This window comes from Nilaparvata lugens, chromosome 11 (assembly GCF_014356525.2).
Source record: "Nilaparvata lugens isolate BPH chromosome 11, ASM1435652v1, whole genome shotgun sequence".
In the NCBI taxonomy this organism is placed as follows: Eukaryota; Metazoa; Arthropoda; class Insecta; order Hemiptera; family Delphacidae; genus Nilaparvata; species Nilaparvata lugens.
Window position 1 is genome coordinate 6,394,166 of NC_052514.1, and position 144,179 is coordinate 6,538,344.

A 144,179-nucleotide genomic window follows, 5' to 3' on the forward strand; every position below is an offset into this window, starting at 1 on the left:
GTATCAACTAGGAATGAGACTGAATTTGTATAATGCTATATTGAAAAATATCATGAAATATTGTTCGTTAAGTTTTTTGTGATTTTCATATCTGAATTGAGACATTATTCAGGATGTTTAGCATATACTGAATAGATATAACTATACAGTAAGGAAATACATTTTCTTGGACCTTTGAAATACACCTCTGCAATATGATTAATATTTTAATATAATGATTAATTTAAAACTGGTTTCTGTGTGTTTTGAATTGTAAATTTTGTGTGTAATCAAATAATGTTGAAGTGACACATAACCTAGCTACATTTGGACTGTTGTATAAATAAGAATTGGAACAGTTTTGGGCTTATAAGCCTGTCGTACTTTTCTGTAAGTTGTGTAATCCTGAATGATTAAATAAATAAATGAATATACCTTGGTAGAAATACCTATACTGAATAGATTAATTTCAAGATATATACTCTCTTGATAGATTCTGATACATTTTGATACTTCTCAGGAAGTGGAAGTGGAAATTTTTAGTTAAAAAAATGAAGAACCCAAGACATAACCTATGAACTTGAGTGTTAATAGGAAATGACATTGGTAATACGGCAAGGCAGAACATCCAAAAGGATCTCTCTGCCAATAAAAGCCATAAGAGTAAATAAATAAAATATTACAATATTATTCCATTTGATATCCATTTATGGATGTTGGAAATCAATGTTTAAATGAGAGAATAAAATTTGATAAACTGACCTCTTCGATCCAGAAAATTGGAAGGAGAGCGTCGGGTAGCTCCCTCATCAGTTCAATTTTCTTGATTTTGTGGATTGGGATGTTGAACTGCATTCTCTTCCTAGCAGCCAATGGCGTACCTGTAAACTGTTGAAGAGAGGAAAAAACGAATGTATAATCTTTAGGAGTTGAATCACATGACAATAACATTAATGTAATCAGAATTTGAAAAATATCAACAAAATTATGTTGTCAACGGATACCATCAATTAATCAAAAAGTATTTGATCAAGTGATGTTCTATGCTCTTTTATCCTATACTATTAAACTTCTGTCTAAATGTTTAGATGTTTGGATGTTTGGATGTTTAGATGTTTAGATGTTTAGATGTTTGGATGTTTGGATGTTGAGATGTTTAGATGTTTGGGATGTTTAGCTGTTAAGATGTTTAGATGTTCAAATGTTTGGATGTTTAGATGTTTAGATGTTTGAATGTTTAGATGTTTGTTTGTTTGTTTATATGTTTGTATTTCATCTCGAAAACGGCTTTAACGATTCTCACGAAATTCAGAACATAGTAAGTTTATAATATAAAGATTCAATTGCACTAGTTTTCATCCCTGGGAAAACTCGCTGAAGGACACTAGAAGTATAATTATTTTTCATCCTTGAGAAAACAGCTGATAATAATTATTTCGTCGTCTGTTGGAAATGGAAGTGAGTGATCGAGTTCATGTGTGTGGAACTGTGTCAAAAATTATGACTCAGCTGTTGAACTTTTGTAATCATTCAATCAGGTACTTATTGCCGGTTGAAAAAAAGCCGGGTTATATTCAATCCTGATTAATTCCAGTATATCCATGTTTTTGAATTGGTCTTATCTGATTTTGTTCACGTGAAGTTAATCAGGATAAATATTCAACCAGCTTCTGTGCAACTGGGACTTTGTGAGGGAAATTTTTGCATTCCTCTGGGAATTAATATCAATCTACTGTGATTAGATAGAACATTTCTGTATGAATGTTATTATAATTTCTTCTTTCGTAATAAATGTGTTATGCTTTTGTACTCCAGAGCGAAACACGGTCCCCGATATTTACTGTTTTTACTGTAATTCAAACCGAGATTTGCTGGGAGGTGGTAGGTTATTTCTAGCCAATGGGCCAAGGCTGTCGTTTGATGACGTAGACAGATTTATCGTTGACCTGCCTGGAATGAAATTTTGGTTACACTTAAGCCCCGCATACACACATCGATTTTTGTTCGTACGATATTTTGCCGTCCTTATAAATTCTATAAGATTAAACAGATGATTTCAAACACATCATGTTTGTCATGTTCCGTTTGATCTAATAGAATTCATAAGGACGGAAAAATATCGTACGAACAAAAATCGATGTGTGTGTGTGCGGGGCTTTACACTGCTAGAGCTCCAGCATACTGGTTCTACCCACCAAGCTATGGCTGTGCAAAGGCTAAAAATTAACTTCCAACTGGTGATATTTTTCAAAGTTTTTCGATATGTCATCGAACTATCAAAATGAAAAATTTTTCTCAGGAAAACATTTTTTTCCGATCATAAATTTTTGAGATATGAGCGGTTAAAGTTTAAATTTTCGGGACAGAACATTCCAAATTCGGTGAGAGATAAATCCATGAGATTTGAAGAATAAATTCTTCATAGCACTGTTGATCTAGTAAAACCAAAATTACCTTAAAGTAGCAATTTTTGAGAAAGTTATTCAAATTACCAAAAATGACCAAGAATAACTAAACTAAAAGTTATTTCTGGTTATTTTTTGTAAATTGAATAGCTTTCTCAAAAATTGGAATTTTGAGGGAATTTTTGTTCTACTAGATCAACAATACCATGAAGGAAACTTTCTCAAAAATTGCTACTTTAAGGTAATTTTTGTTTTACTAGATCAACAGTGCTATGAAGAATTTATTCTTCAAATCTCATGGATTTATCTCTCACCGAATTTGGAATGTTCTGTCCCGAAAATTTAAACTTTAACCGCTCATATCTCAAAAATTTATGATCGGAAAAAAATGTTTTCCTGAGAAAAATTTTTCATTTTGATAGTTTTATCCTTCAAATCTCATGGATTTATCTCACACCGAATTTGAAATGTTCTGTCCCGAAAATTCAAACTTTAACGCTCATATCTCAAAAATTTATGATCGGAAAAATAATGTTATCCTGTGAAAACTTTTTCATTTTGATAGCTTGATGATATACAAATCGAAAAACTTTGAAAAATATCACCAGTAGGAAGTTTATTTTTAGCCTTTGCACAGTCTTATTAGTTATAAACATACTATACTCATCACTTTTCGATAGTTTTTTATTCAAATTTGGATTTTGAAAGTTTAGCATTTTTTATTACAAGAGAATCAACTGTAATGGTATTCCTCTAGCATCAATGCTCCAAACTAGTGAGCCCTTCCCAGTGAAAATTCTCAAGTGGAAGGTGTAGTGTAGAACCTGGGATTTTGAAATTTTTGAAGATATTAAAATATGAACGGGATGAATAAGGGATACTTACCGGTTCAAATTCAACAAAGATCTGATGTTTCTCTATATCAGGACTCAAACCCTCGACTTGAGACAAGTAGAATGGATCTGTATCATAGAAATGTGGCAGTGACAGCCAGATTGGAGCTCCTGTAATTAGATGAGATGGAAAAGTTCACAAATTGATAATTCAATGATAATAATTCATATTCAAATAGATTTATTGTAACTTTTACCATAGAGGAAAGATACATAATAAGATATTCCATGGTATGAGTCGGTTATGTTCTAAATTTCAATCCGAATTTTTGCTATCTCAAGCCAATCAGCCTTAGCCTACTACTGTTTTTGCCGGGAGAGAGTGTAAGAACGGCAAAGTAGGCTATGAGAGATTCTCAGCTTCACGAAAAATAACTACTTGGAATATCATATTGAGTTAGCAGTAAAATTTGAAACCTAATACCCCTATACCTTCTTAATTAATTATGCTCTATTTTCTCTATTCCCTAAGATATACTATCTTTGTGAATGTTATCATTCAACAAAATGAGGGATTCACAATGACGTAGAGGCATCAGCCAATGAGAGAGCATTGTGGGCGTGGACTTGTACTAGGCACCTGCAGTGTACTTGCACGTGATTGGTCGACCTTGAGTGAGGTAGGAGAAGCTTCAACTGACGTTGTAATGGGTATCCACCAATAGGGATAGAGGCGTTCTGTGAGCTGACTATCTTTCTCTGTTATCTATGGATTTGTATTTGCAATGCATTGTCTAAAGCTATGGGACTATCTTATGTTGCGATAATTATCTGTTTGTTTGTTCGTTTGTTTATAAAGCTTCCCAGAGACACTAATCAGAGTATAGGGATTTTCAAAAATTTATAATACGTACATAAAAGTAATAATTTATAACAGTAATACAAAAAAGAAGTAAAAAAAATCACACAAAGGAACCCTCTCCACACAAACTCTTCCATGGTAAAGAACTAATATAGAACTTGTGTGGTATTTTTAACTCCTTCTCAAAAACATCGACACTTCACAATTTTTCAAATGAGTAGGAAACTGTCTAATAAATTTATATGTAATTTTTTCTCAAAAGGAGCTGTTCTGTGATACAGTGAAGCATAGTCTCCTCTATTTCGTGTATTGTATCCATGCGAATCAGCATTTCTCGTCATTGCTGTCTTTCTTCTAACATGCATAATCACCTCATTGAAGTAAATAGAGGGAACGGTTACTATGTCTAATCCTTTGAAGTGGTTCCTACATGACTCTAAAGTCATAATACCTTTGATCGCACTAACAGCTTTTTTTGGAGCTTGAACACCCTCTCCAAATTCTGGCACGACCCACCCACACAATAATGGCATAGCGGATGTGTGACATTATGAGTGAGTGATAGACTGCCATTGTGAGTTTGGTACCATTCAATCTTCTAATTTGTCGGAGTGCAAAGACTCCAGATGCAATCCTCCCACAGAGCTGAAGAAAAACCTCATATTCTCAAGTATTTAGGCCTAGTGATGGTTGAGTTCAGTAAAGCCAGTTACACACACATTGATATTAATTTGGCGTCCTTATGAATTCTGTTAGATTGAAAATCAAACATGAATGATTTGTTTGCCAAGTTCCATTCGATCTTGTAGGATTTATCAGGACGGGAAAAACCGTAAGTCTAAAAATCGACGTGTGAGTAGCTAGACTGTCTTCATCTGATTAAGTCCTAAGATATCTAAATTTGAAATGACCCTTACCTGTCTGAACCAAGGTCCAGTATTCAAAATGGAGAAATAAAATTGACAACTACAGTATTTTCTCCAATCATAGTATGTCTACAGAAATCCCGAAATAAAGATAACATCAATGGGAAACGTGCTTACCTGTGCACTTGGTGATATCAAAGATGCCCTTCTTATGACATGTGGTGGGAGTGGGACAGAAGCACTTCTCTTCAGGATTCTTGGACATGTCGCCCAGGCTGGCTGTGTAGAAGTTGGTCTTGATACCCTTGTACGAGGAAGGTCTCTGGTATTTGGCTCCCATTGATCTGAACAGAAAATCCGTCAGTCAGCTCAAATGTTCAAACTTTATATGCATTTCGTGCATAAATTTTCGAAAATTCTTTGTTCCATTCAATAAAAAATACCATGAAGAATTTACCCTCTGAATCTCATCGATCAATATCCTACCGAATATGACATGTTCTGTCCCAAAAATTCAAACTTTAGGCGCTCATTATCTCAAAAAGTAATGATGGGAAAGAAATGTTTTCATGAGAAAACTTTTTCATTTTGATAGCTTGATAATATACAATTCAAAAAACTTCGTTATCACCAATATAAAGTTTATTTTCAGCGTTTGCAAAGCCTTAAGTACCAACCTACCTACAAACATCAGCCGAAAACGATACCAAGATTAGTAGATTTCTAGTCCAGTCAACGAAAGATTATACAGGGAAAAGTTAGGAGCACAATTTTCAACTTCACAGCTCTTTTAAGGATAGTAAGAGGATTAACATATCGAAACACATTGTTTCCAAGATGCATGTAAGTAATGAGTGGAAAATACAACTTTCAAACCACCCTCATCCCTTCAGCACATGATGTGGGGGTTGGGATTTTTTATATGCTCACCTCCAAACTAATTTCAACGGAGCTGCGAAGTCGAAAATTGTATTCCAAACATTCCCTCCAAATTTAATTGTCAACTATCTATTGTTGCTGAACAGAAAATTTCACTCTCAACACTAAAACTGCTGCCACAGTCGTTGGGAAATGCGTGAAATAGTTAAAATATACATCAAATTGAAGGTAATTTGATGCTCTATCAGCTTATGATCAGTACGGATTCATCAATCGTTCGAAAATTGTAAGGCCGAAAAGATGAAAAAATTGGAGGCAGAAGTGTTTTTTCAAAAAATGTCTCACTTTCAAGAGCGGATATCTCAGAAACTATATGAGATATGGAATAAATGTGAGGGACAAAACTTCTTGGTAATTTAGTGAGCTTCAATTTTTCACAGGATACAAATGTTCATAAGATGCATAGTTTCCGAGATATATGCGAAAAATGAAAAAATGGTTCTTTCAAACCACCCTCACCCCTTTAGCACTGTGGGTAGGGGTGAGGACTTTTGATATGTTAATCCTCTTACTATCCTCAAAAGAGCTGTGAAGTTGAAAATTGTGTTCCCAACTTTTCCTTCTTTACCTTTATTTGAGCATTCGTTGCCTGGACTATTCCATTATTAAGTATTGACCAACCTGCAAACATCGGGCGAAAACGATGTTAAGTCTTCGCTGGGCTGTGTGAAGGGCGGGAAGATAGTGGTGTCAGTTCCCTCTATCTGATTGCACTCTGGTCCATCCCACACCTTCATCTCAGCCTTGCCGTTCAGCGCCACCACACGGCCAAGGTCCTTGATGTTCTGCGAGCCCCGTTTCACTGTCAGGCGGGCTTCGTCGGCCGTACCGTTTTTCTAGCAACAAGTAAATGACAAAAGTTGACAAACTGATTGAGAATTATTGAAACTTGATCATCACCCTGAGTCAGCTGGTGACAGGACAATAACGCTGGAAACATACGAGGTCTGCTATCTCTCCATAGTGAATCATTCAATAGAATCAACAGTTGCCAACAGTTTGCAATTGGATAATCACATTTTCTCGATAATTGTGATAATCACAATTTCGAGCTAATTCCAATTTTAGGTGAAAATGTTACTGAACGTTAATTGTAGAGATTTTCATGCTCAATCTTTTTCACTTGGAATTTTTTGTTTAAATTGTACCTAAAGCCTGATAATTGGGAATCCAAAATCAAACTTTGCATAGATGGGGCAGAGCTCCTGGAATTTTTACAGATATGGGACTTAGACTTGTGGCAGTTGATAGAGCTTATCAATGACTATTTTAGGTATGATCAAGATCGTTGGAGCCGTTTTCGAGAGAATCGCGAAAAAACCCTGGTTTTTGACAACATTTTCGCCATTTAAAGCCGCCATCTTGAATTGGATTTGTTCGAAATTGTTCGTGTCGGATCCTTATATTGTAAGGACCCTTTTCCTAATTTCAAGTCATTCTTTAATTGGGAGATGAGATCGTGTACCAGAAGCACATACACTCAAAATATACACACACACACACACACACACACACACACACACACACACACACACACACACACATACCACACACACACACACACACACACACACACCCACACACACACACACCACACACACACACACCACACCACACACACACACACACATACAGACCAATACCCAAAAACCACTTTTTTGGACTCAGGGGACCTTGAAACGTATAGAATTTTGAAATGGGGTACCTTAATTTTTTTCGGAAAGCAATAATTTCCTTACCTATGGTAATAGGGCAAGGAAAGTAAAAACAGTGTCAAAAGTTATTGAATTATCATGGTTCCATGAATCATCCATTACAACACAACTTGAAACACAGAAGTAGACGATCTGAAACATGTTTAATGAAAATTATTCATCACACGACAATTTTGTCGTCATTCTCTGTGAACGAATGTACCCACTCATATTCCAAAACCATAAAACTACTAATCATTCAATGACGTAATAGTACCAACTAGATTTCCAAGTGTACTAACCATTTATTCTATCAAAAAACCAAACCAATTTGTCACTAATCACAGCGTTAAATCCTGAATTATTACATTACAGCAGAGCTATTAGAAGCACGAAATGATAGAACGAGAACCATTAATTTAGTAAGTACAGTTCGTGCTGGTCACTGAAAGCCTTGATAAAACTGAGGATTATTGGATAATCCACTGTGACATCCACTTCAAACTGTCATCATTAGTCAAATGAGAAGCATTGAATGTTAAAATTGGGAATTGTGACAGTTTAATCTGACACTGTGTCAATTACCCATAATCATCAACGCCTCACCAGAAATTACTCATGGTAAAGATTATTGTCAGCATTAGTTGAATGATGAGGCATTGATGTCAACTGTTGTGAATGCTGACTGTTTAGAGTGAATCCCAATGTAACTTTTGATTGTCATTGAGAAATCATTGATGAACCAGGGTGAGAATTTGTGGACCTACAATTATTATTCTTTTTTGGTGAGGGTTAACATTGAAAACTGCATTGATTAAGTGTCATTCTCCTATAAAAAGTAATTGATCAATTGGCCAGTAATTTGTTGTGAATTATTCAGAGTGGAGCTTAGAGGCTTTCCAATATTTGACCGAATGTAGTGAGGTCTATGTTTTGACTCGGATTTTCTTTTGTCTGTCTGTATGTAACGCGATGATAGAATTCGATGAGATTTGGCAGGAATATTCCTTTTTCAACTGCGCGTCGATGTAGACACAAGGTTTTTTTGAAATTTTGCATTTTAAGGATAATATGATAGAAAAGGAACTCCTCCATACTCTGTTATCTATATAAAATAAAAGCGAAATGGCACTCACTCACTGACTGACTGACTCACTCACTCACTCACTCGCAGAACTAAAAATCTACCGGACCAAAAACGTTCAAATTTGGTAGGTATGTTCAGTTGGCCCTTTAGAGGCGCCCTAAGAATCTTTTGGCATATTTTAACTCTAAGGGTCATTTTAAGGAGTTTAAAGTTCGTCTTTTAGCATGTATATTCTTCTTCTCCCAATTTCTTAATTATAATTAGCGAGTCTGACGGCTAGTGACTATTATATAACATCTACTTTGAAGATAGGATATATCAGACTATAGAACTATTCATAGCCAATCAGCTGACAAGTGGATTATTCATTGTATGCATTACACAGATGTCTGGCCGTGTCTATTTCTATAAGTTAGGGTTTCAATATTTTTTATGATGCGTGCCCATCAGTATCAATATTCTCACATTTGAAAAATAAATTTCATAGGTGATTGAAAATAAAATTAAAAATGATTAATTAAGCTCAATAATGCTGAAGAAATTATGATATTCTCGATTGGAAAAAATCAATTTTAAAATAGTTGTGAAACATTTTTATCAGATTGAAATTATCACGGAACTGGGTAAATTATCATATGGTATACAAATTCAAACGTGAACTGAGTTTATTAACATAAGCGAGTTTTCGATCTTGGAGAAAACAAATAACAGTTTTGAAGAGTAAATTATGATTCAACCAAAGACCTTAAAAAGATGCATAGACTCACATGCAGCGCTAGTGTCGTACTTGGAATTGAAATCCGCCATTGAGGGGCAACCCATAAGATTATTTCATACCAATGCCACCAATGCCTTTATGATCTATAGTTTTACAAATAAATAATATGCTAAAATACCCCAATGGCGGCCTTCAATTTCAAGTAAGAGCTATCATTAGGAAGGCATAGGCATTGTGGGTCTATATCTCTTTAAGGTGTTTGGATTCAACTGAACCAACTAGAACAGGTGACATTGATTGATTGATTGATTGAGTACTTTATTTATGTAGATTACAATATATACTGTCTTATACACTTATATACAATAGCTTACAATACAGCAAAGTTATAGATGAATTTACATTATATAGACTAAGAAAATAATTGTTGAACTGTATATGATATGAAAGCAATTGTATATAATAACTATAGATAATATTATATTGTTATGCGTCTACATAATTGGGCGGAGTTTGGACATATCAATGTCCATTCTTTGGAAGAATATTAAAAATATCCTCCCCACTACTCTCTACCAAAACGTTAATTTCATTATTTAAACTAAGGATTTTATTTATTAATGGAAATATTGGTAAAAGTTTTCATCAATATGAATATGTAAGGAGAAAAAAAACAGAAAATTTATGAAGTAAAATAATTATATAGGTAGATAAGATCAAATAATTAATAATTGATTATAAAATGAAGTATGCGAAGTAGATCAGGGTAATCAACTTTCAGTAATATACAGCAGTATGCATGCATAATTGAAATAACATGAGTTTATATAATATATATATACAATTCGTTTCTATAACAGGTTTAAAAGGTTGTATTTGTGGGATGGGTGGGGATGGTTTTCATGTGATCGTTCTAGGGCCGGACAGTTTCAGTCATTTGTTCCAAAAGATGTTTTTTTTAAAGTCAGGATGAAGCTCGCTCGGCTCTCGATGGACCTGATAGAAACAGGAAGTGCATTCCATGCACGACAGGCACTGACTAAGAAGGATTTTGTGAAAATAGTAGTTCATCAGGTACTTGTGGATGAGAAAACTGCGTGAGGTCTACTGTTCACAGAGCTACTTGTTTTGTTCATTCTATCAAAAGTTAGGGTCGTTTGCACAATTAAAGCTAAACGGAAATTAATCAGCTGGTTTTTTGAACTCTAAATGAACCGTATTATATAACGCATGAGACTTGATCTCATGAGACTTTGATGAGGATTCAATCCAGTTAAAAATGTAATTTGGTTTGAACTTTAAACTGACACTGTGTAAGCAGGACTTGTGTTGCTGACTCTTTCACCATGAAGCTACTTATGAGTGAGAAGAAATCGAAGCATTATTGATTGCTTGATTGCTTGAGTCAGTTTGTCCGAAAATGGAAGAGAGTGATATTGAGAGCATAATAAATTCACGACAGTTCATTCAGGTAGTAAGAGGAGCAGAGCTTTGAATAAAATGATAAACAAATAATAACAAATAATAGTGAGTAGGTTTTTGATTTTGTATTAACATTTTTTGAATAAGTACAATATTTCTAAAGTTTTTCAATTTATTGTGATACATTCTGTGATTCATATAAAATCAACCTTCAAGATCTAGAATTTTAAATCATCATTCCTGGACCGAAAATCAAGTAACGAAGCAGTGTGTGATTACATAACATTATCTCTTGGACAACATTAACATTTTATCAAAATTTTTGGAGAGAAATAGTACAGGCTCAGCCTAGTTTTTCCTTCAATATCATAATTGTATTATGATTATAGTATTTTATACAATAGATGAATAAATAAATAAATGAATAAATATGATTCATGAATTCTAGCTCATGTAACAAAACACACACTACTAATCCAATACATCCTCAGCTGACGGTTACAGATCAAACTTTATATTGTATTTCTTTGAATCACTTATTTACTTTGACTGAAGCATTCTAATATCTATATATCTCCTCATTTACGATCTAGTCATCATTTTTATATTCCCTCATATTATCAAAATTATCATCAGCAAAACAAATAAAGAAGAGTGGAGTTGACTTGATCGATTTTCCATCCAGCAGGTGCTGTCACCTATCGGCAGAGTTGAGAGTATGATGCATTTCGAACCTCTGACCAATCAGGAGAAAGGTAGGCGGAGTCGAAAGTGAGTTTGTCAACCAACAAGTGCTGCCACCTTTCGGCAGTATTCTGTATCAAAAACATTTCTAGCTGTCGAACAACCGTATCAAGGAATTGTAAGCAAAGTCTACAAATTAAAACTGAATTTGTTGTATTTTAAAAGAAACATCGAATGCCAATAAAAGATAGGAAATAATAATTATTATCTGCCTCAGTTATCCGTTGAAATTTTAATGAATGCAGTAAGCAAAGTCTACAAATTGAAAACTGAATTTGTTGTATCTTTAAAAAACATTGAATGCCAATAAAAGTTGGGGAATAATTTATCTGCCTCAGTTATCCGTTGAAATTTTAATGAATGCAGTAAGCAAAGTCTGCAAATTAAAAACTGAATTTGTTGTATTTTAAAAGAAACATTGAATGCCAATCAAAGTTAGGAAATAATTATCTGCCTCAGTTATCCGTTGAAATTTTAATGAATGCAGTAAGCAAAGTCTACAAATTAAAAACTGAATTTGTTGTATCTTTAAAAAACATTGAATGCCAATAAAAAATGGGAAATAATTATCTGCCTCAGTTATCCGTTGAAATTTTAATGAGAATATTGATCATAGAATTGCGAACTTCAACTGAACGTGAAATTAATTCGGAAAGCATACGCTTCGATTGGTGAGAGTTTAAACGTGTGATTGTGAAAATTATCACAGATTATCAATGTAAGAATGGTAGAAACTTCACAGATCTCCATCCATACGTAAAGAAAAATATTACTCGACGTCTTGAGCACGGAATAAATATACAATAGTGCTGTATATAATAGTGATATAAAATATACAATAGTGCTGTATATAATAAATATACAGTAGTGCTTCTCTACTCTGTGCCTTGAGACATCAGGCCTTTCTGATTTACCAGAACGTGGCAAGTTCCGCCACTGAGTAGAGAAATGGAAATTGATAAATCAAAATCTCCGCAAAACTGGAGAGATGAGAGATAGTAAAAAAATGAAGTTGAGGATTCTAGATATTCCACTACTGAGTACATAAATTAAATTGACTGAGAAAAGGAATTAAAATTGAGGATTCCATCTGAACTGTGCCTCTAAGTAAATAAATCTGAATTGACGAAGTAGAGAAATTGAAAATGATGATTTGATCTTCATTTTGACTTCGCCACATCATTTTATACTATTTTGTATTTTATCTGTGTCATTGATGATAAACTAATAAATGAATAGATCAATACCATGTTTAATATTCATCTTTGGAACTGGGTAAAGGGCAGTTAACTCAGAATTCATTCACCCATATTCTCCACCATTATTTTCACATAAATAAGAGATAACATTGAGCTACTATTGCATATTTATTATGGTAGAATAATAGTGATTAGAGTTGTACCTGTAGAAGGTGTGGGTTATGAGATTGAGAAGGACGGAATGCTGTAATACCAGGGGATATTGATTCAGTCCATAGAATACAAGATGACTTGACAGGAATAATATTGCGACTTGTGACAAGGAGATGAAGGAGGGAAACAAAGAAACAAACAATAGCAAGGTCAGATGAGGGGGTTGTGGAGAAGAAGAAGAAGAAGAAGAAGACGAAGAAGAAGAAGAGAAGAAGAGAAGAAGAAGAAGGAAGAAGAAGAAGAAGAAGAAGAAAAGAAGACGAGAAGAAGAAGAAGAAGAAGAGAAGAAGAGAAGAAGAGAAGAAGAAGAAGAAGAAGAAGAAGAAGAAGAAGAAGAAGAAAAAGAAGAAGGAGAAGAAGAAGAAGAAGAAGAAGAATAAGAGAAGAAGAAGGAGAAAACTGAGAGTTTGTTTAAAGAGGAAGAGGAGGAGGAGGTGTAGAAAGAGGCAGGAGTAAGAAGAAGAAGAAGAAGGACAGAAAAAGAAAGAATTAATACGGTATATAAGTTGGCTTAATAAGAAACAGAAATAAAAGTAAAAGAAAATATTAGCAAGATGCATTTGCAATGTCGGTCATAAGGCTATTATTTTTTGTTGGATACCATAAATTGGTTTGACCTTCAGACGTAGACGAATATCTTTCAAACTGTCTCAAAATCATGGCCTAAATCCCTTAAAATCCTATCACTGAACTTCTATGAACCAATTTATTTTCTCCACGTCTCATCAAAATATTTTTCCTCCTCCTCCTGTCTAAAGTGCTCACTTTACTCCCTGGAACATAATACTAAAGTGTCACTTTTTCGCTCTCGGTAGGAAAAAAACAGAAAAACTCCCTAGAGCGTAAAAGTAACTCCATTTAAATAACATGGGAAGCATCTCTATTTCAGAAACTTATATTTGAAATAGGTTAGAAGGTCTAAGCTCAGATTAGGAAGCATATAGAGTAGTCATTAAACCAACTAAATTCAATACCTTAACCAGACATTTGATCAATATATTATTATGAAATATATGTTTCATGCTAAAATCATAACAAACTTCATATCAGTGTACTATAAAAATGTATAAATATTTTCTAAAACACTTATTGACATGGGCTGCTTTTAAATTAATAAAACAAAATAAATCTTATAGCACCCTTTATTCTCTAAAAAACATTAAAATAAAGAATAGAGAATAAAGGGTGCTTATTCTCTATTCTCTATTTTAATGTTTTTTAGAGAATAAGGGAGCTATAAGATTTATATTGTTTTATTAAATATTTTCTATTATATTCCATGTTATTCAGAATACCAACCAACGAATATTCCTCATTAACTAATCAAACTTGAAACGGGAACTTCACCATAGTGTTGTAGTCGAGTCGGCGGCCATTGTTGTTACAACTTTTGCCAAAAGATAGCGCTGTCGGCGGTGAACTGTGTGATTACAAGACAGCTGTTCAATTTCTAAGTTATGTTGTAACTAATTATTTTATTAGCAGTTTTTATAAAAATGTAGGTGGAGGAAAAATGTTGTGTACATCACGAGTAAAAAATGTGTTTTCTCCCTCCGGAAAATTGTTGCCCTCGGCTTCGCCTCGGGCTTCAAACTTTTCCTTCACGGAGAAAAAACAGTACTTTCCACTCTTAAGTTATGTTGTAACAAATTATTTCATTTGCAGTTTTTTATAACAATATAGGTGGAGGAAAAATATTGTGTACATCACGAGTAAAGAATGTGTTTTCTCCCTCCGGAAAATTGTTGCCCTCGGCTTCGCCTCGGGCTTCAAACTTTTCCTTCAGGGAGAAAAAAGTACTTTTCACTGTTAAGTTATGTTGTAAAAAATTTTTTTATTGGCAGTTTTTATAAAAATGTAGGTGGAGGAACAATGTTGTGTCCATCACGAGTAAAAAATGTTTTTTCTCCCTCCAGAAAATTGTTGCCCTCGGCTTCACCTCGGGCTTCAAACGTTTCCCTCAGGGAGAAGAAACAGTACTTTTCACTCTAGTTAATATACAAATAACTATTATATAAACATTTTATAAAGTTTTACTACTCACCACTCCGAAAAACGAGAACTTGAACAGGTTATCATTGATCTTGTGCAATCCCTTAGCGTTCATCCGTATTCCAGTGCACAACGCCACAGCTGCAAAGTCCTTAGAAGTGCAGTTCAGATAGATTCCCTCGAACAGGATCTCTTTGGCTTTTGCTGTCACGAAGACTGTCTTCTGGTGGTTGTAGAGATGCGGAATCCCCCGGTTCGCCATGGTTAAGAGGGCTGGAGTGTCCTTCTCTACCATCAGTGCCAGACTCTGTGAACAGGTTAAGAAACAGCTGTTAGGTGTGAGGTTGGATGAGTGACCCGTGTATCGACAAACAATATTTAGGAACGGTGAAGATCTTGGAATAGTTATTTGTTCTAGTGTGCAAAGTGACAGTTTGCTGCACCGAAAGAAACGTTTTCACTCAAGAATGGCTTCTTGAGTGCAGCAAAGGAACTTTGCGCACGTATTTCACATTAAATTTTTCCTACAGTTACCATTGAATATGAAAAGTGGGTAATTATGGGTGAAATGATGGCTGAAATCCATCAAATGTTTGTGTGTGTGTGTGTGAGGCTGTTATTAATAACAACCTTAATTCATTTAAAAATAAATAATCCAATTGAAGTTGATAATTCTCAGTCAAAGTTCTCATTTTTATTCATTCAAGAATCAGAAAAAATACAGATGGATCAAAAAATTCACATTCAAAATACTCGCCAACAGCTACTTGGCTGAACCGAGCTGCAAGATGGCTGAACACAACAAGATGGCTGAACCGACAAGCGCGCGACCTAGCGGGAAGAATCGTACCTAAGTTTGTTTCATCCAGCTAAAAATTACTGAAACACGATTCAGAAATTTAGACTTTTGCTCAAATTACCGAGAAAAATGCTCAAAGTAAACTGAAAAATATTTATAAAAATAACATAGACAACAGAGAATATTTTTTGTAGTATTGGTATGTTTTTTATTATTTTCATTTTATTTTATTTTTCAATTTTTATTTATATGAATATCGAACGGTAATCAATTAAAATTCGAATTTTATAAGTATATTTGCTACTTTCTCATTTCTTGCAGTTGAAATAATAATTATCAATAGAAAGAACTATTATTCACTATTAAATGATGAGAATTCGTAAATGATGATTATTTAATTATGATTTAGATGAACATTATTCTTGTTTTGGATTTCTAGATTGGGATTTTATCATAAATGTAGGGTAGCCATTGAAATGATTCTTATCTAGATCCAACCACAGTCATTGTTACCAACTTAATTTTTGTTTTCGTGCACTAATCCTCCATATAACCCACCAACTATTTTGTGTTGCCATGTTGCAAATCTGGAGTACAGGAAAAATTTTTCCCGCACTAGAGCAGAAAAGTGAATCTTTGCGTTCTGTAATCAGTGCAGAAATCGTCACTTTTCAAGGTAACTCTAGGAAAAGAATATTATCTGCCTATTCTGATGGCAGGCAAGGATTGTTTAGGCTGTTCGGTACACCTTTTTATTTTTATCTACATTGGATAATCTTCTCCAATATAATTGTTAAGTTCATTATAAGAGTGAGAAAAAGTGGCAACCCTAATTTTCAAGTGGTCTAATAAGCGAGCTATGGGTTGTTGAAGTGATAAACTCAGTTTTCTTTCCAGATCATTAACGGTTTCGAATTTTCCATTGGAGTTTTTTCATACATTCAGTATCATTGGCTTTATCGAATTAAGTTATTAAGTTATCGAATTTTACAAGAAATGTTACTTCTTCATTCATGAACAATATAGGGAATAAAACGTTTTAGTTTGGTAAAATACATTTTTTGAATTTTCAAGAGAAGATCTAATAATATAGTTGAAACCGTTTATGATCTGGAAAGAGAACGGAGTCTGGAAAGTTGGCACTTCAACAACCCATAACTCGCTTATTAGACCACTTAAAAATTCCAGTTGCCACATTTTCTCACTCTTATAACGATCTTAACAATTATATTAAAAAACATTATCCAATTTGAATAATAAAAAAGTCTACCGAACTGCCTTAATTGGATGCTGGCTTTATAACCTGAATCTCTCTATAGCCCACAATCTATTCGTCAAGGGTACGAAATTGGAGGATAAGGATAAAGCTATATGCTTTCTCTAACGACAGTCGAGGATAACAAACCAATATCAATTAATTAATTCAATAATTTATTTATTTATTAGGTTGGCACAAACAATACAATGATCGGAAGTGAAAAAACAGGCTATTGCTCAAAACTTCTTCAATTTCCTAATTTAGTTTCAAATTGTCCAAATATTATACAAAGGTTATGTACATTTTTATTTCTACACCAACTCACAATCTGAAAATATAAATCAGAATGAAACAAACAATTTTTAATTCGGATGGATTGAACTTTCGTAAAACATGAAACAAACTTTGAATTTAAAAATAAAGAATAAAAACACTCAAATTTTGAGCTCGAGAATATCATTTTTACTATAGCTACATAACAGCTGTGATATTGAATCAGATGCTGACTAAATCTAAATCTAAACATAGGCTACTTGAAAAGCTATCCTGAAGCGAGCAATTTCTGTATATCTGATTATATTTTTATAATATCTGGTTATTTATGTTCAACGGATCTCGAAAACGGTTCTAACGATTATCACGAAATTTGAAAATTTGAAAATCCCTGGGAAAACTCGCTGAAAGACATGAAAAGGATAACAATTATTCATCCTTGAAAAAACAGATGATAATTTTCCTCGTCTGTGGAAACAGAAGATGCGTGTGTGGGAGAGAAACAGATTTATTTCCAGCTGTGTAATCAATCAGCGAGATATATTATCTAGCTAGACAATTTAATCGACTTGTTCAAAATAATCTGATTTGTTGACAGGACATGGTATATCATTCTAAATTAAAGTTCAACATAATTTTCAAAGTTGATAATTATTTTACAGTTTTAAGTGATTAGTGAGTGTTATTTTGTTACTCAATTTGATTTGTGAACTATCTAAATTAGAACTTTTCTATTTTCAAAAATTTGAACTAAAAATTGGACCTGAATTCAAGTGTATGAAACATAACCTATGGACCATTCATAATGTATAAATAAAAATTTGGTGAAGGAACAGTTTTGGGCTGTGCCTGTTAAGCTGCGTTCACACCAAAGTTATAATTACAATGTTAATAACATAATCCTTATAGAGTCTACTAGATTGAACGCAACTCGACAAACACATAAATATGTTCATCATGTATATGATAAGATATGTTCAATCCAATAGAATCTATATGGATGATCAAGTTATCAACATTTTGTTATCAACTTTGGTGTAAACGTAGCTTTAGTCCTTCCCCAATCATTTTGAAGAATTGTTTTCCGTCTATCAATAAATAAATAACGAGCAAAGCTCGGTGCCCCGATATTACAAGATAAACTCGAAGAAGAAGTTGTCAAGTAAAAACTCCACAAAGTTCTCATTTTCAAAAATTGGTGGAACTGAATACTCAATAAAAGAACGAGACAGGAATGTGGTTCAGAATTTCATCCACAACCTCTGTTAACTAGACAAAGGGAATAGATAACTGGACGATCAAATATTTGTAAAATAGAGCATACAACTATGCTTTGATTAATTAACAAAGCTTTGTGTTGATTAAAAGCAGAACTTATCGGAAGCCAACAATGTTTTGGAGTTTGAATATTGTGAGTATTGTGTATTGTGAGATTTGTTAATATTGTGAGAGCACTGGTCAGTGGTATTATGATCAAAGAGAGGAAGCCAACTGGAATTGAAAGTCAACCTGGAAAGGCTGTTCAATGGAATATTCCACAATAGCGGGTGGAATGGAAGTTTACAATGAGGGAGAACCCTGAAGGAAGGAGAGAGAGAGACAAAGAGACAAAGAGAGCATAAGAGAGAGAGAGCTAGAGAGAGAGTGAGAAAGAGACAGAGAAAAGTAAAGGAGGAAGATGAGTAAGAAGAGGAGAAGGAGGAGGAGGAGGAGGAGTGGGTAGGATGGAAGTTTACAATGAAGGATAACTCTGAATAAAGAGACCCAGAGATAGAGAGAATTCGAATGAATAATTGCCTCTATGAATGGCGGAATTAGGACTCTAGGTCCTCTCTCCAACACAACTCTTTACCCTTTGGAGTATTGATTGATTGAGTACTTTATTTATGTAGATTACAATATATACTGGCTTATACACTTATATACAATAGCTTACAATACAGCAAAGTTATAGATGAATTTACATAATATAGACTAAGAAAATAACTATTAAACTGTATATGATATGAAAAAGCAATTTTTAATATAATAACTATAGATAATAATCATATTGTTATGCATCTACATAAATTGGCGGAGCTTTGGACATATCAATGTCCATTCTTTGGAAGAATATTAAAATATCCTCCCCACTAACTCTCTACCAAAACGTTAATTTCGTTATTTAAACTGAGGATTTATTTATTAATGGAAATATTGTGAAAGTTTTAATCAATATGAACATTGAAGAGAAAAAAACAAAAAATTGATAAAGTAAATAATTATATAGGTAGATAAGATCAAATAATTGATTAATAAAATGAAGTAGGCTGAAAGTAGATCAGGGTTATCAATTTCAGTAATATACAGCAGTATGCAGTGGATAATTGAAATAACATGAGTTTATATAATATATATATATATATATATATATACAATTCGTTCTATAACATGGTTTAAAGGTTTATATTGGTGGAATGGGTGAGGGATGGTTGTCATGTGATCGTTCTAGGGCCGGACAGTTTCAGTCATTTGTTCCAAAATATGTTTTTTTAAAGTCAGGTTGAAGCTCGCTCGGCTCTCGATAGACTCTCGATAGACTCGATAGACTCTCGGCTCTCGATACAGGAAGTGTATTCCATGCACGACAGGCACTGACTAAGAAGGATTTTGTGAAAATAGTAGTTCGATGATTGGGTATCCTTAAAGTACTTTCTCCGGTTCTAGTATGTGAAGCATCTATCCTCCTACCTTCAGAGACAAATTTGAAATCATCTTTAAAATAGTTCGGATTACCGTATTTCAAGATATCTCTAACAAGCTTGACTATTCGAAAAAGCCTCTGATCGGGAAGCTTCAATGTTGAACTAGCAATGTGGGCTGGGGTGATATGATCATGGCGTTGGAGAGAGTAGACGAAACGTAGACAATAATTTTGGCAACGCTGTAGTTTATCATTCAGAGTGACTTGCATATCATTAAGAACAGAATTACAATACATTAAATGTGGGAAGATGAGAGATTGAACCAATAATAATTTAATGTTTCTAGGGAAGATATCGTGCATTTTCTTCAATGCATGCATGGCTGAGAATACCTTTTTACAAGTTTTGTTCACTTGTTCTGACCAGTCAAGAGTATTATTCATAATAATGCCTAAATTTTTAACTGAGCTACAGTAAGGAATGTCATTACCGTCTACACTAATTTTGTGAATCGATTCAAGGTCAATATTGTTTATAAGACGAGAATATCCAATTATAATGGGTTGTGTTTTGATGAGATTAAGCTTAAGGCCATTTTTCTTTGTCCATTCCACTATCGAATTGTTATCCTGATTCATTATTCCAACTGTTTCATTAATTTTTGTTATGGGACAGCTTAAATAGATTTGAAGGTCGTCTGCATAAGTATGGAAACTGGAGAATTTGATAATGGAAGAAAGGTCATTAGCATACAAAGTGAAGAGGAGAGGGCCTAAAATTGAACCTTGTGGTACTCCATGCATAACGTTTTTCCAAGTTGACTTTTTGTCACCGACAGATACACATTGTTTTCCTACCTAATAGATAGGATTTAAACCAAACTAACGAGTTGTGACTGAAACCAAGAATAGCCAACTTATTCAGGAGGACTGTATGATCAACAGTATCGAATGCTTTAGAAAAATCAAATAGGGTGAGGATGGTGCATTTTCTTTGGTGCATAGCTAACCTTATATCATCAGTGACACGAAGCAGAGCTGTCTCAGTTGAATGGAATTTTCTAAAGCCTGATTGAAAGTTATGAAGCTTACTATTGTTGTCTAGAAATTTTACAACTTGAGCATGAATGAGTCTTTCTAGCACTTTGGACAATGCAGGTAAAATACTGATTGGTCTAAAATCCTCAACTTTATTTGGGTGATGGAACTTTATTTAGAGGGCGAACTAGAGCAAACTTCCAGTTTTCAGGGAAAATGCCTTCTTCAAGTGACTTGTTGAAAATGTATGTAATGGTTGGTAAAACAGCAAATAACATCTTCTTGATAAATTTAATAGGAATTTTGTCTACACCCATAGCATTACTATGAATACGTTGAATTGCTCTGAAAGTGTCTTCTTCTGAGATTGGATGGAAATGAAATTGATCAGTGATTGGTAAATCTGAGTTTGTAACCTGCTCTTCAAGATCATCTATATGATTAGCAATGACAGTTTCGTCGCGTTGGTTAGAGTGTGAAACGAAATGGTCATTTATATTATTCAATGGTAAGTCAATTTGTGGATTCGATTTCTGTTTGCCAAGCCCGAATTCTTTTATTCCCTGCCAAAGTGATTTAGAGTCTTGTCTATTGTTTGTCATAAACGAATTCAAGTACCTAATCTTTGAGTTCCGTAATTCCTGTTTAACCCTATTTCTAAGGCTCCTATACTCTATCAAACTGTCCAAGTCAAATGTCTTTTTAAATTTTCTATGTGCTTTGTCTCTACGTCCCATCATCTTAAGTATGTCTTCAGTCATCCACGGTACTCGTCGTTTTCTATTAATCCTCCTTGTCACATAAGGTGCATGTTTGTCATACAAAGTCAAAGTCCAATTCTCGAAAGTCTTGACCATGTCATCAACTGAGGGTAATGCTTCAATTTGATGCCATGGAGTCTGAGCCACATCAGTCAGGAAGGCGGCTTCATCAAAGTTTTTGAAGTCTCTATAAGTGATAATTTTCTGTTCTGGCTTGGGTATCTTATGGGAAAGTACACAGTAGATCAAATCATGTCTAGAAATAGCTGGGACTGAGATTTGGCCTGCTTGAACAACCTCATTGGGATCACTAACAATGAGAAGGTCAATGAGTGTGTCTGATTCATTAGTATGATGAGTTGGATCGAGGGGTAAAATAGTCATGTTTAGGCATAGGAAAATTGTAGTCAGTTGAAAGTAGTCAAAGTTACGATTCGTCATGTTCAAGTCGGTGTTCATATCCCCCATAAATGAGAGTATGAGTATGAGAGAGACGAGAAAGAGAAAGAGACAGAGGAACGTATGGGAAGAAGATGAAAAGAAAGAGGATGAGAAAGAGGTTGAGTAGAAGGATGAGGAGAAGAAGGAGGAGTGTATGAGAAATAAGAAACAATATGGTGAAGGAAAATTAGAGGATAATAGGAGAAAGAATAATGATGATGATGATGATGATGATGATGATTATGATGATTATGAGATTGAGGACGAGAACTGGGAAAGAAGAAGAAGAAGAAGAGGAAGAAGAAGACAGGAGAAGAAGAAGAAGAAGACAGGAGAAGAAGAAGAAGAAGACAGGAGAAGAAGAAGAAGAAGAAGAAGAAGGAGAGAAAGTGGAAGAGGAAGAAGATGAAAATTATAAGAGGAGCAGGAGGAGTAGGAGGACGAGGAGGAGAATGAGGAGGAGGAGGAGAATGAGGAGGAGGAGGAAAGAAGAAGGAGAAGAAGAAGAAGAGAAGAAGAAGGAGAGAAAGTGGAAGAGGAAGAAGATGAAAATTATAAGAGGAGCAGGAGGAGTAGGAGGACGAGGAGGAGAATGAGGAGGAGGAGGAGAATGAGGAGGAGGAGGAAAAGAAGAAGGAGAAGAAGAAGAAGGAGAAGAAGAAGAAGAAGAAGGAGAAAAAGAAGTGAAAGAAGGAGAAAGAGAAGAATTAACTACCTGCTATGAAAGATGGAGGAAGAGAGAATGAATTCCTATAATTTATATTGATCTGAGAACGTGAAACTCACTACAATAGAAAACCAGAGATCGAAAAAAATATTGAAGTGATGATGAATGGGATAGTGATAGGAGAGAAGAAAATTTAAAAAAGAAGAGATTGAAAAGAGGATATTTTTGAAGAAAATGGTGGAGAAAGAACCAGTAAGGAGAAGGTTTATATGAGAAGGCAAAGTAGGAAGGTGCATGTGAAGGAGGAAGGATGTTGAGAGAGAGGAGACACTAAAGTCTTGAATATTGGTTTGCCCAATCATGAAAGCCTGGAATTCGCTCTTCTCTGAAGGCTTACAAGTTTTTGGTATTGATTCAGTTAGCCCGAAAGCTTTTGATGGTATGTTGTACCTTTGTATCAATTCCAAAGGTTTTGGTTCTGATCTTCACTGGATTACCGTAATGTGAAATAGTCGCCGATTCCAGAAATTATTTCCAAATAGATGATGCAACATAATTTGGAATAAGTCAATTTAGATAACAATTAACAATAATGTTATCTTTGTTTGGATTACCGTAATGTGAAATAGTCACAGATTCCGGAAATTATTTCCAAATAGATGATGCAACATAATTTGGAATAAGTCAATTTAGCTAACAATTAACAATAATGTTATCGTTGTTTGGATTACCGTAATGTGAAATAGTCGCCGATTCCGGAAATTATTTCCAAATGGATGATGCAACATAATTTGGAATAAGTCAATTTAGATAACAATTAACAATAATGTTATCGTTATTGGATTACCGTAATGTGAAATAGTCGCCGATTCCGGAAATTATTTCCAAATAGATGATGCAACATAATTTGGAATAAGTCAATTTAGATAACAATTAACAATAATGTTATCGTTGTTTGGATTACCGTAATGTGAAATAGTCGCCGATTCCAGAAATTATTTCCAAATAGATGATGCAACATAATTTGGAATAAGTCAATTTAGATAACAATTAACAATAATGCTATCGTTGTTTGGATTACCGTAATGAGAAATAGTCGCCGATTCCGGAAATTATTTCCAATAGATGATGCAACATAATTTGGAATAAGTCAATTTAGATAACAATTAACAATAATGTTATCGTTGTTGGATTACCGTAATGTGAAATAGTCGCCGATTCCGGAAATTATTTCCAAATAGATGATGCAACATAATTTGGAATAAGTCAATTTAGATAACAATTAACAATAATGTTATCATTGTTTGGATTACCGTAATGTGAAATAGTCGCCGATTCCGGAAATTATTTCCAAATAGATGATGCAACATAATTTGGAATAAGTCAATTTAGATAACAATTAACAATAATGCTATCGTTGTTTGGATTACCGTAATGAGAAATAGTCGCCGATTCCGGAAATTATTTCCAAATAGATGATGTAACATAATTTGGAATAAGTCAATTTAGATAACAATTAACAATAATGTTATCGTTGTTTGGATTACCGTAATGTGAAATAGTCGCCGATTCCGGAAATTATTTCCAAATAGATGATGCAACATAATTTGGAATAAGTCAATTTAGATAACAATTAACAATAATGTTATCATTGTTTGGATTACCGTATGTGAAATAGTCGCCGATTCCGGAAATTATTTCCAAATAGATGATGCAACATATTTGGAATAAGTCAATTTAGATAACAATTAACAATAATGTTATCATTGTTTGGATTACCGTAATGTGAAATAGTCGCCGATTCCGGAAATTATTTCCAAATAGATGATGCAACATAATTTGGAATAAGTCAATTTAGATAACAATTAACAATAATGTTATCGTTGTTTGGATTACCGTAATGTGAAATAGTCGCCGATTCCGGAAATTATTTCCAAATAGATGATGCAACATAATTGGAATAAGTCAATTTAGATAACAATTAACAATAATGTTATCGTTGTTTGGATTACCGTAATGTGAAATAGTCGCCGATTCCGGAAATTATTTCCAAATAGATGATGCAACATAATTTGGAATAAGTCAATTTAGATAACAATCAACAATAATGTTATCGTTGTTTGCATTACCGTAATGTGAAATAGTCGCCAATTCCGGAAATTATTTCCAAATAGATGATGTAACATAATTTGGAATAAGTCAATTTAGATAACAATTAACAATAATGTTATCGTTGTTTGGATTACCGTAATGTGAAATAGTCGCCGATTCCGGAAATTATTTCCAAATAGATGATGCAACATAATTTGGAATAAGTCAATTTAGATAACAATTAACAATAATGTTATCGTTGTTTGCATTACCGTAATGTGTAATAGTCGCCGATTCCGGAAATTATTTCCAAATAGATGATGCAACATAATTTGGAATAAGTCAATTTAGATAACAATTAACAATAATGTTATCGTTGTTTGGATTACCGTAATGTGAAATAGTCGCCGATTCCAGAAATTATTTCAAATAGATGATGCAACATAATTTGAATAAGTCAATTTAGATAACAATTAACAATAATGCTATCATTGTTTGGATTACCGTAATGTGAAATAGTCGCCGATTCCGGGAATTATTTCCAAATAGATGATGTAACATAATTTGGAATAAGTCAATTTAGATAACAATTAACAATAATGTTATCATTGTTTGGATTACCGTAATGTGAAATAGTCGCCGATTCCGGAAATTATTCCAAATAGATGATGCAACATAATTTGGAATAAGTCAATTTAGATAACAATTAACAATAATGTTATCGTTGTTTGGATTACGTAATGTGAAATAGTCGCCGATTCCAGAAATTATTTCCAAATAGATGATGCAACATAATTTGGAATAAGTCAATTTAGATAACAATTAACAATAATGTTATCGTTGTTTGGATTACCGTAATGTGAAATAGTCGCCGATCCGGAAATTATTTCCAAATAGATGATGCAACATAATTTGGAATATGTCAATTTAGATAACAATAACAATAATGTTATCGTTGTTTGGATTACCGTAATGTGAAATAGTCGCCGATTCCGGAAATTATTTCCAAATAGATGATGCAACATAATTTGGAATAAGTCAATTTAGATAACAATTAACAATAATGTTATCGTTGTTTGCATTACCGTAATGTGAAATAGTCGCCGATTCCGGAAATTATTTCCAAATAGATGATGCAACATAATTTGGAATATGTCAATTTAGATAACAATTAACAATAATGTTATAATTGTTTGGATTACCGTAATGTGAAATAGTCGCCGATTCCAGAAATTATTTCCAAATAGATGATGCAACATAATTTGGAATAAGTCAATTTAGATAACAATTAACAATAATGTTATCGTTGTTTGCATTACCGTAATGTGAAATGGTCGCCGATTCCGGAAATTATTTCCAAATAGATGATGCAACATAATTTGGAATAAGTCAATTTAGATAACAATTAACAATAATGTTATCGTGTTTGGATTACCGTAATGTGAAATAGTCGCCGATTCCGGAAATTATTTCCAATAGATGATGCAACATAATTTGGAATAAGTCAATTTAGATAACAATTAACAATAATGTTATCGTTGTTTGCATTACCGTAATGTGAAATAGTCGCCGATTCCGGAAATTATTTCCAAATAGATGATGCAACATAATTTGGAATAAGTCAATTTAGATAACAATTAACAATAATGTTATCGTTGTTTGGATTACCGTAATGTGAAATAGTCGCCGATTCCAGAAATTATTTCCAAATAGATGATGCAACATAATTTGGAATAAGTCAATTTAGATAACAATTAACAATAATGCTATCATTGTTTGGATTACCGTAATGTGAAATAGTCGCCGATTCCGGGAATTATTTCCAAATAGATGATGTAACATAATTTGGAATAAGTCAATTTAGATAACAATTAACAATAATGTTATCATTGTTTGGATTACCGTAATGTGAAATAGTCGCCGATTCCGGAAATTATTTCCAAATAGATGATGCAACATAATTTGGAATAAGTCAATTTAGATAACAATAACAATAATGTTATCGTTGTTTGGATTACCGTAATGTGAAATAGTCGCCGATTCCGAAATTATTTCCAAATAGATGATGCAACATAATTTGGAATAAGTCAATTTAGATAACAATTAACAATAATGTTATCGTTGTTTGGATTACCGTAATGTGAAATAGTCGCCGATCCGGAAATTATTTCCAAATAGATGATGCAACATAATTTGGAATATGTCAATTTAGATAACAATTAACAATAATGTTATCGTTGTTTGGATTACCGTAATGTGAAATAGTCGCCGATTCCGGAAATTATTTCCAAATAGATGATGCAACATAATTTGGAATAAGTCAATTTAGATAACAATTAACAATAATGTTATCGTTGTTTGCATTACCGTAATGTGAAATAGTCGCCGATTCCGGAAATTATTTCCAAATAGATGATGCAACATAATTTGGAATATGTCAATTTAGATAACAATTAACAATAATGTTATAATTGTTTGGATTACCGTAATGTGAAATAGTCGCCGATTCCAGAAATTATTTCCAAATAGATGATGCAACATATTTGGAATAAGTCATTTAGATAACAATTAACAATAATGTATCGTTGTTTGCATTACCGTAATGTGAAATGGTCGCCGATTCCGGAAATTATTTCCAAATAGATGATGCAACATAATTTGGAATAAGTCAATTTAGATAACAATTAACAATAATGTTATCGTTGTTTGCATTACCGTAATGTGAAATAGTCGCCGATTCCGGAAATTATTTCCAAATAGATGATGCAACATAATTTGGAATAAGTCAATTTAGATAACAATTAACAATAATGTTATCATTGTTTGCATTACCGTAATGTGAAATAGTCGCCGATTCCGGAAATTATTTCCAAATAGATGATGCAACATAATTTGGAATAAGTCAATTTAGATAACAATTAACAATAATGTTATCGTTGTTTGGATTTCTCGTTCTTTTTAGTCACGCACAATCCTGATGCTTATGTGGTTATCATCCTCAGTAGAAGAAAATCTTGTCAAAAACGTCTTCTACCCTCAAACTCAATTATTTTGACTCACATTCGGTCATGATAAGACTCGTAATTACTTTTTAAATTTCAATTAATTACCTATCGTTGTATCAAATTCACTCGAAATTAACATATCAGATATCACGAGTATTTTGTAAAGTAAAATTACTGTTATATTATAGAAAGACGAGCAAGATTCTCATCAGAATTTCCAAGATTGATCTCATTCCACTACCTCCGTTAACAAAGCCGTAGTGCATTCGTGTGACGTCAGCACAGGTAGGGCTTCTACACCAATAAAAAATTGTTGATATCAGCTGATCTATATCAGCTAGTGTTTTTATTAATGTAGGAACCCTACCTGTGCTGACGTCACACGAATGCACTATGGCTTTGTTTACGGAGGTAGTGCATGTGCTCGGTATTTTCCGAGTGATAGTTGATGATAGTATCATTTATATTGAGCCATAGGTGACATCCGGAACAGTGAATAATATGAAAGAATATTTTCACTTTATCTTTCAGCTTTACAATCTTGCTTGAGATTGGTTAAAGCACAGATTTTGGTCAAGCATTTAACCACAACACGCATCATAAAGGCACAGAGACTAAGGTGGTTCGGACATAATCATAGGATGGATGAAACCAGAATGCCAAAAATAGTGCTTATAGAGAAGCTTCACTCGAGAAGAAAACAAGGCAGACCAAGAATACGATGGGAAGATGAGATAAGGGATGATTCGATAACGTTATAGAGGATGGAGAGGATTTATAATGAATAGAAATGTTTGGAGGAATGTTGTGGAGGAGGCCGAAGCCCATAATGGGCTGTAGAGCTATAGCAAAAAAATTTGACCACAACAAATGTTTCTGTTCAATCTATGGTCAAAGGTATACTGAGTGATCCATATATTGATTTGAATTCTCTTTAAGCTTCAAGAGCATCCTAAAGCATAGAGGTATTCTATTATCATAGAACAGAGAGACAGCCTAAAGGCTTCATTCCCACAGAGTATGAATAGAGAATAGCCTACTTTGAAAGGTGCAGCTATTGGCATATTTCGTGCTACAGGTGAACTATCGATTCAGATTTCCTGTGAGGTAATCGTGATCTCTGTGACTTGTTTGTGATTTCTGTGACTTGTTTGTGACTTCTGTGACTTGTTTGTGATTTCTGTGACTTGTTTGTGACTTCTGTGACATGTTTGTGATTTCTGTGACTTGTTTGTGATTTCTGTGACTTGTTTGTAATTTCTGTGACTTGTTTGTGATTTATGTGACTTGTTTGTAATTTCTGTGACTTGTTTGTGATTTCTGTGAATGTTTGTGATTTCTGTGACTTGTTTGTGATTTCTGTGACTTATGTGACTTGTTTGTAATTTCTGTGACTTGTTTGTGATTTCTGTGACTTGTTTGTGATTTCTGTGACTTGTTTGTGATTTATGTGACTTATGTGACTTGTTTGTAATTTCTGTGACTTGTTTGTGATTTCTGTGACTTGTTTGTGATTTCTGTGACTTGTTTGTGATTTCTGTGACTTGTTTGTAATTTCTGTGACTTGTTTGTAATTTCTGTGACTTGTTTGTGATTTCTGTGACTTGTTTGTGATTTCAAGTGACTTGTTTTTGATTTCTGTGACTTCTTTATGATTTTCTGTGAGGTCATTGGAGGGCAAGAATCAGTGATATCTATTAATGGATAGGGAGACCTCGAACAACCAGGGAAGTCACTGCATAAATGTTTCATGAGAAGTACACCTGTTGTCTACTTCTCCCACTTCTTTTTCTTCTTCTTCTTCGTCTTCTTCTCCTTCTTCTTCTCCTTCTTCTTCTTCTTCTTCTTCTTCTTCTTCTTCTCCTTCTTCTTCTTCTTCTTCTTCTTCTTCTTCTCCTTCTTCCACTTTTTCTTCTTCCTCCTCCTCTTCCACCCTTTTCCTCTTCATCATCTTCTTCTTCTTCATTTCCTTCTTTTTAATTTCATTTCCTTTGTTCCAATCTTCATTCTCAAAAGAAAGAGAGAGACAGTAAATGTGTTAGCAAATGAGAGAGATCGATTATTGATTGATTATATTACTCCAGGACTCCAGGTCCTGAACTTAGGACTCCAGGTCCTCTCTGCGACACAACCCAAGATAAAGAGAGAAACAGTGTGAAGGAGATAGATAGATAGATTTAATGTCTTTCATTTGCACTTAATAGCATTAATAGTGATAGAGAGTGATTGATTGATTATCTGCCTTTATTAGGACGGAGTTATGACTCCTGGTCCTCTCTACCACACAACCCTTGAGAGTAAGAGAGAGTAAGAAAGCTAAGGGAAAAAGAGAGTGAGTGAGAGTAAGTGAGTAAATGGGTGATATGTCAGAGGCTATATAAGGACATGTGAGTAACATGAGCCGAATCTGATTTGTTTAAATATGTGAGTGAAATCCGAGACAGGAGTCGGACTGCCATCTAGAGATTCCAAGAATTGTAAATTATTCCAGAAGGCTTGCTGGAATTTGAATGCTCTGGGCGTAATTCGAGGTTAGGATAAGATTGGATGGTTGGATGAGATCTGATGATCTCGAATTTCTGTGGAAGGGCCTGAATTGAAATCGACATTCAATTCTCTTTCAGAAAATGTGATAAGCTTTGAAGAAGAAATTTCACTTTGATATGGGAACCGGGATAGAGTGGTTTATTAAAGAGCATCTAGATTGGTGGGAGATAAATTGAGATGGATTTTGGTTGAACATCAAATTCAATTCTAAAACACGAGTAGAAGACAGAATGATATGATATTAGTTCTAGTATTATTTGGAATGGATTGTAAACAATTTCAAGAGACGACAAAAACACCAACTGAAAAGAACTATATGGACAGGTCGAAATGATTCTATAATTATTCCAATGATAATCATGAATAATAAAGGTATAAACAGAAATAAAGGTATATTTACTAGTATTATCATGAGACTCTTTGTCTTAATTCAAACAACAATATCACGAATCTGGATCAATCTTTCATACGATCTTATTTGGAAAATCCAATCTTATAGCATCTTCAACAAATCCGTTAGTAATAAGATTTAAATTTTAATTTATTTTTAGTTCATTTGATGAACTATAGAAAATAGTTCTTACCTTCATTCTACCATAAGAGATATTGATTAGAAAAGTCATACGGCTTGCATCAGTGCTCAAAGCTCTTGAGAAAAAACCGATAGAGCAACATAAACAGGAAATATTGTCATATTATATCAGTTATCAGTGTTAAGCGTGACTCTTGCAATCAATATGATAATTTGTCTTAGTTTGATAGTTAATTAGCCTATGATCAAAGTCTTCGTTTATATGGTACAATTTACCTTTTTTGATGTTCAAGTATAATTAAGTTAACGTTTACTATATTGAAGAGAAGATTGACTCACAAAATTATCTATAAATATTCGTGTCCATGTTCATTTAATTCAGTTGTGTTAGTTGTTTCATTTTGTTTTCAGTTGTTTGTTACAGAGCTTGTAGAACAAAAGACTGGAATACGACGGAAAAATTATTTATTCATGAGACTTTTCATTTGAACATGTTCATAAATATATGAACAATCAAACATATTTATTTATTGGTGAAGCTCTTATTGTTAATTCACCAGTTTCATCATTTTTCAAAAAGTGGTACTTCTCTTTCTCCACACTATTTCATTCCTCACGAATTATCAACATTTGCCTTCAAAATAACCCCTCTTTTGCCTTCAAGATGAGAAAATCCTATACTATTAAAAGAGCATTTATTGTTCATATGTTTAGATGTTTATGTTTGTATTTCACCGGATCTCGAAAACGGCTCTAACGATTCTCACGAAATTCAGAACATAGTAGGTTTATAATGTAAAAATTCGATTGCACTAGGTCTCATGCATGGGAAAACTCGCTGAAAGACATTAAAAGGATGATTGTTATTCATCCTTGGAAAAACAGCTGATAATAATTATTTTGTCGTCTGTTGATGATGGAAGTGAGTGAGTGAGTTCATGTGTGTGGGACTGTGTCAAAATTATGACTCAGCTGTTGAACTTTTTGTAATCATTCAATCAGGTACTTCGTGCCGGTTGCAAAGAAGCCGGGTTATTTTCAATCCTGATCAATTCTAGTGGATCAATCTTTTTGAAATATTCTTCTCTGATTTGGTTCACGTGAAGTTAATAAGGATTGGAATTCAATCGTCTTTTGTGCAACCGGGCCTTTATAAGGAAAATTTTTGCATCCTCTGGGAATCAATCTCAATTTTCTGTGATTAGATAGAACATTTCTGTATAAACTGTGAATGTTATTATAATTTCTCCTTTTGTGATACCTTTTTTATGCTTTTGCACTCCAGAGCAAAGCTCGGTACCCGATATTTCTATTATTTTCGATAGATAGATGGATAGATAAATGTCTTTTATTTGCACTTTACAACATTGAAAGTGATGCTCATTTGAGGAATGCTGGCAGCCCAATGTGTATCAATTTCTATAAATGAATAAACTGATCTAGAATGTTGACCATTTTAAAATTACGATCATGATTGAGAATATGTTACTGATAGTATTGTAAATTAGTTTGAAAAATATCATTATGAGAGCAAAGAATAGTACTGACCAGTAAAGCGGCATTTGGTACAGTGATCATCTCTTCTCCCGTTAGACCGGCTTCCTCAGTGTTGCCGTAGCAATCCTTGTTGAAAATCCACGTGTTCTTCATGTGGAAGCTCACTTCATCCTCCTCTGGATTATCTGAGAATCCCACTTTCTCCTTCCATTCACTAGAAAAGAAAACAGAAGATGAATTCATGATATAATAAAGGAAAGATTCGGTTTAGAAAAGGATAAGAAATACACGAGTGACGCATCATCACGATCGAACTACTACTGGACTGATTCACTTGAAATGTTGCATATAGATCTCAATAATTCACCGAGGATAGTTGGGACTATTTTCAATTCTTCCCTTAGACTCTTGTGGAGCACTTATCTGCTATAAATATAGTGGGCTAGTCTATACTATAATGAAGGAACGAACTGGCTTATACCCGTGGGGGATTCGAAAATTATCTTTTCCTACAGTTACCATGAAAAGTGACGATTCCTGCACTGATTACAGAACGCAAAGATTCACTTTTCCGCTCTAGTGCGGGAAAAATCTTTTCTGCACTCCAGATTTGCAACATGGCAACACAAAATAGTTGGTGGGTTATATGGAGCAACAGTGCAGCAAAATCAAAATTAAGTTGGTAACAGAGACTGGGCTGCTATAGTGAGCAGAGGTGCAACGAAGCACAACGAGCACCTTATTAATATTAGATATTATAACCAAGGACAACATCTTTATTCAATTTGACAGTAAATTAAGGTTTTTATCAATAATAAAATTACACAGAAAAACATTTGATGCATTTCAGGCAATTTTACCCATAATTACCCACTTTTCATATTCAATGGTAGCTGTAGGAAAAATAAAATGTGAAATATGTGCGCAAAGTTCCTCTGCTGCACTCAAGAAACCATTCCGCCCTCGCCTACGGCTCGGGCGTAAACGTTTCTTTCGGTGCAGCAAACTGTCACTTTGCGCACTAGTTGCACAAATAACTATTGACGCATCATCACGTCTGAATTCCTGGACTGATTAACTTAAAATTTTGCATTTAGATTCTCGATCAACCCAGGATGGTTTTAGGCTTATTTCTTCAAAATTTTATCACTTAAAGTTTTCAGTTTGTCAAGTTTTAAAATAAATCCTTGCGGAGCACGGGTTTCCTGCTAGTATAAAATAAAGTTGAGGAGGAAAAAAGAATGTGATGAAAATTGTGAGATATGGAGAAATGATAATTTGAAGTGACAAGTGAAATGGATAGGAAGTGGAAAAGTTATCAACAATCATTGCCAATAATATAATATTCGATAAGTAATAGAATAGAAACAAACTATATTGCCAAAACCATCCCATTTATTGGAACAATTTGGATACTAATATTTCAATTGTTACATCATTATCAATCTCTAGTAAACTAAAAGGTTAAATATTGAGTAGCAGAGATAGAATGGGTAGAGCCCTACTATTAGATGTTCATAAATAGAAGTTAAACTCTACTGTCATTGGACGAGACTATAGTATCGAGGTGGGGCTGCAGTCTCAACCAATGACAGTCGAGCTCAACTTTCATTGGTCAACAGCTGATAGCCAATCGTAGGGCTTCTGAATATTCTGCTGCTCAATTTTTGTAAGATATATTTAAAATGGTGTTTAAACCAGAACTTTACTATGGTGAGGTCCACGTTTTAATGGCAGTGTTTGATCAGCAATTGTATTGCTATCATTGTCTATCATCGCTTTGCTCTGTTGCCAGATCGTCTCTTAACAATGTAGAACTTATAATTAATAAACAAAGTATTTCATCTTGATTATGAAATTATTGATAAATATAATTTTTTGCTTGATAAAATATAATTGATTATTTCAATTATATCAATATAATTGATTATGAAATTATTGATAAATATAATTTCTTGCTTGATAAAATATAATTCATTATTTCAAACGGGAATGAACAGTTGATATTACAAAATCGGGGCACCGAGCTTCGCTCGTTATTCTTATTTATTGATAAACAGAACACAATTCTCTAAAATGATCGTGTTTATATTTCACACCTGGCTATACGTCAGCTTATGAATTTTGGGGATGCGATATTTTGATTTTTCACAGAATCCCTCGCTCACTTATACTTTCCTTGCCCTATTACCATAGGTAAAGAAAGTAGCCTATTGCTTTCCGAAAAAAATTGAGGTACACCAATTTCTGAATTTCTATACGTTTCAAGGTCCCCTGAGTCCAAAAAAGTGGTTTTTGGGTATTGGTCTGAATGTGTGTGTGTGTGGTGTGTGTGTGTGTTGTGTGTGTGTGTGTGTGTGGGTGTGTGTGTGTGTGTGTGGTGTGGTGTGTGTGTGTGTGGTGTGGTGTGTGTGTGTGTGTGGGTGTGTGTGTGTGTGTGTGTGGTGTGTGGTGTGTGTGTGTGTTGTGTGTGGGTGTGTGTGTGTTGTGTGTGTGTGTGGTGTGTGTGTGTGTGTGTGTGTGTGGTGTGTGTGTGTGTGTGTGGTGTGTGTGTGTGTGTGTGTGTGTGTGTGTGTGTGTGTGTTGTGTGTGTGTGTGTGTGTGTGTGGTGTGTGTGTGTGTGTGTGTGTGTGTGGTGTGTGTGTGTGTGTGGTGGTGTGTGTGTGTGTGTGTGTGTGTGTGTGTGTGTGTGTGTGTGTGTGGTGTGTGTGGGTGTGTGTGTGTGTGTGTGTGTGTGTGTTGTGTGTGTGTGTGTGTGTGTGGTGTGTGTGTGTGTGTGTGTGGGTGTGTGTGTGTGGTGTGGTGTGTGTGTGTGTGGTGTGTGGTGTGTGTGTGTGGTGTGTGTGTGGTGGTGTGGTGTGTGTGTGTGTGTATGTGTGTGTGTGTGTGTGGTGTGTGTATGTGTGTGTGTGTGTGTGTGTGTGTGTGTGTGTGTGTGTGTGTGTGTGTGTGTGTGTGTGTGTGTGTGTGTGGTGTGTGGGTGTGTGGTGTGTGTGTGTGTGTGTGGGTGTGTGTGTGTGTGTGTGTGTGTGGTGTGTGTGTATGAATGTATGTGGGTCTGTGTACATGATATCTCATCTCCCAATTAACGGAATGACTTGATATTTGGAACTTAAGGTCCTTACAATATAAGGATCCGACACGAACAATTTCGATCAAATGCAAAGATGGCGGCTAAAATGGAGAAAATGTTCTCAAAAAATGGGTTTTTCGCGATTTTCTCGAAAACGGCTCCAACGATTTTGATTAAATTCATACCTAAAATAGTCATTGATAAGCTCTATCAACTGCCATAATCCCCATATCAGTAAAAAATTTCAGGAGCTTCGCCCCATCTATGCAAAGTTTGATTTTAGATTCCCAATTATCAGGCTTCAGGTACAATATTTAAACAAAGAAATTCAAATGAAAAAGATTGAGCATGAAAATCTCTACAATATGTTCAGTAACATTTTCACCTAAAATTGAAAATAAGCTCGAAATTCGAGAAAATGTAATTATCCAATTGCAAATTGTTGGCAACTGTTGATTCTATTAAATGACTCACTATGAGGAGATAGAAGACCTCGTATGTCTCCAGCGTTATTGTCCTGTCACTAGCTGGCTCAGATCTTTGAAGTAGACTTGATATGCGCGTTAACACTAGCGTCAGGTGATCAATTACGATCAGGTGATCAATTCTCATACGGCAAGGAAAGTTGTGTGAGTGCGCCACACCAGATTTTTTACTATCCACAGACGACGAAAGTCTCAGCTGTTTCAGCCTAGGATGAATTATCCTTTCAATGTCGTTCAGCGAGTTTTCCCAAGGATGAGACATACAATCGAATCGAATTTTTATATCATGAACCTACTATGCTCCAAATCTCGTGAAAATCGTTAGAGCCGTTTTGGAGATCTCTTGAACATTAATAATCATATATAAATATACAGAAATTGCTCACTCAATATAATAGGATCAATCAGTTACTCTCTATAGAAGGCATTGACAAGATATTGAGGATCGGCAACGTTGTTCTCCTATCTTTCTCCACTGCCATTATAACGTGGACCTCACTATAGTATCTCAAAATTATAAATTATTTGTGTTTTTGACAATATCAAGTCGTTTTTAATATGAATATCTACCATAACATCGCCCTCACAACAACAAAGAAACTTCGATTGCAAAGTATGATTCCTAATATGGGGACAGTCTCTATATACGGACTCTTCTCTCATATTAGGACACATGTGACTCCTTTGTAGTTTCCAATATAGGCTGTCAATATCGGGAATAGCACACAAAGGCTTCTACAAAATAATATCTTCCAAGCCAATAATCCATCACCCGAACGTCTTGCTTGCAACTGAAATTGAATTCAATATCCGCTACTCAATGAAAGTAGAATTCAATACTGGTTACCGAATGAAAAATTGAATAATAGAATTCAGTATAGAATAAAAAGTTGAATTCAATTCAGGTTTCAAATGGAAAGTTGGACGCAAAACTAAGTATCGAATAAAAAGTTTTACAATTTGAAGCAATTTTGGACATTTGTCGAAAGTGAAGAGGATTTTGAAAATGTTTCTTTTCCAGTGAAAATTGAACATCTCAAAGAATTTGGAAATATACAGTGTATATATGTAGGCATTTGAGACTCATGAGCTATATATCTGTTGTGTATCTGCCATTAGCTGAATAAATATATAAATAGTTGAAATCAATGCAGAGTAATGATTGGAAAGTTGAATTCAGTACAGGGTAAAGAATGAAAAGTTGAATTCAATACGCAGTATCGAATGAATTCAATACGGTATTGGCGAATAGGGTATACCACTAATGAATTATCGTCACCCATCAGCTAATCAGCCCCAGCCCGACTAATTTGACTGCGGTATCAGATTCTGATTGGCTTTGTCCGTGAGACTTTTGACAATGAAACTGATTCTCAGTAGAGACAATGCGGCTCTTTTTCGGAGGGCTTCTCAATGGAGATGATGGAATCGGATAATTTGGAAGCCTCCCTTTGCTAATGAGAGGAATTCTTCATTCTTTCTTGCCAAAAAGTTGGGTTACACTGACCCAGGAAATGATTGGGGGGGATGAGAAGTAGATAGGAGAAGAAGACGTAGGAGATGTAGAAGACGGACGTATGTAGAAGAAGAAGTAGATGAAGATAGAGAAGAAGGAGAGGAAGGAGGAAAAAAGAAGAAAAACACGGAGGAGAAGAACAAAATAAAGGGAAAATTCGAATTTATTTTGTCAGATTGAAAACAATACAATGTAGACTATGAATCATAAAAATAATGGACAAGCAAGAAATACATAATAAGATTCCAATAATACATAAACTCTTAAATAAAAAATAGATTGTTTTCTATCTGACAAAGCCAGCAAAACCTAGGTTTGTGCGCTGGCATAGGTACATAGCCTAGTACTAAACTGATAGAGTTTGTAAGGGGAAATGTAAAACACTTCTATGTTCACAAAAAGATAAATATTAGAGAGTGAACGAAGAAGAAGGGAAGAGAAAGAAGAATGGAAGGCGAGAAAAAAATTCAAGGAGAAAAAGGAAGAAAAGAGAAATTGAAAAGTATATAAATATTGGTACAGAAGTTTTTAATTACTACAAGATATTATTGAATCCACCTTGCAATTGTATCCAATCCTCTACTACATGCAAATACTTCGAGATCATGTTCATGAGAAAATTTTCCGGTATACGATTGATTAATTTATGGCATATATGATCAAATTGCCTCCTGCAAACTGTTAGGTCCATTCGTGGTATAGGAAAAATGGTAGGCGAACGAAAACTGTACTTTTTTAAATGAGCTGTGAGTAGGGATGTCAATCCCGGGATCCCGGGATCCCGAATCCCGGGATCCCGGTCCATTTTTGATACCTAACAATCCCGGGATTTTCCAGCGTCAATCCCGGGATTTTCGGGATTGTAAACCTAAAGTTGTGAATCATATTTTTCCAAAAACAATTCAATATGGAATTAATTTACGGTGATGAATATGAGTTTTTATAACTAATTTATTGTTCTAAGTGTTTGACCAATTTATTCTATAGGCACAGCCTACAGTTGCATATTATACATAATATTGATTATATAGGCCAGTTTCACACGGCAGAGACCTCGCTCCTGGAATATCATATTACGGAAGATCATATTTCATATTTTGCAGCTCTCCTGTACTTTCACATGGGGATCTTACGAATAAGCCGACAGATCTAACAACTCCGCCGACGTTTGCTCAAAGTATATGACTCATCACTTTTTCTCAAAGTCTAACTTCCTTAAAAATATAGATAGAAGATTTCTGATTTCGGATTTGGATTCAGCGACCACAAATTCTTTAAAGCGTAAGTCCCGTTTTCGAAAATATCCGAAAACAAGGAAGTTATAGCTGTTTTTAATATAGCTTTCCATTATCATATGATTATATAGTACGTACTAAGATAATAATACTCCTGCCTCACAAAGGGGCAGGCAAAGGTTTTAAGAAGTTTTTGAACACCTGAGAAGTTTATACAACATGAACATTTTTAATTTTTAAAAGTTCTAGTTTTCCAAAAAAATATTGAACTATGAAAAGATGAATCCAAATATGAAATCATAAATCATCTCCACTCATCACCCAATAAAATAGGAGGAAAAGGAATGTTGTACAGTAAAATTCACTGAATTTCAATTGTCATTCAACAATCCAATTTATCAGGTTCAAATCGTTGAATATCACTTTAAATTCCCAGCAATTATTGACTATTTCTTTTTACAATCAGAAAAATCTATTATGAACATACAGTATAAACATTGTGCTGATCTGAATCGATCTATGGTGATAATAGGAATTGGAAGAATAGAAAATGTCATGGCATTCCAAGTAGTGATGTCTGTGTATTAGAACTGCTGAGTTGATAATGCATACTGAAAAAAAGTCATGAATAGCTCAGACCAACCTGGCCTGTGATGAACCTGTATAAACAATTCATAGAATTCTAAGAATTCATAGGAACGGTAAAAAAATCAATTTTACGAAAATCGATGTACATGTAACTGGATTTAGAAGATCAATACGATAATGTTCTCTATCACAATTTAATCATAGAAATGTTTAAGTGAAAACGTTGGGCGCAAACCTTCTGCCATGAGGAGACAAATAAATTTATGAAAAGCTTGATAGCTTGAATAGTGATCTGATATTTGTTACACGTTTTTATTCTAAGACATAATATGTCTTAGACTAATTTTTAATGTTTCTTCAATCGGCAGGAAAACTTTGGTTTTTCAAAGTTATCTTACTCCCTTATTTTGGGTATTTTCAGAAATCAAGATAAATAACCTACCAAATTTCCTACACGAATACAGTGTAAGTTGTATATAATAGCTACAGTACTTACGTACTGTATAGTACAGTACCTGTTCGTTTTTACCGTATAATTATATGATAATAGAAAGCTTTATTAAAAACAGCCATAACTTCCTTGTTTTCGGATATTTTCGAAAACGGGACTTACGCTTTAAAGAATTTGTGGTCGCTGAATCCAAATCCGAAATCAGAAATCTTCTATCTATATTTTTAAGGAAGTTAGACTTTGAGAAAAAGTGATGAGTCATATACTTTGAGCAAACGTCGGCATAGTTGTTAGATCTTGCCTCTGCTTGCCTCGAGGGGAAAAGACGTGACAAAACGAGGTTCCTGGATAGGAGTCACCATGTGAAAGACACATGTGAATGTACTTCGACAAAAAAACGTGAACACTGTTCAGTGTTCAAGTTGCACGTCTCCTATCGTGTGAAAGAGGCCAAAGAGGTCATACTGTACTCTGTACTGGCTTAATAGAATTCGCACTATCAGTTCGCATAATTGGCAGAATGGTTGTTGATCGGTTGTTATGTCTCTACACTTGTTTCTGTTTACACAGCACCACAATTACCAGTCTAGTCGGCGCAATATTTGCAATAGTGCTGATGGCATTTCCTTGAATTGCATTCCGAAGTTTGAAAAGACTTAAGAAATCAGAAATAAAAAAGCACTTAACTATATTCACTCTCTGTCTAATTATTTCTCTCCTCTTCTGTTTCTCTATCATAAGTAGAATATCTAGTTGAAGTAAATATTATAGTTGGCTCTACGAAATTTCATTTGGTAGTGTAGTGGTTGAGCTTTCGTGTTGTTTGGTTGGTATGGCGTTACGGTCTTACAAAACGTATTCTATTTTATTATTAATAGTCTATTATTGATTCAATTGATATTAATCCACTTCACAGTATTTGACGTAATTCAAGTGTGAGCCCTATCCCGTCCTGATGTGGGATAGAAATGCTTTTGTTCTACATAGAAAATACTCTGATGAGTTATCTTGCTTTCCTCAGTTCTCACTATCATCTGGGATACAGCAAATTTGAGGTAGGACATGAAATGAAACAGTTACTCCTAATCTTGGAAACATTTTTAGAAATAGAATGTTCAATTTTAATATTATTCCCAAGTATTTTTTTTTTTATTTTAATAATAGCCTCTCCCTCTTTAATGGGCCCTTTTTCATCTCCACACACTGTTACTGAACATGTTATTGAGGAGAAACAATTGGTTAAAATACATAAAACTGATTTTTGCCAATCCCGGGATCAGTACCGGTATCCCGGGATTGATATTGGATAATCCCGAAATACCGGGGTTGGAAATCAGTCCCGGGATTGATATCCCTAGCTGTGAGAGAGATTGATTGAGGGGAAAGAGATTGATTATTCGATTGATTGATTATTTGCCTTTATTGGGGCGGAGTTAGGACTCCTGATACTCTCTGCCACACAACCCTAAGAAGGAGGAGGAGTAGAAGAAAAAGGAAAAGAAGAAGACAGTACAGGACAGGAGAAGAAATCAAATTAGATAGATTACATTGACCAAACGTGGTGAGAGAAAAATTATTTTTCCTACAGATACCCTGAAAAGTGACCATTTGTGCACTGATTGCAGGCTGCAAAGAATCACTTTTCTGCACTAGTGCGCAAAGTGAGTACTTTGCGTACTCCAGATTTGCAGCATGACAACGCAAAATAGTTAGTAGGTTATATGGAGCACCAGTGCAGCAAAATCAAAATTAAGTTGGTAACAGAGAGTGGGCTGCTATAGTGAGCAGAGGTGCAACGAAGCACAACGCGCTAATTATTAAGTAGATATTATAATGGAGGACACCGACAGCACAGTGCCACCACAGCACACACCACACAGCTACCCCCCGCCATTCAAACACTACTACATTATTCAGGCAATTTTACCCATAATTACCCACTTTTCATATTCAATGGTAACTGTAGGAAAAATTTAATGTAAAATACGTGCGCAAAGTTCGTTTGCTGCACTCAAGAAACCATTCCGCCCTCGCCTACGGCTCGGGCGTAAACGTTTCTTTCGATGCAGCAAACTGTCACTTTGCGCACTAGTTGCACAAATAACTATTTAAAATAGTTGAGAAATATTTTTATCAGATGGAAAGATTATCACGGAACTTGATAAATTATCATTTGGGATACAAATTCAAACGTGAACTGAGTTTATAGTGAGTTCTTGATTTCGGAGAAAACAAATAACAGCTTTTAAGATATGATTCAACTGAATAATAAGTGAGTTTTTGATTTCGGAGAAAACAAATAATAGTTTTCAAGAGCGAATGATGATTCAACTGTGAATTGTGATAAAACTGAATCAACTAGAACAGTTTACTTACATCAGATACTTGTGGATGAGAAAACTGCGTGAGGTCTACTGTTCACAGAACTACTAGTACCTTGGTAAAATTATTTTCTTTGAGTACTAATTCTGTTAATTTCAATTGAATAACTTGGGTTTATTGATAATTGATCCACTCTTTGGTTGGCTTCCTATTTGATCTCTGATATTCGATTAGTTTTAGTTTCATGAGTACTATCTATTTTGAAAACTGAGTGCTTTAGGGAGAAATATGTTAGATTTGAGTTCCCTTTGATATTCAAAATCACTTACCGGTGGTTCGGAAATCACTCAAGTCTGAGAATTATCTTCTATAAATAAAGTATCTTCTTTAATAGTTATCCTTCTCATTATCAATGCATAAGCCTGCGTTTCATGCGGGTATCATTCTCAGTCAATCGAATCCAATTAATGGAGTGAGTTGAACCCAGAAATATCTTTGAGGTTTTTATTCAATTTAAGGTTATTTGAAGCAAATATGCTTCAGAGATGATGAATAAGGAATACCCAAGTGGAAAAATCAATCAATTTTGTATTGTAGCCTAAAATAAAATTTATAAAATCACTCCACTTATATTGGCTACTTTTAGAAACTAGTTTCTTCATTCTCCATTGATTGATACAATGAATACATCATCAAAATGATGGGCTGAGAGAGAAAAATAAGGTAACCTTGTGCTATTCCTCTCCCAACTTCATATAGGGTTACACATAGTCCGAAATAGGTCAAGTCTTGTAGTTGTTCACTTCATAGAATTTTCAACAACAGTTGTTTGAAATGTTTTTGATGAAAGGGTATTTCATGTTTCTTTATTGTTTTCAATAATAAAATGTATGTACGAATAAATAATAAATACTGTTGAGAATCGAACTGACTGTGATAAAGCTTTAGTTTCTCAGAGATTGACAATGGTGTAATAACCGAAGCCGGTCTTTCTAAGTATCAATAAATCTGTTGTTTTTTGACAATTTCTTAGTCTTTTTCATTCAATATGAATAATTACTACAATATCAACTTCTCAAGTACACAAAAAGTAATCTTTTGATAGCGCACCCCCTCACCATAACCCTTAGCAGCAGTCACCACCTCAGTCTGCCTACAACTTCTGTGGGAAACGCATTCAAAACGCCGTCTGAATGGTCAGTTATTCATTGGCCGCTTGCCACTATTAATTACCGTACTTATTTGTATTTGTCTAGAGTTCAATGTAAAATCGCGATCCACCGTATCCCTCAAAATCCTACAAATACAGAACTAAAAGTTTTAAGAGAGTCTGGATTGTATAGATTTTAATCCTTTCTGAAGCAACTAACTTCAAAACTGAGCAGCTTTGAAAGGAAATAAAGAGTTTCCAGCTATCAATATTACATGACTCTTCAAACAGAGAGAACAACATTACAGATATGAACATCATAATTATTATTGTACTGACATCTATTGACAATAGACAACTGAGTCATATATCATGAAAGTTGAAACGCTTTGCTAAAAAATCTTTCTCTCTGATAAAATTCATCCAACAAACTAACCTCATGCTCACAGCGTTGATTGAATGGGACGCATCGATTTTATTCATCAGCAATGACGTGAATTTCCCTATAAATTCGCCATACTTGATTATTATATTTGATACAAGTTTATTTACGTTGATGTATCTTGTTTTTAGTTTTTTCTATAGCAACATTTTGCCGCCTGCTGTAGCCAGAGAGTAGAGAACGAAATTCCTAAAATTATTAAAATTAGGAACTAAATTCCTATCTATTACCTATTCCTATAAATTCCTAAATTATAACTCATTCCCACTGGCTGTAGTCAGCAACGATTCATGAATTCAGATTTTCAAGGAAAAGGTTCTTTGGTGTCTTTGAAGTCTGATTTGAAAGAAGTTTTCTAAAATAATTATGCATTGAGTAAATTAAATAGTTTATAATTTCCACTGTATGGGTATAAATTTTCATCTAGTAAGCATAATATATATATTTGAATTCCCTTCGGCTACTTTTAATATTATCATTAGTATCATTCCGTTTGACTTTTTATTTTCTGGAATTACACATTCATATCCATGGGTTTGTTGATTATCGAATAAAATATCCGATTCTAGCTTAGTAGCTCATTCCATCGTATTTAAAAGCTCTGATCCTGGTCTTTTTCAGATGAGAAAATAAGACTCAATTTTATGGGAGTGAGAACATTCATAGCTTCCCCCATTATATTAAATAATCGAGGAAGAAAGATGATAAGAATAATTCAAGATACTCCCGAGATCAGTGTCAAGTTTTTGCTATCATGTTTTCATATTGCCGACCAATGTTTGGAAGAGAATGAAGAATTCGATAATAAAGTTACACAACCAGTTAATAACGATCACATGAAAATTCAGCTTCCGTATATAGAAATCATTATAGTTGAATACAATCTATTCAACGGAAATTTTATTGAAGAATTAATTTTATCACTATGTTTGTCCCGCATAATCAAATTTTATAAGCATTTTTTATGTAATATAGATGTTTTTATTAGGTCATGAAATGGATTAAAGAAAAAATGTTGAAAAAGTTGATCAGTTTTGAATTGTCAACTCTTTAGATTCTGCATAACTGCATTTTTGTTTCTGTTGATTTGTATGATTTAAGAGTCAAAACACAATATTGTTGAAAATAGCACTTATCTACCACATGAGCGTTAAGGAGCGTTTTAAGCTATGAATCACGTGAAGCTGAAGCTAGAATCAATGAATCACGTGAATAGCTTGAAGGATCTCGTTCACCTCATACATTTGTCAATTGAGATTTCAATAAATCTTGACAATTTGCAAATTTCTCACAGCAACATTCAATCTGTTCTCTCCTGAAAAAATTGTCAACTTTTTATACGAAAACTATATGTGAACAACATTTTGTTGACAACTCTACAACCGTGGCTTTACTTAAGAGGAGAAGCAAATTTTAACATTCAACTGTGAAACTCTGAAGTAATAGTCTATCTCTCTCCTTTGGTAGAGAGTTAGTGGGGAGGATATTTTTAATATTCTTTCCGAAGAATGGACATTGATATGTCCAAAGCTCCGCCAATTTATGTAGATGCATAACAATATAATTATCTATAGTTATTATATTACAAATAACTTTTTCATATCATATACAGTTCAATAATTATTTTCTTAGTCTATATTATGTAAATTCATCTATAATTTTGCTGTATTGTAAGCTATTGTATATAAGTGTATAAGCCAGTATATATTGTAATCTACATAAATAAAGTACTCAATCAATCAATCAATCAATCTCTCAATAGATAGAATGAATAAGATTGGAGTAATCGACAATCAAGATATCAGACAATTTGAAGTGAACCAATCAATACTATTCCAGCTTTGAATCATAACTGCTATATTGGCTACGTTTGGTGTAACTGTTGACCAATCAGGAGAAGAGTGGGCGGAGTCAAAAATTTCATCCAGCAGTATGCTGCCGTCTACTGGCGACATTCTGAGTTTGATTTGACAAGATTCGTTGATTAGAATAGGGGACAGAGTACCATCATAGAGAAATAGCTTAAGATTCCACTATTCGGAGAACCTTGGACTATTTTTATTCTTTTTATTAAGTCTTATCATAGAGGTGAATGGTAAATGATTACATTATTCGTCTCTCTGGCTCTATCAAGTGTGCAGTTCCAATAGAGATTTTCTAATCTCTAATCTCTGTGGATTTTCAAAAGAATGTTGTTTCATTCATGTTTTCTCCCATCAGATAAAATTTTGACATCGGAAGAATTTTTATTTCGAATTTGAAATCAGACATCAAAATGATGTTGCTGAGAATGTTGCTACATTCATTTTTCTCTCATCATAGAAAAATTTTCAATCTTCATGAACAACTTCACTAATATAACTGGATCTTCTCTAGTGAATCTATAATTTGTAGTATTGTTCCAATGATCTATTATAATATAATATATGTGATTGGTTTCTCTATTATTTTTTAGCAGTCATAGTGCACATTCATGTTCCTTTTTAATCAATAAATTTGAAAATAATATTCAGAAACAGATTTTGTAATCACAAAAAGCTTTCTCCAAAGCCATTTTCAAGGAAACTTCAAAGAATTATTAAGCTTTCTCAAGTACTTCTGAAGTAAAGTAGTCCGTGTTGATGTACTGAGAACTGAAACATTCTAGCTCTTCTGAGCTATTCCGAAGTTGATAAATCATAACAAAACTTCGAAAAAAGAATTTTTGTTACCAGAAAATCTTTTCTTTAGCTGAGCCTTTTTGAGTAACTAATGATCACTTATTTAGTGATCACTGATTACTGTCTTTTTACGTATAGCCGAGACACTTCAGCTCCTCCAAGTTTTACAAACTTGATAAATCAAGCTGAGCCTTTTTGAGTAACTAATGATCACTTATTTAGTGATCACTGATTACTGTCTTTTCACGTATAGCCGAGACACTTCAGCTCCTCCAAGTTTTACAAACTTGATAAATCAAGCTGAGCCTTTTTGAGTAACTAATGATCACTTATTTAGTGATCACTGATTACTGTCTTTTTACGTATAGCCGAGACACTTCAGCTACTCCAAGTTTTACAAACTTGATAAATCAAGCTGAGCCTTTTTGAGTAACTAATGATCACTTATTTAGTGATCACTGATTACTGTCTTTTTACGTATAGCCGAGACACTTCAGCTCCTCTAAGTTTTACAAACTTGATAAATCATAACACAACATAGAAAAGAGGATTTCTGTAACCACAAAAATCTCTTAATTTTTCCATGGAGCATTATTTCTGAGCTTGATATATCATAGCTCAACAATGGAAAAGGATCCTAATAGAACCAGAAACCAGGAATGTAACCAAAAAACCTTTGAATCTTTTCTGTAGCATCTTCACTAGATTACTAAGTCTTCTCATGTCTGATAATAATAGGGATAATGGTCTTTTGTACTGAAGTTTAATAACAGAGCAGTGGATAACGGAGTGCTTTAACAGTTGACCACAAGTAGCTTACAATGTTTACCAGTCTGTAATTAGAGAGTACTTAGCAATTGGGCTTTGGAGAGGCGCTTAAGTGGAGTAGGCCCAATATTAGCAGCTTTTACTGCAGTGAGATCCACTTTAAACTGTCAGCAATCTTCATAAGCAGCATCAATCCATCCCGTTTTAACAATGCTGACAGTTTTAAGATAGAATTTCACTATTAAGGGATACTTTAGATGTTGGTGAGATTCACTTATACTGTCAGCGTTAGTTCAACGGGGAGAAATGATGTTTCTGGTGGGAAATTCTGACAGATGAAAGAGAATCTCTCAGTATGGAAAGATAATGCTTTGGAGATATTATAGAGGGAGATGTTTTACAGATAGAGAGAGACAGGAGAAAGATTTTTATCAATGACTAGCAGTTTACTCGTGCTCCAGGGTCTATTTTAAAACTTGACGAACTGAAAACTTGATGTAATGAGATCTTTAAGAATTGAAAATAGGCCTTCAACCATCCTCGGTTAATTTAGAATCTATTACGCAAAATTTCAATTTAATCAGTTGAGTAGTTCAGACGTGATGATGCGTCAAACATAATTTTCCTAACCTGAACGTGTAAAAGCCAGTTCTTTCCTTTATAGTATAGATAAGCTCTGTTTGATAGGATTTTTCCTGAGATAGAGTAACGGAATATGAACGTTTCTGAGAAGAGTAAAAGGAAGAATACTTGTTGGAAAATGCTTCGATGAAGTATAAAACTGGATTGTATCTGATAATCAGCTCATAATTTATTGAAGATGGATCTGACTTTTGGAAGATAGTGTTAGACTTTGTTGATAGAGTACCATTGAATAGGGCGTTATTATTTGAATAAGAGAAAGTATTGCTTGTTTCTTTATTTTTAATTAATTCATACAATAAGTATACATCATCGAAATGATAGGGAGAGAAAAAATAAGGTAACCTTGTGCTATTCCTCACTCAAATTCAGATAAGGTTACACATAGTCCGAAATAGGTTGTCTTGTTCACTTCACAGAATTTTCAGTTCTTAACCTTCCGGCAGTCGCCGGAAAATTTAGGTCAACCTTCCGGCAGTCGCGCTGTTGTAAAAAGTACAACAGTGTCAGTTTTTTTGCTGCACAAAAACTATTTGATGGGGTGGTGTCAGTGAATGAGTCACCTATGCATTCCAAAACTTTTCCCCCATCACTCCACTGAGTTGCAGTATCAACCGAGCAATGGTTCAGTCTTTAGGTGCCATTTAGTCGCCACAGTGCATAAGATAGGGAAAGACTGTATACGGGGACTGTAAACGAACCAATAACAGAATTGATGGCTTTGCTTGATGACTTGATGTACCTTATTGGGCTATGAAATGGTAATCATCCAAATGTTCATAGGTGTAAAATAATCGAAAAATATGGAAGAAGTAATTATACAATTAATTAAATATGTTTTGACAGTAAACAGAGTACATAATACTTGTAAAACTGGATGTTGTAAAAAGTGCAACACGCGACTGCTTGTGATATTGAGTAGGGCGCGACTACTGGAATGTTAATTTTAAAAAGTAGATTTTTAAATTTAGATGCTTCAAAACCAATCAAAGAAGAAAATTCCACATTATTATCACTGAAATGGGAAATATTCATATGATAAATGAGTAATATTTGAAGGACCAAAAAAAAAAAACTTGAAAGAGTCGAATTTGTTTTACAGAGTCGGATCTCATAATGGATGAAAAAAGTCAATATAATACTTACTATGACCCGGTTGCACAAAAGGCTGTCAAGTTTTAATCATCATTAAAGGCCACGAGAACCAATCAGAGAAGGCTTTTTGTTCTTGGGAAAGAAAACTCCTAAGATAAGTTATCGTGGAGTTTAATCACGGTTAAAAATTCAACAGACTTTTGTGAAACCGGCACTAAATCAATTAAAACATGATCGAGAAGGCTTTTTGTTCTTGGGAAAGAAAACTTCTAGGATAAGTTTTCGTGGAGTTTAATCACGGTTGAAAATTCAACAGGATTTTGTGAAACCGGCAATAAATAAATTAAATCATGATCGCTATGAACTATAATAAGTAATTATTGTGGAAAGAAGAAGTAATTTTGAAAAAACTCACTCATAGCAGAACGGTCCAACTTCTTGTACTATGGGCTTGGCTCCCTTGTGGACTTCTTCAGGGTTTGTGACGTTGAATAAATAAATCCTAAACTCCACGGCGATGGGAGTTTTCTCCCAATTCGCTCTCATATCGGTGCCTTCTACGAGTGCTGCATTCTGAAAAAAAATGATTCGAATAATATTATTATTCCACAATTTGAAATCAGCCACCTGCTGAAGAAGTTAGTATTTACAGATGAAAATAAATTAGAATTTGCATTTGTCTACAGATGTAAATTAATAATGATTAATAAATGAATAAATAATGTCTATTTCCCAAAAGAAACTATTACATCAATTACAGAGAATATCAGATAGTTCACAATAACATAAAATAGTTAGTTCCAGAAATTTCTTATAATGTGCCCTCTACATGTTTAGTGTTTTCTGTGTGGAAATCGACCTACTCCATTGTGGCCTACCATGTTCTAGAGTAGGTTAGAATTAAATTCCATTAGTGTTCAAGATATTTTTTTTCATCCTATTATATTAAGCGAGCAATTTCTGTATTTATATATTTGGTTATTTATGTTCAACGGATCTCAAAAACGGATCTAACGATTTTCACGAAATTTGGAACATAGTAGGTTTATGATATAACAATTCGATTGCACTAGGTCTCATCCTTGGGAAAACTCGCTAAACGATATTAAAAGGATGATTCATCCATGGCTGAAACAGCTGAGACTTTTGTCGTCTGTGGATTAGTAAAAAAGTGAGTGAGCGAGTGAGTATGTGAAAAATAAAAATATCGCATTCCCGGAATTCATAAGATGACGTATAGCCAGCTGTAAAAATGATATAAACACGAACATTTTGGAGAATTGGGTTCTGTTTAACAATAAATAAAAATATCGGTGCCCCGATATTTGTAAATAACTGTTACTAGTACTAGGACTAACGATCAGGTTTTTCTATCCTAAATTGATACTTCAAGTCATTTTACAAGAAGAATCTTGTGATAGCTTCTCCTTGTACTAAATTAGCTCATTCATAACCACTGCACTAAATTGATATTTTGATTTTTTCCACTTTCACTAAGCACTCCTGGAGGTTTACACCAGATCCGTTGGCTTCTTCCTTTTCAATCTCCTCGTCAATGTTCAGTTGTCCAAAAGCTGGATTGCCTCAACATAGAGATAATATATGCTTGCTTACAACAAAACAATAATTAATTTCTTCAAAGGACACTGGTCTCATTAATCAATTGATTAGTTCATTCAATCAATTTTTTTCAGTCTGAATCGAATCTTATCAATGGTTGGTGATTGGTCGTTGTAAATATTTCACACACATTACTTGAATATTTGTTCATTTATTCATTCATAATATTGGTTCATCAATTCAATCTTCCATTTATAATAAATATCAAACGATGAAAAGTTCAAGGCCGAGGAGAATGTTGAGTTTCTCTATTTCAATAACAAAGATATTTTGAAGGCTTTGCAGATAAATCAAGTATCACAGGATAATATTCACAGTTACGTTTCAACTACCAGATTCTGACGACTGTGCAACGAAATCATAACGTGTCTAATTGGGCGTTTTTAGTTTTATGGGAGCTATTGTTTACTTTGACATCTGTGCAACGGAAAGTGAATTTATGGCTTCGTAAATAAGTTAACTGCCTGTTTTTAACTTTATGTGACGACTCTGCAACCGGGGCATCATTCAAACAAATACAAAACCACCAATCTTGTTCTATTATGAATCTGATAGTAATATGCTAATGTATTTCGTTATTCCTTTGCTTTTCCGCATATAACATGTAACTTCTTAATAATCTTCGATTGTTGTGTTTGATGTTTGAATAGCCATTTTGTTCTGGCTGAACCGCAAATTGGAGAGGCGCTTGTCTTGACCAATCGCAGACGTTCATTCACCTTGATAGGTCACGGCTTCCACCAATAACAGTTCTCGACCTTTAGTGTGAATATTGTTGCAGTTTTAGTTCACCAGGGATTGATAATGGTGTAATAACCGGAGCCGGTATCTTAATTTTCTGATAGATTTGTGGTTATACAAAATCTATTCTACTTAATTCAGTATAATTATATTCCATTGGACTCATTCATACATTAGCACTGGCCACAATGTGTCAGGAATTTAACAGGAATTTTCCTAAGACTGCATCAAGTCTTTATTTTAAACTAGTAGTTCTGTGAACACTAGACCTCGCGCTCAATAAGTTACATTGACCTGGTGTTTTGTTTTCTCAAAAAATAATAAAGAATTAATCAATTCTCGAGAACTTTGAGAAAAAATCCTCAATAAACATAGAGCTTTATGTCCTATCGTACCATGACGTGTCGTCACGGGATGTGAGTGTGAGCGCTGTTATCAGGTCTGGCTGCCGTCGATACGCCAATCCAATCAACCCATCAGAGAACATTCTGTGTTGTTGTGTTGGCGTAGAATCGGTGTTGAAATTAACAAAATAAACTACCATAATGCTGATTTCCTACAAACTTCATTTCTCACTTTCCATTATTTCAGAAATCAATTTCTTTCCAATAATATTTGTTGCAATTTTAATCATCAGATTAAAAAAGAAAAATGTAAAACAAATGTTTTCTATCAATAACTCCAAACTCCAAACTAGAATCATGGCCTCAGCTTATGGAAAGACAAAGTTATAGACAACTGTCTACTAACGTTGATGGAAAGATACATTTTCAAGATATGTTCGATGTTTTTGAAAGGGTAGTATTATAGTCCACTAGACAGCTGATTTAAGATGAATAATTCTATTTTTTAGAAGTCTAACAATTTTTAATTTTTTTTTATTTAATTTTTTTTAATATTGGTGTTCGAATGAAACTCCTTTTCATTTTGTATTATTCTTTAAATGCAAAATTTTAAAAAAAACTTTATGTATACGTCGACGTGAAATTCAAAAAGGAACATACCTGTCATATTTAATGAAAATCTATTGCTGCGTTTTGCTGTGAATGCGCAACATATAAACATATAGACATAAAAAGAAATGCAAACCCGTCGACTTGAATCTTAGACCTCACTTCGCTCGGTCAATAAACAGTCTGAAGGTTTTTTCAGTTCATTCCTTATTATTCAAACCGCAAAATTGATCATTTTTACTGAAGATGAATTAAATCTTTTTGAATTCAGCCTGAAATAGCATTGTTGAAGGCCCTGTTGCACAAAAACCGGTTGAATCATGTTAAATTCCACGAGAACTAATCAAAGAAAACCTTTTTGTTAAGACGGCTTCTTTGATTGGTTCTCGTGGATTTAATCACGATTGAAGCTTAACCGACTTTTGTGCAACCGGCACAAAGAATCTCAAGTCAAGTTTGTTCATATAGTTTTTTCAAAATATATTTAGAATAAAGAATAAAGAATTTCAAAGATTCCGTTGTCATACGCATAGGCTAGACATGTTTTGTGACAGACGATGCAAATCATCATTCTACTCATGATTCATATTAAAATAAAATGGGGAACTGCGTTGAATGAAATCTAGACTGCGAACAGTAACTTTGGAATTTGTGCAAAAGTTATTATAATAACTTTTCATCAAGTAATAACTTTCAGAAGTAATAACATTACTTAACATTAACGTTTCAAAAGTAATAACTCTTCAGAACAAAGTTATTGCAATAATAGTTATTATTTAACAGTAACTTTTAAAGAACTCAGCATGCATGATTTCATTATCGTGAAAACGTGGAAGACTATTATACAATTCTGAGAAGTTGATAACACGACACGCTCAATGCACTGCATTTTTTCAAAAGTGCTGTTTATTCCAATATCAAATTACGCATCAATTGAAACATATTTTATCATAAATCTGTCTAATTATTATGATCGATCACGATGCTTTTCGAATAAATCTTTTCACAGAATTGATTACTACTTATCATTGTTTGAGGAGGAAATCTCAAATCATCAATTAAATTAAATTTATATTATTTGAGTCTTTATTTTTTAATTTATGATATTAAATTAGCAAATGATAAGCAGTTTCTGCAGCTGAATTTTGGAATAACATTTGACTCGGTGTGCCCTCAGACACAAGAGAAGTAGAATAAGAAGAAGAAGAAGAAGAAGAAGAATAAGAAGAAGAATATGATATTCATATTATTGATATCATTAGTATCTAGAGATAGAAATTCTCATTTTATTCATAAAACATTTTCGCTCTCGGTAGTAAAAAACAGAGAAACTCCCTAGGGAGGAAAAGTGACTCCATTTAAATAACATTGGAAGCATCTCTATTTTGAAACTTACATTGTAATAGGTTAGAATGTCTAAGCTCAGATGAGAAAGCGTAATAGAGGTGTATGTCATTGAGTCAACTGAATTCAATACCACAACAAGAAATTTGATCAACTCATGAAATATAGTATGATATTATATTCTTAATATTAGTAGACGATAAAAATGTATACAATTTTAAAAATATTTTATTCTATTCAAAATACCAGCCAACAAATATTTTTGATCTGAAATTCAAATCTGAAACGCGTAATCTGGAGTCAGTCATTTTTGGTAGCCGCTCAGCTGATATAATTGTTACAACTTTAGCCCATAGATAGCGCAATCGGCAGTGCCAATCAGCCGACCGGTTTTTAGGTTTAAGATTTTAGGTTATGTTGTTAGGAAACATTGTCACCAATACATAAGTTATTAAAATGATTTTATTTGCAGTTCCTATCAAAAAATGTAGATGGAGGAAAAATGTTGTGTACATCACGAGCGAAAAATACTTTTTCTCCCTCAGGAAAATTGTTGCCCTCGGCTTTGCCTCGGGCTTCAAACTTTTTCCCACAGGGAGAAAAAAGTCGTACTTTTCACTCTAGATATACAAATAACTATTATTTTTGTTCCACCTTTTTTTTTAACTTGTGACTAAGATTTCTTCATTGTTCATATGTGTGACTTGTGTTAGATAACATAAAGATTTGTGTCGTAGCACAATACGCTAAATAAATAATTAATTGTAAGAGAGCTTCCAAGTTGAGTTAGGTCAGAGACGCATAAAATGCAATGTATCTTTTAACGGTGTATTCTCTTTATCCTTTACTATAAAACGTGCAACTCATTATTAGATGTTTATAAGTTTGTATTTCACCGGATCTCGAAAACGGCTCCAACGATTCTCACGACATTCAGAACATAGTGGGTATATAGTATAAAGATTTGATTGCACTAGGTCTCATCCCTGGGAAAACTCGCTGAAGGACATTAAAAGGATAATTATTATTCATCCTTGGAAAAACAACTGATTATAATTATTTCGTCGTCTTTTGGTGATAGAAGTGAGTGAGCGAGTTCATGTGTGTGGGACTGTATCAAAATTATGACTCACCTGTTGAACTTTTGTAATCATTGAATCAGGTACTTAGTGCCGGTTGCAAAAAAGCCAGGTTATTGTTAATCCTGATTAATTCCAGTAGATCCATCTTTTTGAAATGGTCTTCTTTGATTCGGTTCACGTGAACTCAATCAGGATTAAAATTTAACTGGCTTTTGTGCAACTGGGTCTTTGTGATGGTAATTTTTGCACTCCTCTGGGAATTAATCTCAATTTACTGTGATCAGATAGAACATATCTGTATGAATTTTATTATAATTTCTTCTTTTGTAATAATTTTTCAATGCTTTTGTGCTCCAGAGCGAAGCTCGGTCCCTGTTATTGTTGATGTTATAATTATGTTAAAGTTACTTTTGTCAGATTCCCTTTAAACTGTCAGCATTGTTTATAGCTGAAAACATCGCTTCCAAATTCAACCAATTGACAGATCAAAGTCAATCTGACGATAGCATTCTGTCAAATTAGGAAGTAGTCTTCCACTTTCAATCAAGAAAAAAAAACATAGGCTACTAATAATAATATTTCCACTATATAGAGAAATCTTCTCCCTGTATTGATGAAACTTGAAAGAAGTTAATTCGAATTTTCAATTTGGATTCTCGTTCAATAATAATTATTAAAAATTTGAAAGACTGATGGATATGAATGGAAGTTGTGAATGGAATTCCCGGTTGAATGATGTTATCAATATTCTCAATGAACCTGAAATGTATCTCCAACACTAACAATGATAATGAATGGAAAAAATTGTAATTCATGAATCATAATACATGAAACATTTTTTTTGTTACTCATTATAAATGACACGCTTTGGTTGAACTAGTGAGTGTAGAAAACCAATTGTAATAAGCTATTATAATATTGTCTCTAAATACACATAATGTGAAATGATTCATCCTGATTATCGCAGTTGATATCAAATTAAAACAGAAATGATGCACTGTTCTGTCCATTTGGTTGTTTCAATCAATGGATGTAAGGCCCGGTTGCACAACAGCCGGTTAAATTTTAACCGTGATTAATTCCACGAGAACCAATCAGGGAAGGCCTTTTGGATTACTTCTCTGATTGGTTCTCGTGCAAATTAATCACGATTAAAATTTAACCGGCTGCTGTGCAACAGGCACTAAGTATTTTGTTGTCAATGTATATGTATTAATTTGTGGGTATAATAACAAATCATATAAATATGATCGGGAAAGAACAAAAGGTATGGCCCAAAACTATTCCATTTCGAAATTTCGATGTCCGAAAAATAGCATTCATTCCCGGTTTCATGAAGCTGGGTCAAGACATTTTAAACATGGTAAAATTAGATACGGTTCACAAAGTGTGCACTGTAACATATTATTTCTATGATTATAGTTAATACATCGATAATATTCCAGTGTACACTTCTAAAAATCTGGTGTGGCGCACTCACACAACTTTCCTTGCCGTTATGAAAATTTATCACCTGACGCTAGTGTTCCCGCGCATCTCAAGTTTACTATTCAAATATTTGAGCCAGCTGGTGACAGGGCAATAACGCTGGAGACACACATGAGGTCTGCTATCTCTTCATAGTGAATGATTCAATAGAATCAACAATAATTTGCAATTGAATAATCACATTTTCTCGAATTTAAAGCTTATTTTCAATTTTAGGTGGAAATGTTACTGAACATTAATTGTAGAGATTTTCATGCTCAATCTACTCCACTTGATTTTTTTTGTTTCAATTGTATCTGAAGCCTGATAATTGGGAATCTATCTGCATTGATGGGGCGGAGCTCCTGAAATTTTTACAGATATGGGACTTGTGGCAGTTGATAGAGCTTATCGATGACTATTTTAGGTATGAATTTGATCAAAATCGTTGGAGCCGTTTCCGAGAATACACGAAAAACCCTGTTTTTGACAACATTTTCGCCATTTTAGCCGCCATATTGAATTGCATTTGATCGAAATTGTTTGTGTCGGATCCTTATAGTGAAAGGAACTTAAGTTCCAAATTTCAAGTCATTCCGTTAATTGGGAGATGAGATATCGTGTACACAGACGCACATACACTCATACACACACACACACACACACACACACACACACACACACACACACACACCACACACACACACACACACACACACACACACACACACACACACACACACACACACACACACACACACACACACACACACACACACACACACAAACACACATACACACACACACACACACACACAAACACACATACACACACACACACACACACACACACACATACAGACCAATACCCAAAAACCAGTTTTTTGGATTCAGGGGACCTTGAAACGTATAGAAATTTAGAAACCTTAATTTTTTTCAGAAAGTACCCGGCTTGAACTTGTTCAAATGTCTCAACCTAGCTTGGTGGAACCTAGCTATAGCATCAGAGATTCAGTAGCTAAAATCAGATTTATATAATATTCTACGAGCAGGTGTCACCCGTGCTCCGCAAGGGTCTGTTGAAAGCACAAATAGATTGAATTTATCTTTCTTCTTTGGGGTTACTTTTGAAAATAAATAAAAATATAAAAATCTGAGTATCCTTTTAAATTATTTTGTCACATCATGTTTCGGCTACTAATGCCATTTTAAAATTTAGATTGAATTTTGTTTTTTAGTTTATATTTGTATAGCTTATAAAATGTAAATAGGTCTATAACAATTCTCGCTGAATTGGGAATCTTTATGCAGAATTTGCAGTTAATCAGTTCAGTAATATTCAGACGTGAAGATGGGTCAAACATGTATTTCGTATCCGTGTATGTAGATAAATAAATAAATAATCATTTTATTTGTTCATGGACCAGCCATACAAATACAGAAATACAGTTAAATAGAGATACATGCACAATTATTCTATAATTCCAACAATAACCTCCAATAGAAATGAATTCTAAAGTAAAGTGTCAGTTCGTGAGAGAGCACGATTTCACTCTCTATGTCTGTTATAAATGTCTCCACTCCATGTGGATTATCAAACAATCAAGACTTATAGAATATTAGTATCCGTGTATGTACAAGCCTTCATAATACTTATAATTATCTCTTCCCATTAAAAGGATGGTTCTATATTTATGAAGGGATAAAATATTTATTTATTGGATAGAGCAAAAAATACAATGGTCGGAAAAGAAAAAAAAACAGGCTATTGCCCAAAACTTCTTCAATTTCATAATTTTGTCTCAAATTGTCGAAAATTATTATGTAGGCAAATGTCTATTTCTATTTATATCTTTTATGTAAAGGGCTACTTGTAATAAAAATAGAAAGAAAAAAAAAATTTCATTACCCTTTTTGAATTATTCAATTACTTTTAATTTAAATAATTCAAAAAGGGTACTGACTTTTTTATTTTTCTTTCTATTTTTGTCTATTTCTATATCCATTTCTGTCATGCATATAACAGGCTTGAGAAGATTGTCTGTGACATGATAATATATAATTGGACCGAAGTCATACATTGAGATCTTTTCAAAGTGCTTTACATTAGTGAATATGATTGAGGGTAATAATAAATTATCGAATTTATGATAAAAATTATTTACCTTAGCAATTTGTGATTTGAGGAATTTGTGGAATCCATAGAAGCCGAAGACAAATCCGAACAGGAAGATACTGGTGCCAATTACAGCCACTTTCACCGACCACGTCATTTTTTGAGTCTGTTTTTGTAAATTTTCACAAATTTATCCACCAAAGTCAGTCAAAATCCATTCAAATCTTTATGAAATGTTTAGTTCAAATCATTGGAAACTCACTGGGATCCTATTCAAATATTATTTGAGAAGTTTAACAGTTTTTCAACAAATGCCCACCAATGGAATCCCTTGAAAAACAGAACACTGCAAAAATGAAGCAAAAAATATTGGAATTTGAAATTTATGAAGAAAACTTATAAACGGTTTTCAAATTATTCCCTCCTACATAATTTCGAGAAAGTTTTAAGTTGAAATTCATTGATTTCTATTGAATGAAAAAGACTAAGAAATTGTCAAAAAACCACTGATTTATTGATAATTAGAAAGAGCGGTATCGGTTATTACACCATTGTCAATCTCTGATAAACTGATTTTGATTCTTTGAACTGATCATTGATTTCTTTACTATTGAACCAATACAAACTATTGGTGTAAAATCTTCAAATTGAAAATTTCACTCTATAGAACCATTCTAATTTTCATCTATAGAACTATTGAGATTTGGAAACAAACTTCGGAAACTTAGTGGGTCAATATTCCACAAGAAATATTCTAGTTTTATATTTTCCGTTAAAGTCAGAATTTAATGAACTCACGAAAACAGGATTATAAAAACAATTTTTTAAAATAATCCCAATTTATAAAATAAGGTAAGCTTTTCAATTTGTGGGTAACAAAAGATGAAATATTGAAACGATAACAAGTTTGTGTCCCAAAACAGACTCCAAACTTTCAAGCTTAGAGCTTTCAAAATAAGTTACTCAAAGTGGTTTCAAGATCTGAGAACTAGACAAAATGTTCAAAAACTCGTATGAATATCATCTGATTTATTCATCTATTGTATAAAATACTATAATCATAATACAATTATGACATTGGAGGAAAAACTAGGCTGAGCCTGTACTATTTCTCTCCAAAAATTAAAAAATCAAAACAAAATCAAAAATTTATCTCAAAATATATACAAAATAAATTATTTGAAAAGTGAATCAAAGTGGAGTAAGAGAATCACGAAACTAAAACGATGAAACACTTATGAAAATTGGAAAATAATATATTGAAAATTGGGAAAAGTTCACGAAACTTAATACAAACGATGAAACACTGATTGAAACTAGAAGATAGTATTGAAAAATACCCAACAAGAGAAATTTACGGAACTAAAAGTTAATCCACACGATGTAACACTGATAAAAATTAGAAAATAATGTTATAAAATATGAAATAAAATACTCAAAACAATTTATCTCAAAATCTATACAAAATAAATTACTTCAAAAGTGAATCAAAGTGGAGTAAGAGAATCACAAAACTAAAACGATGAAACACTGATGAAAATTAGAAAATAATATATTGAAAATTGGGAGAAATTCACAAAAATTAATCCAAACGATGAAACACTGATTGAAACTAGAAGATAGTATTTAAAAATACCCAACAAGACAAATTTACGGAACTAAAAGTTAATCCACACAATGTAACACTCATAAAAATTGGAAAATAATGTTATAAAATATGAAATAAAATACTCAAAACAACTAGAAAATCGTCAAAAAACTCGAAAAACAAACTAAAATCACAAAAACTGGATTCCAATGGTTTTCTGATGTAACACTTTGAATTTAGCCGATCAATGTCCTAGTTGATGAGTAATGTTTGTATCCCAGAACAATACTGATACTGAAGTGACAATAGAAAAGTTTCAGCCAGCGGGGGAATTATAGGTGTTGGTTCCCCCCTCCATACCTCCCCACTCATACGGTACCCCTCTTCGCATGCTACTTCTCCTCCTCCTCCTCCTCCTCTTCTCCCTCCTCATAACCAGCTGTGACCAGGAGAAGCTTTCTAGGCTAGCAAAGTTTTACTCCTCTATGATTGGCTAATCTATAAATTCAACATATTCCATTACTGTCGCTGGATGTTATGTATAATTTACCCTACGCAATTCTATGTCATATCCAGCCCTGAACTAACTCTACTGTCTTATTTCTTTCTTCAATTTTCTTCTTATTTTTTCCCCTCCTCCCTACTATTCTTGTGACCTATTTATTATTCTTTTTCCTTTGTGTCTCACGAATACTTTATTCTAATGTTGTACTTGTTCTGCTCCACATTTTACTGTGTTGTCAACTTTCTATTTTTGTTCTTGATTTTCTTCGCCTCCTTATTTTTCTCTATTTTTCTTCTTCTTTTTCTTAATCCTCTTCTTGTAATTCTATTTTCTCTTTCTCCACCTTCTTCACCTCATTTTTCTCAATAGATTTTTTTACCTTTACTCTTTTCTCTGAATTTACTTCTCTTCTTCCTTTTTCCTTCATTTATTTCGTCATCTCTCAGCTTTCCCTTCGTCACCTCCCTATTTTCAATTGACACTTCCTCCTTACTTCTTCATCACTGTCTACAATTTTCCTCAATCCCTCCTTCTCTCTTACCACCCACTAGGATCATCATTTTCTTCTTTCTCCTCCTCATTCTCCTTCTCCTCTTCTTCTTCTTCTTCTCTTCTTCTTCTTCTTCTTCTTCTTCTTCTTCTCTTCTTCTTCTTCTCCTTCTTCTTCTTTTTCTTCTTCTTCTTCTCCTTCTTCTTCTTTTTCTTCTTCTTCTTCTTTATAACTTTCATCATTTTCCTGGTTCACACTACTATTACAGGCACACTGTGGGTGGCTACAACTCTGCATTCTTGTCACCTAGGACTCTCTCTTTTCCTCACTCTTTCTCTCTCTCTCTAGCGTCAATCAACCAATCAATCAATCTTCATTGCATCGTTTCCTATTCAACTGTGAATGCTATGTGCATCTTCGTCTACAGAATAGTTTCTCCCTTTCATTCATCTTTATAGTTTGACACCAACTCTTTGCTCTGTTTTCCTCATTCACATAAAGAAAGCCGTATTGCCTGTGATTTTTTTGTCATTTGCAGCTTCAATAATTTGCTAAAAATAAAGATTCACTTGAAACAATCGTTTTGCTTTCTGATGTTTTATACATATGTTTGGAAACTTGGAGAATTTAATATCACGAATCAAGAAACAAGAACCAAGAATGTTCTATTATCACAAACAGTAATCTTCATTGACAAAAGTCACTCAGGTGAAGTCGATATAGAATCTTTATTATATTGAAGCCACATAGACAAAAAATTCACAGCCAATACGGCTGATTGTCACAGAGTCATAAAAGATAAATTTACAATATATTTGGTAAAAATTCAAAATCAGCGATTAAAATTCATGATATCATCTCAATTTATTATGTACCATGTTAATTTGGGCATAACCCAATTTTTTCCAATCTTCGGTCGTCTGTCATTTTGAAAATATAGTAGAAAGATAATAATCTACGAGCTGCCTCTCATTTCCACCATTTTCCTTCCCTTAAAATCTTTGAAATCCTCTCTTACAAAATGGTAATTGAGATTAAAAATGGTACAAGTCATGTGGATGTGCATTTTAAAATCTCACTACTTGTTAGAACTGCTTGATAGCTAGGAAAGTAGGAAATCTGTGTTATTACGAGTATGTGATGTGAATAATTGACCGAGCGAAGTGAGTTCTAAGATTCGAGTCGACGGTTTGGCATTTCTCTTAATGTTTGAATGTTTGAATGTTTATTTGTTTATATGTTGCGCATTTACGGCGAAATTCGGAAATAGATTTTCATGAAATTAGACAGGTATGTTCCTTTTTTAATTACTCGTCGACGTATATACAAGGTTTTTGGAAATTTTGCATTTCAAGGATAATATGAAAGGGAAAAAGAGCCTCCTTTATACGCCAATATTAGAGTAAAAATCTGGGGCCTGTTTCATAAAAATTTAGAAGTCCTGTAATACAGGAACAGCTGATTTTATCGGCTATGTTGAGCATGTAATTGGAATGGTGATTCTCCTGTATTGCAGGACTTGTAACTTTTATGGAACAGGCCCAGACTATAGAGTTATTCATCATAAATCAGCTGACAAGTGATTACACAGATATGTGGAGAAGCCAGTCTATTGCTGTATTTCCATTGCTGTATTTCCATAAGGTCTATAGTTTTAATCAGGTACTTGTGGATGAAGATACTGCGTGAGGTCTACTGTTCACAGAGCTACTAGTAATTATTTTATCAAACAGTTTCAGAACTAAATCAGGCTGAATATTTCTCAAACTAATAATTGATGGCAAACGGAAAGTGTAAAACTGGAACCTTGCAGTCACTCGAATCTTGTTGACTGCAAAAATTGAGCTCCATATCCTGAAATGTTCAGAAAACGTCCTTAAAATGTTTAGAGAATTTCAGTCCATCAAAAGGTCAAAAATGATAATAAACAGTGAAAAGGTTCCAGTTTTCCACTCTTCGTTTGCCCTCAATTATGAGTTTGAGGAATATTTAGCGGTTCTGAAACTGTTTGATATAATTATTCTCATCATACTGTAGCTCTATGACAGAATAAAGTTCAACCTAGATTTGTTTATCTCACCAAATTTTCCAAATCTCATCTACATATCTCTCCAGCTTCATCTATTCCATATCATAGAGAAACAATAGCGTAAGTAGATATCTCATGGTATAGGGCGTTTATGTCGCAACTTTTACTGTTATCTCAAGCCGATTACTGGCTATTATTGTCGATTCTTACTGTTTTGTTGGGGTAAGAGTGTATGAACGGCACAATATGAGAGACTACCAGTGTCACACAGCTTCAAGGGAAGGAACTACGTGAACTATCGGCTTGAGATAACAGTAAAAGATACGACATAAACTCCCTATACCATGGGATATCTACTTACGCTATTGTTTCTCTATGTCCATATCTATCAGCTGTTCTGTTACTGTTTGATATATCTACATCACACTGTACCTCTCTATGACAAAATAGAGTTTAACCTTCCGGTAGTCACGCCCTTCTCAATCACACGAACAGTCGCGTGTTGTATTTGGTACAACATTCAATTTTCCAAGTGTTATGTACTCTAAATATAAAGAAAATAAAAATAGATTTTTTTGAAAAAGGGTACTGAGATTTTTATTCTCTTTATATTTATATTACAAGTAGCCTTATACAGAAAAGAGATAAAAAATATGTTATGTACTCTGTTTACTGTCAGAACATATTACTTAATTGTATAATCACTTTTCCCATCTTCTTGGATTATTTTACGCCTATGAACTTTTGGATAATTACCATTTTATAGCCCAATAAGGTACATCAAGCAAAGCCATCAATTCTGTGTTATTGGTTCGTTTACAGTCACCGTATACACTCTTTCCCTATCTTATGCTCAATGCGACTTATGCACTGTCGCGACTAAATGGCACCTAAAGACTGAAACATTGCTCGGTTGACACTGTAACTGAGTGGAGTGATGGGGGGAAAGTTTTGGAATGCATAGATGACTCATTCACTGACACCACACCATTCAATAGTTCTGCAGCAAAAAACTGACACTGTTGTACTTTTTACAACAGCGCGACTGCCGGAAGGTTGACCTAAATTTTCCATACCTAACCAAATTTTCCAAATCTCATTCACTTACATTTCATCTTCATAATCTACGCCATCTCCCTCAAGTAATATCATAGAGAAACAATAGCGTAAGTAGATATCCCATGGTATAGGGCGTTTATGTCGCTACTTTTAATGTTATCTCAAGCCGATAGTCCACGTAGTTCTTTCCCGTGAAGCTTTATGACGCTGGTAGTCTCTCATATTGTGCCGTCCATACACTCTTACCCGGTCAAAACAATAAAACTCGACAATAATCGACAGTAATCGGCTTGAGATAACTGTAAAAGTAGCGACATAAACGCCTTATACCATGGGATATCTACTTACGCTATTGTTCAAGCTGATTACTGTCGATTATTGTCGAGTTTTATTGTTTTGACCGGGTAAGAGTGTATGGACGGCACAATATGAGAGACTACCAGCGTCATAAAGCTTCACGGGAAAGAACTACGTGGACTATCGGCTTGGGATAACAGTAAAAGTTGCGACAAAAACGCCCTATACCATGGGATATCTACTTATGCTATTGTTTCTCTATGGTAATATTTAGCCGTTCTGAGACCGTTTGATATAATCCGTATCTTACTGTATAGACTATTAGCTACAAAATAGATAAACCTGAATTCTCTTCACCACACCAAATTTTCATATTGAATGAAAAAGACTAAGAAATTGTCAAAAACCACTGATTTATTGATAATTAGAAAGACCGGTTCTGATAAACTCCTAAGTTTATTAGAGATTGACAATGGTGTAATAACCGAAACCGGTCTTTCTAAGTATCAATAAATCAGTGGTTTTTTGACAATTTCTTAGTCTTTTTCATTCAATATGAATAATTACCACAATATCAACTTCTCAACTACACAAAAAAAATTTCCATTTACTTATCTCTTCAGCTTTATTTATCCCATCCCTTTCAAGTAATATTTAGCCTTTCTGAGACTGTTTAATATATTCCCATTACACTGTAACTCTCTATGACAAAATAGAGTTCAACCTTAATTTTCTTCACTTCACCAAATTTCTAAAATCTCACTTATTCCCCTTTTAGCTGTATATTTTCCATCTCTCTCAAGTTTAGTGGATGAACTATTTTGCTATATATAAATATTCATATATGAGGTCAGTATATGAGTATATCAGTAGGATCGGAGATCACAGAAATATTTACTTACATTATGGTAGGATATAAGAAGGTATATGAGGTTTATATACCAACCCATATACTAACAGTGTATCCCTTCTACAACATTCTAAACAAGACAAGATTGTGAAGGTGGGCTCAATGTCAGTATCAACTATTAACCTATTTGTTCGAGACAGAGCAGAGTGGAGCTATCATTGCTATTACCCCTGAATTACGTCACGGTTGAAGTTGAAAGGGAGAAAGATCGAGGTGATCTAAGGGAAAGAAGAGGGAAGTAGAAGAAAAAGTGATTGAGGAGAGAAGAAGAAGAAGCAGGAGAAGAGGAGAGAAGAAGAAGCAGAAGAAGAAGTAGAAGAAGAAGAAGAAGAATAAGAAGAAGAAGAAGAAGAAGAAGAAGAAGAAGAAGAAGAAGAAGAAGAAGAAGAAGAAGAAGAAGAAGAAGAAGAAGAAGAAGAAGAATAAGGATGAAGGGGAAGAGAAAAGAAAGGAAAACTAGTAAATGGGGAGAAACCCGATTTTCCGAGACACTTCTTTGAACGCGAACAAGCTTGAATTAGTTTTCAACTTTGTTAGTCTGTCCCTCTGTTTTATTTTTTTGTAACTCCATCACTTATCCTTTTTCTCCACCTTACCCTCTCATATCTTTTATCCTCTTTTCGACCTCTTACAACCGTTTTTTGATTTAACTCTATCAAATTACCTACTATTATTCCTTTTTGAGCAGTCACAGTCACTTTGAATTTTTTTTTCTCCATTTCTCTTTATCTTCTTTTTTCTCCTTACCTTATTCTCCACCTTCTTTATTTTTTTTTTCTCCACTCCTGATTGAACTCCATAATCTTCATTTTCTGCCCAGCTTTTCACTTAATCTTCTCCTTCTTTTTCATCCTCACCATTTTCTTTTTCTCAATCGTCTCCCCCTTATTTTTCTCCATAACGTTCTTTCTCGCCTCGCTTCTCATTATATTTCTGCTCCTTCTTCTTCTTCTTCCCCACCATCTTCTTATATTTATTGTTCTTATTCTTTGTATCCTTTTTCTTTTTCATCTTCTTCATTGATTTTTTCTTCACCTTATTGTTCATCATAAACTCTTTTTTCCGCTCTGTTTTTCTGTTTCTCTGTTCTTTCTCTGAACAGCTTTCTCTGTTCTTTCTTTTTCTACTCTCCCCCTCTCTTACACCATCTCTTTCATATTTGCCATTCTCTTTCTATCAACTTTCTTTTTCCTATTTCTCTCCATAACCTCTTTTGTCGCCTCGCTCCTTTATATCTTTCTTCTCATTGTTTTCATTATTTTTCTTTTTCTTCTTCTCCTTCTTCTCCTTCTTCTCCTTCTTCTCCTTCTTCTCCTTCTTCTTCGTCTTTTTCTTCTCCTTCTTCTTCTTCTTCTTCTTCTTCTTCTTCTTCTTCTTCTTCTTCTTCTTCTTCTTCTTCTTCTTCTTCTTCTTCTTCTTCTTCTTCTTCTTCTTCTTCTTCTTCTTCTTCTTCTTCTTTTTTTTCTTCTTCTTCTTTTTCTTCTTCTTCCCCTTGAATGTTCTACCTTCCCATATTCTCCACCATAATTGGCTTTATCTTCTCTCCCTTCTTCTACCCTTTTGTTCTCATTTTTCATCTTCACATTCTCTTCTTCTCCACCTTTTTCTCCTTATTTTTTTCCAGCCTCGCTTCTACTTATCTTTCCACTCCTTATTCCTTTTTCTTTCTCATCTCCTTATTATTTCTTCTTCTTCTTATCCCCGGCTTGTTTTCCTCCTCTTCTCCTTCTTTTTCTTCTTTTTCTTCTTCTTCTCCCTCTTCTTCTTCTTCTTCTACTTCCTTTTTTCTTCCTCTTCTTCTTTGTCTTCCCGTCTTCCACCGAAGCCGAGCAAGCTCAACACTTGTAAGCTTGCAACAATCTTGAAATTCAAGGCCAACCTCCCACCCTCTTCTCACACCCTTAAACCTCACCCCTTCTTCCACAACACAAAACTTGCTCAACTTGCCAAAACTAAGTTTAAAAGCTCTTGCCAACGGATAAGAAAGGCGTTAAATGCAGCTTTTTACCTCTTGTTTTCCTGTTACCGAAAGACCTTGGAAATTCACAGCTTATACCTCGATTGGGTGATGGTTTTGGCGTTATATAAGATCATGAGCTACATTGAGTTACGTAACAAGTGATAATAGTATATTTCGCACCTGGGGCCGGAAATGAGACTTTTCTGGCTCGAAATCGGTTTTCAAGTCCGAGGCCGTAGGCCGAGGACTAGAGAAGATTGAGAGCCGGATAACCTTTTTGCCCATGGTGAGAACGTTATTTTTCGCCACACAGAAAAATAAACAATATATATATAAGAATAGTTGTCTATTATAAGCACTTCCGAAAGCAAAAGTGGAAGGTGATAGCTCTAGCAAATCTGAGGTAATCTGAATATCAGGAAATTGTCCAAGTATTTTTATTTTTTATTCTGATTTGTCTAAATATCCTAAAAGATTATGTTCAATTATGTAAGAGGTTGAGTTTATACTTTTTATTCTTCCAAATGACAATAAGATGATATTATTATAAATGTTTTAATTATTGAATGATAAAACAAATAATGAAAAGTTTTTGTTCAGCTGTTTTAGCACACTTGAAATTTGGCCAATCTGAATGTCAACAGAAGTTTAGGTTAGAAGTTCTATCGTACTCTGAAAATCGTATTATTTGAATAGTTTATAATATATATTATCTGTATTTTATTCATCCAAATAAAGTGATAGTATATCATTGCAGAATACTTTATTGAATTCTAGAAGCATAAAATGATTCCGTTTATCCACCATATTCCGTGATAAACACAGTACTAGGAGGTTTGAGGTTAGATTCTATTATACTCTGAAAATTGAATTTGAATAGTTTATAATATATCATTTGTATTTCATTCATCCAAATAAAATGATAGTATCTTATTGCAAAATACTTTGTAAACTTTGTATACTTTGTAAATATTTTGTAAACACGTTCACATCAAATCAGAATCAGCTGACTTCAAGGTTATTTTACAGCCCTAGAGCCGTAAAAATTTTACCGGCCTGGTCAGAGAACAATCACTTTCGGCCTCCATATGACGCACGTAAACCAGCTCATTACATCCAAGTGGGGCGAAAAAGATTTTACCTGAATCACTCTCAGGTTCAATCTCTAATATCTCTAATATCGGGGCACCGAGCTTCGCTCGTTATTTATCCTTCAAATATAACACTGGGGTCCAGCGTACCCCACTGATATTTCTTCTTGTGATATCTCAGTAACGAGTATAGAGGGGATATTTTTGCTTCATGTAAATTCAGTAGGCAGTCCTGTCAATACCTTGCAACGTCAAAAATGACCAGTCGACTCCAGATAAGTGAAGCAGAAAACAATTCAATCGTGTTTGGGGTACATCAGACCCCAGTGTTATATCTACGTTAGTCTTTTTCCAGCGTGCAAAGGACAGAAAAACAAGAAATAGGTGCTCAAACTGTGGAAAGCCATTGTGTGAAGAACATAAAGTAATGATTTGCAAGGAGTGTGTTGAAGATAATCCAGGACAAAATTGAATAGTATATGTCTCATGCAATCTCTTTTTGTTTTTTGTGTGTTTTCATATCATGAAATTGACAATAATCAAGAGGTAGTGTGAGGAAAACCAATAAAGTTATGTGACTTTTTTCCCTAGAATATTAAAGTATGACTATTCTCCTTCAAGAAAATGTATGGTTTGATTGATTATTCAGTATTGTATGTTGGAAATGTGGTAATTAGTAATTGAATACATTTTGAATCTTGAAAATAACAGAAGATTAAATAACAGTTTTTCAAACCAATTGAAATAAAAGTTTCTCTGTTTAAACCTGATAAAATAGTTCAAATAGAACATTTATATCGATCCTGATGAGTATAATTTTCAAAAAATCAGAAATAACCGAAAAATAGTCAATTTAAAGAATGGGGTCCACTGGACCCCACTGTTATATCCATGTAACTTTTTCGAGGTGTTATACATGAAGTATTTGACTTTTGATAAACCGAACACAATTCTTTAAAATTATTAGGGAAGTACTAATAGGCACAGCCCAAAACTGTTTCTCTCCCGAATTTTGATTTATACATTATAAATAGTCCAGAAAGTAGGTTATGTTCCAAACACTTTGTGTTTTCAGGATCAATTTTCTGTTCAAACATTTGAAAACAAAAAAAATATAATTTAGATTATATACAAACCAAATTGAATAACAAAATAACACTCACTAATCACTTGAAATTGTCAAATAATGATCAACTTTGAAAATTATGATATACTCTAGTTTAGGAGGATTATCATGTCATGTCAACAAATCAGATTATAATAATATTGATTGAATTGTCTAGCTAGATAAAATTTCTCGCTGATTGATTATGATTACACAGTTGGAAAATAATTCTGTCTCTCTCCCACACACAGGCACACGCATCTTCTGTTATTGAGAGACGACGGAATTATCATCTGTTTTCCAAGGATGAATATATCCTTTTAATGTCGTTCAGCGAGTTTTCCAAAGAATGAGACCTAGTGCAATCAAATCTTTTTATCATAAACCTACTATGTTTCAAATTTCGTAAAAATCGTTAGAGCCGTTTTCGAGATCCGTAAAACATAAATAACAAGATATAAAAATAGCCAGATATAGAAATAACCAGATAGAAAAATAACCAGATATATAATAATACAGAAATTGCTCGCTTAATATAATAGGATTATAGTTTAGTTTATTCATCATTATTCTTATCAATAATCGAACTGTTTACTATCACTATGAATTTCCATTACTTATATTTCTCCCTCACTATCGAAACTCATATAGGAATGTATGGTATAGTCAATATACTATAGTGAGGTCCACGTTATAATGGCAGTTGAGGAAAATACGAGAGCAATGTTGCCGATCCTCAGTCTTGTCAATGCCTTCTATAGACGGTATCTGATACAGGTTTATTGATGTGATATTAACTGTTCATTCTCGTATAAAATAATCAATTATATTTTATTTAACAAGAAATTATATTTTTCAATAATTTAATGATGAAATTCCATTTTTAAGATGAAATATTTTGTTAACTATCAATTTTACATTGTTAAAAGACGATCTGGCAATAGAGCAAACCGAGAAAGAGAGAGCGCTTTCAGCGCTAGAAGGCTAGTGTTGCCGATTCTCTGTTGAACTGCCTTTATTAATTATACTCCTACATCGTTGAAGACGGATTTAGCAACATTGCAGAGCTAGAAAAGAATAGTTATATACGCTTAGTTGAATGATAGTCAAGGATAGCAATACCATTGCTAATCAAACACAGCCATTATAACGTGGACCTCAGTATAGTCATTCTGTCAAAAAGCTGATCAAAACCTTATTAATAATGTTTTATGGTCGAAAAACCTAGGTTTGTATGCTCAACCGTTTATTCTCATCTCAACTTAAGATGATTTCTTGGACATCGAAACCCTCTGTTCTAGGCGAATGGAACGAATGAATCCTTACCAGTAGAAAAGAAAAACTATTGCGTTCTTATTTCATCATAGAGAAATTCAACTAATGCAGCTTCCTTAATAATCTATCGCTTTATAAATATAATTATAATCACTATCAGAGTTCTTCTTCTTCTTTCAAACATGCATTAGGCTATTGCCTGTTCCGACTCACATTCAGCTCATTAGAATTTGAAAAAAGAAAAATGTATAAACTAATAACATCACTAGTCTTATAGCATCACTATAATCTACTGTTTTAATTTTATAATCAGTGATTATTATCACTGCCACCTCTTCCATGGCCTGCCTAGTCATATCTCAAAAAGAAATGATCGAAAAAAAATGTTTTCCTGGGAAAACTTTTTCATTTTGTTAGCTTGATGTTATACAAATCGAAAAACTTTGAAAAATATCACGAGTGGAAAGTTTATTTTTAGCCTTTGCACAGACTTAAACCTCCTTGCAAGAACACTGTGCCGGGCACTGTCTTTAATTCAGGCCTTTTCCCAAGTTATAATAGTAAATTTAATACGCAATAGACTAGAGCCATTATTGTAAGTGAGTTAGCGAAATAAATTATTTTCTCTCTCTATTATGAACGGCCATGACTTCGAGTTTCCCATGATAGATATTTAAAAATTGTGGCTCCGAGTCGTCGAGGAATGTAGATTATGGAATTATCTCTAAAACTTAGCCTTCTTGTCGCGACATAAAATGCGATAAGTTGGAAAACAGCAAGCATTGAAATTATAACAAACTACCGATTTTGCAGTTACTATTTGGTCCAAAGGTTCTAGAAGCCACGCGACGATTGGTCAAATTGATTCCCTTTGCCAATAGGAGACCTGTTTCTAAATACAGTAGTGGGGCGATTCCCCAGCCGCGCAGACCAGATTACGTTCCGGAGGACACTTTGCTAGGAGCACTACGAGAGTAAAGATGTAGTCACTATGTTTCCCCCTTTTTGGGCAGGTTTATAAGTTTATTCAGTAGTTAATGTAGGAGCTAGTTTTATTTTTTATTAATGTTTAAATTTACTAGTAGTGCCATGTCCTGAAAGGTTTAATTGTGTTTCTTCATCATGTACGAATAATGTTTCTTCTTCAAATAACCGCTAAGGTACGTAAACTAAGGTTAAAATATAATTTAGGGAAATTAATTAAGTGAAACTTCAATCAAAACATTTTATCAACAAAGCCTGTTATTTTTCAAGTTAATATATTGATTGAGAATAATCCTTTTGATTTTATTAGTGATGGAAGATACTTATAATTTTTTTCTACAGAAGTATAGAAAGTTTTCAGTTACGTTACATTTGAGTTATTGTTCCTGGAGATATATTATCGTAGAGTATTGCTGAAAGTCAGGAAGATAGCCTTTAATTGAAATGAAACTTTTAAGAATTGTTCATATTGAGTTTATGACATTTTTAATTTATATTTTTCAGACTCTGTTTTCTTATGTCATTAAGGCTTTTGAATGATTTAGTAAATTTTTATGATAGAAATCTTATAGATGAAGAAGAAAGTTTTTCTTCTCCAGGAAATTAATATTAATGAATGTTCAAATTTTAATACAATTTAAATTATTTACTATGTGTCTACTAATTTTATTTAATTAAGGTGAATCTTATAAGGCAAACATTATCTTTCCTTAAAGTGAAATTTTCAATATTTTTTTTTCTTTTATTGTGTTATAAAGTGTCTTGTTTTATTAGGTGATAAATTCATAATTTCAGTTGATACTAGTTTTTGGACTTGTATTTGTAGGTAAATCAAATCATAAACTCTGGAATGTTCATTTTTAATTAAGGTTCTGAGCAGTTTTGGGCGAATGCCCGTTATTTACACTTGGATTGCGTCCTATAGTTCATAAATAATAAATAAAATAAATGTTGGCTGGCGCACAAGTTTCCAACAATACTAGCCGAGCTACTATATGAAAAATTATATTTGATTTCGCAAACCAAACGAAAAATATCATATAAGTTAGCATCATTTCAATTTGAATTATTTGTGAAGAAAGATCCATTAATTCTGATAAAAAGAACAGTAGTTTAAAGATAAAATCTATATAAATGAGGATTCAAAGAATGAAAGAATTTAATTAATTGTAATCAATAGATAACTCCTGTTTTAGCTTTTGATGAATTGTAGGAAGAGTTAGAAATTAATGCTGTAATACATTTATTTACAGCGGTTCATGTGTGTCCCCAAACCAACTTCTTGTACTACCACCCCTTTGGTTCCGCAACTTTATGTAAAACCGCTTCAAGACACCCGTTCAGACGACAGGTCTAGGGACGTAAGAGGACGTCGCCGTCAAGCCAATTCAACCGGTAAAAGCTCACCGCCAAAACAAGGTACTGTAACCCCGACGATAAAGCAACGTACAAACCAACGAAAGTGCAGTGTAGTGAAACAAAGGTTCATTCGAGAATGTCAATAAAAGTGGGGATTCAAAATTATTATGAAATGGGTTATATGGGTTACTATCGACGAATTTGGGTTCAACGGGTTTTTTTTCTTTCTTGAGTAATTTCATGTTGAATTGATTGGTTATTTTATGACTGATCTTGTTTGGTTTTGTGACGTATTGCTATCTAAACGGGGATAGTAATGCGCCCCGAATCAGATGAAGAATGTCAACAAAGTAACATGAATTGTTGTTTCTGTTGTTCGATTTTAGTTGCCAATGTTTATTGAAACTGTTTGTATTTTTCAATTATTTCAAATTGTAGTGATTTTCTATAGTATAAACCTATTAAATCAGGCATGGCAAGATTAATTGAAGTTTTCTTGACTCTAGCCCGTTCACCTGCATGAATTAGGTATAGACTCAGATATTTTCTAGATGTGCCGGCCTATTTCAAAATTCTAAATTTTATTCAAAATTGTCTTCTTTAGCATCTTTAAAAAAGTGCAGGCACAACACCTTACAAGATTATTGAAAGAACTCCATTTAGAAAAATCAATATACTTGAACACTCATTAGGACTTTTAAAACCAAAGATCAAACCGGAGTTTAGCTTCGATTCACAATAATCAATTAATCCATTATTTTGACCCAAACATTTATCAGGTTCAAACCAAATATCAAACCTCGGTTAAGCTTCGTGACAGAACGCCAAATTATCAATAACTAACAGGAATGAGATTCAAACCAAAGATCAACCTCCGTTAAGCTATATGAAAAAACGCCAAATTATTAATAACTAACAAAAATCAGATTCAAACCAAAGATCAAACCTCGGTTGAGTTTCGTGCAAGAACACCAAATCCATAACTACTAATCAGTTTTTGATTGGACGTTTAGAAGCCACGGTAATAAGGTTCAATCATTATTCAAGATACCAGACTACCTCACTCTCTACTGGCAGTATTCCTTACGGAAAAAAATCAATGCTTACCATCCACCCAATACTGACTGATCAAAGTTAGATTCCAAACGGCTTCTAATATCTAATTCAATTGCTAGTCTATTAGAGAACACTTAACTGAATCAGCCACTCATTTACTATGAGTAGATGCTCATTACGTTCCAGTAAATACTCATTTAGCAGTGGTAAATACTCATTTGGGAGCAGTAAATACTCTTTTGAGACAGTAAATACTTATTTAGCAGCGGTAAATACTCATTCAAGACAGTGAATACTTCTTTGGAAGCAGTAAACACTTATTTTCTATCAGTAAGTTTGAATCTAGTACCTGCTTATTGTGTTGTTGAACTACCTGCCCCTTGATAACAGCTATAATTGGAACATTTACTGTTATTACTTTTACCCTTGTAATATGTCTTACAGAGAAAACTTTTATAATATGAATGCTGTAATCTGTGGTCTAATTAAATCTGTCATACTAATATTGCAGTGAGTTATATTGGAGTACCTAGGTAATCCCAATGTACCTAGAATACAGGTTTGCATTCCAGGTACCTTGGGTAATCCTTCTTATAACAGATGACGGTTTTTCAAGATTCAACTTTGATTTTTTAGGGATTCTCTATTTAAATATCCATTATAATAATGTTTACTATTAATATCGGGGACCGAGCTTCGCACTGGAGTACAAAAGCATAGAGAAATGTTCTATCTAATCACAGTAAATTGAGATTAATTCACAGAGGAATGCAAAAACTTCCCTCACAAAGTGCCATTTGCACAGAAGCCGGTTAATTTTAATCCTGATTAACTTCACGTGAACCAAATCAGAGAGGACCATTTCGAAAAGATGGATCCACAGGAATTGATCAGGATTGAAAATATAGAAATTCAATTGATTGCCACCAAAATAACCCGGCTTTTTTGCAACCGGCACTAAGTATCTGATTGGATGATTACAAAAGTTCAACAGCTGAGTCATAATTTTGACACAGTCCCACACACATGAACTCGCTCACTCACTTCCATCACTAACAGACGACGAAATGATTATTATCATGTGTTTTTCCAAGGATGAATAATAATTATCATTTTAATGTCCTTCAGCGAGTTTTCCCAGGTATAAGACCTAGTGCAGTCGAATCTTTATATCATAAACTTACTATGTTCTGAATTTCGTGAGAATCGTTAGAGCCGTTTCCGAGATCCGGTGAAATACAAACTTATAAACAAGACATCTTAACATCTATACATCCAAACATCTAAACATCTGGACATATGAACATATAGACAGAAGTTGCTCGTTTAATAGTATAGGATTATGCTCATCCATTATCATTATCTTGTGTAACCTATGAGCAACTGTGAATAATAATTCTTGAATTTTAAAAACACTTATGAAAATGATATGAAAATGCACTATTGGTAGTAACGATTGTTTCGACCTAGTGTGGGTCATCATCCTTCCAATAGTAAATGCATTTTCACTTCATAAGTGTGCTTAAAACTTATTTTTATTTCATCACTGAAAAAGTATGAATATGCAACAGAGGAATAAAAAATTATCATGCTCTGAGAATGCATGAGACTAATGTTCCAAAATACAAGAAAAATTGATAATGAGTATTGTTTTCCGTTGAAATTTTGTGGGTTTATGAAAGTTCAATTCAAGTAATTATCTCATGTTCTCTTGTTTTTTTTTCTCAATTAAAATTTGATTGACGGAAGAACGCTTAATTGGTCATAAAATTTTATCTAGCTCTGATAAGAATTAATGAATTGCATTATTAAAATGATTCAGACCTTTCTGTGAAGCTTTATGATGATAATTTATCCTCGTTTTGTTTTACGTTTTATGATCATGGAATATTTCATAATTAGGCTATTAATAAAGTATTTTTATCTATACCAAAATAATAGATTATCAGTGAATTCATAGTCGTTATTACGGGAGGTCAGTGAATTTTTTGTCAATGTCAGAAATCAGTGGTCAATATTATTTATTTATCAATACTTTTCACTTCTCATATTTATTTATTTCTCTTCAATTCAATTTCTTCTGGGTATTGCGATCGTCACATTCATACTAGAAAAATTTTGGGACTATGAACTAAGTACATTTTAGAACCTATTTACCATTTTTCCTAAAAATCTGTTATCAAGAATTATATTAAGCAAATAGATTGAGATTCCTAGTGGTTGCTGTTTGCAGAAGGCTTATACTAGTAGTTCTGTGAACAGTAGACCTCACGCAGTATTCTCATTTACAAGTACCTGATTGTAACTATAGACCTTATGGAAATACAGCAATAGACTGGCTTCTCCACACATCTGTGTAATCACTTGTCAGCTGATTTATGATGTATAATTCTATAGTCTGATTTTTACTCTAATATTGGCGTATGAAGGAGGCTCCTTTTTCCTTTTATATTATCCTTGAAATGCAAAATTTTCAAAAACCTTGTATATACGTCGACGCGCAATTAAAAAAGGAGCATACCTGTCAAATTTCATGAAAATCTATTACCGCGTTTCGCCGTAAATGCGCAACATATAAACATTTAAATATTTAAACATAAGAGAAATGCCAAACCGTCGACTTGAATCTTAAACCTCACTTCGCTCGGTCAATGAGCCATGAAAAATGTATTCATTCATTTTTTTATTTATTAATATCATTATGAATGATTAGGGAAGGAACAAAAGGCTTAAAGCCCAAAACTATTCCTTTCCCAAATGTTGAATTAAACCAAGAATTAAGAATCTAGATAAGTTGAGAGCCAACATTTGGCTCATTTATTGGAATTGTGAACTTCTGACTTGTTCCAGTGTTCACCATTAAATAACTTCGTGGTAGAACAAACTAGACTATATTCCTCCATAGCCTATAAACAATTTGGCAACAGTGCTGAGTATAGGGAAGAAGTACGGAGAAGGGTATAGCTGCTTTGTCTGATCACAGACAAGGATAGCAATAAACTACTGCTTGAAAAGAACTACGTATATTTATTTTATTTATTTACAATGCAAATGACACTAATGTAATAACATTGAAAGATAAAATAATAAGGTAGTCCTTGTGCTATTTTTCTTCCAAATTTATAGGTGACAAATTCCAAGATAAGGTTAGAATTTCACGTGTACAATTTTTATGAAATTTTGGTCCAAAATAAACATTGAAACTATAAATTTTGAATTTAGATGGCTTAAATTGATAAATCAATTAGAAATATTCCACTCAATTACCACTTTAAAGGAATAATATTGAGTTATTTGAGAAAATTTGAAACTATTCAAGAAACACAAACTCGTAAACACTAAAGCTCAGCTGACTAAGTATCATCATCATCATCCGTGGCGCTACAACCTACTACAGGTCTTGGCCTCCTCCAGTATTCGCCTCCATTCGTCTCTGTCTTCCGCCCTCGCTTTCCAACCTCTGGCTCCAATCACTTGTTCATCCTTGTCTACACCGTCCATCCAGCGCAGTCTCGGCCTTCCTGGTCTTCGCCTCCCTTCCATCCTGTACAGCACGAGTCTCCTTGGTGGGTATGTCTCATCTGCCCGAATAAGGTGGCCAGCCCATCGCAGTCTACCAATTTTGATCATTTTAACCACATCAGGTTCACGATATACTTGGTAGAGCTCCTCATTCTTCCTCTTCCAGGTCTCATCCACTTTTATTCCACCACAGATGCTTCGCAGTACCCTCCTCTCAAAAAACTTTGAGTTGGCTCTCGTCTTTTTTTGGACAGTGTTCATGTTTCACTGCCATACATGAGTACTGGCAGGATTGGCGAGCGATATATTTCAAACTTTGTGTCTCTGCTCAGCACTTTGTTTTTTGTATACTTGGAGAGACCATAGAAGCATCTGCTTGGCAGGAGAATTCTCCTTTCCACCTCATTTGTTGTTTCGTTTTTACCATCAACGAGGGAGCCCAGGTATACAAAATCATCTTTAACCTCAAAACAGTTATCATCCATCTGAAGCCTCTTCCCGATGTTGTGATTTGTTGATGTGACCATGACCTTTGTTTTGTTTTCATTCATGTGGAGGCCCATATTCGCAATGCTACATTTTTAATATTTTTAAAGGCTTCCTTCATATCATTCACCGATCTTCCAATGTCGTCTGCGTACGTGAGAATTTGGGTTGATTTATAAAAAGTATTCCAGATGGAATTAAATAGAGAATGCATTTATTCAAATGCTAATTAATATATAATTATTATTTAACGGAAATCCTAAATAAATGCTACAAATCACCCCGAAGACCTCTGCTACTGCAGACATTGACAACAGGGCTAACAGCTAGATGGAAATTCGATGATAACTACTATCCAAAAATTAGTTGCCAGTTTTGGATAGTAGTTCTCATCGAATTTCCATCTAGCTGTTAGCCCTGTTGTCAATGTCTGCAGTAGCAGAGTTCCTCGGGGTGATTTGCAGCATTTATTTAGGATCTTCGTTAAATAAAAATTATAAAAAGTATTCCCTTCAGTGTTGACTTTTGACTCACGAATGACTTTTTCTAAAGCTATATTAAATAACAAACATGAAAGAGCATCTCCTTGTCTCAGCCCTGCCTCCATCTCAAAAGGTTCCGATAGATGGTTTTGTATCTTCACCTGGCATACAACTTTAGACAAGGATGCTTTTGTAAGGTTGATAAGCTTCCTTGGGAATTGAAATAATTATTCCTCCATGGCTTCGAATAGCCTTTCTCTCAGGATACTGTCATATAAACTACGTATACCATGGGATATATTCTCATGCTACACTTTCTCTATGTTTGAACCTAAGATCTAGAAGCCTGTTCTAGTGTTTGAAAGTAGCATAGAGAAACAATAGCGTAAGTAGATATCCTATGGTATAGGGCGTTTATGTCGCAACTTTTACTTTTATCTCAAGCCGATTACTGTCGATTATTGTCGATTTTTACTGTTTTGAGCGGGTAAGAGTGTATGAACGGCACAATATAAGAGACTACCAGCGTCATAAAGCTTCACAGGAAAGAATTGCGTAGACTATCAGCTTGAGATAACAGTGTAGAAGTTGCGACATAAACGCCCTATACCATGGGATATCTACTTATGCTATGGTTTCTCTATGATAATAGACTATTCAAGTCTCCGATCATCTCTCACCCCAAGTGACTGCTCTGCGCCACATAGCAACTAAAATAAGGTCAATTCAGGTGTGTGCTGTAATTGACAGCTTGTTAGTTGGAATCGATTTTGCCATGACAGCATTGTAATCGCTTTGTAACCAATCAGAAATCAGATAGCATCGATGCTTCCCACCCATCAATACTGATAGTTTAGAGTTACTCATATACACCATCAGCATTGGTTAAATCAGAAGCATTGATGTTGTGGATAGCATAATATCAATGCTTTGTGTGCCTAAAAAGATAATTTTGAATAAAATTTAGAATTTAGAAATAGGCCGACACATCTAGAAAATACCTGAGTCTATACCTAATTCATGCAGGTGAACGGGCTAGAGTCAAGAAAACTTCAATTAATCTTGCCATGCCTGATTTAATAGGTTTATACTATAGAATAACACTACAATTTGAAATAATAGAAAAATACAAACAGCTTCAATAAACATTGGCAGCTAAAATCGAACAACAGAAACAACAATATCATGTTACTTTGTTGACATTCTTCATCTGATTCGGGGGCGCATTACTATCCCCGTTTAGATAGCAATACGTCACAAAACCAACAAGATCAGTCATAAAATAACCAATCAATTTCAACATGAATTACTCAAGAAAGAAAAAACCCGTTGAACCCAAATTTCGGCGATAGTAACCCATATAACCCATTTCATAATAATTTTGAATCCCCACTTTTTATTGACATTCTCGAATGAACCTTTGTTTCACTACACTGCACTTTCGTTGGTTTGTACGTTGCTTTATCGTCGGGGTTACAGTACCTTGTTTTTGGCGGTGAGCTTTTACCGGTGAATTTGGCTTGACGGCGACGTCCTCTTACGTCCCTAGACCTGTCGTCTGAACGGGTGTCTTGAAGCGGTTTTACATAAAGTTGCGGAACCAAAGGGGTGGTAGTACAAGAAGTTGGTTGGGGACACACATGAACCGCTGTAAATAAATGTATTACAGCATTAATTTCTAACTCTTCCTACAATTCATCAAAAGCTAAAACAGGAGTTATCTATTGATTACAATTAATTAAATTCTCTCATTCTTTGAATCCTCATTTATATAGATTTTTATCTTTAACTACTGATTCTTTTTATCAGATTAATGGATCTTTCTTCACAAATTCAATTGAAATGATGCTAACTTATATGATTTTTTCGTTTGGTTTGCGAAATCAAATATAATTTTTCATATAGTAGCTCGGCTAGTATTGTTGGAAACTTGTGCGCCAGCCAACATTTATTTATTTATAATTTATGAGCTATAGGACGCAATCCAAGTGTAAATAACGGGCATTCGCCCAAAACTGCTCAGAACCTTAATTAAAAATGAACATTCCAGAGTTTATGATTTGATTTACCTACAAATACAAGTCCAAAAACTAGTATCAACTGAAATTATGAATTTATCACCTAATAAAACAGACACTTTATAACACAATAAAAGAAAAATATTGAAAATTTCACTTTAAGGAAAGATAATGTTTGCCTTATAAGATTCATCTTGTGAATTTTTACCTTTAATTAATAAAATTAGTAGACACATAGAAAATAATTTAAATTGTATTAAAATTTGAACATTCATTAATATTAATTTCCTGGAAAAGAAAAACTTTCTTCTTCATCTATTAAGATTTCTATCATAAAAAATTTACTAAATCATTCGAAAGCCTTAATGACATAAGAAAACAGAGTCTGAAAAATATAAAATTATAAAATGTCATAAACTCAATATAACATAATCTTAAAATTTTTATTCCAATTTAAAGGCTATCTTCCTGACTTTCAGCAATACTCTACGATAATATATTTCCAGAAACAATAACTCAAATGTAACGTAACTGAAATCTTTCTATACTTCTTTAGAAAAAAAATTTATAATTATCTTCCATCACTAATAAAATCAAAAGGATATTCTCAATCAATATTATTAACTTGAAAAATAACAGGCTTAATTAATTCAATACTCTCATGGAAGTTTCAATCAATTAAATTCCCTAAATTATATTTTAACCTTATTTTACGTACCTTAGCGGTTATTTGAAGAAACAATTATTCGTACATGATGAAGAAACACAATTAAACTTTCAGGACATGGCACTACTAGTAAATTTAAACATTAATAAAAAATAAAACTAGCTCCTACATTAACTACTGAAATAAACTTATAAACCTGCCCAAAAAGGGGGAAACATAGTGACTACATCTTTACTCTAGTAGTGCTCCTAGCAAAGTGTCCTCCGGAACGTAATCTGGTCTCTCGACTGGGGAATCCCCACTACTGTATTTAGAAACAGGTCTCCTATTGGGCGAATGGAATCAATTTGACCAATCGTCGCGTGGCTTCTACAGCCTTTGGACCAAATAGTAACTGCAAAATCGGTAGTTTGTTATAATTTCAATGCTTGCTGTTTTCCAACTTATCGCATTTTATGTCGCGACAAGAAGGCTAAGTTTTAGAGATAATTCCATAATCTACATTCCTCGACGACTCGGAGCCACAATTTTTAAATATCTATCATGGGAAACTCGAAGTCATGGCCGTTCATAATAGAGAGAGAAAATAATTTATTTCGCTAACTCACTTACAATAATGGCTCTAGTCTATTGCGTATTAAATTTACTATTATAACTTGGGAAAAGGCCTGAATTAAAGAGAGTGCCCGGCACAGCTTTGAAGCATTGATGTTTTGGATAGTGTTATGCTATCAATGCTTTCCATTGAAACAATGCTTAAAGTGCAGAGTGAATCTGAGCATAGCACTTTGTGTTCATTGTCCGAAGTGATTGGCACTTCTCTATTGTCAAAGATAGGTAATGTGAAACTTTGGAGCCCTAGACAACGGAAACTTGGAAGATACATAGGACACAGAGATGCCAGTCTGATAGCTCTAGTTGAAGTACATGCATTGGACAGAAACCGATATCTTCAGATCCTAGACTTTATAGACTTTGACTGGGCGCACATAACAGTTAGTCAAGAGAAGACAAGACATGATCAGACACGTTTAGTCACAATACTTCACATAGTTGCCCATGAAGACATGTCTAATTGCAATCCTATACTATAAAACCAGCATTTTCTGTTTATATGTTTAGATGTTTATATGTTTGTATTTCCCCGGATCTCGAAAACGGCTCTAACGATTCTCACGAAATTCAGAACATAGTCAGTTTATAATATAAAAATTCGATTGCACCAGGTGTCATCCCTGGGAAAACTTGCTGAAGGACATTAGAAGTATAATTATTATCCATCTTTGAAAAAACAGCTGATAATTATTATTCCATCGTCTGTTGATGATGGAAGTGAGTGAGCGAGTTCATGAGTGAGGAACTGTGTCAAAATTATGACTCAGCTGTTGAACTTTTGTAATCATTCAATCAGGTACTTAGTGCCAGTTTCAAAAAAGCCGGGTTATTTCCAATCCTAATTAATTCCAGTAGAACCATCTTTTTGAAATGGTCCTCTCTGATTTGGTTCACGTGAAGTTAATCAAGATTGAAATTCAACCGGCTTTTGTGCAACTGGGCCTTTGTGAGGGAAATTTTTGCATTTCTCTGGTAATTAATCTCAATTCACTGTGATCAGATAGAACATTTCTGTATGAACTATGAATGTTATTATAATTTCTTCTCTCGTAAAAAATTGTTATGCTCTTGTACTCCAGAGCGAAGCTCGGTCCCCGATATTAATATCCTATGAGATCCTAGACTTTATAGACTCAGTTAGGCTGAGCGCACACCAGTTAGTCAAGACAAGACAAGACATGATTAGACACGTTTAGTCACAATACTTCACATAGTTGCTTATGAAGACATGTCCAATAATTGACTATTTTTTATAGTAAAGGATTGCAATTATTGCAATCCTTTACTATAAAACGAGCAATTTTTGTCTATATGTTTAGATGTTTATATGTTCACTGGAACCCGAAAACGGCTCTAACGATTCTCACGGAATTCAGAACATAGTAAGTCTATAAGATAAAAATTCGATTGCACTAGGTGTCATCCCTGGGAAAACTCGCTGAAGGACATTAAAAGGATAATTATTATCCATCTTTGAAAAAACAGCTCATAATAATTATTTCGTCGTCTGTTGATGATGTAAGTGTGTGAGCGAGTTCATGTGTGTGTGACTGTGTCAAAATTATGACTCAGCTGTTGAACTTTTGTAATCATTCAATCAGGTACTTAGTGCCAGTTGCAAAAAAGCCGGGTTATTTTCAATCCTAATTAATTCCAGTAGATCCATCTTTTTGGAATGGTCTTCTCTGATTTGGTGCACGTGGCTTTTGTGCAACTGGACCTTTGTGAGGGAAATTTTTGCATTCCTCTGGCAATTAATCTCAATCTACTGTGATTGGATAGAACATTTCTGTATGAATGTTATTATAATTTCTTCTTTCGAAATAAATTTGTTATGCTTTTGTACTCCAGAGCGTAGCTCGGTCCCCGATATTCATTCACTATAAAGAGATAGCAGACCTAGTGTGTCTCCAGCGTTATTGTACTGTCACTGGCTCAGATCTTGGAATTGAATAGGCCTAGTAGACATGAGATGCGCGTGAACACAAGCGCCAGGTGATAAATTTTCATAACGGCATGAAAGTTATGCCGTAAGTAAGTGCGCCACACCAGATTTTTTGATATTCTACTTGCTTATTCAATTTCTCAACGATATCATGATGCCAAAAATCATAGAAGATTAGAAATTGGGCAGTCTCGTTGCCTTTTTATATTGAAAGAAATTAAAAATTCCCAGTGCAATTATAGAGCTTCATGGTTGATCATAAAACACTTGAAATAGATGATAGACTCCATATAATCAACTTTAGATAATTTCATATAAATCTTGGCTACAATTATTTATGTTAATAACTATAATTCCCTTTGGAAAAATCATCACTTCTGATAACATCATTAGCCTGTTCAATACTTAGATTACTATGGTAATAATAGGGAAGATTGGATATAGTACTTAAAAGTTGTAGTTTTGTTGCCTGTTGTACTTATTGTACTCAAAAGTGATCTACATGATATTTCTAGAAATATAATATCCTATGACTATATCGATTCCCTTGGTTATATTCAGGTTACTAGTATATAAGAGTGATATTTCTAGAAATATAATATCCCATGACTATATCGATTCCCTTGGTTTTATATTCAGGTTACAAGCTTGAAAACCTAGCAATTTAGACCTGGTTAACTAACTTGTTAAAGCGGCAAACAGTTAGGAATGATGGAACTTATATTGATTTTGTTGTCCATCCAGGTTAAAAGCTGAAAATATAGTATTAAACACCATATTCAACAAGTCCATTAATTTATTCATCAAGTCAGGTATGGTCAGGTATGCTCCATTGAACATGATTTATAGCTTGTTGAATACTTTATTCGCAATATTCTCAGTTATACGTTAACAGTGTGAAACTATCAACCCTGAAACAACAGAACATTCATATTCATCACAACCTCACTAACAATTTATTATTCCTTCAATTGCAGACCAAACAGTAGGTCGAATTAAAAATGCATAGTCTCTAATTATATACATTCAGCCTCTGTTACAATAGTATACTTTCCTCTACAACTTTAATTATACTTCATAACTTGTTTATTGGGCTACTATATACTTCACCACTATTAGGCTACATACTTGAAACCTGTGCTTCCATGCAATATACTGATTGAGGATACAAGTACACGCCAACAAATTAAAAATCTGGTGTGGTACAATCACTCAACTTTCCTTGCTCATTGAACTGTAAGCCCCATTCTTAAAGGAAAATAATTTAGGGGAATAACATAATGACGATTGGCAGCAACATATTTGAAACTACGATCACACCACTGTATATGTGTATATAGAATTGTTTTCTGAGTACTTTTTCCTGTGTGTAAATTGTGAAATTCGATGATATTTATTAAAAGTCGTCAAAACAGCTGTTCTACAGATGAAATATCTCGACTATGTGTTCTTTTTATGAACTGCTCTACCTACCTACCTCATGCACGAGAAAGAGGCTACAAAGTCCATTTCTCAAGGATGGGGTGGACCCCCCATTAGTTTCCCAGAAAGGAGACTCATGCCAGTTAATAGAGCTGATGAATAACTATACAGGGTATGAATTTGAAGAAAAATCGGTCGATTCATTTTTGAGAAAATTGTGAAAAACATGGTTTTTTAGTGGTTATCCGCCATTTTTCTCAAGAATATTACAAAGCTCCTGCAATTTTCCCAGAAATGAGACTCATTGTAGTTGATAGGGCTTATAAATAGCTATTCATGATATAAATTTAAAGAAAATCGTTAAAGCCTTTTTCGAGAAAATCGTGAAAAACATGGGTTTTTAGTAATTATTTGCCATTTTCCCCGCCATCTTGAATTGAATTTTATTGAATGTCTTATTGTCGGATCATCATGGTAAGAGGACCTCAAGTTTGAAATTTCAAGTCAATCGGTTAATTAGGAATGGAGTTATCGTGTTCACAGACATACACACAAAACACAGACCAACACCCAAAAATCATGTTTTTGGGCTCAGGGGACCTTGAAACGTATAGAAAACTTGAAATTAGGGTACCTTACTTTTTTTTGGAAAGCAATATTTTCCTTACCTATGGTAATAGGGCAAGGAAAGTAATAAAAGAGTAATTCTATTCGATTCTTGTATTCTCTACCCTTGAATCTATATTATATTCTCTATATCTATTACTATATTATAGTCTGTATGAAAGACTCTGTAACCTCTATTATATTTGTCTATATATATTTCCTACGTCATAAATTGGATGGACTTATTGATCGGAAGGGTAATTTGCATCATAGTAAAAAATATTGCGCCTCTCCAAGTACTAAATAAGTTATTAGTACCTAAGTACTGCACTAGTTGTTAGTTGATCATTATCTGGAATTTTTATTATGTGAAAGCTTGTTCAAGGGTGAAAAGTAGATTTGCGAGTTTGTGGTGAGTTTTATTGCTAGAAGTAACGAAAATTCTTGTTTGTTCAGAATATTTTGGAGTTTCCGAGTACATTGTCAAGGTAATTAGAATACAAAAATCAAATCAAATCGAATTTTATTTTCCATTTCCAAAAAAAATATATACAATTGAATAATAACTTACTATGCATATTATTATAATAGTATGCATATATTGTATACAAAAAATCACTTAAAACAATACAGGAAAATAAACAATTTAGGCCTACAGATACACAATTTTCTACTTCCTTTGCAAGTGTTAACACTAATGTTCGATAATGAAAAATTCTGTTAGGTTTGAGTAAGATTTTTGTTGACAAGCTTCATATCAATGATGAACGATATTGATACAGTTTTTTTGACAACACTGATGCTGCTCTGTGATTGGATGAAAGCTATACAGGAGCGTGGACTGACTCCTCCCACTTTCTTCCAAAACTTTCTCTAGCTACTCTGCTATTGGCTGAGCTCGACGTCATTATTTTACTTTTCGTTATTTCGTTGCGTTAAAAGACTGCCATTTAAAAGTCTAGCATTTGCAGACTAACTACATTAGAATTTAAAAGTCTAACTCTAGCATTTGCAGGTTGCTTGGATTCATTACGGTACTTTATTTCTATCTTGCTTCTGTACAAAGTTTGATATTCGACATCCAGTAGAAGGAAATAACGATTAACGATTGAGGACTCACGTTGCTGCGTTCACGAAGTGTCTTATGAACTGGCAAAGCCAGCTCTGACTTATGCTATTCCCGATGTAATAACGATATTATAGAATTATATTTCACTGCAGACTGAATTTCACAGAGGAATTTCCTATGTTGTTTCTCAAATGACGGATTCAAATAGAGTAAATACTGCCATAGAGAAACAATAGCATAAGTAGATATCCCATGGCATAGGGCGTTTATGTCGCAACTTTTACTGTTATCTCAAGCCGATAGCCCACGTAGTTCTTTCCCGTGAAGCTTTATGACGCTGGTAGTCTCTCATATTGTGCCGTTCATACACTCTTACCCGGTCAAAACAGTAAAAATAAACAATAATCGACAGTAATCGGCTTGGGATAATAGTAAAAGTTGCGACATAAACGCCCTATACCATATCTACTTACGCTATTGTTTCTCTATGATATTGCTCACTTCAAGTGAATAGCGTGGTAGTTTTCACTACAATTTTCACAATAAATTAGACTGCTAAATAGTAAAAAATCTTCAAACAATTCATTAACCAGCAGCTCTTAATGGGATGTAAAATTGAAAAACAAAATCTCTCACCATCATTATCACGCACAGGCCACGAGTTTTCATGGTATCGCCCTCAGCAATTCAAAATGAACGAAAAGTATCTCAATTAATAACCTCATTTACTACCTCACTTGAAGCCTCATTTACCAAATGATGGATTTGAACTTGACCCACCTGTGAGCGTACATACAATACCTATATTATACTTCACACATATATAGTCACCGTACATAATTAATTATCTAATCTAATTACAGGGTGTGTGATTACAGGTGGTGTTACATCAAGCGTGTCATGTTTGCACCTGCTAAACATTGCTCACATACTTGTTCCATCACATATGCTCTCAAATCACACCACATATTCGAATTCCAGCGCCGACTTCAATAGTAATTATTTGATGTACGATTGACATGCTCAGTGCTTAGTTTGATCTCAAACTGTCAGATTTCCTCATGAATATAGCACTAATGGTCCTCCTATGAACAATACTGACTGAGTCTCTCTGTAATCAATCGTAATATCGAACTTAGTTAACATGTTATGTTATGAGTTCAAACTGTCAGTGTCCCAAGCAGAAAACATCAATGTTCCCCATTCAATTAACGCTGTCACATTGAAGTGAATCTCATCATATAATCAATCCTGATATCAGAGTTTGGAACTGTCAGTATTCCTTATGGATATCATCAGAGTTTCCTCATTGAAACAATGTTGACAGTTTGAAGTGAAACCCATCATAATCAATCCTAATTTGGGAGTTAGATAACGTGTTAGGTTTGTGGATTAATAGTTGGCCAAATGTTGAAATTAGTGGTGAATATTGAATTAATGTTCACTGTAGGGTCAGGTATTGAAATATTTTGTAAATGTTTCGATGTAAATACAGGGAATGTTCTTGGAATGGTTTGACGCCGAGTATTTGGTCACGTGCGTTTTTGGGTGTTGATTCGAATAGTTGAGTGTTTCGGACCTGTGCATGTCGTTTTAGAGGTAATTGGAATGTTTAATAATCATTAGATCTTGTACCATAGAGGTAATGAAATGATTAGTGATCATTCGACCCTGACATTTAAATGTTGTCGGCCCACTATGACACTCCACTATAGTCAACCGCACGAAAAAAGTTCGGTGGAAAGTTTTGGAACAGATTAGTCCCGCTCACCACTACGAGGAAACCATAGACGTTGCCACTTCGACAGGTTTATCTTAAACTAGCTTACCCGGCGAACTTCGGACCGCCAAATAGTCAATGTATCTCATGTCACACTTGACTTTATTTGCTGAATCATGAAATTTATCTGACAATCAATATTTTCATTTACATCTCAATACGGACTTCCTATCTGCTTAGTCATGCAGTATTTATTATTCCGAAAACATATTCTTCTCAATCAATTGGTAGTAATATTATATCAGTGAAGTGTTGAATTGAAAAAATAGATAGGTTAAATCAGTGTTACAGAATTGAATTTAATTGAATGAATTTAATGTTTTCATAGTTGTTGATAGTCAATACGATGTACGATGAATTAAACAGAATTCCATATATTATTTCCATCTTCCATTCTAGGATGAATAATTAAGCTGAGATTAATTTAAAACATCTGGTGTGGCTGTGAGTGCGCCAAATAGAATGCATTCATAAGTGCTGCCAAAAATGTTCATCAATATACTATTTTTGAATTCAATATTGGTATTCAAAAGCCCTGACAAACTATAGATATCAACTGATATACTAATAGACTAAATAGAACAAAAATCTGGTGTGGCGCACTCACACAACTTTCCTTGCCGTTATGAAAATTGATCACCTGACGCTAGTATTCACGCGCATCTCACGTCTACTATTCAAAGATCTGAGCCAGCTGGTGACAGGCCAATAACGCTGGATACACACGAGATCTGCTATCTCTCCAAAGTGGATGATTTAATAGAATCAACAGCTGCCAACAGTTTGCAATTGAATAATCACATTTTCTCAAATTTCGAGCTTATTTTCCAATTTTGAGTGAAAATGTTACGAAACATTAATTTATTGTAGAAATTTTCATGCTGAATCTTTCCCACTTGAAATTTTATCATTAAATTTGTATATAGAGAATTGGGAATCTAAAATCAAACTCTGCATAGATAGGGCGGAGCTCCTGGATTTTTTCAGATCTGTGACTTGTGGCAGTTGATAGAGCTTATCAATGACCATCTTATCATCTTATGTATAAATTTGATCAAAATCGTTGAAGCCGTTTTCGAGAAAATCGCGAAAACACTGTTTTTGACAACATTTTTGCCGCCATCTTGAATTGCATTTGATCAAAATTGTTCGTGTTATTAAAGGACCTATATTTTTTTAAAGGACCTTAAGTTTCAAATTTCAAGTCATTCTGTTGATTGGGAGATGAGATATCGTGTACACAGACACACATACACTCATACTTACACACACATACAGACCAATACCCAAAAACAAACCACTTTTTTGGACTCAGGGGACCTTGAAACATATAGAAATTTAGAAATTGGGGTATCTTAATTTTTTTCGGAAAGCAATACTTTCTTTACCCATGGTAATAGGGCAAGGAAAGTAAAAATTAAATTGATTCTCATATATAATAATCTGTATACAACGTATACAGAATAATTATAACGTATAAAGTAATAATAATTTTCCTTATTATTTCATTCCTTTCTGATAAATTTCCATTTTTCCCTTTTCTTATTAATTCTTTATCAGAATCTGATGTATATTTCTTATTTTATTTTTACATTTGTATTAGTTTTCTTTCATTTTTTACTTAAAATCTTTGAAGTGTAATACTTATTTTGTCTAAGTTTATTTATCTTTTGTAACTCATTTTTTTCCTGTAACTGGGCATCCGCCGAAAAACCTTTGGGTTTGGCAGGACCCTCAACTGTTCGTATTGTGAATAAAAATTTTTTTTTTGATTTGATTTGATCGTTGATCAACTCTCATTTGACAACGTTGTCGCAATCATCCGTTCCAATTCACATCAGACTATTTTCGTGCGGTTGACTACAGAGATATTACCCTCCTCTCAGCATTTGTTTGAATGGGGAGGACTGACGTTATGCATTAGAAATGCTGATTGTTTGAAGTGTATCTTGCTATGGGAAAACAAACAGCTATAGATTGATTTTAAACTGTCAGCATGATTTTCTGATTAGATTAGAGTTATTTATTTATTTATTTATTCGTGGATACAATATTACAAATCATATAAAATAATATGATTGGGTAGGAACAACAGGCTTGGCCCAAAACTATTCCATTCCCAAATTTTGATAATGCAGTTTTTTATTTATGTATCTTGCAATTTGAGTGAGAAGCTTTGGTGCTTTCAAGGAATGCTTTCAGTTTAAAGTGAATCCCACTATACAGTATTAGCATTTCGTAATTAATTGGCTAAATTTGTCGAATTCGTACTCAAATCAGGATAAAATGGTTGTTGAGCTAGTGAATTTGAGTGGCGTAATGTCATATTATTTCAATATTGGTACATGCATTTCAGAACGCTTAATATGCGTGTTTATTCTTTGATGAGGTACTTCAATTAATTAATCAATCTGTAGGTATCAGTGGTTGAAATTAATCATTGACCGAGCGAAGTGAAGTCTAAGATTCAAGTCGACGGTTTGGCATTTCTCTTAATGTTTGAATGTTTGATTGTTTATATGTTTATATGTTGCGCATTTACGGCGAAATGCGGTAATAGATTTTCATGAAATTTGACAGGTATGTTCCTTTTTAAATTGCGCGTCGACGTATAAACAAGGTTTTTGGAAATTCTGCATTTCAAGGATAATATAAAAGGAAAAAGGAGCCTCCTTCATGCACTAATATTAGAGTAAAAATCAGATTATAGACTAATTATTCATCATAAATCAGCTGTGGGAACTATAATACTACCCGTTCAAAAACATCGAACATCTTGAAAATGTATCTTTCCATCAACGAAAGTAGACAGTTGACTATAATAGTACCCGTCCAAAAACATCAAACATCTTGAAAATGTATCTTTCCATCAACGTTGTAGACAGTTGCAGCCAGACCTGATAACAGCGCTCACACTCACATTCCGGGACGACACGTCACGGTATGATAGAACAAATAAAAGCACTATGTTTATTTAGGATATTTTCTACACATTTTAAATTGATAAATTATTTATTAATTTTTGAGAAAACATAACAACAGGTCAATGTAACTTACTGATCGCGAGGTCTACTGTTCACAGAACTACAAGTTATTGATATACTGACTTTCCTGGTGACTAATTTCACAAAGCTACTAATCACAAAAACTGCCAAAGCCAACGACAATTATATCAAGAATTAAGAAAGTAATACACATATAGTAAACTGAAGTCTATTCTTAATTCAATAAAAAAAGACTGAGAAATTTTCAAAAACCACAGATTTATTGATACTTAGAAAGATCAGTTTCGGTTATTACACCATTGTCAATCATAAACAATGATCAGAGATCAATTCAAATCTGTGGTTTTTTGACAATTTCTTAGTCTTTTTCATTCAATATGAATAATTACCATAATATCAATTTCTTAACTACACAAAAAGTCAATTCTTAGTGATTATTATGATTGAATCTCAAAGAATAAGCTAGGGTTCAATCCAGAACATGGGTGTGAGTTTCTATCTTTTGAAAAAATGATAAATTAACATTCTATAATGGAAATTCAATGTAACACTCATCTATTAACATAACACATACAGTAAAATCCTCTTACAAAATGAATATGGCAATAAATAAGCCTTCTATTATACAATTTAATCATATTTTGTTTTGGGGACTCAATAGATTCAAACTTATTTCATTTCTAACAACATATTCATCAAATTAGTACCTTTTCCAAGTGCAGCATGAGAATGGGAAGATTAATATATATATATATATATATATTATATATATATATATAATATAAGATTAATAGTATGGTGATGTTAGTGTGTAACAATTTGTAACAGTTGAATGTGTAACAATACATACATTTCCCGCAAGAAACATTTAAATACTAGAGTTGGAATAATTTAAAATATTGCTTCCACTTTTTCGATGATGATAATGATAATATTGTTGAATGTTATGTCGAATGAGGTCTAAAATTTTATCACAATGGATTTCAATACTTGAAATTTTGTTTGAAACATACTGCATCAATATCTAAACTAATCGACTACTAGACTTAGATTATAGACCAATTCTCTACACTAATTATCTTCAGACCAATAACTACTATTTAATGTTCACTATCTCAACACTGAATCAGGGGTGATTCAGTGTTGAAATAGTGAATATTAAACAACAGATGCTGCCACTGAACAATTTTTAGAACTCTCTTGAACACTCTCTCGAATACATTTCAAATGCTAGTAAGTGGTAAAGAAACTTTCCTTGTAATCTAAACGTTTTCATCCGACAAACTATTTTCCCTTGACAATCTCCTCCTCAAAATTCCACCACTAAAAGCTCCCGTTACAGTTATCCTAGCATCCGACAACCCTTCACCATCCAATAAACTCTCAATACTCTCCACACGCTCCAAATACTTCAAAGATGGCCGCCGTCTAGTCATTGAGGGAGTATTTTCGATACTCCTCGACAGAGACGGTGTGTCAAGACTCTGAGTATTCTCAATACTCCTAGATGAGTCATAACCTTCCAACGAATCTGTTTCTACACTGTTAGACCTTGAGATCTTCCTCACTTCTTGGATCTTATCCTCAACTTTCTGGGGATCCTCAAGGTAATCCTCAACCGATTCCCCAACAGCTGCCTTTTCTCCAACTGTCTATAATTGTAGATCTGTCTAGAAGTATGGACAATCGTCAACACCTTTTTCCAATTCTTCTTGATCTTAACCTTCTTCAGATCTGGCAACTTATCCTTCTCCTCTTTCTCAGTTTCTGGTGACAGTTTTCTCAGTTGCTCATCAAGCTCCTCCATATTGCTGTCTTCGTCTAGAGTTGTTTCCTCTGTGTCTTCAGTCGAAGATGAGATCTGGATACGACGACGTTTGTTTGGTGGAGTGGTTATTTGATCGTAATACTTTTTCCTAAGTATTTCCGATTCTGCTAGGACTTTCTGTTTGAATTTGTCGATCAGGTCCTCTTGACTTTCACTGCTTGAACTTGAGGTTTTTGAAATTTCTTCAACTTTTTTTGAAAGCTTCACCACATCATTATCACCAACCCTTTCCTCATCCTTGACTATCACACCAACACCTCCACCCCCGCCCTTATCATTATCACCATCAAGAATATTAGACAAAACTTTCACTTTTTCCATTGGTTCCAACAATTTCTGAGCCGTTTTCAGATTACCTCCACCCAAACTCTCATACTCTCTAATCTGAGAGCTCATTTCACCTCGTAAAACTTTGAGGACCTCGTTTTCAAAATGTCTACTGCCTGAGAAATGCATTGACTCGGGTAAAGTCATTTTCAACGTGGGTCCTTTTTGAATATTTGATAGTGGATTATCGTTGTCTATTATATGTTTGTTTGCCAGTAAGCTTGTAGAATTTGATTCTCTAGGTTTTGTCGAACTAGCTTCACCTGCGTTCTTATTCAAAGCTTCATCTTTGGTTCCATGTTGGACATTTTTGTTGCCTTTTCCATATTTGTTCCTGTTTCAACATTCGATCCTCTTCCACGATACGTTTCCCTTCCCATATTCTTATAATCATCTAAAGAAACATTTCCTCTTCCATTTTTCATTGTGCTATTGTTCTCAATATCTCTTCCTTTTTCTGCAGTTCCAACATATCTTACAACACTTCCAACTTGTTCTGTATTCTTCGTATCATCATCACCTGTATCAACTTTTCTCTGGGAAATATCAACATGACTACCAATAACCGATTTTCTCCCTGCATCTCTATCAATTCTCCCAAATTCTTCACTAATTTCAACAGTTTTCTCGAAATTTTTCAGATCTGTAGCTCCTTGACGTCCAAAGAACTTCTCCCTAGAATTCAACTCGTACCCCAAATCATCCCCTTCAGTTTTCAAACTTTTCCGCGATTCTAAAAAAACATTATCCCCCACATGCATTCCATTCAAGTCAACTTTATGTTGAAATCTTACCGACGGTTTAGGTACTACAACTGATTGTAACCTGTATCAGTGGTGTTCGGTTTTCTGATAATCCCTTTCGTTGAATTATTATCATCATTTTTTGTATATCCTTGAATTTTGGAATTTGTGAGAGTTTCATCAGTTTGAACTCCGTCATCTCTACGGTTTTTCAGGGGGAATTGTCCGTTTTTTTAAACCTCTCAACACATTCAGCTCCACTCTCAACTTCCTAGCCTCTTCTTCAAGTTTCAAATTCCTATCTTTCAGTGCTCCATCCAGAAATCCACCCTGATTTGAGACGAAAATCCTCTTGTCCATCCCCAATTCTTCAGCCTCTTTCTCCAGTCTTGAATTTTCTTCTCCAAAATCATCTCTCTCACTTACTTTTATATCTTTATCACCCTTCTTTTCCGACCTCCCATCTCCTCCGTCCTCTCTGGGTTGGTCTCTTGGAACTCTAGACAAATTCTCTTTCATCCTCTCAAGCACGTTCAATCTTGCATTCAACTTTGCAATCTCTGATTTCAATTTAGAATCATCCTCCACTCCACCATGATTTTCTTCTCGTTGCATCAAATATTTTGGATCATTTTTTACCCTAGTAACAACATTCCTCCTCGAATTTGTAGAATCTTCATCCAAAATTTCTCTATTTTCAAAACGTGATCCAGCATTCCCAAATTTACTCGTTCTTGTTCCTTGTTCAATGATCCCTCTATTCCCAAAATTTGGGTCAACATCATCATGAAATCTACTTCCTCTCGTTTCTTCTTCCATTGTACCTCTATTCCGAGAATCCACATCATTATGAAATCTACTTCCTCTCGTTTCTTCTTTCATGATACCTCTATTCCGAGAATCCACATCATTATGATATCTACCCTGTTTGGCTCTTTCATTCAAAATCTCCCGTTCTCGAAAATCATAGTTATGAACATAATTTGCTGTATATTGTTTTCCTTCTCTCATAATTTTCTCATCTCTGAGATCGTAGCCCACATCATTCAATCCATATTGTTCCCCTTTTCTCATAATATTGTTCTCATGAATCCTGATATTGTAGCTCTCTCCATTCGATTCATTCGTATATTGTTTTCCTCCTCTAATAATCTCCTGATTTTTGAGATCATATCTTACATAATCTGTTTCACACTGCTCTCCTATACTCTTAATATTTTGATTGTTTCGATAATAATTCTCACCATTTGACTCATATCGACTCACTTCTCTCATAGCTCCTTTATTTTTGGGATTGTAGTCCTCAACATTCGATTTATATACTTTTCCTTCTCTCATAGACTCTCTCATAGCTCCTTTATTTTTGGGATTGTAGTCCTCAACAATCGATCTACATAGTTTTCCTTCTCTCATAATCTCCTGATTCCTGACTTCGTAGTTCATTCCATCCGATTTATATTGTCTTGAACCTTGAGATCCATATACCTCATCGTTATTCACAATATTGAGTAGAGGGAACCTCTGATCTACATCATTCCCAGGACTATCTATCCTCGATTTAATCACTTTTCGATTGTTGTCTAGTATTGGTTGTGATTGATAATCAGGTTCAACCTCAGTACTATACAACGGTATTATAGTTTGTGAAGGGTCGTGTCCGAATTTATGTGTAGGTCTATCCTCAATATTAACTTTCTGAGGTTGTAGGTTTCTCCCGTTCTCCACAGCAAAAAACAACGGTTCTGTTTGGATAGAGGAATCTGCTTTCCTAAACTTTTCTTTGTAGAACATTATAGATCTAGATTGTTGCTCCATCTTTGGGTCTTGGAGATTCCGGTATCTTTTGTTGCTGCCATCTTCTACTGTCGGTAAATCGGGTGGGTTTTGAGGGGAGTTTTCTCGACCCATTTTCTTCCAGTTGGGACCGTTCATGAATTTTCCGACGCCTCCGAAAATCGAGAGTCCTGCTCCTAAGATGAGAAGGCCCCATTTCACAGCGCTCATAGCGGTTAGACCGAGAACTAGCTGGTACTTCACCATGCTGAGAAGGTCGCCCTCCAAGTCGAATGCCTGGAAATAATTAACAAATTGGTGAGATTGATAGATTTTTCCCAAAATGTATTTATTCACTATGAGTAGAGCCATACTTTCATTCAAACCTCACCACGTCTTCAAATAGAAGAATCATTCTATTCTATCCATTTATTAGATGAATTACAGGATGAATTAGAGGTACTCCGGTTAGGCTATCATGCGTCACATAATCTAATTAGCAGCACGAACTGAAAGTGTTGATGCATTTCTCCTTGTAACGAATTCCCACGATAAAGAACTTGAGCATAAGACAGTCTGTTTTTTTTATACAACAAAAATTACGTTGACCAAAGTGATGACTCATTTTTCAACATAGCCTCATTTTTTGGACTATTTTTATCAAAATAAGAGAGAGAGAAACAGATTCGGGTTCATCATATTGATTCTCTTTCTCTCCCAATCATTCATTTGATATTGTGATTCTGGAATGTGATAAATGAATTAATAACACTATATTGAGGTTCACGTTATAAAGCCAGTGGAGAAGGATAGGGGAACAACGTTTTCGAACCTTTCTGTCTTGTCAATGCATTCTATAGACAGCAGTAGCTGATACAGGTTTATCGATGTATTATCAACTGTACAAGCAAGAAATTATATTTTTCGATAATTCCACAAGACTAAAAGCACAAGACTATCTGTTTTTCATTCCTACAACAAAAGTTTCGTTGACCAGAGTGATCTCATTTTTCAACATAACCACCTCATTTTTTGGACTATTTTCATCGAAATTATGGAGAGAAACAGTTTTGGGTTTAACCTGTTGACTCTCACCCAATCATTCATTCAATATTGTGATTCCGGGATGTAATAAATAAATAAATAACATCATAGTGAGGTCTACGTTATAATAGCAGTGGAGACAGATAGGGGAACAACGTTGTCGTACCTCACTGTCTTGTCAATGCCTTCTTCACGGTAGCTGATACAGGCTTATTGATGTTTTTAAGGTAATTAACTGTTCAATCTCTTTTAAAATAATCAATATTATAATTATTTTATTAAGCAATAAATTATATTTTTCAATAATTTCATAATGGATTCTCATGATTAAGATGAAATATTTTTTTTCAATTAATTATTGATTCTTAATTGTTAAACTACGGTCTGGCAACAAAGCATAGCGAGAAAGAGAAAGCGCTATCCGCTTTGTTGAATGATAGACAAGGATAGCAATACCATTCCTAATCAAACATTGCCATCATAACGTGGACCTCACTTTATCCATTCTTACATAAAAACAATATTATCCAATTTTGATTATCAAGTCAATTTAATTGTAGTTGGAATATTATAATAAGGAAAATATATACCTAAAAATTAATAAATATAAAGAATCAAAAGTAAGAAGTAAGAAGAATTTGATATTCTAATAGTAAGAAGAAGAAGTTAGAAGGAGAGGAAGCTCAAAATTGACTTTGAAATGGCGGTTCTCTATAATCACGGAATGGCGAATGATGAATGCACGTCGAAGCTCAGCCAATGGGAGAGCAGCTGGAGAAAGTTGAAAGAGCACTTGGGAGGAGTCACTTCAAAGCTGATAGCCAATCACAGTAAAGCATTAGGAGAGCTTGTAACTGATTCCAAATCTAATAAACCTTGGAAGGAAGAGTAACAATAGAACAATGGGAAAAGAGGCAAAGAAATAAAAATGGAAAGCGAAAGAGGAGAGAAGAAAAGAAAAATGAGGAAAAGAAAAAGGAAGGGGAAGTCAAAAACAAAGAGGGAGACAGATGGAGAGAGAAATTATATTAGATTAGATTAGACTTCTGTAGTTATGTAGCCTATGTTACAATATTTACTGGCTTATACACTAATTTACATTGAATGACGGTAGTGCTGGAAAGAGAGAGAATGAAAGAGTGAGTAGAGAAAGATAATACACCTCTTCAATCCATAGCAGTGGACACATGTACCCTTTCAGTTTGCTGGTGACTCCGACGTAAGGAATTTTTTTCAACTCAATACTTATTTGAACTCGGCGTCTTCCACGCAGAGGAACACCACTTGCCTGCAATAAGAGAAAGACAGAATAAATTCAATAAAATTAGATGAGAATAATATACCGCACCCTTCGATTAAGTATTGTTTCAATAATTGATATTATTAATCAACCAATGTGTCAAGTTCACTACTTATCGATTCAAATAACTTCACTTATACTTCAATCATAGTTTCAATATAGATCTACAATTACTGTATTCTTCATTTCTCACTTCTGAGAGAGATTAAATAGATAATTGTAATAAGGTGATAACAGAGTGAGCTTAGGTGATAACATGACACTTATCCACTGATAAACTTATTGAACAATAAGTTACCTTCCGGTAGTGGCGCTCTTCTCAATCACACGAGCAGTCGCGTGTTGTATTTTGTACAACATCCAATTTTCCGAGTGATATGTACTCTGTTTACTGTCAAAACATATTAATTAATTTTATAATTACTTTTTCCATCATCTTTGATTATTTTACGCCTATGAACATTTGGATGATTACCATTTTCATAGCCCAATAAGGTACATCAAGCAAAGCCATCAATTCTGTGTTATTGGTTCGTTTACAGTCCCCGTATACAGTCATTCCCTATCATAATTATGCACTGTCGCGACTAAATGGCACCTGAAGACTGAACCATTGCTCGGTTGATACTGCAATTCAGTGGAGTGATGGGGAGAGAGTTTTGGAGTGCATAGGTGATTCATTCACTGACATCATACGCCATTCAATAGTTTTGTGCAGCGTAAAAACTTACACTGTTGTACTTTTTACAAGAGCGCGACTGCCGGAAGGCTGAAGAAGAGATTGATTATCGAATTTTTAAATTATGTTAGATTTTAGAGACAGAAAAAAACTTCTTGAAAATCAATACTTATGTTGAAATTACCCAAGGATAGTATAAAGGTGTTGTATATAGGGACTGCATACTCTCCTTGGAAATCACCTACCTCTTGTAATATGCCATAGGTGGCGTGTTTGGCTCTGTCTGGATTTAGACCAATCACATCGTTTTGGAACTCTGGAGCATCAAAGAAATGTGGGAAGGTTGCAGTGAGTGGTGCACCTGAGAGAAAATCAACCAAAATTCCATTAGTGAAAATTTTATATAATACATTTATAAGTGCTGCCAAAAATATTCATCATTATACTATTTTTGAATTCAATATTGGTATTCAAAAGCCCTGACAAATCATGAATATGAACTGATAAACAATAGTCTAAATAGAACAAAAAGGGAATTGGCAAGCCTTTAATAAAGGCTAGCTACAAACGCATCGATTTTTGTTCGTACAATTTTTGCCGTCCTTATAAATTCTATTAAACAGATGGTGTATGTCAATTCCATCTAATCTGTTCTAAAAAGTCGCAAAATATCGAACGAACAAAAATCGATGTGTGTGTAACTGGCTTAATAATTAATATCGGGGCACCGAGCTTCACTCGTTACTTATTTATTTACTTTTGATTAACCGAACACAATTCTTTAAAATGATTGGGGAAGTGCTAATAGGCACAGCCCAAAACTGTTTCTTTCCCGAATTTTAATTTATACACTATAAATAGTCCAGAAAGTAGGTTATGTTCCATACACTTGAATCCAGGTTCAATTTTCTGTTCAAAAATTTGAAAACAAAAAATTTATAATTAAGATTATATACAAACCAAATTGAATAAGAAAATAAAACTCACTAATCACTTGAAATTGTCAAATAATGATAAACTTTGAAAATTATGATATACTCTAGTTTAGGAGGATAATCATGTTATATCAATAAATCAGATTATGTTGATCAAATCGATTGAACTGTCTAGCTAGATAAAATGTCACAGCTGGAAATTCAAATTCAAATTTATACACACTCATAAATACATATACAGAAACCAAATGGAGTCTAGCTTGACAAATACAACAATATTCCATCTAAAATTTAATAAAAGATTGTAAGTAATAGTATATGATATAATAATATATGATATAATAATATATTATATAATAATATATTATATTATATTAAATAATTCTGTCTCTCTCCCACACAGGCACACGCATCTTCTGTTATCGAGAGACAACGAAATTATCATCTGTTTTCCAAGGATGAATATCCTTTTAATGTCGTTCAGCGAGTTTTCCAAAGAATGAGACCTAGTGCAATCGAATCTTCATAAACCTACGAATATCGGGGCATCGAGCTTCCATCGTTATTTATTCATTTACTAAAACTCACTAATCACTTTATTTATAACGAATCATAAACCTACTATGTTCCAAATTTCGTGAAAATCGTTAGAGCAGTTTTCGAGATCCGTAAAACTTAAATAACCAGATATAAAAATAGCCAGATATAAAAATAACCAGATATATAAATACAGAAATTGCTCACTTAATATAAAAGAATTGAGGTCAACTTTATAATGGCAGTGGAGGAAGATAGGAGGACAGCGTTGTCAATTCTCTGCCTTGCTCCTGCCTTATATAGAGGATATTTATACCAGTATATCTGATGTGATAATAACTACTGTTAATTCTTGTTTGAAATAATCAATTCTACTCTATTCGTGGAGAAGTTTTTTTTCAATGATGAAATTATGATTAATAATTAAGATTGAAAATTTTGTGAATTGATTATTTTTCTACATTGTTGGAAAACGATCTGGCAACGTTGAAGAGCTGGAAAAGGATAGCGATATCTGCTTCGTTAGACGAATGATAGACAAAAAAGGGACATTATTTTTAAGATAGACTTATTATAACGAATACTATCATTATAACGTGAACTTCACCATAGAAAGGGAATCTAATGTGGAGTAACACCAGAGACAAAAATAATCTAAATATCTTTATTCATAATCTCAATCTATAGCATCTATATAATATATAAAGCGAAATGGCACTCACTGACTGACTGACTGACTGACTGACTGACTGACTGACTCACTCACTCACTCACTCGCAGTACTAAAAATCTACCGGACCAAAAACGTTCAAATTTGGTAGGTATGTTCAGTTGGCCCTTTAGAGGCGCACTAAGAAATCTTTTGGCAATATTTTAACTCTAAGGGTTGTTTTTAAGGGTTTAAAGTTCGTCTTTTAGCATGTATATTCTTCTTCTCCCAATCTCTTAATTATAATTGAAATTTCCATATCATATGTTACTATAGAACTATAATCTAGATAGAGTACCTCTTCGAAACAGTTGTTAACTGGCAACTAAATTAATAATAATTTTGTCAGTTGGCATTAAGTTGAGTTGACTTTGTTAGGTTGGCACCAAGTTGAAGATTTAAATGCATTTATCGCGGAAAAATTGATTAGGCACTGCTACTTCAATCCTGGGAATATTATATACTAGCCGTCAGGCTCGCTTCGCTCGCCATATCCGTTTAGCCAGACGTTTAGTCTGGCCCCCGACTGGATTGTCCTAACATATGATAAAAATGCTCAAATGAAAAATACAGGCGAGCGAAGCGAGCCTGCTGATTTCACTCTTGGTCGATCCAGTCGGGGTCCAGGGGGCGGAGCCCCCTGGCTAGACGGATATGGCGAGCGAAGCGAGCCTGACGGCTAGTTCCTAATATATTTTATAGTTTTTAATATATTTTATATTATATATCCTTATATATTATATCTTAATATTCCAATATCTTTATCTCAATATCTCATTATATTTATTCTAACATATCTCTACTCTATGTTAATACTGAGAAACAAATTACACAATTATTGAAAAAACTCAGTCATTTGAAGCATTTATTTATGAAACTCAGCCAATGCAGGGAAAGTAAGTTATTGTGAGAAATGGTTTTCAAACTTTTGAATTTTCGGAACAGGTTAAGAAGTAGTTTTAATTTTCAAATTTTGAAAACTCACCCAAACAAGGGGTGATGTCCACAGCTCCAGGTGGGCACTTTTTGGGTCTGGAACAATAACAGCTTGTCATGGGGTCTTCACCCCCTTTGCCAAGACTTACAATATACTCTTGTCCCTTGATTCCATTCACCATTGTATCCCCAACATAGGAACCTTTCACAACTCTGTAACAGAAATTGATAAAATAATGAAATTGGGACGATTAAACCAAAAAAAACTATTATTTCTAACTATTGTATTTTTGGCCGAGCGAAGTGAGGTCTAAGATTCAAGTCGACGATTTGGCATTTCTTTGTTTATATATTTTCGCCACACTTGGATGTAATGAGCTGTTTTACATGCGTCATATGGAGGCCGAAAGTGATTGTTTTCCGACCAGGCCGGTAAAACTTTACGGCCCTAGGGCTGTAAAATGACCTTGAATAACAGCTGATCGTGTCCGATCTCACAAAAATCATAGAGATAATCTCATAACGACTGTAATAATCTATATAATTATGTATCGTGAATCGCGGTATCATGTCTATAATATATTTTATAAATTACTGTTTCATAATTTAATATTCATTATTGTGTTTTTGATATCAAACAATAGAATACGATGATATCTCCATAGCCTCAACAATATAATGTTGGCTGCATTGTCCATTGTCAGAAAGGTACGTATCGCAAGTATTTAAAAGTGAAGAATCGAATTTGAAATCAAAGTACAATAATATTGTATCAATATTTAAAAGTGAGGTAGAGTAATAATTGTTTCTTTTTTATTATCGAATTCCACTTCTTAATGCAATACAATCAACAATAATAATAGGAAAATACAGCAGAGATCTAAAGTTTAAGGTAAGCCTACTGGTGAAACTCAGCCTTGACTGAAAAATACCTAGTAATTTTTCCATAATTCATTATTAAAACTTTTAGATAATTTTCTTCAATATCAAACCATATAGAGAAAACATTAGGCCCACTCAAGATTGAATCTTCGAATGTTTTCTCTATGATTTAACTATTTTCAGAGCAATATTTTGTTGTGAAAATGCCGGCAAACCGGCTTCAAGTTTGCCGCTATAGCCTACACTATATTATAGTTGCCTACATACGTTACCTGACTTACAGGCCTCTACGATCAACATTACCCAATGGCCGAGAGCGTAAAGGCGTAATACATCAAAGTTCAGTGAATTACAAACATGATCTAGGTTTGAACCTCGGTTAATGATATTTTTTTTTGTCGATGAATTTCGACTTTTATTAGCTATTTTTTATATTAGTTACCGTAATTTAAATTTCAATCAATTTTTTAGATATATTTTGAGACAAAACTGTGAAATATGCAATTATATCAATTTTTAATCACATTATTTCAAAATAGTAATGAAAATTCTATTCATCCATCTATCCATGAGATATTGCACCAGGCGCAAAGCGCGAGCTATAAAAATTCAAACAATTATTCGAAATATTAATAGTATAAAAATATTGTCACTATTGTAAATTATTAATTAGTAATATTGAAATTAATTGACAGTGAAAGTTGTCATAACCAAGATTCAAACTATCAAAATACGCTGTTTGAATTTTATTTATTTTCCAATTTCTTCTATATTGGGAAGTTTTTTTTTGGTGTGGCGAAAAATAGCGTTTGCAACACGGGCAAAAATGTTTTTCCGGCTCTCGAACGCTTCAAGTTCTCGACTTCGTCTCGAACTTGAAAACCGCGAACGTACATTTTCGACCCTAGGTGCGAAATATACTATTATATGTTGCGCATTTACGGCGAAACGCGGTAATAAATTTTCATTAAATTTGACAGGTATGTTCCTTTTTCAATTGCGCGACGTATATACAAGGTTTTTGGAATTTTTGCATTTCAAGGATAATATAAAAGGGAAAAGGAGCCTCCTACATACGCAAATATTAGAGTAAAAATCTGGTGTGGTGCACTCACACAACTTTCCTTGCCGTTATGAAAATTGATCACCTGACGCTAGTGTTCACGCGCATCTCAAGTCTACTATTCACAGATCTGAGCCAGCTGGTGACAAGACAGTAACGCTGTAGACACACGAGGTCTGCTATCTCTTCATAGCGAATGATTTATTAGAATCAACAGTTGCCAACAGTTTGCAATTAGTTGATAGTATAGTAATTGCTCCTGCTAGAACGGGAACGGGATAAAAGGAGTAAAATAGCTGTAATTAATACAGATCAACAGAATAGGGGCAACTTTTCTATTGAAATATTTTTTGATCGTATATTAATAATTGTTTTTTTTTTTTTTTTTTTTTGAAATGGACTTAATTGCACCTATAATTGATCTAACCCCTGCAATGTGAAGAATCACATTTTATCGAATTATGAGCTTATTTTCAATTTTAGATGAAAATGCTACTGAACATTAATTGTAGAGATTTTCATGCTCAATCTTTTCCACTGGATTTTTTTTGTTTTAATTGCATATGGAGCCTGATAATTTGTGATCTAAAATCCAACTTTGCATAGATGGGGCGGAGCTCCTGGAATTTTTACAGGTATGGGACTTGTGGCAGTTGATAGAGCTTTCCAATTACTATTCCAGGTATGGATTCGATCAAAATCTTTGTAGCTGTTTTCGAGAAAATCGCGAAAAACCCTGTTTTTGACAACATTTTCGCAATTTTAGCCGCAATCTTGAATTGCATTCGATCGAAATTGTTAGAGTCGGTTCCTCAAAGTGTAAGGACCTTAAGTTCCAAATTCCAAGACATTCCGTTGATTGGGAGATGAGATATCGTGTACACAGACGCACATACACTCTGTGATGAATCTTTCAAATAGATCTCATGAGAAGAGAGAGAAATTGTGATTACCTTTTAAAATGAAAGAATTTGCTAAAGGAATAGTTAGCGACCGAGCGATAAAGCTTACTTATCAGTAACTGTATATTAGATAAGAGTACCGTTCTGTACTGAATATTTTCTAGAAAAAATTATTCAATAAAATTATAATTATTTTGCAAATAAAGCACAAATTGTTTATGAATCGCTCACTGATTTTGAGGTTACCCTTTGTTTACTTTCGATCAGATGTTTTAAAACAGTTCGAACGCAGCTGACTGATTCAAAGTATTGTCAAATGTCATGCTGGCTTCACGTAAGATATAATACCATCTCTAAAAATTATAAAACTATCAATAAAGGATCAAGAATTTCAAATAAAAAAATAAAATGTATGTATTATCGTTGAAATTATTTATTATTTAAGAAATTATATTATATATCAGGTCTTATTGTAACTAACTAGGTCATAGCATGAAATTATATTATTGATAAAACGGCAGAAATTAATTATAACAATCTCAAACCTAATAAAAATTGTATAAGAATATTAATTTATTAATGATTCATTCAATTGAACCACATGGTAATTAAATCTCTTTGGCAAGCCTAAGCCAATCATAGTGTATAGAAATAGCACCAAAAGGGTGATCGTTTGAAAGCAACACATGTTAATCTATTATCAGACAACAACCCTGCCTTATCATTTACGCTAGCACATGTACATTGTATGAGAGAAACTATGTCTAGAAGATTAAGCAGTTTTAAGGATTACCTAAATTGAATCATTATTGTAATTAAAGGAATTATATTCTACTGCTTGCCACTGACGTCATGTCTACGTCACAAGCGTTTTACCAATGGCAAATTTTTATGCAAATTATTACATCAAGATTCTGAGAAGCAAGGTCTAGCCAAGAAGCTTAGAGAAAAAAGACGGCACTTCCCTTTTGAAATCCTTACCGTTCAGATCTCTCTTTATAGTTACCAAGACCTATTTGTGAAAATTTCTTGTTCGATTTTTATATGTTCTATTTGTGAGCCGATATTTTTAGGCCAATCTATTTGTTATTTGTAAATTTATGTTTTCATCAATCGATAAATTTAAAAGCTTAAAGTAAATTATCCCTTAATTAATTCGGTGAAGGAGATATTAAATCAAAATTCCCCACGTGCTGAAACCGAAGCCTGGATTGCTGCCGATCAAACAATTTTTTGATCTAAAGAAGAAAACCACGACCGCCAAGGAAATTCACGTGAGTTATAAGTTTTAAAAGGGGCCCCAATCTACGCTTCGAAAAATATTTCAGTGCAGAAACATAAATTTTTTCTTCGTTAAATTATTGGCCACGCCGACAAGCGCTTTTAGTTATTAAGAGCCTAGAATTTATTCAATATTTAACTTATACGAACTTGTAGTTGATTAGCTATCCTCCGCTGCCAGAACCACGACCCCGAACATTTTTAAAAATATTTTATAATTCATTTTTTCACTATTTTTTCAAAACTGTTCAATTTTATCAATTGTAAAATTCTGTTGAATCACGCATGGTATCATGCAAGCACAAGAAAATTTTTAACTATTCTATTAATGTTAAATTATTATCAACCTGTAAATCAAATTCTGAACCTGCACTGTATAATTACATATTTTATTATAATATATTTCAGTTTTGTTAATTCGCTTTCTGAGTTCGATTATTTCTTAAGCCTGTCAATTATTGTGTCTGATACGTTCTATATCATCAAGAACCGATCGAATACGATCATTGGAATAATTGAATTAAGTTGGATACTGGAACAGGTCTAAGTGGATGTAGCGAGTGGGGTCAGATCGAGATATTTATTCTTTGTCCTTACCTGCTCATATATCAGCTTTTATCTGTTACCTACCTCGTCTTAGGAGTGAACACATCAATTGTACAGCAGATGCAGCCGGAGATCATATAAATTCCTACAATAGAGCTTAAAACCCGACAAGACTCTGTTCTCGAAGTATATTCTGAACGATATTTGGTCCAAATACCGCATTTTAATCCTTCAGAACTTATTAGAGACGCAGTCCCGTAAATTATCTACATCGGGATTTTTGCTCGACCTGTATGATTTTGTATGCTCATTCTTCACAGGTAATAATTTTAAGGTATCCGTATTCAGTGTTTAGCGTCTGCTACACTACTTATAAAATTTCAGCTTTATACAATCTGTCATTAGAAGAATCCAGGGTGAGCGAGCGTTTAGGCCTCCCGCGATTCCGACAATTGTATTGAATCTTGTAGTGAATCAATCAGTCTGGTGTACACTCAGCGTCCACACACGCAATTGCAAAATTTATAGCCGCTACACCATTGACTCAGTACAAGATTCACCCTACATGTGTGAAGCCTTCAAATACCGCTCCACAACTCATAAACACACACACATACAGATCAATACCCAAAAACCACTTTTTTGGACTCAGAAGACCTTGAAACGTATAGAAATTTGGAAATAGGGGTACCTTAATTTTTTTTCGGAAAGCAATACTTTCCTTACCTATGTTAATAGGGCAAGGAAAGAGAAAAACCTATTATTCGTAACTATTGTATTCTAATATAACTTTAAAGTGAAAAAAAACACTCACATTCTTTGGTGTGGCGACGACCGTTTCGTGCTGGTGTTGCACATTTTCAAGCCAAACAGAAACTCAAGTTGGTGTTTCTGTCAGGCTTGAGAATGTGCGAAACGGTGGTCGCCACACCAAAGAATGTGAGTATTTTTTTTACTTTAAAGTTATATTAGAATACAATAGTTATAATAATACTGAAAACAAGATGGATAATCAACAAGGCTATTATTTGTGAGGAACTATTCTCATCAGTTCAAATTGTTTTGTATGGACACGTTAAGGCGTCGGTTCCGAACTGTTTTCCGATCAGTTGCGACCTGAAAATTCTAAAACCAGACCTGAGCCAGCCAGGTCACTCGATATTCCGAAATCGTGTACATTATCTCAGTGTCCTTATCACGTTTGTGAAGAACTCTGTTGTTGGGTATACTTTGTCCCGATATTTTCAGAAGGTTGAAAAAATAAACCTCCTATAAACAATCCAATCGGAAACGTGATTATTTTTCAAGACTGATATCCTAATGATTCAAACCGATTGAATTGATGTAATCTCGAAAGGATGATAATAATTCCTTTCAGTTTTTACCCTGAGAATAATGTAAGTTTTTATTTATTTCTATTCAAATTAGACGGATAAGCCTCAGCAATCCACTGCATGAAGTGGATAGTTTAGAACTTGAAAGTTTTGATTAGATGCCAGAGACATGACTCAGCTCGTAATAAAATTGGAAAAGTAGAACAAACAATGGTTTCAGTTTTTGATAGTTTTCAAGCATCCCTCGCTCTTATTCCAATAATTTCTTCCCATTTTCTTCTTCCTCTGATTTTTCTTCTCATTCTTTTCTCTTCTCTTTTTCTACTTCTTCTTCTTCTTCTTCTTCTTCTTCTTCTTCTTCTTCTTCTTCTTCATCTTCTTTTTCTTCTCCTTCTTCTTCTTCTTCTTCTTCTTCTCTTCTTCTTCTTCTTCTTCTTCTTCTCTTCTTCTTCTTCTTCTTTATGTTTTGTACTCTCTCGACCACACTTTAATATTTTTTTACCGGAAATCCTATTGACCTTTCCATGGTGAGACTTACTGAAATCTGTCAGCGATGGCTTAATGGGAAGCGTGGAGGCTATTTATGAGGAATACTGACAGTAAGTAAGTGAATCTCACCATACAAGATACTGGTAAGAGGATCCGTCACCTTGGTGAACTGATGGAAAATATTTTCATATATTCTGCACTTTTAGAAGGCACTAATCCCCTTATGTTGTGGGATATGATAGTACTGCCCTCTTAAACCTCTCACTCCTAATAATTTCTTAGAATATTATAAGCAAACCACGTATTCGTGGAAGTTTAGAGACTTGACGCCCTCTTCTGGTTAGGTGAAAGAGAATTGGGTAGACTTTTCCACTTTGCAAGGCGAGTACAGGTATTATTTTTGAGAAATTTCGAAGAACCTTTAGTCCGAGAGATATTACATAAGGAGAAGAAGGGAGAGAAGAAGGAGAAGAAGAAGAAGACAGGAGGAGAAGAAGAGGGAGAGAGGAAGGAGAAGAAGAGGGAGAGAAGAAGGATGAAGGCGACAGGAGGAGAAGGAGAAGAAGAAGAATAAGAAGAAGATGAAGAAGAAGAAATGGACAAAAAATAAGGGATTGTTAATCCTCTTGAAATCATCTACTTGATCATGTGCTTTTGTGAATGTATAATTAAAAAAATCTAGTGAGGTACACTCACACAACTTTCCTTACTCATTGAACTATAAGCCTCATTATCAAACGAGAATAATTTAGGGGAATAACATAATGACGATTGGCGGTAACATATTTGAAACTACGATCAGACTACTGTATATGTGTGTATATAATAAATTGTTTTCAGAGTTATTTTTCCTCTTTGTAAATTATTGTGAAATTCGATGATTTTTTCTTAAGTCGTCAAAACAGCTGTTCTACAAATGAAATATCTCGACTATGTGTTCTATTTATAAACTGCTCTACCTACCTACCTCATGCACGAGAAGGAGGTTACAAAGTCCATTTCTCTAGGATGAGGTGGACCCCCATTAGTTTCTCAGGAAGGAGACTCAAGCCAGTTGATAGAGCTGATAAATAACTAACTATACAGGGTATGAATTTGAAATAATCGGTCAAGTGATTTTTGAAAAAATCGAGAAAAACATGGTTTTTCCGTAATCATCCGCCATTTTTCTTAAGAATATTTCGAAACTCCTGCAATTTTCCCAGAAATGAGACTCATGTCAGTTGATAGGGCTTATTCATGGTATAAATTAAAAAAAAAATCGTTAGTGTAATTTTCGATAAAACCGTGAAAAACATGGTTTTTTAGTAATTATCCATCATTTTTCCCGCCATCTTGAATTGAATTTCCTATTGTCGGATCCTCATGGTATGAGGACTTTGAGTTTAAAATTTCAAGTCAATTGGTTAATTAGGAATGGAGTTATGGTGTACACAGACATACACACACACACAGACCAATACCCAAAAATCATTTTTTTGGACTCAGGGGACCTTGAAACGTATAGAAAACTTGAAATTAGGGTATCTTAATTTTTTTTGGAAAGCAATACTTTCCTTACCGATGGTAATAGGGCAAGGAAAGTAATTAATCTCTATCACTTTGTCCGTAATTGGTAGAGTTAATCTCCAGCTATCACTATGAACTACTAACTCGTTAGCTACTGCCAAACATTGGTCAGTTTCAGAGTTAGATGCGTTCCGAGCTCTTGACCAATCAGGAAGCAGAGTGGGTGGAGCTTGTTGTTTTGTAAAATAGGAAGTCACTCAACAGGTGCTGCTATCTGTCGTTGAATTCGGAGTTGAAATACGGAATCAATCTACTTTACCTGCAAAGTTCAGGAATGTAGGCTGTGAAACTGGAATTGTCTCGTCTTCTGTGCGGTGGAAATATTGTTGAATCAGTTCCGTATATTCTGAAAAATCAACAAAAAAATTTATTATTCCAGCATCCATTCGGAAACACATGACTGAGAAAATCTTGAAGAGTATTGTTGTGAATTTAATGTAGAATTAAATTATGAATTTTTTTAGAAGGTAATAATATTGTTAATTAACAGGTAACCCAGGCTCCGCAAGTTTTTTATTACAAACTTAAAATTCTTGAAGAATTTGAAATAGGTCACCTCGGTAGATTAAAATCCTTCAAGCGAAATTTCAAGTTGATCAGTTCAATGATTCAGACTTGATGATGCGTCATGCGTGTATTTTCATCCCGTACCCAAATACAAAGGATTAGGGAGATTTACTTCAAAATATTAGTATTGGTTGAATCGTTTCTCTGTTGTTTTACATTGAAAAATGCAGAATATAAATAATTTGTAAATTTTTGCAATAAAAGGGTTATTTATTCATTTATTTTATTTATACATGGGAGAATACTCTAACCGTACAAAGGGAAACTTTAAGGCTTCTGGTCGCCTCTCAATTCAGGCTATTTGTAATATTATCATTTCAAATTTCTTTATCACATTCCGTCCTATTCCATGAACCTTTTGTGTAGTCTACTGAGAACCAATGTTGCTAATAGGCCTCGAATAGTACATGACATTCAATAACAATGCTTAACAAAATCACTTTTCGAATATAATTTGTTTGACTACTATTAAATGTTGATTATTTATGCAATAAAAAAATATTGGATAATTATTACTGAAATATATTTTCTCACTTGTTGCATTCTCCCTTCCAGAAAGGCAGCTCAGTATTCCCGTTGATTTGAGTGATTCTCCCAACATCCAGCAGATCTCTCCTCCCTCTCTTCACTGTCAGACGGTATTCGTTTAATGTTCCATTTTGCTGTCAGATTGATAAAAAGAAGGATAATATCAATATAAAGAGAATAGAAATCTCAGTACCCTTTTTCTGAAAAATCGTATCACAACAAAAAAGGGTACTGGGATTTTTATTTTCTCCATATTTATATTACAAGTAGCCCTATACAGAAAAGAGATAAAGGATAATATTTTATAAGATGGACATTGTATAGTTCGTACTTGGATCACCAAGCTGGATCACTCATGCTGATAAATATAACTTAATTCTTCCCAATTCAAGTCAAAATAGGATACCTTATTAGGCCCAGTTGCACAACAGCCAGTTAAATTATTTTAACCGTGATGAATTTCACGAGAGCCAATCAGAGAAGGCATTTTTGAAAGACGGCTTCTCTGATTGGTTCTCGTGGAATAATTAATCACGGTTAAAATTTAACCGGCTGTTGTGCAACCCGCACTTAGTCTTTTACTAGGTTCTATGAAAATCATGAAAGAGAAAAAATATATACAGTAATATATAGGCCTAATAGCTTTGTTATTACAACAAAATTGCATAGAATCTAATAATCCTCAATCCATCAACATATGAGAGAGGGTAAAAATTATGATAATGGACCTATTCATCTGCTAGTGTTGTCATACTCATTAAAGTTGATTGAAGAGACTTGGGATATTGTAGAAAAATCCACTCTTGTGAAATAATAATTTTTATTGAAATAAAGTGGATTTTTCTGACAATATCTCAAGTCTCTTCAATTATGGAAAGTTTCCACAACATCAATATTCACTCTACAAACTTACAGTAACTATATTACCCAATATTTATTCATTGGGTAATATAGTTACTGTATACAAACTTAATGGAGTTTCCATTTCAACAATTATCTATTTATATCATGTTTCTTATAATTATCATATATGTTTCTTATACTCCGTGTTCCCTAACTTATGCTACAACATACCAGTAGTCCTAACCTACAATTCATTTCAAGTTTTGAAATTTCACTCTGAAATTGAAGATGTCACTTTAGGTTTTGAAACATAAAATCACTTCACTTGGGCTACTTTATTAAAAAGAAATTGTGGTACCTTATTTTTTTCGGAAAGCAATACTTTCCTTTCCTATGGGTAATAGAGCAAGGAAAGTAAAAAATCTTGAAAAAATATAAAAACATGTGAAGTACCCTTGAAAAGGCCGAAACTAGTTGTTTGAAATGTTTTGAAACATGTATGGCACTTTTCAGTTGATACGAGATATCTTTAGACAATATTCTAGAGTCCGAGATATATTACTTTGAACACGGCGCTCACTCGAAGATAGAGAGGCCCGATACTCTTTCTCTCACTAATTAATTACTCCCACTACCTAACAGCATTCTCCCTACTTTTGTGTCAGCATCCAATCTCCTCCCCACTACTCTATCCGTACTACAAACTGTGCATGGGGAAATAGGTGTCTCCTCTTCATGTTGAAAGTGATATCTCTCGGACTAAAGTGTTCCATTCTGAAAATGTTGTTCAAAGATACAAGAATGTCTTATCAAGGTTGAGTGTTAGTATTATCTTATCAAGGTTTAGTGTTGAGTGTTATCTTATCAAGGTTAGTGTTAGAGAGGACTTGGAAATCCTTACTTCGCCTAATTTTCTTTTCATTGCAATCTAGTCTAAAAGACTAATGGTCAATTGTTCTCTAATATACTGTAATAGTGGGTTAAATATTAATAATATGAGGTATTTCTCACCAGGACTACGACTTCTAGCAACTAACTTGGAATTTACAAAAGATAACAATAGTCTATATATATATATATATATTATATATATATATATATATATATATATATATATAAAAGCAAAATGGCACTCACTCACTGACTGACTGACTGACTCACTCTCACTCACTCACTCGCAGAACTAAAAATCTAGGTACCGGACCAAAAACGTTCAAATTTGATAGGTATGTTCAGTTGGCCCTTTAGAGGCGCACTTAGAACGGATTTTGGAAAATTTCCCAAGATACGCCCAGAATCTGCGTTTTTCCAGCGTCTTTTAGCGTTTTCTCAGCTTTATCGAGAACAAATGAACAGAAAATGTTCAAATTTAGTATAGAAGCTCAGCTAGGGTGTTATAATGTTGTGTTGGAAGGAATTTGAAATAACGCCAAATATACGCCTAAAATTAGCGTTTTTCCAGCGTTTTCTCAGCTTTATCGAGAACAAATGAACAGTAAATTTTCAAATATAGTACAAGAGCTTAGATAGGGTGTAATAATGTTGTGTTAGAAGGAATCTGAAATAACGCCGAATATACGCTCAAAATCTGCGTTTTCCAGCGTTTTTTGTTCAAATTTACTACAGAAGCTCAGCTGGGGTAGAATAATGTTGTGTTAGAAGGAATTTGAAATAACGCCAAAGATACGCCCAAAATTAACGGTGTTTTTGCGTTTGGGTGATTGTAACGAGCGAGGAAGTACTTTGACTTTCTAATGGAATGAAGCAAGCTCAAATGAAAAATGCAGGCAAGTGAAGCGAGCCCGCTGATCTCATTTTTGGACGATCCAGTCGGGTGTCCAGGGGGCGTAGCCTCCTGGCTAGACGGATATGGCGAGCGAAGCGAGCCTGATGGCTAGAAATATATAAATAAATGGATTATCATGTATTATAATATACACATTCACACTATTCGCCTAATGAAGATTCATTTGAAAAAATTTTTTTCATTTAATTTTCTCGAATACTTACACCTCCGAAAAACGAGAAGAGATACAAGTTCTTAGCAAGCGTCACGAGCGCTTTTGAGTTCTGTTCTACAGCAATACAGATGACCCTCGGCAGGAGGACGGTCGACGTGCAATTGATGAGGATGCCGTCGAAGATGAGCTCGGAGGCGGTGGCGGTCATGAAGACGTTGGTCAGCCGCCCCCAGATGCCCGGGAGGGCGGCGTTTACGAAATTCAGCAAAGGGGCAGGGAAGTCGTTACGGGCTTTCAGGAGGATGGCCTGTGACAGAGAAAGAAAATAAAAAAAGGAATAAATTCAAGGTTGCCGTGAATATAATTATCCTTAGTGAGGTCTACATAGAAAGTCTACTGAAAGATAGGAATAAAACGTTGCCAATTCGCTGCCTTGCCACTGCCTTCTATAGAGGATAACTGATACCGGTATATCTGTTGTGAAATTAACTTATTAACTGTTTATCCATGTTTGGAATAGAGAAATAGAAAAGTTACTGTGAAGATAATTATATAATGGTGAGGTCCACGTTATAATGACAGTGAAGAAAGATAGGAAAAAGCGTTGCCGACTTGCTGCCTTGCTACTGCCTTTTATAGAGAATAGTGGATGGTTTCCACAGTTCGTTCATGTTTGGAATAATCAATTGTATTTTATTTCAATTCAATGGATTCTAAAGGTGCGTACAGATTTACGCGCCGCGAATATATGAGCAATTCACTTTTAATCAGCTGCTGATGCCAAAGCTTTTATACCAGTCTGTATCTTACCGTTTCTGTAAAAATACAGATATAGTCAGCTGACTACAACTCATAGCCCAGTCAATGAAGGTCCAAAAAAGCAGTTTCGATCCGAAAATTAAATAAAAGCTGAATTTTCCACCATCGATAGAACCCTCCCAAAGGGTCATTCTCCCAAAAGTCCCAAGAAATCCCCTTGGAGCTTTCCGCCCCAGCCCCCTAAAACATGAAAAATGCAGGTAAACACGGGAAAGCTATTATCTCTGTAACCATTAATCGGAAATAGTTCTATTGTATGTCATTCTATTCATCACATTATGGACTACAATATTAGTCATATTCATTTTTTCAATAAAATGAAAAGTTTTCTTGATAAAATAATATATATGTAAAACTTTAGGGGGTTTGTGATTTGATTTTTTTGTTTTCTTCGATTAACTTCGAAGCAAGTAGTTTTAAAGAAAAATGAGTCGAATAATTAATCTAGCCACTTTTATTGCAAATCCATTGATGTATATTGTTATGTATTTGCGATTCGATTTGACGCCGTGGAAGGGGAAACAGTCGACGCGGTATGGCGCGGCTGACTCTCTACGCCATAGTAAACAGCAAACTGGAAATCAATTATCTCTGTAGCCATCAATCGGAAAAAATTGTTTATATGTCATTCGATTCGTTACATTATGGACTACAATATTACTTGTATTCATTTCTTCAATAAATCGAACAGTTTCCTTGATAAAATAATATATATGTAAAAATTTATGGGTTTTTCGATTTGATTTTTGTTTTCTCAGATTAACTTCGAAGCAAATAATCTTCAAGGAAATGTAACAAATAATTATTGTAGCCACATTCATTGCGAATCCATTGATGTATATTGTTATTTATTTGCGATTCGATTTGACGCTGTGGAAGGGGAAACAGTCGACGTGGTACGGCGTGGCTGTCTCTCTTCACCATAGTAAACAGTAAAATATAGTAGGCCTACTGCTTTTTAAGTTGCATCTTATTTACACTATGGCGCTCGAAACAATCAATTTTGTCTATTGTTTTGACATGCGATGAAACTAATTTTTCACATTTTAATTCTCTAAATTCTCTAGAATCATTTTGTTGTTATAATGTGCTAAATCATGCATTCTATGACAGACAAAGATTTTGTTTGCAACCGATAAAATATTCATACTATTACATAATATAATTCATATTTAAAATATGTGTGTATGATCATAATTCTATGCTAAAATTTATCATAAGTTATGAATGTCAAAAATTGAGATAAATCATAGATTACAATAGTGTTAACAGTGGCAATTTCCTGAAAAATCATAGCGTGCAGTGTTTGCTGTTTTCAACAGTTAATATTCTCCAAGCCAGGTTGATAATATACCTACAGTTGAGCCGAATATATATGACGGCTGAGACATAAAAAAATTCATACATTGGGCTTGTTGAGTTGAAACTTTCTATGATTCTCTCTGTAAAGTAGCTTATCTTCCGTTCTTAATAGTTGAATCTACATTATTTAGACAGTCCAATATGAAAATTTAGTAGATTCTCAAGATGAAAGCCATGCAAACATACAAATTAAGGAAGAGTAAGCATGCATAAAAGGTAGGAAAATCATGAAAATTTTCATATTTAACCACAAAGTAGCCTACCGTATAAGATTAATTGCAAGATGATTCATCATCTTCTATTATTTTTGTTAACATATAGATTTTTCACCTCCACTCGCATCTTGTCATTTATTACACAAGGTTGGCAGAAGCTTTTCTTGATGTCGATTAATGTTGATTGAAATTGATTTTGATTCGGGCACCAAAAGACTAAATCATTTTCTATTTGAAGCATTCAAATTAAATCTATTGAACATGATTTCTTATGACTTGGCATTCACAGATTTAGTTGGGTGAAGCTATTTGAAAAATGTACCTGATTATCAATTTCATGGTTTTTATACCATTCTAGTTCATTGTGATCATTGAAGGGTTGAAGTTATGAGCTAGTTCAAGTGAGTTCTAGTGCACAAGTATTTTGTGCTTATAATGGGCTCTTCTTTATTTTCTATCGATGTTTTGCTCCAGTAGAGAAAATTTAAAATGTTGGTTTTACATTTTATAGGCTTTATAAATAATATAAATTAACGGTAATATAAATTTGATAAGTCCAGTATAAATTAATCGATGTTGATTTTTATTGTATCGCTTTGTATCAATGTTACTTGCACTGTTTGCAATTCATCACTATTCTCTCAAGAATTGGTTTTTTTATGAATTTCATGATCTGAAAATTGAAACTCAAATACTATTTGGATGACGTTCACATTCCACTGGTTTTTTTACAATAATTGTTACGTTGAAGAGTGAGGCAACAAGATAAAACACAAGAAAAGCTACGAAAAGAAATTTTGAATCTTCATTTTTCACAAAATAAGGATAAGATGAAGGAGTCAGATACATAATATATCATGAAACTTCATTGGAAAACATCAATATCTGAAACTAGAGTTATCAAATTGTGATACCTCTGACTCGTATGGAGGAGGCACACTTCAAATTAATATAATAAATTCTGTGAGCAGACAACGAAATCGTGATTTTTATCATAAGCATGGTTAAATCAAGAAAATTAGGATATTCTTTTAGAGTATTGAAAAGTGAAAATCTAGATACAGCGCATGTCAAAACAATAGACAAAATTAATTGTTTCGAGCGCCATAGTGTAAATGAGATGCAATGTAGACAGCAGTATTATTCTGTTTACTATGGTGAAGGGTGTGAGCCGCGTCGGCTGTTTCCACTTCCACAGCGTCAACTTGAATCGCAAATACATAACAATACATCAATGGATTCGCAATAATAATTATTTGTCACATTTTCCTTTAAAATTACTTGCTTCGAAGTTAATTGGAGAAAACAAAAAAATCAAATCGAAAAACCCTTAAATTATTACATATATATTATTTTATCAAGGAAACTGTTCGATTTATTGAGGAAATAAATACGACTAATATTGTAGTCCTCAATTTAACGAATCGAATGACATATGATAGATTTTTTTCTGATTAATGGTTACAGAGATAATTGATTTCCAGTATGCTGTTTACTATGGCTAAGAGAGTCAGCAGCGCCGTTCCGCGTCGACTGTTTCCCCTTCCACGGCGTCAAATCGAATCGCAAATACATAACAATATGCATCAATGGATTTGCAATGAGAGTGACTACATTAATTATTTGTCTCATTTTTCTTTAAAACTACTTACTTTGAAGTTAATCGGAAAAAACAAAAAAATCAAATCGCAAACCCCCTAAATTTTTACATATATATTATTTTATCAAGAAAACTGTTCATTTTATTGAAAAAATTAATAAAACTAATATTGTAGTCCTTAATGTAACGAATCGAATGGCATATGATAGAACTGTTTCCGGTCAATGAGTACAGAGATAATTGATTTTCCGTGATTACCTGCATTTTTCAACTTTGAGGGGGGCTAGGGGGGAAAGCTCCAAGGGGATTTCTTGGGACTTTTGGGAGAATGACCCTCTGGGAGGGTTCTATCGATGGTGAGAGATTCAGCTTTTATTTAATTTTCGGATCGAAAAAACCTTTATTGACTGGGCTATCACAGGAAAGAGTGAGAATCAAATAGGCCTAGTATAGATAAAACTGGAGAGTATTGATTTACATTAGATTGGAGTTGGTTCTCTTTTCATGTATGTTACAATATATACTGGCTTATACGTACACATATTTACATTAAATGTTAATTACAACATTGCTAAACAACAAGTTTTACAAACTATGAGAAATTATTTATCAGATTGAAGATCGAATACAATTTATTATTTGAATAACGATGATATAAGAGAGTTGGAAAGAGAGAAAAAGGAGAAGAAAGAGATGGAAGTACATTATTGGAAGATGAGGAGATAGAAGAGAAAGAAAGAAGGAGTAGAAAAAGAGGGAATAGTGATAGTTGTTGTTGGGTTTGAAATCGTGATAACGATATTGGCTCATAAAGTGCAAAGTGTAGTTTTAGTGCCCTTGGAGATTGCTGTTGAAAAATACTCCAAGGAAATTGAAAACTTCCCTCTTTCAGCCATTATTACTTGTATATTTCTGCTACCATCCTAATAGCTTTTCAGATTCTCGCTTCACATGGTCTTTTTTATGGACCTCTTACAGAGATGTTCAGTTCTTCATAAAATGTTTAAATTTCTACTCAGTGTTGAGAGAATGGGTGACATTGATACAAGATGTAAACAATTTATATTAAAGGTGACGGTTTCTTGATCCATTCCGAGCTGCTATGTATTAACACACTTTTTTTATGTATTTAAACACGACAAGCAGTCAATTATTACATGAATATTATTAAAAACTTTTTCAAAAACTCTTTGATTACATAATAAACACCACGAATCTTCCTAACCATCAAAACATTTTCGGTCTACACTGTTGAAAATGATCGCTAGACGATCGAAAGTACTTCAGTCATTAAGTAAAGGTTTTAATTATTTACTTAATAGTTGACTGCATGTCATGTTAAATAGAAAAGTGGATTCATATTATGTTACAATGAAAGAGATCAGTCGACTTTTAGTTTTTACTTCAATTTTGACTAGACTACCAATAGTCGAAAGGTGAAAAAAGGTACCTATAGAGTCAGAATCTCCATGGAAACAATCACAGAAGATCATCCATATCATTCAATATTGGAATAGGATATTATTTAATGAAGCCAATCAGACGATTAACAACATTCTGTCAACCGATTCATTAAGTGATAGTGAAATGTTCATCCCTTCAAACCAAACAAATTATTATTGGCCTACTAACTTGATTGTATGAAACTATTTTATAGGATACTAACTAGACTAATTAATTGTTGTCAAAAACTAGACAAACTGAATCATAGGATGAGGTTTGAAAAAGTCCATTTAGTAGAATTAGGATAAAATAAATAGCTTATCAGTCTCTGACTAGGTGCTAATTTTTAAATAATAAAAAAGAAAAAAACCGATTCATTTATTCATAGACATGAATCCAAGATTTCAACTACCAAAATCCACTGGAAAAATGTTCCCTGGTCTTACTAAAGTTTGAGTCTAAAGCCCCATTTCGGCGATATTCATTTATTTTGGAAACTATCCTTGAAACAGAAACCAACCTTGACAAATTGGAATTTTTGATTTCTCACATAGCTAACATTTTGGGAAAAAATTGAATGAACTACGAAACCGAACTAAAAAAACCTGTCGTTTTTATCGAAAGAAATGGATGAATTACGAAACAAAACCAAATAAGACGTGTTAAATACATATAGAAAAAGTGTGTTAAAAAAACCTCTCTACAAAATGGAAGCAATCATATACATCGATCAATTATTCTGATTCATGGATGCATGATATTCAAATTTTAGTGTGAACTGAGATATTCTCAAATGGAAAACGTTTCAAAATATTAATTAAATTCATTGAAGCAAGAGAACTAACTGTTCGATACATCTGTTAGACTAGGTGACAAATTCAACTGCAACTACATAATAAATTCAATTGAGCGTTGTTTTCAAAAATATGGTAACTGTCCATTTGTGAAATTTTCCATAATTAATATTCCACACAGAAATTGAAATACAAGAATCAATCAATAAGAATGATTCGGTTAACTATTTTCCAATTGTTCGAATATGAAAACAGCCATCACAATTTCAAAAAAGAGAAGGAACTATAGTGAGACTCATTTTAAACTGACAGCATTCACAAAGAATATAATCTATGCTTTCCATTTGACCTATTCTGACAGTGAAAAGTCAATATCACTATTATGAATTTCATGACAACAGTTCTGTTCACCATTTTTGGTTCGAAAATTGAATTTTTCGAATATGACAACCACCTCAATGTTTCGGAAAATTGAAAACAGAAGACATTTTTGCAACAATACACGGGACACGATGTGTGTACAGTGTGGACTGGCCTCATTTATTAGCTATGCTATACAAACATTGGCCGGCTCAAAACAAACCGAGAATGTAAACAAAACGAAGCCAATTATTTATCTTTCTACACGAAGTTTGTGACTGAATTCAAAACAGTGACTTGGTCTTGTTGACATCTGTATACCTATTTTTATGAGTCACATGACCATGGTAGGTTTTGGGTTATAGATATCCACATAGTAGCCAGTGAGTATAGAATGTAATATAGAATAATAATATGGAATGTAAATTCTATACTCACTTCTCTTGTTGAACTAAATTATAAATTGCTATATTTAGTACAGGAGTTCAGCTAGGGTGTAATAATGTTGTGTTAGAAGGAATTTGCAATAACGTCAAAAATACGCCCAGAATTAACGTTTTTCCAGCGTTTTTTTTTTTTGCTTTTTCTCAGATTTATCAAGAACAAATGAACAGAAATTGTTCAAATTTAGTGAAGAAGCTAAGCTAGGGTGTAATAATGTTGTGTTAGAAGGAATTTGCAATAACGCCAAAGATACGCCCATAATCTGCGTTTTTCCAGCCTTTTTTTGCGCTTTCTCAGCTTTATAGAGAACAAATGAACAGAAAATGTTCAAATTTACTACATACAGGAGCTCAGCTGGGGTGTAATAATGTTGTGTTAGAAGGAATTTGAATTAACACCAAAGATACGCCCAAAATCTTCGTTTGTCCAGCGTTTTTTGCGCTTTCTCAGCTTTATCGAGAACAAATAAACAGAAAATGTTCAAATTTACTACAGAAGCTCAGCGGGGGTGTAAGAAGGAATTTGAAATAACGCCAAAGATACGCTCAAAATTAGCAGTTTTTTGCGTTTTCTCAGTTCAAGTAATTTGTTGTTCTCATCAAGTAATAGACAGAAAATGTTCAAATTTGGTACAGAGGTTTAGCTAGGGTCTAACAATCTTGTGATAAGGTGGCTAATATTTAATCAAAGATACGCCCAAAATCAGCGATTTTCTCAGCTTTTCTGCGTCTTCTCAGTACTTTGACTTTCTGATGGATTGAAGCATGCTCAAATGAAAAATGCAAGCGAGCGAAGCGAGCCCGCTCATCTCATTTTTGGACGACCAAGTCGGGGGTCCAGGGGGCGGAGCCTCCTGGCTAGACTGATATGGCGAACGAAGCAAGCCTGGCGGCTAGTACTATGATATAAAGTATCCTCTTTTCTCTTCAGGGCTACTTGTAATATATGAATAGAAATATAAATGAAAGGGTAAGAGTACCCTTCTAAATGAAAATGGCATTAGTAGCCGAAACATGTCGTGAGTAAATAATTTAAAAGGGTACTCGGATTTTTATTTCTATTTATTATATATCCTATATATGGTTTCAAACTAGGTTTATTTTCTTCTATGTAAACATTACTAATTGGTCACATTAACATGGTAGGTGGTAGGTCATGTTATATATAGTTTATTATTATGTATATTTTTATTCAGTGCTACACTAGATGACTTTTCTCCAGGGTATGCAGTTATCATAATTATTTATTCGATGTCATTGTACAACATTCAATGAAAAATAAAACAACAGATTTCAAGCTGTGCAAACTACACTTAATCGACGGCTAGTTGATGCAAAAGAATACTTTACATAAGGTCAGACAAAACAATAAATCATTATATTATTCCAAATCCAAATTCATTTAATAATAATCATCCATTAATATTAGAATTTGAATGAATGAAATTTCTCATTAGTTATTTGTGCAACTAGTGCGCAAAGTGACAGTTTGCTGCACCGTAAGAAACGTATACGCCCGAGCCGTAAGCGAGGGCGGAATGGTATCTTGAGTGCAGCAGAGGAGCTTTGCGCACGTATTTCACATTAAACTTTTCCTACAGTTACCATTGAATATGAAAAATGAATAATTATGGGTAAAATGATGGCTGAAATCCATCAAATGTTTGTGTGTGTGATGCTGTTATTAATAACAACCTTAACTCATTTAAAAATTAATAATCCAATTAAAGTTGAAAATTCTCAGTCAAAATTCTCATTTTCAAGAATCAAGAATCAGAAAAAATACAGATAGAACAAAAAATGCATATTTAACATACACGCCAGCAGCTTGTTGGCTGAACCGAGCTGCAAAATGGCTGAACACAACAAGATGGCTGAACCGACAAGCGCGCGACCTAGCGGGAAGAATCGTACCTAAGTTTGTTTCATCCAGCTAAAAATTACTGAAACACGATTCAGAAATTTAGACTTTTGCTCAAATTACCGAGAAAAATGCTCAATGTAAACTGAGAAATATTTATATAAATAACATAGACAACTGAGAATATTTATTGTAGTATTGATATGTTTTTTATTATTTCTATTTATATGAATATCAAACGGTAATCATTTAACCTCAAAATTCGAATTTTATAATGTATATTTGCTACTTTTCTCATTTCTTGCAGTTGGAATAATAATAATTATTATCAATAGAAAAGAACTATTATTTATTATTAAATGATGAGAATTCGTAAATGATGATTATTTAATTATGCTTTAGATGAACATTATTCTTGTTTTGGATTTCTAGATTGGGATTTTATCATAAATGTAGGGTAGCCATTGAAATGATTCTCATCTAAATCTAACCACAGTCATTGTTACCAACTTAATTTTTGTTTTCGTGCACTAATCCCCCATTTAACCCACCAACTATTTTGTGTTGCCATGTTGCAAATCTGGAGTGCAGAAAAGATTTTTCCCGCACTAGAGCGGAAAAGTGAATCTTTGCGTTCTGTAATCAGTGCAGGAATCGTCACTTTCCAAGGTAACTGTAGGAAATAGTTATTTGTGCAACTAGTGCGCAAAGTGACAGTTTACTGCACCGAAAGAAACGTATACGCCCGAGCCGTAAGCGAGGGCGGAATGGTTTCTTGAGTGCAGCAAACGAACTTTGCGCACGTATTTCACATTAAATTTTTCCTACAGTTACCTTTGAATATTAAAAGTGGGTAATTATGGGTAAAATTCCCTGAAATCCATCAAATGTTTTTCTGTGTAATTTTATTATTAATAAAAACCTTAATTTATTTTAAATTGGATAATAATAATTGAAATATAATGATTAGTAATTCAATTGAAAATTTATGTGACTGCTTGAAGGGGGTTTATGTTATGTAAGCATTGAAATGACTATAATCAAGGAACATAATGGCAAGGAAACGCTGTTCTCCACTGCTATTATAACGTGGGCCTCACTATGAGTATTACCAACTTGATTTTGATTTTGCTGCACTGGTGCTCCATTAACCTACTAACTATTTTGCGTTGTCATGCTGCAAATCTGGAGTACGCAAAGTACTCACTTTACGCACTAGTGCGGAAAAGTGATTCTTTGCGGCCTGCAATCAGTGCAGAAATGGTCACTTTTCAAGGTATCTGTAGGAAAAAATAATTTCCATCTGAGAACTATATATAACATTGATATGAACTGTAATTTATCGCTCCTGATGTTGAAGATGAAATTAGAATTCGAGTTTCATGATGTGAATGGGAAAGGGTTGTTAGATATTCGCCCAGCAGTCAGTTTTCATGGTTTTCAAGGATTGATTGATTGATTGATTGAGTACTTTATTTATGTAGATTACAATATATACTGGCTTATACACTTATATACAATAGCTTACAATACAGCAAAATTATAGATGAATTTACATAATATATAGACTAAGAAAATAATTATTGAACTGTATATGATATGAAAAAGCAATTTGTAATATAATAACTATAGATAATAATTATATTGTTATGCATCTACATAAATTGGCGGAGCTTTGGACATATCAATGTCCATTCTTCGGAAAGAATATTAAAAATATCCTCCCCACTAACTCTCTACCAAGGATGAGAGAGAGTTTTCTATAACAGTAGGTTCATGCTTTTAGAGGGGTTTTACGAGTTAGTTTTGAGAGATGTGTAACCAAAATAGAAGGAGAAGAAGGATAGAAAGGATGAAAAAGGATAGACTGAGTAGAAGATATATGGGATGAAGAGGAGGAAGGGAAGGAGGATAGGAGAAGAATGAGAGGGAGATTTCTTGTCCAGAACATTCATGTTTTCAAAGGGTTATACGAGTTCGCTTAGAGAGTAGCAGAAATATGTGAAGCAGAAGGATGAAGAGAAGTAGAAGTAGTAGAAAGGGAGAAAGTAGAAAGGAGTAGGAGAAGTAGGAGGAGAAGGATGAGGACGAGGATAGGAGAAAAATTATGAGATAGTTTCCTAGGGCAGTTGGTTGATATTTTGAGAGTTGGTTTTGAGTTCGTTTCAGAAGAGAAGTAGCAGTAATACGATGAGAAGAATGTAGAAGAGGAGGAGATGGGGAACAATGAAGTGGAATAGAAAGGAGAGAAGTAGGAATGGGAAGATGTGGAGGAGGTGGAGGAGGAGGAGGAGGAGGAGGAGGAGGAGGAGGAGGAGCAGATGGAGAAGGTCGATGAAGAGGTGAAGGATGAGGATGAGATGAAGAAGAAGATGGGAAGGAGAGGAAGAAGGAGATGGAGAAATAGTAGGGGTAGGAGATTTTAGAATAAGGTAGGGGGTTAGTGGTGGAGGAAGAGGAGGTGGAGGAGGAGGAGGAGGAGGAGGAGGAGAAGTAGGAAGAGTAGGAGGAGTAGGAGGAGAAGGTGGAGGAGTAGGAGTAGAAGAGTGTAGAATAACGAGGGGAGTGGATGGTGATGGAGTAGATGGTGGAGGAAGAGGTGGTGAAGGAGGAGGAGGAGGAAGAGGAGAAAAGAGAATGAGAAGAAGGAGGAGAAGGAGGTGGAGGAGGAGGAGAAGAGGAGGAGTATGTGTCTGGAGAAGACAGAGTAGAAATCATTCATTACACCATCACCATACGGGCATCAAAAGAACAGACTAATCTGACGCGTTAGAACAGTGAGCTAGCAATTAAGTTACACAGTTTACGCTCGGCAAAATTTCTGCACTGTTTCACTTTTAACAGTCAGCATCCTTTATAAATAACATCAACTCTTCCCATACAACTAAAGCTAACAGTTTTCGAAATCGCATGAGTTTCAGTCCGACAGTTGCATTTTAGGTTAAAACTGTATGTATGTATATAATTTATTTATGATGAATGTTAAATATTTATGTTGCTGTGGGCTGTGCAGTTGGGAATTGGAGGCTGAATTTGGAATGAGATGGTAAATGGGCTGATGGATAGATGGGTGGAGCTGGTTATTTATTCATAGCTATCAAAAGGATCAAGGAGATGAGCCAGCTTGTCTCTGATAGCTTCTATGTATACGATTAGGATATGTTTAAGAAAGTGGTTAATATTCTTTATTCTTCATTGATTCATACAATGAGTACATCATCAAAATGTTGGGGAGAGAAAAATGAGGTAACCTTGTGCCATTCCTCTCACAAATTTAGATTAGGCTTCTTCTTCTGGTTCCTTCTCCTGTCGGAGGTTGTAAATCATCACGGCAATTTTCACTTCATTGATTGCAGCCTTGAATAGTTCCCTTGAGTTGCAGCCATACCATTCTCTTGAATTACGCAGTCAGGATATCCTTCTTCTTCCCACACTCCTCTTTCCCATGATCCTTCCTTGCAATATAAGTCTCAACAGCTCATACTTTTCACCCCTCATTACATGGCCCAGATATTGCAATTTTCTTCTCACATCAATAAGGCTACACATTAAGTTATCATCCGCTACATCACCCACGCACAAGCCTCGAGCTCATGTGGGCAACACCCTCAGCAGAAAATCAGAATAATGGAACGGAAAAACAAGCCCAAAAATGTTTAATAGAGGTTTTCATTCCCCTAATTAATGACAGCAGAAATTTCAATTTAAATTTTATTCATTGCCAATTTAGAATAATCAAGACTTATAACAAACTCTTTATGATAACACATATATCATAAAAAATATGAATAAATAATAAACGTAATTATCCATACATATAGTTATATAAAATTGAATATAAATATGAAGAAAATAAATAAAAATCTCAGTACCCTTTTTTTAAAATATTTTTATATATTACTGAGATTTTTATTTATTTTCTTCATATTTATATTACAAGTAGCCCTTTACAGGAAAGAGATAAAATTGAATATATTTATTTATGAAATTTTATGAAATAATATATATATAAAATGTATTTATTTATATCGTCTCTCATTATTGGTTGCTTCGATCCAATTTTTGAAAACGCTGAAAACGCTGAAGATTGTCTCTTATGATTTATTATTGTGGATGTAATATTATAAGAGCACTAGCCGTCAGGCTCGCTTCGCTCGCCATATCCGTCTAGCCAGGGGGCTCCGCCCCCTGGACCCCCGACTGGATCGTCCAAGAATGAGATTAGCAGGCTCGCTTCGCTCGCCTGCATTTTTATCATGTTAGGACAATCCAGTCGGGGGTCCAGACTAAACGTCTGGCTAAACGGATATGGCGAGCGAAGCGAGCCTGACGGCTAGTAATATAATATTCCCAGGATTGAAGTAGCAGTGCCCAATCAATTTTTCCGCGATAAATGCTTTTAAATCTTCAAATTGGTGCCAACCTAAGAAAGTCAACTCAACCTAATGCCAACCTGACAAAATTATTAATTTAGTTGCCAGTTAACAACTGTTTCGAAGAGGTACTCTATCTAGATTATAGTTCTATAGTAACATATGATATGGAAATTCCAATTATAATTAAGAGATTGGGAGAAGAAGAATATACATGCTAAAAGACGAACTTTGAACCCTTAAAAACAACCCTTAGAGTTAAAATATTGCCAAAAGATTTCTTAGTGCGCCTCTAAAGGGCCAACTGAACATACCTACCAAATTTGAACGTTTTTGGTTCGGTAGATTTTTAGTTATGCGAGTGAGTGAGTGAGTGAGTGAGTGAGTGAGTCAGTCAGTGAGTGAGTGCCATTTCGCTTTTATATATATAGATAGATATGCAACAATACCTTACCATCATTTATACTGACTTTGTAGGCTCGACCAAATAAGAGTTACATTCAATTTCATTATAACGGAATTCCATCTGAATTCTATCAGATTGAAATGAGCTTGACAAACATCGTCTGTTTGACATCATCTCTGTTTAATCTAATAGAATTTAAAAGGATAGCAGAAATTCATACGAACAAAAATCAATGTGTGTGTAGCTAGCATATGGGTTGAATTCTTCAGTACTCCATTAATTCTTTAAAATAAAAATCAAAATTCAATCTTGGAATGGATGAAACATTATTACAAAATTTGTATATCTTACTGTAATACTGTAAATTTTGTTAAGTGAACAACGACAAGACTCAGCCAATTTCGGACTATGTGTAACCTTATCCAAATTTGGGAGAGGAATAGCACAAGGCTAAATATGAAGAAAAATAGAAAACTCAGTACCCTTTTGAATTATTTAATCACAACATGTTTCAACTGACATTGATGCCATTTTCAAGTGATATGAAGTAAATAAATAAATACTGCTAGAAGTTTCTTATTTTGATCATCTGTTAGTGTATTCATATGATTTTATGAACTAAAACTATAAATAATTTATAGTTTAAATCCACAATTATTGTGGATTTAAATGGGGTTATTGGTGTCTAATTGGATTAAGTTTATTATTTTATCTCTGTTCAGTTTTGCCGCTTTATGAATATGAAATTCTCCTTTAACATTCAATTTTCCACTCTTATTGAGATTTTTATTTTTCTTTCTATTTATATTACAAGTAGCCCTATACAGAAAAGAGAGCACAAGACTACCTTATTTTTCCCTCCCTATCATTTAGATGATGAACTTATTGTATGATTCAATTAAGAAATAAATAGTAAAGAATACGCTCTATACAGTTCTGTTCTGAAACACAGTTCAGTACAGTTTCATAATGAAATGAATAAAGATGATTATTGTAAAATTCAAGGTATTCTGATAGTTAGTATTTTGGAATCTTCTTCCTAGAATGACTTCTGTATAATCGTAGAAACTTTTTTGTTTTGTTTTTTCATTTCATTTCATTTTCATTTTATTATTTGCGGTGTTTATTTTTTTCTGCTATCTAAAATTGTGTTTCTCTGTAATTTCATTTTCTGTAATATATATTTTTTCAGAAAAACTTTTTGTGAAAACTTTTCTTTTCTTTCAATATTTGTATTAAATATTGCATTTTCAATTGTTTCACTTGTATTATGTGTTAAGAGAGCAATTATGGGATATTATCCTTGTGCTCTCATATGTATCTCAGATGAATAAATAAATAAATAAATTACTCACCATAAGGAAAGCATTGGGCTGAACAATGATCTCGTTTCCAGTAAGTGTCTGGTGACACACGGGTCCCGTCTTCTTGAAGTCATCAGGGCTGGCAGGCAGTTTGTACCAGGTCGATTTTGCCGTATAGGAGACTGTGTCGTCCTCCTCATCATCTACTAGGTCCACTTTTTCCTTATATGCCCTGAGGAAATTAATGATAATTAATGAGTGAGTAGGATATTTATCTCAGAAATTGAACTTGGTAATATGTAGAATTAAGTTTATATGTTTGTATCATTTTGTGACACCCTTTCAGGATGGAGATGTTGTACTGTATTGAGTAATGAGAGGTTGGTGACACTGTCAGATGATGATGGCACTGGAGTTGTGCGTGTTTGTGTTGTGTTCTGGAATGAGTTGGCAACATCTATGTATATATAAAAGCGAAATGGCACTCACTCACTCACTGACTGACTGACTGACTCACTCACTCGCATAACTAAAAATCTACCGGACCGAAAACGTTCAAATTTGGTATGTATGTTCAGTTGGCCCTTTAGAGGCGCACTAAGAAATCTTTTGGCAATATTTTAACTCTAAGGGTGGTTTTTAAAGGTTTAAAGTTCATCTTCAAGCATGTATATTCTTCTTATTCTCTTTATTATAATTGAAAAATGTCCATACCATATGTTAGTATAGAACTATAATCTAGAGAGAGTACCTCTTCGAAACAGTTGTTAACTGGTAACTAAATTAATAATTTTGTCAGGTTGGCATTAAGTTGAGTTGACTTTGTTAGGTTGGCACCAAGTTGAAGATTGAAATGCATTTATCGCGGAAAAATTGATTAGGCACTGCTACTTCAATCAGAGATATTCCTGGGAATATCATATTAATAGCCGTCAGGCTCGCTTCGCTCGCCATATCCGTTTAGCTAGACGTTAAGTCTGGACCCCCGACTGGATCGTCCTAAAATAAATGATAAAAATGCTCAAATGGAAAATGCAGGCGAGCGAAGCGAGCCTACTGATCTCATTCTTGGACGATCCAGTCGGGGGTCCAGGGGGCGGAGCCCCCCGGCTAGACGGATATGGCGAGCGAAGCGAGCCTGACGGCTAGTATAAAATATAGTGCTCTTACAAAAGCAATAACGTTGCTTTGTGCTTATTTATAAATTACACCAACCTCTCATTACTCAATACAGTACAACATCTCCCTCCTTAAAGGGTGTCACAAAATGATACAAACATATAAACACTTAATTCTACATTCTACCAAGTTCAATTTCCGAAATAAATATCCTACTCACACTACAAATGATCAGGGGAGTATCCTCATGTAGTAATTTATAAATAAACAAAATCTTGCCAATTTTTCACTCATTTATTTAAATGTAGATTTTTCTAAATTTGAAATTTGCATCTCATATTTATTTTTGGACGAAAGTTGAGCTTGAACTTCTTACAGAAGAAACTTAACCTATTTTTTGGACATGTAATCAAAATTTGGGAATGGAATAGTTTTGGGCCAAGCCTGTTGTTCTTTCCCAATCATATTCATATTATTTGTTATTATATCCACCTATAAATAAATAAATAAATAAATATCAACTAGTAGTTCGGAGAACTACAGTAGTCTAGAACTTGCTACACTCACTAACATCGCTACTCACACACGCCCACCTATTCACACACAAACACACATACTAATTGGATTTGGAGTATAATGATGTATACAATAGGATCGGTGGAGGACGCTGAGAAATAGAAGTTATTTACACGTTTGAGCTAGAAAGCACGGTTGAAGAGATAAAAAATCTGAAACTTGAAATGTGGGAAAAAAATTATGGAATTCTAAAAAAAATTTAAATATTGAACATGTGATGAATATGACATAAGACCACCTCGGAGAGCTGAAGAATAGAGGTCTCCTACACTTCGACCTGTGGTAAATTACAATTTTGAACTTGTGATAAATATATGTAATAAGACCATCTTGGAGAGCTGAAGAATAAAGGTCTTCTACACTTTTGAGCTCGGAAGCACGGTTGAAAAGATAAAAAACATAAAACTTGGATTGGGACTTGAAAAAAAGGTTATAGAGGGAAAAGTTGAGAAGAAAATTTTTGACCCCGCAGTTCTGTTCAGGGTAGTGAGGAGGTGAACATATCAAAAGTCCCCACCCCTTCCCCCATGTGCTAAGGGGTTGAGGGTGGTTTAAAGGTACCATTTTTTGGTTTCTCGCATGAAACTCAAAAGCCATGTATCCTGAGGACTTGACTGTGAAATATCAAATTAAAGCTCACATAATTTTCTACAATATAATCATAGTAATCATAGTCATAGTGAAGTTGTGTCTCTTTTCTGGCTCAAAATTTTGCAAAATTACTCAAAAATTTCCAATTTATAGAGATTTGAGTGAAATATTTTTGTTTTTTATCAGTTTTTAAATATCAAAATTCAAAATTTTTAGTTTAGTCATTAGTTTTGGAGTGGAAATTGGACTTTTTGAAGTGAAAGTGTAATCTTAACCTTATTCTTTTTTGAAACATTTATTATTTGTAAAAATTTGAGAAGACAGTTTTGGGCTATGCCTGTTGTCTTCTCCCAATCATATTATATTTATTATAATTATGGTTTGTAATTGTCAATGAAATGAATAAATAAAATAAATCAATAAATATTCATCCCACAATTTTTTTCATATCTCCTCTAGTTTTTGAGATATCCGTCCTCGAAGTTGTGACATTTTTGTAAAAACCCGTTTTCCACCATTCTTTTCTGTTTTTCTCTTATAACGTTTTAAAAATTTATGGGAAAAATCCATATTGATTATGAGCTTATAGAGAATTAAATCTCTTCAATTTTATGTATAATGTCACACTTTTCGAATCCCCCTAACACCTTATGCAGCAGCTTTAGTGTTGAGTGTGAAATCTCCATTTTTGCAACAATAGACCAATTGACAAAGGAATTCAGAGGGAATGTTTTAAACAAAATTTTTGACTTCGCAGCTTTGTTGAGACTAGTTGGGAGGAGAACATATCAAAAGTCCTTATTCCTAACTCATGTGCTAAGGATATGAGGGTGATTTAAAAGTTGCATTTTTCAGCGTTTTGCTTCCACGCTCATATCTTGAGAACAATGCGTTCAACCGACATAACTAACTAATCAAAAATAAGCTTGATAAATTCTCTACACTTTTTGTTCAGTGCATATGCATCATTTACGTTTAACACTTATTTAGTTCACATTAGATAATATGGTCTCATTTATTATAGTTTTACATTCCAGGTTAACGAATCTCCGTTCAAACTGAGATGGTATCATACGTGAAATATAACTCTGAGTTCTACGTGATAAAAAGTTATCGTGTGTAACAATACATTAGACATCTAACACAATATACTGATGAATAAGATAGTCATGATATGATCAATCATGTGTTGTACTGTATTGGTTTTATGTTTAGAAGAACGTTATAATATCACAAACACATAATCATAGATATTCCAAAAGCTGACATTCTCCTTCAATTTAGCGTTCTTTTGAAAAAAATTGGAAAATGAATATTCAGACAAAAACGATTTCATCAAATTCGTCCTCCCTATTCAATCACAAAATCCCCAATCATCTCTAAAAAAACGAATAGATTGATGAAGCCAATTTTATAGAACCCAATCAATTTCAATTCATTTTATTCCATGAAAAACACCAAAATATGAATGTAAAATTACACAAAGCAGATTCTACCACTTCGAAAACTGTCAGCGTATTCTATCATTAAAATCAAAGCTCCCTATTTATCCAATGCAGACAGTTTAAAGTGAATTTTACTCTAGCTGACATCAATTTGAGAGGATCATCTCTATGGATAGATATTCAGGACTCTTATTTTAATTGACTTTCCAAATATATCGATGGAATCTCATTAATAGGGTCTACTACTTCTCTGCTGGGAAATTATAATCTATTATACGTAAATTCGATCATGAAATTCTATGAAACCTATTCAGTGCAGCCAACCAATTAGCTGTTCTAGAATATTTCAGTTAGTTTCAAAACGGCAACCTTTAGTTAGATTCACATGATTCTGTCATCAATCCCTATTAATAACATCAATTCTTCCCTTTTTATCAATGCTGTTTATAGAGAGATACACTTAATATTGTCAGTTTTCTGTATGTATATAGTGAATTGTGAAATGTATATAGTTAACATCCATGTTATGATGGCAATGGATAAAGATATGAGAAGAGCGTTGCCGTTTGTCTGCCTTGATTAATCATATTTTTACATTGTTGAAAGAGAAATTGGAAACGTTGCAGGGCTAGAAAAGCATAGTGCTATCTTGAATGAAAGAGACTAAGAAATTGTCAAAAACCACAGATTTATTAATACTTAGAAAGACCGGTTTCGGTTATTACACCAGTTATCCAACAGTAATCTAGTTTATCAGAGATTGACAATGTGTAATAACCGAAACCGGTCTTTCTAAGTATCAATAAATCTGTGATTTTTGACAATTTCTTAGTCTTTTGAAGACCGGTTTCGGTTATTTCACCATTGTCAATCTCTGATAAACAGTTATCTAACAGTAATCTAGTTTATCAGAGATTGACAATGTAATAACCGAAACCGGTCTTTCTAAGTATCAATAAATCTGTGGTTTTTGACAATTTCTTAGTCTTTCCCATTCAATATGAATAATTACCACAATATTGACTTCTTAACTACACAAATAGTGCTATTTTCTGTTTTTTAAAATAATAGACAAGGATAGCAACACCAACGTTAATCAAATACTGCCATTATAACGTGGACCTCACTATAGCATCAATGATTCTCGTTTATCTAATGCTGACATTCCGAAGTGTCCTCACTGCAGTTCCTTTTTTAAATGCTGTATTCTTTATCACAAATGACAATGTATTGCCAAGTCTTGGAAGACCCATTGCTTACTAACACTACATTATAATGGAAACAAATGACCAATTAACATATTCAGAACAGTGAATAAATATGTAGATGAGTGGATAACTTTTAGAAACAAAGAGTAGAACCTATTTGTTATACAGAATAGAAATGAGAATACACCTGAAATTCTATCAATACCAATTAGTCCAGTCAATATAGACATGAAAAAGGGGGTGTGCTTGCAATTTATATTGTAGTAGGGGGTGTGCGCTCAGATTTTTCTTTGCAGGTGCTATTTTTCCGTAAATTATTAGTTAATTTTTGTTTTGTAAAGTGTTTTTATGGAAATAAATTTTGATTTGATTTGATTTGATTTGATTTGAGTTCTGATTTTTTAATATATTATTTGGGTACATAAGAGAAGTCCAGAACGAATTTCTTCATGCAAAATTTCCTTGTGCTAGATACAGAGTGGCACAAAAACTTCGTATTTTCGGCTCATTTTCCAGTTTTCAGTTATTTCTGGCAAATCTCGTAATCGGACAGAAAATTTTGCTTTCGCCTTTTTTCAGATTATAGAATTTTGAATAAAATGAGATCATTGGGAACTCTCTATCTCCAATGAGAACTGAGTTATGACTTTTCAAAAATGAGTGAAATTTGAAGAAAAAAATCAATTTTGATGAATTTTAGTTTTTGATCAACAATATCTTCCGATTGTTATCATTTGGATGTTTAATTCAAAATCCCTCTGGGCGTATTTTTGTGCTCTACAATCTGAGATCAGGTAGAGCGCTCTATCTCATATAGATTTCCAGGTACACCTGACAACAATGCTTCTTGTATTGTGAAAAACACCTAATGAGTTCCCAATGACCTCATTTTATTCAAAATTTTATAATCTAAAAAGGCGAGAGCAAATTTTTCTGTCCGATTACGATATTTGGCAGAAATAGCTGAAAACAGGAAAATTAGCCGAAAATACGAGGTTTTTGTGCCACTCTGTATCTAGCACAAGGAAATTTTGTATGAAGAAATTGGTTCTGGACTTTTCTTATGTACCCAAATAATATATTAAAAAATCAGAACTACAATATAAATTGCATGCACCAATGTATATAGTGACTGGACTAAATATGATATTTGTTTCTGTATTGGGATAAAATTTTAACTGTCAGCAGACCTTATGATTAAAATCAATGATTCTCGTTTATCCAATGCTGAAAGATACAAGTGAATAATTTGATACTTTAGAGGGCTGAACCAATAATGTGTGTGCTAATTCACAACTCGCAGACTGTATTATTTTGACTAATTAGTTTTCTGTGGTGTGTGGGAAGCAGGTTGCTAAGCAACTGAGTGGGTAGGAGGGGTGTTAGGGGGCTAAGCAACCCAAAAGGTGATAGAGGGGACTCAATTAGTGCGGGGGTCAAGTCCCAAGACGATTGCCGGTTTGTTTTGCAGTGTAAATCGTGGATAATTAGGTTCGGAATTTTGATGTGGGTTGTCGTCTTGTTCTTGTTTGTAAATGAGATTCGTTCAATATTGGTGGCTCATGTTTGAATGAATGAAGTTCATTAATGGATGAGCCCATTAATGAATGAAATAAAGTTTGGTGATTATCTGTCAATGATATCAAAATTATTAATGGGTAGCCTAATTGTACAGTTTGGAAGCTTTACTTGTGTTGTACCAAATATGATAAGGAGTTAAAACAAGATTTGGACATTATTTTTTCATGATCCCATAAGGTACTTGCACACATACCAATTTTGGAAGAAACCGGCCGTCCAAATTCCAATAGTGGCGCACAGGCAAGAACGGGACCTGGCACACACGCCGACCGCTGATCGGCGCCGGTAAAATGCCGACGAGCAGCCGGCCACTGCCACAGCGTTCCACCGGTGCCGGCGATGTGCCGTTGACACAGTGGCGCCCATGAGTAAATACAGGCTTGCACACACACCGATTTTTCTCCGACCGTCCTTGCCAGTTCTCGCTTCACCATCCTCCATTCCAGTCGACTGCTCTGCTCTTCTGATAGTGCGAGGTAATTACGTTTGAAATGGGTGACATAGATAATGATATCCTTATAGAAGAAGCAAGACCTGTGTTGTGAGATAAGACTTTGGAAACATTTAAAGACCGGAATCTCACCAGGGATGCATGGAGAGAACTTTGCTGCAGTCTCAAAAATGATTTTGAGGATCTAGAAGATACAGAAAAAAACGCATTTGATAAGTAGTTTCCTTTATTTTATCTTTTATTCGTCCTAATCACTTTTTACCATTCATATTGCTAGAATATTAAACAACAACCTGAAACAGGGTATCTTCTCAGACGGTTCTAAAATAGCTAGAGTCTTTCCACATTACAAAAATGGCGATAATCTCAAAAAATAACTATAGACCCATTTTCATTTCAAGCAAAATAATTTATTATCAAATAATAAAGATCCAGTAGTCTGCACTTAGTGCCATTACTAGAATATTGCCTTAATCAGGCGGTAAAAAGTCGGCCGTCAAAAAGTCGGTGTGTGTTCAAGTAGTCGTTAAAATCTTTCTACCGATAAAAAATCGGCCGGTAAAAAACCGGCCGTCCAAAATCGGTTTGTGTGCAAGTAGCCATAGGACAGCATCCTATCATTCCAACAGACTTTGGTCCGGTTGCACAAAAGCCGGTTAAATTTTTTAACCGTAAATAATTCACGAGGACCAATCAGAGAAGGCTTTTTTGAAAAGACGACTTCTCTGATTGGTTCTCGTGGAATTAATCACGGTTGAAATTTAAATTTTGCTTTTGTGCAACCGGCACTTTATAAGTTTAGGGAATCACACTATAGTGAGGTCCACGTTGTAAGGGCAGTTGTTGATTAGAATTCGTGTTGCTATCCGTGTCTATCATTCAACAAAGCAGATAGAGCTATCCTTCTCTAGCTCTGCAACGTTGCCACACCTTTTTGTAACAATGTAGAAATCCTATTATGTTAAGCAAGCAATTTCTGTATTTATATATCTGGTTATTTATGTTCAACGGATCTCGAGAACGGCTCCAACAATTTTCACGAAATTTGGAACATAGTAGGTTTATGAAATAAAAATTCGATTGCACTAGGTCTCATCCTTGAGAAAACTCGCTGAACGACATTGGAAGGATAATTCATCCTTGGCTGAGAAAGCTGAGACTTTCGTCGTCTGTGGATAGTAAAAAGTGAGTGAGCGAGTGAGTATGTTAAAAATCAAAATATCGCATCCCCGAAATTCATAAGATGATATATAGCCAGCTGTGAAATATGAACACGATCATTTTAGAGAATTGTGTTCTGTTTATCAATAAATAAAAATAACGAGCGAAGCTCGGTGCCCCGATATAATTTGAATCATTGATTCGAAGATATTCAATCTCAATTATTAAAATTTACTGATGAATACATCTTCTTAACAAATGGAATATGATTGATTATTTATTTATCTATCTATACATTGATAGATACAATATCATTCTCAACTATGAATGATTGGGAGAGAAAAAACAGGCTTAAAGCCCAAAACTGTTCCTTCCCCAAATTTAGATAGAAATTGTCCACAAATAGGTTATATTTACACTTTTTTCCCAATTATAAGAAGAATGAACAGTTGATATTACCGGTACAAATATACAGTTATCAGCTATCCTCCATAGAAGGCAGTGGCAAGGCAAAGAATCGGCCACGCTCTTCTCCTAACTTTCCTCCCTACCATTATATCGTTAACCTCACTATAGATGTCATTTCAGTTCATGATTAAGACAGATATATTTCACCACTGCCATTATAATTGACCGAGCGAAATGAGGTCTGAAGGTATAATAATAATAATAATATAATAATAGGTGCGTACAGATATACGCGCCGCGAACAATTTACTTTTAATCAGCTGATGTCAAGCTTTTTATATCTGTATCTTACCGTTTCTGTAAAAATACAGATATAGTCAGCTGATTAAAAGTGAATTGCTCATGTTCGCGGCGCGTACATCTGTACGCACCTTAAGATTCAAGTCGACGGTTTGGCATTTCTCTTAATGTTTAAATGTTTGAATATTTAAATGTTTATATGTCGCGCATTTACGGCGAAACGCGGTAATAGATTTAACATGAAATTTGACAGGTATGTTCCTTTTATGATTGCGCGTCGATGTATATACAAGGTTTTTGGAAATTTTGCATTTCAAGGATGATATTATAAAAGAAAAAGGAGCCTCCTTCATACGCCAATATTAGAGTAAAAATCAGACTATAGAATTATTCATCATAAATCAGCTGACAAATGATTACTCAAATGTGTGGAGAAGCCAGTCTATTGCTGTATTTCCATAAGGTCTATAGTTTCAATCAGGTACTTATGGATGAGAATACTGCGTGAGGTCTACTGTTTTCAGAACTACTAGTATAAAAGGAAAAAGAGGCCTCCTTCATACGCCAATATTAGAGTGAAAATCAGACTATAGAGTTAATCATCATAAATCATCTGACAAATGATTACACAGATGTGTGGAGAAGCCAGTCTATTGCTGTATTTCCATAAGGTCTATAGTTTCAATCAGGTACTTGTGAATGAGAATACTGCGTGAGGTCTGCTGTTCACAGAACTACTAGTGTGGACCTTACTATAGATCACATCTCAGTTCATAATCAAGATAGACAACCCCAGACTGATTTCAAATTCCATTCGCGTAACGTATGTGAATATTAGCAAGTAGATGTCAAATTAGCATTTGAGTGCATGATTATTACCAACTTACAGGTAACAATAGGGTCCAATCTCCTCTACAATGGGCTTGGCTCCATTTTGAACGTCGACTGGATTCGTGACATTGAAGAGGTAGATGCTGGTGATGAGGGGGGGGAGCTTGGTCCACAGGTCACGTGCTTCTGTGCCCTCAACCAATGCCAGGCGCTGTAATATCAGGTTAGGCAAGATCAGATTAGATTGTCTATCAATATTCAAAATTATAATAATATTATACTGCAATACAATAATGATTTGTATTGCAAATAATTTTTCTCCCTCAGGAAAATTGTTGCCCTCGGCTTCGCCTCGGGCTTCAAACTTTTTCCCACAGGGAGAAAAAGTTGTACTTTTCACTCTAAGGTGCGTACAGACTTTCGCTCTGCTCCGCAACCGAACGTCACTCGAGCAGAGCGATTGATGATCGACCGGGGAGCAAGAGTGGAACGCGAGAAGAGCTAACATCTTCCGTAACGTTCATGATCGGTGCGTGTGCAGAGCGTGGCCGGAGCGATTGCGGAGCGATGGCGGAACGAGGGTGGAGCGTGCGCGGAGCGGGTTGGAGGCGCGTATATCTGTACGCAGCTTAAGATATACAAATAACTAATGTAAACTGTTGAGGAGGCATGATGAGGGAAAACTTCTACTTTTTCCATGAGGTTGTAGTTTACAAAAGATAGGCCCGGTTGCACAGAAGCCGGTTAAATTTCAACCATGATCAATTCCACGAGAACCAATCAGAGAATGCGTTTTTGGAAAGACGGCCTCTGATAGATTCTCGTAGTATTTATCACGGTTAAAATTTAACCGGCTTCTGTGCAACCGGCACATAGAGTTATAGATCACAAAGTTTTGATATTCATTCAATATTCAAAATTATAATAAACTTCAGATAGAAATTACTAAGTTATTGCATTTATTCAAATGCTAATGAATGAAAAATTATCATTCAACGAATATCCAAATTGAGAGCTGCTAATCACCCCGAAGACTTCTGCTACTGCAAATATTGACATCAGGGTAAACAGCTAGATGAAAATTCGATGAGCGCTACTATTGGGAAATGTAGAATGATTTACAGCATTTAATTTGGGTGATACTGCAATAGAGGGAGAACAGCCGGAAATCCCTTTGGTACAAGAAGAAGTGAGTAAAGCAGTAAAAGGTTTGAAAAATAATAAGTCAGCAGGGCCAGGAGGTATCAACCCAGAACTGATCAAGTATGGTTCAGAAAAGTTATTTCGGATCTTGAGAATGTTATTCCAACGGGTAATTAATGGAGAGAAGGCACCAAATGAATGGAAAATTGCACATATGTTTTCAATATTTAAGAAGGGCAATAGAAGATTATGTGAAAATTACAGGGGTATAGCAGTTTTGCCAACAATAGCTAGTTTTGAAGAATAAGCTTGAAAAAGAGATAGAAGGGAAGATTGGAGATGAACAGGCAGGGTTTTCAGCAGGAAAATCATGTGTAGATCACATTTATACCCTCCAACAGATAATACAAAAAAGAGTGCCAAAAACCGATCAGTACATCTAGCGTTTGTAGACCTGAGAAAAGCATATGATACAGTACCCAGGAATAGACTATGGAAAGCTATGGAAAACCTACATATACCAAGAAACCTCATAAATGCCACAATGGAACTGTATAATGAAAATCAAATCGGAATTAAGATAGGTAAGACTGTAACGGCTCCTTTCCGAACATCAAAAGGCTTATTGCAGGGATGCAGCTCGTCCCCAACTCTCTTCAAAATATACCTGGAAGATACCTTAAGGACTTGGAAAAGAAAGTGTCAAGGTATGGGTGTACCTATCAGGGGAGAACACCTTTTTACCCTGTGTTTCGCAGACGATCAGGTGATTATTGCGCAGGATGAGGAAGATTTAAGTTACATGATGAGAAGGTTGAAAGAAGAGTATGATAAAGCCGGGATGGAAATCAATGTGGACAAGACGGAGTATTTACAAACGAATAGTGATGGCACACCGGATTTGTCCATTGACTGTAACACCGTGATAAAAGGGAGAGATAAATTTAAATACCTGGGATTTACCATCATGAAAAATGGTGATACAGACGAGGAGATAAAGATTAGGTTGGCCCAAACCAGGAGTTGTATTCGACAGTTGCACCCAATCATATGGAGTAAGGATATTCATAGAAAAAATAAACATAGAATATTCAATGCAATCGTCAGAAGTATAATGACGTATGGGGCAGAGGTTTGGGTGACAAACAAGAGAGCAAGAGATAAGATAAGAGCTGTTGAGATGGATTACTGGAGAAGATGCTGCGGGCTTACCAGAATGGACAGAGTGAGAAACGAGGAGATAAGAAGGAGAATGAAAGTGGAATGGGATATTATAAAGTTGATTGAGGATAAAAGGTTGATGTGGTATGGCCATGCTAGAAGGGCGAGTGCTAGCAAATGGATAGGGATGGTGACTGATTGGAGTCCAATTGGGCGAAGGAAAAGAGGAAGACCTAAAAGATCATGGAGAAATGAGGTGGATGAGGCTATGGAGGCCAGGAATTTAAGGGATGGTGAATGGATGATAGGCAAAGATGGAGGTCTCGACTAAAAGAAGGAAGACGGTGAATCACTGTAAAATCCTATTATATATATATAAATTTGGATCTTCGTTAAATAATAATTATAATATAAAATTATTTTTCTTCCCCTTCTGACCTCCACGGTAGAGGCATGATAGCCTGTCCCAGTCATCAAAATTGCCTTTTGTAAATTGAAATTTCTCAAAATTAAAATTGTAATACAATATATAACTTAATCAATTTATCTAAATTTGAAATAGTTTTTTTAACCTGATTTGTATATTCAGATTGATGATTTGGTATATAAATTGAAATGGACATAACCTACATAATATTTGGATAGTAGACATAATAATTGAAGAAGTTTTGGGCAATAGCCTGTTTTTTCCTTCTCCGACTAGAGTATTGTTTGCTTGATTAAATGAATAAATAATAATATCATACAGTTAAAATCAGAATTGTACTGTTGGATGCAAGAAGGGCCCGAGTCCAAAAATTCGATTTTGAGAAAAATGCCCTGAAACATTTCGAACAGAATAATTTTCTATTCTCAGTCAAGATGTATCACTTAAGTAACCATTGCATTAAAATCTAATATTTTTTATATTCATTATTTCTCTTGTATTGAGAATTCTATTTGTAAAATAATGAGTAATTATCATTTAAAAAAAATCTTTTCAGGCCCTTCTTGCATAAAATGAAATAAGAACACAAAAAAATGTGTTTTATAATAATTTTTATTGATTATAAGATGGAAAGTTAATTAGATGATCAACTGAAATGAAAATACATATATTTGAAAAGTCATGCAATAATTTAAAATCTTAATCTTGTTCATGTGCTATTATTATTTCTTCATCACTTGGAATGTCCAAATCATCATCAAAATTGTCATACAATAACTGTTCTGATTACTATAAAATTCAATAAATTAATATTGATTGAACAGTAACTCATTAAATAGAAAATTAAATTTTGAAAGGAAACTTCTCCTAACTTTTGCAGTAACTAGTCAACTCAACTTGTAAACAAACGCATCAGGCCAACAAGCTATAGGTTGACCAACAGTGCTTCACAGAAATTGTCATATCTCAGTCAGTTTTAAAGATACAGAAACGAGATTTAGCAGGCATGTACAGAAAACCAGCTGGAATTGGTTTAAGCGTTTTACGCAAGAAGGGCTTGAGTGACTTGAAGCCCTTCTTGCATCCAACAGTACAATTGTATTTAAAAATGGATCATAATATACTGTAACACAATATTATTTGTATTTTTAATTTGATAGTGTGAACTGTGAAAAAGGCTTGATGAGGAAAAACTTCACTTTCACCACGAGGTTGCCGTTTAAGAAAGACTGGAACTACAATTTTGAGATCTTCAATTATTCAAAAAAGTATTATAAATTGTGAATTGAATGTATCAATTGTGTGAAGAAGGTTACTGTAATAAAAGAAAACTCCCATAATATTGGAGTTTATATAGTTTAAGAAGTGTTGAGGTTACAGTTACAGTGCTGAGGTTAATGGTTTCAGGTCTTCAACTACAGGAACAATTTTAGAGCACAAACGTGTCTGATAACAGAGATTCCCTTGAGCAGACACTTTTCTTAAGGTCAAAAAATAGTGCAGCAGCAAAGGTACAGTGGAGTGTAGTGGAGGGGGTAGCAGAGAAAGTGAAATTAAGTATTGAACATAATTCAAATGTATCAGAACATTTATAAAATGAAACTATAGTACCCTTTGAAATTTATAAAATAATTAAATAAGAATACAATATGATAGGTAACTACTAGTTTCAGATAACACACTATTATTATTCTTATTCCATTATTTTATTAATTTCAAAGTGTACTATAATTTTATCTTATAAATACAAGAAAGTAGCCCTATTTCATGTTTTTCATTTATTTATTTATTATTATAATTTTTACAATAAAGCACTGAATGGTAGAGAAAAACTAAGGATACTCCTTGTACTATTTCTCTCCCAAATTTGGATAATATTATTTTAAAAGTCCGAAATGAGGTTATGATTCCACTTTTCTGAAATTTAGTACTTTTTCACTCACAAACAACCGAAACTAAGAATTTTGAATTTTGAAGGTTGAGAAACTGGATAGAAAACAAAAATATCACACTCAAATCACTAATAATTGAAACATTTTCACGAAATTTTACAAAATTTAGAAGCTAAAGAAAGGAAAAAAGATGTTGTCGAATTTCTTTATCTTAATATGGAGAAGTTCCACAATATCTCTGATAAAAGTGTTAAATTTAGAAGCATCAGAATATATATAAATATATTTTAAGAAGCATCAGAACATAGTCAATATAAGAGCGACGAGTCTAGAGTAGTAGAGAAGTAGAAAGAAGCAGCGGCATTTATGCCACAAAGTACCACAGTTATATTAATTGAATAGATAGTGCATTACATTCATGAAGCAATATATTGTTCAACTAGTTGTAAACTGACCTTGCCGAGAAGAAAATCCAGTGCATAGGGGAATATGAACCAGCCAGCAGTTAC

The 144,179-nt window shown here is 34.1% G+C and overlaps 2 protein-coding genes across 11 annotated transcripts; both read right to left on the reverse strand.

Moving 5' to 3' along the window:
- Positions 1-741: 741 nt before the first annotated feature.
- Positions 742-60,185, reverse strand: LOC111055815 (sensory neuron membrane protein 1; the record flags this gene model as incomplete). 10 transcript variants are annotated; one of them, XM_039437476.1, is given in 9 exon segments in its annotated part: positions 742-867; positions 3,270-3,388; positions 5,123-5,289; positions 6,506-6,720; positions 15,006-15,260; positions 32,597-32,759; positions 49,388-49,545; positions 58,345-58,625; positions 59,932-60,185. In XM_039437476.1, coding segments are annotated over 8 exon segments (1,311 nt in total), but the record flags the coding sequence as incomplete, so codon positions are not given.
- A 34,534-nt stretch (positions 60,186-94,719) lies between these two features.
- On the reverse strand, positions 94,720-141,156 carry LOC120353637 (sensory neuron membrane protein 1-like). The gene is made up of 11 exons (XM_039438188.1): positions 141,143-141,156; positions 139,104-139,295; positions 129,428-129,608; positions 114,446-114,703; positions 111,599-111,726; positions 110,757-110,843; positions 102,481-102,644; positions 99,560-99,675; positions 98,498-98,623; positions 95,763-96,588; positions 94,720-95,120 (listed from the first exon to the last, which is right to left on the reverse strand). Exons 1-11 carry the CDS (start codon positions 141,154-141,156, stop codon positions 94,720-94,722), a joined length of 2,493 nt encoding a protein of 830 aa, XP_039294122.1.
- Between the last annotated feature and the right edge of the window lie 3,023 nt (positions 141,157-144,179).

Bases quoted from the DNA above. Each gene is read 5' to 3' on its own strand.
- LOC120353637 (XM_039438188.1), bottom strand. The intron at 111,727-114,445 runs GTAAGTATTCGA...TCAATCTGACAG, and splicing joins TCTTCTCGTTTTTCGGAGGT to CAAAATGGAACATTAAACGA. The intron at 98,624-99,559 runs GTAGGTGATTTC...CTCTTATTGCAG, and splicing joins CCTATGGCATATTACAAGAG to GCAAGTGGTGTTCCTCTGCG.